At 39.8% G+C, this 103,051-nt stretch overlaps 3 protein-coding genes across 10 annotated transcripts; 1 reads left to right on the forward strand and 2 right to left on the reverse strand.

Moving 5' to 3' along the window:
* The first annotated feature begins 6,361 nt into the window (after positions 1 to 6,361).
* LOC100647159 (neo-calmodulin) lies at positions 6,362 to 92,270 on the forward strand. Of its 7 annotated transcripts, none has more exons than XM_048411425.1 (9): positions 6,362 to 7,036; positions 30,718 to 30,744; positions 59,633 to 59,674; positions 74,273 to 74,518; positions 79,520 to 79,553; positions 82,348 to 82,449; positions 83,871 to 84,006; positions 84,085 to 84,233; positions 84,525 to 92,270. In XM_048411425.1, exons 1-9 carry the CDS (start codon positions 6,998 to 7,000, stop codon positions 84,554 to 84,556), a joined length of 807 nt encoding a protein of 268 aa, XP_048267382.1. In that variant the 5' UTR covers positions 6,362 to 6,997; the 3' UTR covers positions 84,557 to 92,270. The 7 variants fall into 7 exon arrangements, with proteins under 7 accessions (XP_048267382.1, XP_048267384.1, XP_048267383.1 ...); XM_003400163.4 differs by lacking the exons at positions 6,362 to 7,036; positions 30,718 to 30,744 and adding exons at positions 38,282 to 38,402; positions 53,569 to 54,587; XM_048411427.1 differs by lacking the exon at positions 59,633 to 59,674 and having other exon boundaries at positions 6,363 to 7,036.
* Positions 65,337 to 71,094, reverse strand: LOC105666404 (troponin C). Its single transcript, XM_012315567.3, has 5 exons — positions 70,960 to 71,094; positions 70,611 to 70,629; positions 69,443 to 69,586; positions 66,735 to 66,983; positions 65,337 to 65,634 (listed from the first exon to the last, which is right to left on the reverse strand). The coding sequence occupies exons 1-5, from the start codon at positions 70,960 to 70,962 to the stop codon at positions 65,606 to 65,608; spliced, it is 444 nt and encodes a 147-aa protein (XP_012170957.1). The 5' UTR covers positions 70,963 to 71,094; the 3' UTR covers positions 65,337 to 65,605.
* A 96-nt stretch (positions 92,271 to 92,366) lies between the features above and the next one.
* Positions 92,367 to 96,186, reverse strand: LOC100646961 (endoplasmic reticulum resident protein 44). 2 transcript variants are annotated; one of them, XM_003400162.4, is made up of 7 exons: positions 95,960 to 96,186; positions 95,343 to 95,424; positions 95,098 to 95,253; positions 94,696 to 94,996; positions 94,523 to 94,570; positions 93,967 to 94,262; positions 92,367 to 93,892 (listed from the first exon to the last, which is right to left on the reverse strand). In XM_003400162.4, exons 1-7 carry the CDS (start codon positions 96,014 to 96,016, stop codon positions 93,546 to 93,548), a joined length of 1,287 nt encoding a protein of 428 aa, XP_003400210.1. In that variant the 5' UTR covers positions 96,017 to 96,186; the 3' UTR covers positions 92,367 to 93,545. The 2 variants fall into 2 exon arrangements, with proteins under 2 accessions (XP_003400210.1, XP_003400209.1); XM_003400161.4 differs by lacking the exon at positions 94,523 to 94,570 and having other exon boundaries at positions 95,960 to 96,179.
* Positions 96,187 to 103,051: the final 6,865 nt, after the last annotated feature.

Consider the following 103,051-nt stretch of genomic DNA (forward strand, 5'->3'; position numbering starts at 1 on the left):
AAATCCTCAACGGTGACGAAGGCGTCGCCTTTGTGGATATCAGAAATGCAAAACGATATGCGGTGAGACATAGAATTTTTTTGAAAGAAAATACCATCTGCGTTGGTAACTGGGAAAGTCGAAGGAGCTGAGCGTTTTCTTCATCGTTGACGATTCTCCTTCTGTTCGTTCCTTCAATGGCGCATACTTTTGCAACTCGGTCTGCACCACGCAACACGGAAACGGCATCGAATATCATCGATTCATTTGATTCTACATATCGTCTCTGTGAGTGTATTCTCATATAGATGCAGATCCTCGTGTCATTTCGATATCATCGGAACCCACATTTTACCTTCTATTCCGTTTACTATCACAGAAATTTTGTCTATCGTGTCTTTTTGCCTGTTCAACGTTATCAGTGATGTTTATTATCGGTATGACTACTACGAACATTAAAAAATCAATCGATTACCAGGGATAGTTCAATCATTAGTTAGCTCGCGAAGAGAAGAAGAAGAAAAAAAAAACGTAAGAACGATGTACGATATATTTGACGAGGAGTCGATGGCACGTTATGTTAACTTTTTATGTACATAAATATATATATGCAGATATGTACGTATACATACATAACACGCATAAAATATTATATAGGCCTATTTTGTAAGGTTTCTCCTTGGTTTTATTTTTATGTTAATCTTTTTTCCGATTTGTTACAGCGATTTTTTTCGAGAGTGATTGTTTCAACGCGTTAAGGAGAACTTACTGGATACTTATTATTATTATTATTATTATTAATTATTAATTATTATTATCATTATCACAATTATTGCTATTATTATTATTATATTACTCATTGATTATTGCTATTATTATTATTATTACTCTTGCAATTATTGTAATAATAATTCTTAGCACTAGACTTATTATTTTTATTATTGATTCTGTCGCGGTTACGATCGTTCAGATTTTGTTTCTTTCCTTTTTTTGTTTTTTTTAAATGTCGATCGATCGCGATGTGTGCGCTCACCGTGTTGCGTAAGAAGCAATCTCTGCGTCGCGTTAAACTTTCAGACCTGTTGCGAATCGCCCACACATCGTGAACGCACGTTATCGTTTTCTCGCGCTTTTTCAGTTTCTTTATTGTTTTCATTAGCACTTTCTTTTTTTTTTTTTTTACTTCTTCCTTGTCACGAATCACGAAGCGTCGATGGTTTCCATCCGTTTATAAGGTTAATTTTAGTCCCGTAATTTACAAATACGAAGCATAAATTATTAAGAGATAGACCGGGTCGTCGAGCGCAAAAGGATCCACGTGTTGCGAGCATCTATATAGAGAAAGTGATACTTTATACTATTTTCCTCGGTTCGAATCTTCTTTTCGTTTTCCGGAACGAATCACGTGTTCGGCACACTGTGTGTCGCCAAAAGCGAATTTTCGACTCACCGTTCACGATTGTTCATAGTTATTGTGCACTCTCATCGAGATGTATGCCATATTATTCGTCTTATGCTCGATTTTCAATCTGTCATTTCAACTTCCGTCGTCTTTCACTCGGAGCATGACCTAGAGAAAAAGAAAAACGAACAAAAAACAGAAAAAAAGAAAAAAATAATAGGAGAGAGAAAAACAGTAACGCAGAAAGAAATCTTTATGGAAGGCAAAGTAAAATGAAAGAAAGAAAAAAAAAATGATTCGCGACGTTGTGGAATCTTTCGTGGACAATCACGGCCCGACTATAATCGTAATTGTAAACAAAGTGCAACACGCTGCCTTGCTGAACAGTACAAGTACAAAACGAATACAAATACATAAAACATGTCTTCGATTTAATGGATGGAAATGATTCCGGTAGTTAAGATATCAAAAGTACGAGAGAGAAAAAAAAAGAGAAAAAAAATGATTTAAAAAAAAAAAAAAGATGAAGAGGAAGAACAAAGCGTTTTAATCGTAGGGAATGGAAGAGAAAACGAGCCTCCGTTGTAAGCAACGCCGCTGTTCGTCGAGCGTGTAGGAAGAGAGAAATGCGACACGGCGTGCGTTCGTTCAGAAATACCTCAGTTGCCGTGGCCTCAGACATACAAACGCGCATACGCTCGTTTTAACACGCGTCTTACCTTATTATCCGTCGTTATATCAGTCGCTGAGAGGCTTTCTTGTACATTTTTTACTATTTCCAACATGAACGATACAATCGAAAGCTCAAAGCAGCAGCCCTACAGAAAATTCACTGTAACCCAGCCGAGTGTGTCTTTCCTTTTGTTTCTCGTTTCGTTTCCGACGAGGAAGATGAATGAAAATCAAAGTAGAAAGGAAAGACATCGTTCGTAAAGATATTCGATCGGGCGTCGAACTGTGAGACGCGTAAAAATCGCTAATGGTACGTTAGTTCAAAGCAAGACACGTCACTGCCAAACAAACAAAAAAAAAAAAAAAAAAAAAAAAATAAAGAAGAAAGAAAGAAACAGTTTAGGCGAGGAGAGCCTCCGTTGAATAGTCGAGACACGAGAGTCACGGAAATGGAAACGTTCCGAGTCTGAGGCCCGGCAATAACAGATTCTCATCTAAGCTACAATAGTTGTTGTACTTACTTGTCTTCTATTTTGTCACTACATTGTCTGGGTATTAATGCGAGCAGGGTGACGCGCGTCGTTCCTCGTTCGATCAGGTCGCTGGTCGATTCACAGATAGAACACGAAGAAACGAAAACTGTCAACGTAACCGTGAAAGAACAACGCGAATATTCACGATCGAAAATCGCGGGAAATTCATCGAGAAACAATGAAGAAAAGTCGTAGGTGTATGGGAACGTCGCGCGTATACCGCGAGCGCGCAACAGTCGCCGTATTATTATATTTTACAGAATGCAAAGTATAGATATATAAATAAATGAATGAATAAATGAAATATATATATTGTTCCGTTATCGCCGTTATACCATCCGTGTAACATAACATTGCGAATAAATTTGCAGTTTATTAATCGATGAAAAAAAAAAAATAATAAAAAATAATACAATTCTTCAGTGTGCTCCGTAAACGATTAACGAGCTTCTTTTTCCACATATTAATGATATCATAATATATCGCGTAATGCATAAATCTATATATATATATATAAATGAATAGATATATTATATATATATATAAACGTATTCGATTGAATTCTCCGCCCGGTTGTTTCGCCGTCTGTGGATGCAAACCCCGGGAAACCTTCGTTTCCTGATTATCATTATAACAAATGTACCTCTTGTCTTTCTTGCGTAGAAAAAGAAAAGAATGATAATGACGAAGGAAGAGAAGGAAGAACGCGACGGGAACGGAAAGGGAAGATGGGGAAAAAAATAGGGAAGAAAATGAAGAAGAGCGAAGACGATGAAGAAACCGATCGATCGGTGATCAATGTGTATTTATCGTACGTAGTATAGTATATATGAAATTTCGGCGGAGGGACGCTTCGCTCGTAAACTGCGCTCCTGTGAATTTTTTCGCTGTAAAACGGGATTATTAACTAGGGGATATTATTTCGAACGCGAGACCGGTTCAACGAACTTGCCGCAATCGAGCATTCCACGTGTGTTGACGACGGACAAGAAACGGAGGATAAACTGAGGCGTTCTAGCTAAAAAACAAAAGAGAAAAAAAAAAAAAGAAGAAGAATGAATGCAATTATCGATCGGGGGACTAGGCGAAGCCGCGTCTGATCGATCGTGACTCAAATCGAAAAGAAGCGGTGAACGGAAAACAGAGAAAAAGAAATGATATATATAGTTCAATATATACATATATATACAAGAAATTATATATATATATATGGCGGATAATGTCGAAATATTTTCTAATGCGCGTCGCGTCTTTAGGCTATTATTACATTAATTGTAAGACATTGCAATTAATTAATGTATGTATGTAAGCGTTCATTCGTATTTTTCGATGCAGTAAACAAAAAAATGGAATTATTATTGTCTTTATTATCATTGATTGATTAATTGATTATTGATTATTATTGATTATTATTATTATCTATTAATTATTATTGATTATTATTATTATCTATTAATTATTATTATTATTATTATTATTAATTATTATTATTATATAAAAATTCAATAATAGTTGTTGGTGTAATATTATGAAATAAATCTTTAACGATAGCAAAAGAGAACCTTAATCACGCTCTAATCTAATTTTTCAGTCATTTCACTCTCCTCACCTTCGTTCCACCTGTTACCGCCTGCGAGTTTCGCAAGTACGCAAGTTTGCGTTTTCCTGTCTGCGTAATTTCTTTATTAACGAGTTCCGTGAAATATGGGACTCGTAAGAGAAAGAATAACATTTCTGATAGATGATGTTACACTGCCGGTTCCCGATCGGAGCGTAGAAATAGAAAAGCCCACCTCGATAAATCACCGATCAATAAAATTGCACACGATGAGCCGCGCAACCAGTGACGCACATGAGGGGTGCAGCGCGCAGCAGATGCAATTTATCTCCGAGTCCCATAGTGAAATACGTAAAGAACAACGCGCGCTTGGCAATTCTGAAATAGCATTACGTTACGTATCCAGCTCGCGAAAGAACGGAACGGTGATCGAATATAGTCGGAAAGGTAATTAAATATTGTCGAAAAGGGATTAATCTACGAAACAGAGGAAACAATGGAGACCGAATGACGAAATCTAATAGGAAAAATCGATTTCTCCCGATGGCGCATTCCGTACGTGGCGATAAAATATGGAGAAAGAAAAGGACACCGTTCTGCGTGGGAGAAGCGGGATACAGGAAAATGAATATTTCATATATACAGGCAGGCAACTGCATCATTGGTTTTCTCTACCTTGAGGGTAGTTTCATAATTTTCACCATACGTCATGTCATGAATACTAACATATACTGGTGACTGATTAAGTGCAGCTTGTTAATTAAGGGGTACAACGCGATCCCCGGCGGCTCATTTATGGGTTACGCACGCGTGATTTTCCTCTTTTACACGCTGAGTTTTGTTAATTAAGAAAAGAATTCCTCATTATATCGCCCAGTTAACGTTCTTATTATCTTGAAAGACGAGGAGGCTTCGAATTAAGAAAAAAAAAGGGAGAACGAAGAATACGACGACGTGATGACACAAAACTGTTATTTTCCTATGCAAAGGGATAGTTTCGATTATCTATAGTATTAGGAAATACCTCAATATATCATTATATTAAGGTATTACATAATAACGTATATATTCTTATATTGGAAATTAGAAAATGATTCGATTGGTATATAAAGAAACGTGTAATTAAATTCAAGAAAGATGATCGTGAAACTTTTTAAACATGCTCATTATTTATAAATCGTTCGTTCTGAATTATTCGACATTTTATTACATTTTCAAAGGATCAATAGTAAAAATGAAGAATTCGACAATAGTAAAATAAATGACTACCAAATACATAAAACGAATACGATCATAAATAGTGATAGATGTCATAGTAGAGACGAACTACGTAATAGAAACTTCGGTTAAATCAAAACAAAGAACAAAAACGAAAAAAACTTTCCAATCAATATAATAGAAGGCTCGGTCGCTCGTCGATCGTCGAACGTAAAACAACGTACGATCGTAAACAAGAAACGAGTTCCTCGCAAGTCGTAACGAGAATCTAATACGAATAAATCCAAATTGTGCCGTATTCTTTCGTATTCCATTCTGTATCGCGATCGTTCTCTTGCCGAATACTTGCACGATTATTTCCGCAAGCTGTTCGTTATCTCTCAAATATAAATACATATAAAGAGAAGGAACAAAAGAAATCGAAGGACTGGCCGTTTAAAGCAGTGTCGATAAAGCTTGGTCGTAAAGTTAGCAAGACGGTAAAAATGCTTGATAAATATTTAAAGAAGCGGTTGAGTATTAGCCGACCATGGACTCATCCTCTTAACCGTTTGCGCGCAATTGAAGCGAAAGAATAATTCCAAGGCTGCTCTTAAAGCATCGAACACGGACTTTCCCAAGGAAACGTGGCTTGTATCCTTCAAGAAAAATCTCGCACCATTAAGAAGTGAGCAAAGGGCAAGATATGAACTGTGCGAACAGTTATGACACTCTTAGCAACGAGTATCCACATTAGAGAATATAAAACGGAGCACACGCGAGAAACCATGGAAAATCCTTGACAAGTCGGGAAAACAATCGAGGTAACAGGAAGGCGTAGTACATGGTCGGTCGTGGCGGCCTTGGAATTGCGACCTTGGCACTTCTCTGGTCTAGGCGTTCGTAAAGTAGGCGCGGCCCTGGAGTTCGCCGCTATGGCGTCGCGACGAGCGTGCGCGAGAAAGCGTCGAGGTGGTTTCCTCGCTCCACCACAGCTGCTCGGAGACCAGCTAGACGGGACAGCCGGTCAGACGCTACTCAGGCCAGAGCCGCGTCAACGTCCTTCCGTGTACATCCTTCGACGTCCATCCGACGTCCTCTTGTCATCGCGTTTCTTCTCTATACACGTTTCTCTTTTACTTCGCCGTACGCATCGAAGAATCTCTGGAACGTTCCTCGACCAGAATAGATCTTCGTCAGAGTATCTCGCGGGCTGTACACGTAACTTTACCTAGACTAGCGACGAAAGATCAAGACCATCGGTTCGCGGAGAAGAATCGTTCCAGCTGTTCTCAGCTTTCCTGCGTCTCTCGAGGCAGGTCAGGTAGTTTCGTGCGCCCGCGCCTCCTCATTTATGCACGAGCGTGCGTAACGGTATACCAAGTAACGAAACATCGGCGGGAAGGTCCAGCAACAACGCGCGACCACCTGTAGTTGTGGCCTCGAGCCACCCCTGACGGCTCTTCGGACGAGCCTCCTCCGTGTCTCCCCCACTCTACAACGGAACTCTCTCTGCGTCCTTGGTGCCCTGCGTAACTCGGCGGCAGGACTCATACCTGGATCTCACGTCGCCGAGGAAACCGACGACGAGCATCGCCATAGCTAACGCCAGCGTTCACACGTATCCCGCACACGCCTGCCAGGATTACCACCAAGATGAAGACGTCATCGTTCTCTCTGCGTGTCATGCGACGGGTAAGTGAATGTTACGCTTTCATTCATCTTTTCTATGTTTATCGTTCGAGACGGAAACGATCGTGATCGCGAATTCACAGTTGATATCCTGTCAGTTGTTCCGAGGTGTTCTCGAAGGTTCGAATGTTTCGTCACTTTGTCTAGGATTTCGCTAAATTTTCTTTCCGAGTTGGATACGTAAAGGGTAGATAAATAAGTCTAAATAACGTTTCTCTGCCGTGATACACAACAGGGTTGGAATATAAGGGCGGAGTGCACAGAATACAAAGCGGAAGTTTTGGTTGCCGGTTCTCGACAGATTCCCATTTTTCGTATCTCTCAACGCGTATAACGTAGTATTATGAGAAATAAAACGTTCACTTTCGCTGTACCTGCTTTCAATCGCGAAATGGTTCGCTGAATCTTCCTAGAGTTTCGTTCGAGTGGGAGTGTGGCAGGATAGGTTTTATTCCGTTGGTTTTATTTTCGAAAATACGAAGAGTGTCACGTTGATGAAATAGAGTCGCAGTTACCCGCGTGGATATCCTACCACCATATCGTAAATAATGTACTTGGCAAAAATTCGTGCCAGCATTGTACGCGTGAATTCGGTCGCGCGCAAATCCATCCGAGCTAACTGATTTATACGCTCGTAGCGACGTTCCCGTTGCATATTCCATCCGGATGCATATTCAACCGTGATTCGCATTACCGATGCATCGTATAGTTCGACACGAAACTCGGCACAACAGAATCCCGAAGAATCATCCTCCGAGTTTGTCCTGCAAGCGGATTGAACGCGACACGAACGGAATTCCAAGATAGGAAATTACTTGTAGCATCTACGCCGTGTCTTACGTAATGTTACTTGGCAATCAATTATCCTTGAAACGTCTGATATTACGAGGAATATTATTTCGAAATAGAAGCGCTCAGCATCGATACTGTGCGTGTTAATTGATGCAGCGAACGCCGTGAAATTGAATTGGTTTTACGTGAAACGCATGTCATAGACTTTATAAAGTCACAGAGTATTATAGAGAAAGGAGAGATGGTTGCAGTGATCCACGAAAGTATTTGAATATTCACGATAGAAAACTTTTATGTATATGCTGTATATGTTTTTGCATAATACGTTTTGAAATTTCATTAACAGTATAACGAAACACGATGTTGTGATTATGTCGGTTCTAAAATGTATAGAAGCTAGAAAATGTATAGTAGCTACATCGTACAGCAGCTACAGCTAAGCTAGACTAAGCTCTTGTAACCTGTACATACGTCTTTAGATTGATTTCAAACTTTATAATAGAATCGCGATAGTCGACTCTATTATAGTTGCAGCGTTGATGAAATTCCAAAATGTTTTATACGACACATATAATATGTTCATAAAATGTTTTTGCAAGCGCCGGAATACTTTCGTTTGCCGTACGTTTTATTGTCGTAAATCGTAAATTCAACCTGTAGAATCCTGCTTTGTTTCGATGTTGAAAGGAAATCTCATAGACATATGGTAGAACCTCATTTATCTGAACAAAATTTTAGTCAATATCCGATTAACTTTTGCTCGTTCGATTCATTTATCAGAGCCTGGTTAACAAAACATTGCAGGTAGTTGGAATAATTACTGAGCTCCAATTATACAAATTGTTTGTCCCCTAACAAGTTTAGATAAATGGTGCTCTACTGTATCGTGTATCATCAGATGTAGCAGTCATTCGGTACAGTTTGTATCACTGTTGTTACAAACGACGAATATTTTATTTTATAGGAAGTAATCCATTATGGTTCAATGTTGCATTAACGCGATGTTCCATTTGTAGTTTTATTCAACCCATCGCAATTAATTACCAACTCCCGTTTTTTAACATCGTGACTGTGAAAGATATTTGAAAGATTCGCTTAATATTTTTTTCTTTGCCGTTTCGTGACGCAGATTTCATAATCTTTTAATCAAAGGAATTTAAAGAAATTTAAATATTTATAACATTATGACGAACCATTGTTTAGTTCTTAATGGATTAACAAAGAACCGACTGAGAAGTTATCTATGCGACAATTAAATTAACACTAGTACTAATAAATCTTTTTTTAAAAGAAATACTGGCAACCTACAAATATTATTGGTATTATTAATGTTTATTTTTATTGAGGCAGAATCATGATTACATAAAAATAAGTCATTTATCCTTTTATCATATCGATTCAATCTTAATTAACTGTGTAGGATATATTTAGGTATAAGTTGAAGGTAGATAATCGTTATGTGAAAAAATAAGATCACCCATATAACCGAACAGAATGATTACACGTAAATGTGACCTAGAAAGTAATACAGATAAAATATCTGCATAATTAACCTAGCTGAAAGTTAATTCGCGATTCAATTATTTTCCGAGCAATACGTAAAATAAAATAGAACATCTTGGTGAGATTTCTCGGCGGAATTGCACTTGGCAATCCTGTCCCTAAAAGAAGGAATCTTCGCCTCATTGGATTTAGATCTTTTTCTGAGAAATCCTGTCTCCACGATAGACAATTAAATTGGAAAACGCAGTAACGTAATACGACGGGAGTAAATTCGACGTGACGGCTCGAAATTCGACTTGTAATAACTTTCTACTGTTGTAATCTTGCCCCCTTTAATAACCACGATCTCGCATCTAGATCCTCAAATCGAGATTGAGATTAAAACGTGATCTCCGTTCAAATGGAAGGTCGTTCGTTGCAACGTCTCTTAATTAATAATTTTTCCTCTACAGCACGATAAATCGGAATACTTTTGGCAAATTAGCATTCTTTTGGGTCAAGTCGAAAAAAAAGAAGAAGTAGAAGAGGAAAACTCGTTTTGCCGATCCCTTTGTCCGCAGGAACGAACGATCGATAACAGAAAGAGGAAGGACGTGTTAAACGTTTCTTTCGTCTTCGATTACACGAGTTGCGTTTCGTTTGCTTTCCAAAAACCGAATCCTCGAGCGCCGGTATTATCCAGATATTTTCTACAGAGGACCGTTTTTCCCACCTGACGCATGTAAAATACAAAGAGAGTTCATGAACATCCGTAAAACTTCGTTTCATTTCATCCCGGCCCCTTTGAGTCGTGGCAGAATACAAAGAGGTATTTTCCAGGCATAGTACAAACAATCCAAAATTCAGCGGAACTTCTTCCCCACGAGCCTTTTTCCGCCTGGCTTTTTATAGAAATGCTTAGGAGGCCATATAGCTCGCCGAGCAGTTTCAGTCCATTTGGAAAAATGTCGTCTACGTGAATCGAATCTCAGGGACAATCATGAAATTACTGGCAGAAGTAGATACATTAACGGTCGAAAGTATGTCACGAGCAAATTACGGATTCATTTGCATATATTAGAAAAAGGTGCAAAAATGCATAGAAAGCGTATATAGCGTGCAAAAATATGGGGAATATCCATTGTCTGATATAAAAATATTTGAGTAAGTCACTGTATATCTGTTGATTTCGTAAGAGAATAATAAATGATGCGTTCGATCCACTGGTGTGCTAATTGGATTATGATGTGATTTAATTACGTAATTTACTTACATTGTGCTTCAATTATATAGTAAATCGATTACGTTGTAATTGATGTAGAGTAAACGTAAGTTACGTTGTAAGTTCAATTGCAATTACGAGTCGTCTTGCAATTTAATTGAATGGCGAAGCTGAAATACGAGTTGCAATATAATTGAATACGATGTAACTGAATTACTTTGTAATTATAATTCATCGAATAGTCCAATTGTAATTCTGTACGACTTTGCTTCGATCATTAGCTTCTCAGAAATTCATACATCTTAGCGATGTTCGCGTATTGTTGATAAATCAAGCAAAGTATTCATATAATCATGAACAGTAGTATACGCGATTCCATTCCGATATTTTTATTTTTCCATTCCACTTATAACTTATTCCACGAATGCACGTTTACGTTTCCTATGGAAATCGTAGAAAACTGGCATCTCCGAGGAAACGACTATCGCGAAGATTCGATAAAATTCGTTTGCCATCTTTCGTGGTCTTCTGTCTCTAGCGAGAAGACAACAAGAAACTCGTCTTAGAAGTTTTCTCATCTCCTCGTGAAAACAGTATACTCGTCCTTGGTGAGATCTAGCGTTTCTCGTGATCCTTGCTTGTCCCGGTTATGACAGTTCTTCTGCATGCGATCGCCCTGGTACGACTTTCCAATCGTCGATTCACTGCGCTACGAAATCTGCTGTTCGTTAGTCTGACCAGAACAAGCTAGTTCCACTGTTCCTCGTACGCTTTGGCAAACGTGTGCGCGCAAGTGCACCGTGTACACGGTTAAATTAGTTTCAAGAGCGCGGAGTTGAACATCGATGGTCACGAGTATCGGGTTCTCTGAATATATTGCGACTTTATTCCGCAAAAGGCCAGACACCTTGAAAACGCTCGTTTAATCGCGCGTAGAGTGGAAAATTGAGACTAATTTTCAACGTCGCCAGCAACGGGTAGTTTTTAAACGGCTACGAGTAATTTCATTTCCTCTTTGGCGACGTGGCTACGACAAGGTTGACACAGCCGTGTTTGTTTCTCCTGTCAACCGCTTCGCCACTGTTCACGGATAATGTTATATTGACCTTCTATAGCCGTGCAACATCATGCAATTAAAGAGGAAATTAATTGACCTCGGTATGCATCTGTGGAAAGTGCTTATTGCAGAAATAATATGAAAATGTATCGTCAATTAGTTTCCCATTGATTAATCGTGAAGGAACTTATATACACAGCCGTTAATTGGTATTAAAACACTTTAATCGATTTATAGTAATTGTATTTGAATTTCATCGAAGTGTACTAATTAATGATGAATTCATAATTCACTGAATCAACAGGCTATACATTCACATTACCTATTTAACGCTAGAACTGTACAAAGTAGATGAAACGACTAGGTTCTAATCTTCCATAGAACTTTTACAAATTTACAACAGCTCAGTTTCAGAGACTCGAATGATTCTTTGTAAACGTTTTATCACGCAGAATCGTCGTTTTCCTTAATGTTCATCCAACTTCAAGGCAACCTATATAATTGATAGTATCTTTATTATTAAACTATATCGAACATACAATTTCCTACCAATCTTCCATACTTTGAAACAAGATGTCATTAAAAATTTTAATAATTAACAAACAATTCGAAACAACTTTGTCCCTTCTCGAATTAAAAGCGAAAAATATTCAAGAGTGAAACGTGACCATCGTACGGATGTCATACTCGCGCTAGAACTCGCGCAGAACGCTAACGCACGTATATCAAACTGCGATAGTCAAACCGTGAATTCGCGTTCTGTCACGCAGCTGCGTAATCGGATTGTCCAGGCTGTCGATCTTCGTTGCGGATTACTCTGTGCGATCGCCTGAATATAACCATTTACTAGCTATGGAAATGGGAACGTGACAGTACGGAAAGCCGGTACACTGGAAAAATTTTCCAAAGCTTTCCCCGACCTCCATTCCTTCTGTTTAACCGCTATTCACACGGCGCAGTGTTCGTGACTTGAATAACCACGACGAAACCGCTGAATTCACCCTAGGCTTGGTTTTCAGCAAAAACATCGGCCATTTCTAAACGCACGCGGTAAAATTGGAAAGGCGGATAGCGAATAAATACGAAGGGACTGAAGAGCCAGTAAATCTAGACTCGAAATCACCTTCTTTATCCCAGCGTGTTCGTATCGTCGGAATATTTTCTTCGTTTTTGGGAAAAAGCCCCCCTCCCATAGCTCTCTGAGAATTCCCAGGAGCTTAACACGCCTTTCAGAGTCGTCCTTGCGATCAGTTTCCGCTCCAATCACGTTGCACACGTATCGAAAAAGAGGTATTACTATGTTCTATTTGACCAAACGATTTCGCGATACTAAACGCATGCGTATCAGCCAAGGGTATAGCAAAAGACTACCGTAAGCTTCTTCATGCGACAGTGGTTTTTATAGGAAGAATATTTTACTTTGAGGTATTTGGAGAAATCGAAGATTTCCCATCTTATCTTGGCAAAGGTGACAGGAATCACTCTACATGTATATGAAATTCTTTTCACGATCGTTCGATCCACGCCATCGTTCCTCGCATTTTCCGCTATCGGCCGAGGCGATGAAAGTCGTGATCCTCGATGAAAAAGAGAACCAAAAATACGACTCGCGAGATATACCATAGGCTTTCATAAAGTTTCATGGAACGAGGGATCGTCTATATAAAAGGAGTTTCTAATATTTGCCAAGCGGCTCTCTAGGGGTTTCGATTTGATCGACGACCGTCTACTTTTACTCGACACGGAGAAACGTAGTCATCGTTTTTATCTATAACCTCCTATTTCCTGAATGGTCGAAACGTTATTGCGTTTCGGAGAAACAATTTTGCCGGACGAGATTTTACGAGAAAATTACCAGAAGCCATGTTTTGTTTTCGTGAAAGAATTCGTTATGACAAACGAGAGGAAAAGAGAGGATGTGAATGCTGTGTGGAAGCTCGAGCCACGTCGGTCCCCATTAAAACCGAAAACGTCGGTATTAAGAAATATTGCCTGTGCATCGTTAGGCTGCCACGACGCCCTTAAAACGTCACGTCGTCGTTGCTCGGGAAATCCTCCAGGATCGAAAGGTCAAAGGGCAGTATAATTGGGCCTCCGAAAAGCAAAGAACGATTGAACGCGCGTATGCCGTTTCCTGTACGCCGCATAATTACCAATCGTCAATAGTCTGTTACATTAATAAGCCTCAATATTCAATGAGACCATTTTCATCATTTATCGTATGTTCGAGATGAATCGTGCAGTATATTATTCTTTTATTGAATATATATCTGTAAGTTGCAGATACATTTTTAAATTAGTTTTCTAAACCTTACCAGCACAATCGTGACATTACAATGCTAATGAAATTTTAAAATATGTTGTACAACCTACATAATAAATATATACATGAAAGTCTTCGATGTTAAGCGTATAATAGCTTTAATAAGCCGTTGTACGCGTCAAGGATCAGACAAGAATCATCAACATCGAATATCTGGAAAAAGACACCCCGTTGACAATTTATCTTTTCGCGTGGACGCACCCGCAAATTGAATGGAAACGCTGTGTTTCGCGCCAAATAAAATTTGCTATTTTTCGTCATATTAATTGAGCGAGATGGAATTACAGTGACAGGGCAATAGCTGCATTTCATAGGTTCAAAATAAATTCATAAAAAACCGACGCTGTTGAATCTCGACCAGAAACGCGCGGTCCGTACAAATATCATTTTGGTTTTCCCCTCGTATGAAAAATTCCCGCGATAGAACGTGTTCACGAGTCTAGAAATTGTTAATGATCTCATTTACTGTCTCTCACTCCTGTGACCCTTTTTGTTACGTATCGTGCTCGGATATATGGAATAAATTCAATTAAATTTGACTAAATATTGCACGACTTCGATCGTCTTGTTTTACATTCAATTTATCCACCAATCTGTATGTATATATCTACGTAAAACTCCTTTTAAATCCAACATCCATCTTGTCGTAATTCACCTCTTCTCGGTAATAGGATTTCCTCGTTAAAGTAAACGTTCTAGTAGCTCGTTCAAACTATTGCTTCCTTTGTACGCGGAATCAGAACCACGCGTTTTCCTCTCGATTATAGGGTCCAGACAGCTTTATTCATCCATTTTGAAATAATATCAACACGGTAATATTAGCAGGATCGTATTATTCCTCGTTGATCACGGCCCTGATCCAAATGTTGCTTTGAAATAGTCGCGGATATGTGCGCGGGGATTAAAACGTTGTCGAATCTGTTGTACTCGCGAGCGCGATTGCAGCAATAAATTGACGATAACGCGAATACTGGGTTAAATACGAGGGATCCAATAAACGTGGTCGTTGGAAACGACATCTAATTTTCGAACATCAAACGATAGAATGATTTCCAATGTTGGACACGCTGTCTCTAGCAAAACTATAAATCGACACTTTATTCTTTTGGCTCAAGGATTATCACATCAACAGATCGTAAATCTTTGTGCGTAGCTCTTTAAATATTTGCATTTGGTAAACTGTTGTCATTATTATTATTTATTAAACTTTATCCCCAACTTGTAAGTTGTGTGATGCCATATATAAAATATATCCTTAAAAAATCGTGACAGTACAATTGGTATTCCGCGTGCGAAGGATTAACAGCATCCGCCGGGAATTCTCCTCAGAGCGTGCAATTCGTTTCGCGTATTCTTTACCCTGAAGAACAAAATCCAATTCTTGGTAATACAGTGTAGTGACTCTTTCATCCGAGACTCAATCAGCCCTGGATAGTTCGCACCAATTCATATATTTCTTTTTCCTTTTCTTTCTATTTGAAACTAGGAAGTCTAGATTCTAGCCATTTTCTTCTTCTTTCCCGATCGATGCTGATGGGATAACAGAAATTATCGTTGGGTGGCCTTTATCGAAGTGAAATTGAAGAGAAAGAAAGGTAATCGTTGCGCAGAGCTAAAAGCATCCTTGTATCGCCCGAAATGTATTCCATTATTCGAAGAACACTCAATCGCTGAGCGAATTCTGCGCGCAATGTAAAGAAAAATTGTGCAAAGAGACCCAAGATAATTCCCGCTTATACCGTTAAAATTTAAATGTTGTACGTAATACGTATTTGCATAAATAAATAAACAAATAATTTAATTGTGCGTAACATTGATCGCGCGTATTGCTTGCTTAACTTTATCGATGTTTTAATACGTTGATATTCAGTACGTAGGAAATTATTGTTTCGAGCTGGCTTCTCGTCTCTCAGATCTTCGATGAAACGATCTTGTCTTATTACGTACGCTATTTTTACTTATTTGAATATTTCCTTATGAAGATTTATTAATTACTTAGACCTGGAAATTTACGAATCAGATAATTGGTCGGTACCGAATAATAACTTTTCGTTCGTTTTAATTCATCGAGTCGAGCTTTGATATTCTGAAAGCGCTGCTTTAATTAGCCACTATACTAAATTTGCCTGGACGAGCGTTTGGCCTTTGCAATCTCCATTTTCCGCGCTAACGATTTACAGAAAATGGCTAAAGCAACGCAATTCACGCGTGGACCGTTCGTTAAGCTTTGCAAATTTAGTAATACATATGAATTATAAAGTTTCTCAAAAAATATGTATTCGTTGTATATTTTGTTCAGTGATAGACAAAAGAATGGAGTGGAAGATTTAAGCACTGCGGTTTGTGAACGTGTATCGGGCATACACATCGCGACATGAAAAACATCTTGTCGCGCCAAGTCCATCTGCATTAGCGTAATTAGAGTAACAAATCTCGGAGACAAACTGAGTTACGTGTTTCTTTTGGGATTTATCGACTGGAGCAGAAAAACATCGCTTTCACATAGTTTTAGATAGATTTCACTGAAATATGTTTACAAAGAATATTTTATTTTATTTCATAATTATATTTTATTATATTTAAAATAATATTATATTTTCACTATTACTGTAAAAAAACTTGGAGTAGTTTGAGTATAGCACATAAGCTTTATACTTTCGTACAAAAATGTTGGAAGAATATTTTCTTTATTTCTATACAAAACTTGAATTAGTTCGCCCATAAAAACTTTTATGCCGTTTCATTTTTCTTCCGAATAAAAATAGGTAAGAGAAAGAGTAAAAACAGATGGGAAAAGAAGGAATATTACTCGTCGTTGCGTCTGATGATTCCATTATTTTTACACAGCAAAACTATACAGAATTGTACACATAAGGTGGTCCATAATCTTCTACAATTTTGCATCAAATTTCCTTACTATATTTTCCTGCCCGACTGCCATCGATTAGTGTAGGGTGGATTCACCCGGCTACAAGATTCATAGATCAATTCCTGCGAAGATCCTTTGGGGAGTAGCGTGTTCACTCTCCCAATTCGCTAGCTAACCAGAGCCGAGAATTTTAGGGCTCCCAAATTGATAGTAGCAGTTAGTTACTAAATATGTGCCCCTAATTAATCGATGTGTACCGTGAGGCTAGGGTGTTCATTAAATATGAGCATTTGTTGTCTTGACCTGTTCATGGGTAGAAACATCACAATAGCAGGTTTGTAGTCGTATACTAGCCAGGAGCCCTTGATATATGGTATGTTAATGGTTGTATGGGATCGATATCGCTGGACGCATACGGCGTGTCTCCAGGGGATACCAGAGGCGAATAGATAACTCGGAGGACCAGCGAAAGAAAAAGTCAAAGGAGGAACTTGGCCTACGGCTATCACTCTTTCACGTTCTAAAGAGCCGTGTTCATCCTGTATCTTGTGAATACTTTAAAGTCGACTTTTTATTGACACATTGGCTGTTTGTTATATATCTTCGGACAAAATACAATTCTAATTATGATACATCATTTTCTTAAACTTTTGGGCGCAATTCTGCTCGTCATTATTCTCTATTATGGATAAAATTTTGTTTCTGAAAACTGTTTAATAAATTTGACCAACTATCGGATTATTAATTCCATATTCTCTTATCACGTTAACAAATAATTTTTACCATCTTTACGGCGTGTTCTGAATTGTTGTATTATACGAACACATATTTCTGTTTCTTGAAAATCAATAATTTGATTCCGAAATCCTGAAGCATTCCTCGATGAAACTTTTGAAACTTACGAGATTCGTGGCTACCCGATCAACACTGAAAGGGTGTGCAGAGCGCGGAAGTGGTAATACAGGCGCAATCGTCTTTTGAAATTGCTCTCGCTTCATTCGATATCCTGACCGGATATCAATTTTTCCAACGATCGAGTTTAATTTCCGCCTTTCTATTCACTGGATTTATACGAACTTGGAGGTGACCAGAAGCTGCATCACAACAGCCTCCGTCATTTCGCATTTAAATTACCGTGTGTTTTAATACCAGTCGTCTCTGTTGTACGCGTTTCGAAGCGTATTTGCATGCAACGTCGATATACACAAACGAAAGGTGCAGTGTTATCGCGGCACGTGTGGCTTCGACCGGCAAAGGTTCCAGATTAATATTCATTGGACGGTTTATTAAGAAAGAAATTGCTCTCCCGCACGGCTATACGTAAATTCAAAAATTATTCATACGATACTCGCGCTACGTTTTTCGTTCGTTTGAAGAAGCGAGATTCACGAGGCGGGTCAATGTTTCACAACTATAGGCGCGAGGAGCAATTAAGCTTGTTACGTTCTCGCGTGGATACTAACCGTTTACCATTGTCAAGGTGTCAAGGTTTTCCTCCACTCATTTTTGAAACACTTCTCGCTTCTTTCTGAGGAAACCTTTATCTGTCTTTTAATTATGTACGCGCGCAAAGGAACGACCTGTTCCTCGAGGATTTGCGGCGTTTACTGCAAGTTGCACACAGACTTACGGAAATGTGTCAAGAAGATTTTATAGTAAACGTAGGACGTGTCTCTTACAAGATGATGGGTACATGTGGGCTGAAATTGAAGCGAGGCTAGAGAGATTTTATAGTTCAAAGTAAGTCGAATATCAGGAATAACGCAATTCCATTGAGAGCTTCGTAAAAAGATTGCACGATCAGCCTAACCTACATAAACACTTTACTTAACACAGTGATACAACAATGAAGTAAATAAAAACGTTATGCAACTGGGGATCGAGAGAATTAAACAGAATTTCATCGCTGTTACAATTCTACTGCAATAATCAACAGCCGAGGCGGTTCGCTGCGGTCAGGAACAAGGTGAAACAGGTCATCTCTTAATTAATCTCGTAATTAACCTTCGTTGATGACATGGATATATTTGCGTGTCTACAAAAATGGGTGGAACTTTAGCACTCGTGTATGAGTGCGTTGTACGTGAGAGAAAGATGAAGTTACCGCATGGAGCAAGCTTATGGGCTGCTAGTCTGGATATCTCAACGGAGAGAGCTTCGCGTGACTGCAGCGTTGGGCGAAAGATATTTCGAATAAGGAATAAAAAGATAACGAATAAAAAGATATGTGTTATACGTTAATAACTCGTGAATAATTCGTCGTTGACGTTGTACGGACGTGTTATTCTGTGCTCCTACATTCTGTACTCCTTTATTGCACTGGATTGTTGGTGTCGCTTTGTTGGCTTCCCACGTTGCGTTTGGAGGCACCTGTGCACTAGTGACAGTTCTTGTCCAATTGCCCGACATGGTCACGAGCTATTAAATATTTTATTCGCCGTTCTATTTCGTTTAAATTTTCTCTCTAGAAGCTCGCTTGTGTACGCTCGATTCTGTTGCCATCGTGACTCTTGTCTGTCGGTGTATAATTACATCGTACGTTTGAGTGTATTTTCAAGTTTCCGCCAGTGGCTATCATTTCCTTACCGTATTCTTTCTTCCATTATGGCACCTCCCCAAAAGTTGTTATGCAAATGCTACGTGACTTCTATCGTAAATTCGGTTACACGCTCTTCCTGTGGAATTTCATCGCATTCGGGTTCAATATTCCTGGTCCGTTGTTCTCACCCACGGCAAACGGACACGCTCCTCGATTACAGAGAATCGGCAACCACTGCCTCCTTGTCGTCGCCTTCGCCTAACATTAACAAGGATCTGCTGGATAAAATCAACGATATCGTCAATTCAAAATTGAAAATAATCGGAGATGATTTCATGATTATTCCGTCAAACATCGAGGCCCTAAACAACACTCTGCAGAATATTAACGCTAAGGTGAAAAAGCTCGAGTCGAATACGAAGAACCTGGAAGAAAGTATCATGGATGAAATCGTGCAGAGGATTTGAAGATCGCACAACCTGATCTTCTTCGATTTAGAAGAAAACACCTCGAAGTCGGACATATCCCTTGTTAGAAATATTTTGGACACCATTTTGCGCGGTTCCTACGATCCTGACGTTACCGTCAAACGTTTTGGCAGAAGTTACTTCGATGCCAAAACCAGACCAGCTTGCGCTACGTTCAAATCGCCCGATGTACCGCTCTCGATCCCGAAGAACAAAAATAAATGTCAGAGTCTCGCAAGATCAAACGGTTAAACAACGTGCCTTGCTCAACAATCTAAGATCTGTGTCACATAGTATGAACGATAATTCAAAGACGAGTACGTATATTCGTACTGTACGTAGTATTGATTACGCATAATTAAAAAATTGCGGCTACTCCTCGTTAGCGTATTACCAGAACGTTGAGAGATCCTCGCGCTAATTGTAATTCTCGCGTCGTCCGATTGCTCGTTCTCGCCAATCATGCGACGTTATTGTTCTTGTTGAGACATAGCCGCAAGCTGGTATTTCATATGCGGAACCTGGTCTGATCGGATTCAGCGTTTACCGTCGCCATAGATTCATGCTTTCAAGTAGTTCTTCGAGAGGCGGTAGTTCTAAGTGGCGTGTTATTGAGGTTGTTAACCTATATCCCGGTGACCATGAGTTTATACTGGGTGACTTCAACCTACCCAGTGTTAAGTGGGTTGTAGTCAGATTCCACTTTTGAAACTTGATTGCAATCAGAGAAGAATGTAGCATCATCGTTGGAATATTTGGTTGACAACCTGAGCCTCTGCGGCTTAATCCAGATAGACCACGTATTCAACTTTCTTGGTTCTTGCAATGTCAAACATTGTATATATACATAAAACTTGTTTTATTCATTATTTTTTTGTCTGTATAAAATTATTATTTATTATTGCTTAGACCGTGCCTTTCGGCTTTGGACGAACTTTCGGTTTTACATCTCTTATACCTATTTCCCTTAATTATTCTATCTCTAAAAACTAAAAACTAATGACTAAAAACTATTGCAACTTTGGGCTTTTGCCTCCTTGCTGTGCTTCCTTCCTGTCGTTCCTCCCCGTCTTGTATTGCCCTTCTCTTTTCTATTATTGCTTTTAGTTCTGTTAGACCTTCTTCAGTCTCATTTAGTGTTTTTTCTACGTCCTTTGGTCCTTCCGTTATTTCACATTCTTCTATCACATGTCTCAGGTCTTCTTCTTTCCTCTTACATAGTCTGCATCTTTTTTCTCCCTCTCCTTTCCAGTATTCCCTTGCTTTGGTCTCGTTTCCACATCAAGATTCTTGCTAATATTCTTCTGTCCTTCCTGTATAAAATTATTCGTGAATAACGATTAAACTCCAGCAGTGTCTATTTCACACATGAATGCGAATGTCTGCGTCGCACTGATAGATGTATCGATGCGTGTAATCCTGAGTTTGGCAATATCGGCAACATCAATTACATCAAAGGCGAGCTGAACATGCTTGGGAAACAGTTCCTTTCGAACTTTAGCACTTCCTTCCTGTTAGCGTTCCTTTCGAACAGTCTGATTTCCATCGTGTCGCTAATCGGCACATTACACTTACTACAGTACAACGAATGAACGAGTAACAAATAAAGGACTAAGAAATTGCAAGCGAATAATGAATGAACGAATAACGAATGAAACGTGATCGCTTATACGTTATTCGTATAAATAACTTGACTAATGTCCAATTCTGTATGACTATATGTTCCTCGTGTATGCGGCCTAAAGTGCATCCCACCTGTTGCTAGGCCTATATCGCGCGATCTCTCACATTTTCAGCGTCCTACTCGAATCTTTGGCATTCCGCTGCTAACTGGCGCCGTGCTTTATTTCCGCCCACAGGGGATCGAATTATCCAGGTAAATGACCGTCCTTTTCCTCTGAATTCGCCGGTCAGGATCCCGTTTTATCGATGGGATGCTCGCGACACGAGGAAAAATTAATTTCGCGCAACGACACCTACTCCTACGGAACCACCGTGATTAATGACACCACCTGTCCCGTTGGCTGTCTCCGCTAAAAAATGAAGCCAACCAGTGAATTTTTTCCCTATTCATTCTACCACTGCTTCAAATAGCGGGGGATTCGAAACGAGAAATTCTTCAATGATATTTTATCTTTCATTGATGCGACAAGTAGTGGCATGCCTGCTGATCTTCGATCAAACGATAATCGAGCATAAGTTATTTGAAACGTGATTGATCGATCAGAAATCAGCGAAAGATACGAACAGACTGCGAACTAATGAAAACTCAGGGAAACCTGGATACGAATGAAAAAGCATAATCCAAGCAAAGATTCGTTTTAACGATTCTACTTTGGATATTTTACACACTTTTGTATAGGACTGTAATCAGGTATATCAGGTCTGTAAGTATGAAACCGGAATTTGCCTATAGATGGCCCTGGCTGATAATGTAGTTATCACTAAACTGCGTCATTGATGCCAAAAGTCTTTATTGACATCTCACAAACATTTTCGACTCAGAACGATACAAGTTTCATACAACAGCACAGTTTGTAATAGCGTTGAACATGTCGAATTTTGTGCCTGGGAACTACGATTTGCGGACAGTATTGATTTTCTGTTACCATTTGAAGAAAACTGCCGCAGAATCGCATCGAATGCTTGTCGAAGCTTACAGTGAGCATGCTCTTGGTAAATCACAATGCTTTGAGTGGTTTAAAAAATTCAGAAGTGGCAATTTTGACGCGAGGAACGAAGAACGTGGAAGACCACCGAAAAAGTTTCAAGACAGCGAATTGCAAGCATTGTTGGATGAGGATGACGCCCAAACGCAACAACAACTGGCTGATCAATTAAACGTGACACGAGAAGCCGTATTATTCCACGATTGTTTGGATTCCTGTAATTGTCTGCCACTTATGAATAAAAATATACGTGGTAGAATTGAGACAATAATAGGAACAACAGGTACAAGTAGAATCGTACAGTTGCGGTCAGACGAAGCAAGAGCATTAACCAAATCTTTGGACACAAACTTCTTTAACAGACAGCTTGTTCCAACAGATATGAACGATAAAAATGAAACACGAAATAATATTTTATGGACTGTACCAATGGATTTGTGGATTTTTACGCAAAATAATATGATCGTGCTGCGAGTATTATTGATATTTTACTGCGAGTGTTACTCCGGTTATCGCTCGCTACCAGATTTTCAAGAAAACTAAAGCTGAACGTTTATGTTGTCAAAGCTTGTGCCAGTTTTACCGCTGAAGTGGTTATAAATTGATAGACTTAGAATTGTCCCGCTTCTTTAAATACACACGGAAGCCCTTTGGCGAAGTTAAACGTAATATTTGCTCTCTGCTTTACTTTCCGCGAGCAACCAGCAGGATCCTGCAGTTTGCCAACGCGACACCGCGACGTACTATTCTCGAAAAGAAAAATAAAAGTGGAACGGAAATTACGTTCGTACGAAACATTGCAAATTCCTCGGTAAATCTTGAAAAAGTTCCTATCTAGCGGCGATAATGAACGTCAACCGATGGATTCGAAAGCTTTAAACGATGTTGCGAGCCAGTCGTGCATCACTTCGTCGCGTATTTTTCAAACGAAAATTCACTGCTCGGGTGTTTAAGAAACGGCGCGAAACGAACAGCGTAATTGCTGGAAATTACGTTGGAACACTCGGAAGTTCACTCGCCGTGCAAGCACTCGAAAGAGCCGCGAGGATTGGAAAAGATCATTAAGCGCATTAATTGCGCGGTCATTAGTCAAACGACGATGCTTCAATAGCGACTACGAATCGCGAAATGAAGGCAATTTCTCTGGAACAGCATACTTGGACAGTTTTATGTCGGCCGAAATGTTCCGGGGTGCAAATTGCCGAATTTTAGTGAAGTTTATACGTGACGTAGTACTCGTAAAAAATATTTCACACGTATTTTTTCCCACCTACCGACGTTTATATTGAAACGACGCCCACGGGAGGGTTGGAAACATGTTTCACGGAATATTTCGCAAACCATTAGGTCAGGCAAAATACTTCAAATATAAAAATAGCTTGCTTTCAAACAATTCCGTGAACATTCACAGTTCAGTGTGATAACGATAAACGGCACAATTCGATAGCCAACAATTTCATCTAAAAGTAACCTGACACATACCGTTTCTCGGAATTTCTTGACGTTCATTTTTTATCTAACTTTGTTCCCCTATTTTCATAAGAAATTTCATCAAAACCAATGAGCGATCTTGTATTCCCGGCCCCTTTATCCCAAGTTTGAAAGTCTCGAAGCAAAGGCTACGTAGCTCAATCTCATTTGCCGTCGTATTTGTAATGAAGTTTCAGCGAGTTATCAAGCTACCATAGCAAGAAACCCAGGGCATCGAGCGGTTGCTAGGGGAACCAGTCACACGTGTCGGCGACTGACGGAAGCTGAGTAACTTGACACGCGTACAGACATTTGTTTCCTTTCCCTTGAAAAGTTTTCCACGGTGAAAGTCATCAAGGAGATTATTAACTTTTGTTCGTTCCTTTAATAAACCCTTGAAACTCTCGAAGAAGTTTTAACGAATCGCAAACTCGACCTGGCAGGGAAAAAAGGACGTAATTAGTGCATTTTTATCTAACACGAAAGATATTCTACGAAAGTTTCATTAGAAAGTACCAACGATTGACGATCAGCGCTCGAACAGTCTATCTTCCTTGGTGTTTTCATACGGAAATCTCTAAATTCATGCACGATACAACGAACCCGTTAATAACGCGAAGCGTACGAAACTTCGATGAGAACATCCCCTAAACGCTGAATCGCTGAATTAAACACAGGTTTCATCGATCTAGACATTCGTCGCTTCTATTTTGAACGCAATTCCCATCGGTTTTAAACAACTTCCGTTTAAACGTAATACAGAATGTTTCGTAACAATCGAAATACATATACATACTTCGATGCTTAAAGCTACAACTCGGATGGATTCGGGGATTAAAGTGAATGAGACAATTTGTGGCAAACGGTAATGGTTGAGCGGTGAATACATATTTCAAGGTGACGTGGATTAGCATCTTATTTGAAAAGGGAAGATGATATCTTCTCTACAGTTATAGGAGAATTATATGAAGGTTTCTCGAATCTCAATTTTCATTGTTGATCTTCTGGTGATCGAATCTTTCTAACTGGTGCGAAAAATTACTTTTCTCTTAGTGATTAGCATTTTCGTAGCAAGTTTTACAAAGACCTTGTAAAGAATCGTGTCTTGAATATTATGTTTAAATAATGCCAGAGTCTGCGAAATAACAGGGGCCGCTGCTGTGAGAAACAGCGTAACGATAGAACAAGTAGAAGGACAGCGACGATATTAACGACGGACTTCTCTGGCCGTTTATCGAGTAGAGGCTAGATAAATATCTAACCGCACAACGTTATGTGCGGCCGGTGACACTGACAAAGTGGCTGTTCCACTTTTCAGTGGACTAAGGGCGTAGTTGCAAGTACAGAGAGACGCCATCGCGACAAGACAGAGAACCGAACGGAAGGACGACACAAAGACTTGGAAATTATTACACGATATCACGATTACGAGATTCGTTGGGTCGCGCTGTGTTCGAAAACGTGTGTACAATTAGCAAGAAACATAATATTTCATCATTTTGTATTCCTTAGTTTTTGTTTTTTTAAGCTTACGAGAGATTCTTAATTATTGGGTTGACAACTAAGTGATTGCGGATTTTGTCATTAGGTGGCATTGACACTTAGTTGCCAACCCAATAGAACCTTATCTGGAACTCTATCTTCTTGGAAACGAAATTTACAGGAGAAAATAATAGAAACAATTCTTATGTGTGCATGACGTATATGAAATAAATTTCCAAAATCAGTTTTATCGGAAACGGAGCGCCGTATGAAAAAATTCCATTCTATATCTTCGATTTCTCCATTGACGTACACGATCGCTTCCTTTTGCGATCAGGCAACCATTTAAAAACACCAGCATGCGTGGGTCGCACCGATAAGAAGTTACACAATCCCGTTTTATAAGACCTACGCAACATCCTATCGAACGAGGTGTCGGAGAATAGTGGATAAATAATTGCGGTCACGTGAGTCGATGAAAGTTGCCGGGATTTTGATGTACGAGCTCTCGCGGCCTGGTCACGGAAAGCAATCTAGCCGGAATAAGCTTTCTCTCACCGCTTTGGAGAAACAGAACGGAACACTCGAGGAAATATCAATCGCGTTGCCGACAGAAAGGGTCGAGCTTCTCACCACTTACGTGGATCTACTCCAGACCGAGAGTTCGCAGAGGTCGGACGAAGCTTTTTCCAAGCAAAATAGGCAAGCGGGCGTTTAAAAGAAATTTCCTGGTATTTTCATGTTCCGACGATTCAGAATGCAGGCAAATTATGTCGAATTCCCACGAAATTCTCGTCCCATGGCGATGACAATTAAGAAGTACGGGCGTTGGAGAATATACCGGACAAATGATGTTGTATTATACCTTGTATCGATCCTTGACAGGAAATTGAAACTTTGCCGGATAAGTTACCGCCTCGCCGAGGTACAGGAGACTCTGCAATTCTGTATCGGTCGTCGAGCACTTTGTAATAGACAGCAGCTTTATGGTTGACTTTACCACTTGCCAGGCGTAATTGCTAATCGCTCGGTCCATTCACATTTTAAAACAGTAGACTATAAATATTCTTTTTGTTCTACGATTATTATTCACAGTTTCGTACGCAAGGTCGTGTATCAATTATCGAATATTGTTCCTGAACACGAGGAATTCTATTTGAAATATTACTTGGCCCTCTGGAGACGTCGTATTTCTTCGCTCGATAGGATAGAATTCCTTTTCGTATGCATCTAGGTAAACGTAGAAGGATCTTTATGGTGAATGCATACGGCGAAGTAGAAGTACACTCTGATTCAAAAATCTTAGAAAATCTTTTATCTTCGATCTTTTGATAGCGGTCAAGCGAAGAAGAATTCAGAACGAACAATTTGGAGAGTAATCATTGTTTTCTAATATTTGTGTAGTGCGATATAAAATGCACGTTCTTAACGTTGTGCAGGAAATAAGTATTAATAATTATGTTACGTATGACGACCTTTAAGATGTGAAATTTATAACGCTATATTTACATGTTTTATTTATACCGTGAAAAAGGTTAATAAAACTCCAGCATTTGATGTAGATAATGAAACGTCAATGGATTAGCGCCTACTTCTTTTACTGCATAAAATATCAAGTTAAATGATATTTTGATCGATTTGATAAATTGAAAATTACGGGAAAGTGTTAACGCTAGAAACATTATCCATTCTAACTTATCTTTTTACTACTATTTCTAGTATTAAAATTTACTACTATCGTTTCTATCTTTTTGTAGCAAACGAATTCGTAGAAGTACATCGCTGGTCAAAGTTATTAGGATAGCTGATATTCAGGACAAATTAAATATTTTTCATTATCAAACGTTAGTCGCGAAATTTCCAAACAATTGAATTACTCGATCGGTTACGTCTGTAAGAGACTCGTTATTAAACCTGTCGTGAAAGTTCTGCGCGAGAATGTACATATCTAGCGATGCGTGGAGTAGAGTGTCGAAATTCTTTGAAGATTCTCGGGGAAAAAGAGGAACGAGGGAACGTGAAAGCGGAAAAACGCGAAGACACGGGCATGGGAAATTTTGTCTGAGAAGGTTCCAAAGCCTGGAGAGAGCTGGAACTCGCACGCGACCCTTGACATTACCTGCCCTACATAAATGACCCAGATCCCCATGACTCCGTTCTTGCAATTTCTACTGGACAATAGTGTGATCCAATAACGGCCATAGAACGCCATAGTCGATGATGATTGCTTGATTCGCGCCAGCTACTAACGATCTGATGCTAATAATTCCATGAGAAGGAATCCCAAAGTCGAGAGAAACTCTCTACGGTCTCCCTTAACGCAATTTATTTGGGAGAATTTCTCGGAAGAATTTCGTTTGCGCGAACAAGGGAGCCGGTTGATGGTGAGAATTTACTTCTTGATCGAGCCACTTGCTTGTAATTCTCTTTCGTCGATCGAAACGTCGAATACAAAGGGAATACGTGAAATTGCGAGTCTTCCTTTAAATCTCGCTAGAAAGTCTCGTTCGAATTACGTCAAGTAACCTGAAGCTGCTTTGTTTGTTTCGACTATTAATATATTTATAATTGAAATATTTTTACAAGTTTCTACCCTTGTTCTCGTTAGTCTAGTTGTTTATCGTCGAGTCTCTTGGATTCGAGAAACTCGACTAATTCGAACGAAGCTTAACTGCTTTAATTCGAAAGCAACTTGAAGTTAAGAAACTCGAGTTCACGTAATGGAAACATATACTGAAGCAAACTATCTTGTAACTTTTATATACTATTTCAAATTAGTTTCATGCTTTATGTATAATTGTGTCTCATTACAACGCTGCTTCAAAGTGTTTTGTATCACCCATACGATATACATATACGTAAAAAGTGCTGGAACACTACTTTGCTGAAACAATGTAACTCGACTAATCCGAACGAGGCTTAAGGTAGGATTTACCAGGGAGGAAATGTCGAAAGCTCGATAAACAAAAACAAGCTCGTGGCTGGGATTCATTTTCATTCTCCCGCGATCGCGTTCTCTTCCCGCAATCTCCCCATCTCCCTGGAGTAAACTAGCACACCAGGAAGCTCGCCGGAAGGTAATAACGCGGAACTCGTTTCGCAATAAATTCACCGCCGATTCGAAACACGTGTCCTGTGCACGACAAGTCCGGCAAACTAAGACATTTCGTGTTTTCCACCTTCGATGGTCGCCGATGGATTCCTTTTGATATCCGAAGTCTTTTATTTCACACTTCGTTCTTAGACAAAGGGGGTTCGGGTTTCTTTCGTTGTTCCGTTTTCACGGGTACAACGTTGATGTGTGAAAATTCAATTTTTCCTTGACAAGAGGGCAAAGCGTGGTAGAAACGCGAAAGGAGCGCGTTAAGGGTCACTTTTCTTCACTCGTCTCGCGAAATTTTCTCGTCCTATTGCCCCGTTGAACGAGATTTCGCGCTCTGCCGACTGGCGTCACACGGAAATTTCATGGTCGTACGGGTTTCGTGTATCTTGCCTCGGTTTTCCATTGAAACGACATCAGCCGGTTTCCATGGTGATTCCCGGATATGAAGCGGCTCGTAAAATCAATGGAACGAAGTCAAGCGACCGGTAGTCGGCTGGAAGTAATTACGGTATCAGGAACAACGAAATCAGTTGATTTGCACGGACTAAACTTTTTTCTAGGCCGGTCTCGATGACAGCCTCCTTTACGCGGATATTTATCGAGTATGTCCCGCTCGATGTGTTTCAAAAAGTTGTTTCGTTAGCGGGGAAATAGGGTCGCTTTTTGAACCAACTTCATTTTTTTTTTTTTTGTTTTTCACCTCTTTTTTTTATACCCCTTATTGTATAGTTATTGGACCAGTCGATTCGTTCACGAGCTCTGAGGCAAATAAAAGCGCGATTTTACATTTTAATCTCGACGACCGCCAGAGGGTTGGGGCTAATACGTCCGCTTTGAAAGTAAATTGGCTTTCCTGTTGATCGCTGGATTCATTGGTAATCGCGCGCAAACCTGAATAATGATGGGTCGAAGGGAAAATTCAAGTGAAGTTAATCAAGATACCGGAAAAATTTCTCTTTTCAGCGAGACGAGACGAGACGAGACGAGTAGCAGTGAAATATGAACACTTTTATCAGCGCCTCTTTTCGCTCCATGTTTCGCTTATTTTCCACGCCTCTCCGCTTCCAAAGATTTATTTTTTTTCATTAGCAGGACTACCAGATAAATGCGTATTCGAGCGATTTGAACGCAGCAAAGAACTAGACGACTCTGTCAACCACGCCGGCCACGCTCTTGAAAATCCTATCGGGATTAAGCAGCGACCATATTTTCCCTTGTATTTATGGTGATTCACGCGACCCCGTCAGCTGGCTGCATTTGTGTGCATGCAGTCTCATATAATAGACAATGCAGCATCACATGTACGAGCCAATCTCGAATGGAACACGCGTGCGCACAATGGTTGCTACTACTAGTTCGACATACCAACACTAACTACGCGGGCCAAGGCTCGCGGTTTATCCAATTACCGCGAATCCAGGCAAAATGTGGAGTAGTGGAAAGTTCGGAAGACCGCGTCGCGTTTCCTTCGCGTTACTTTGCGAGCTTATCAGCCAAATTTTGCAAGATAGACAGAATCTTAAGGACGCCACGCAATTTTCCAAACAGAGACCGGTGTCTCGACGAATTTACATGACTCACGAAAGTATGTCGACACTTTTACGAATACATAGTTAGAGCTAAGAATCATAAATCACATGTAAATTGGTCTTTCGAGAACTCGAACTTAATTATGCTCTTTGTTACGATTATGCGTTTCAACTTCTAAAAACATTATCCTCCACTCAATTTCGTAGTTATCCGAGTCATAACTTTTCCGTCTGCCGAGATATGTTTTCATAATGTGAAAAAAATATATTGGATTTTCCAGTTCGTATTTATTTCCAACTGTTGCCAATATGCCAATTATCAATTATAATCGTGAAATAATCGTGAGATTTCGAAACGTTTCGTACGATATACATATATTGACAAAAGATTTTTACAAGAATTGGAATATTCTCGTGAGCCAGCGTATGTAAATTTGTTCGAGAAACGGCGACGTTCAGAATTTCTTAGAGATTTTACACATACAAACTGAAAACTGGAAAAGAATAGAAGCTGGGTCATTCTGCATGCGCCGCGCGCAGACGATCGACATCCTTCCACTTGTTTGTCTTTTCTCACGGTCTTTTCCTGTTTCTAACACGCATTCATACATACCATTCTCTTTTATGATTCTATCTCTACCTGTCTGTATAATATTCTTTCTTGTGTTTCTATTGCACAGGCGCATCGCGGGCCGGCTGTCGTGCAGGTACAAATTTCCACGCAAAAGTTCCAAATTCTCTGCACAAAGACACCTTAGGCGTCTATAGTTTATCTTATTGTTAGTCTCTTTCAGCTAGAATGCGTCCCTTCGGGGGATCAGTAGCACTTACTTAGTTACGTAGACGTGGCAAGACGTTCATCCCTGTCTCGCTGTTAGTAGAGAGCGAAACAAAGCTTCTTAGCATTATCAATTATCTATTTATCAACTAAACATTATCGAGATATCCTATTAGCAAGACTGTTTACAGATAGATCGCTTTCATTCGACACCTATTGCGATAGCTGAAACACTGAATGCGTAGTGTTTTTGCGTTACGTTTTATTCGGATATTTTCCAATTATATTCAAATTTAACACGCGAAAGAAGAGTAAAAAAGAAAAAAAAATCGGTAGGGTGACTCGAGATTTTGTTCATTGCAAATCGGCAATTTCGTATCGACGAGTTACTCCGACTCGCCGATGTGTCTCTCGAATTAGAAAGATTACGTTTCGTTGATTCCGCGTACAGCATGAAAAATTCGACGATGCATGAACATTTTTCACCTAGTCCGCATGTCTCGTTTGTGTTCGATGCGTTTTACTATCGTTAGTACCACGAAACGCCACTTTAGTGCGATGCAAGAACAAGTTCGAGAAAGCTCGAGCAGAATTTTTTTAACCCTAAACCATTCTCTTTTGTAGGTAAGTGAACCGCTCGCTCGATGAAGCAGTAATCCGATCGGTAAGTCAGCTTTTCTTGGAAACTTTACGAGTTCACGCGAAAGCTCGATGCGCTTGTAGTCGGTACAACAGAGCTGTCGGAAAGCTCCGTCCAATGGTATACCGACAGCGTCGGTACTTTGCTCGATCTATACTACTTGCGTCGTATTTATCGTCCGAATTCCTTGCTAGTTTCCTGCCATGATCGTTGACGATATGTTTAGTAATTTCATGCGACTCCAAGAACGCTGTTCCCATGCACCGATGCTTAATAATCGCTAATAATAGCAAGAAGATTTAATCAACATATACGATCTTATCTATAGAAAACAAATACCGACCATTCAGAGGGTTTAATTAGACAATTTAAACACGCTTTATTTATTTAAACAAAACCAGTTAGTGCTCGATTAAATAATCTTCTGTCGACTGAATTCATTCGTCTGAACTACAATTATATAAACGAAAAATCGTGAATAATAAGGGGAATCAGTATGATTTTATTATATGAAATATTTGTCCCGCGATAGGTCCACGATGTTCAGTAGATGGCAAGACCATTTTTATCCTTTTCGACGATTGAATTAGGTATATCCCCTACGCTACTTAGTAGCAAATCGCAGAGGGCGTAAGAAACACTCTGATTTTTTTCGAGCTCGATATTGCAGAACGTAAGACACGAGATTCTACGACAGGTTTATTCTGTATTTAGTTAACGAGCTCAAGTATATAGAATTGAACACATATAGATTGAAACGAAATGTATGCAAATTTCACAAAATGAAAGAGAGATCAATTTCCGCTCGATACATAGAGAACGTAAATGATCGTATTTCTCTGTACTTGCTTCGTGTTCGCTCACGTTCCCGGAAAATCACCATGGATAATTTAGCGATTTCAACGAACTTGACTATCGACAGGCATGTTATACAAATAACTGTTGTCGACACGAGTCACAGATATTTTATTACATATCGATTTGAAAAAGTCGATACAAGTCAGCTCTGTTTAACCTGTATTCCTTTTACCTAACATTAATGCGTCGATGCGACAGTCGATGGGATTCGAGAAAACGTAAATAATACGATTAATGTTATATTCTCAAAAGAATGCGATCAAATAGAGTCGTGGATCAAAATACATGGACAGGTAGTAGAAATAGATATCGATAAAGTTCTGTCAAGTAACTGCTTCCATACATAAAACTAAATATCAATTCCAATTATTTATTAAATAATCTATGCGCTATAAGGATATGTAATATTTAGAATCTAAGCATATATATGAAAGTATAGTACTACTAGTTCGATTAAATTTCATTGATACCTACTTCCAGTATCTGCCCATTTGTTTTTGTCCCAAGTGTATATAGTTGTCCCAAAAGTTTCTTTCGCTTTATAAGGAAATAATAGATGCACAACATTTTCTCTTTTATATTATTTTATTGAATTATGTATGATCCGTTTTGTCCGATCCAATAAAACGTTCATTGATAGAACATTACGATATGACCCATTTTGTTCTATCGAATTGGACAAAATGGATCATACGAATATACCAAGCCAAGTAGTAACCACGCGGTCGTCTGACCATCGCGGGCTAATACTACTGTCACCATGTCGCTCGACATAAAATATTCATTTCTGCGTAGAGGAAAAAGCGTTTCCGTGCCAAGGTCGCGTGCCAGGTCAGTTCAACGATAGTCTCGCGCTTCTCCATGTGATTCAACAGATATACACGCGCGCGATCGTTGCGATTCGCAGGATCGAGCGGGCAGACGCAAGAAAAAGTGGGCAACCCCTCGAGCCGAATTGCGTTAGGTCGTTGAGCCAGACGATCGTCTTTTTGCGGGGCTAAAAAAATTGTCTGACAAACGCCACGAAGACTCGCGTGCCTTCTTAGATAAAGTCACGCCGCATAAATCAGCGGGGCCGGTGATCTTTCTCCTGGTTTCTTATCGCGGCTTCACATCCGAGCGGCTAGTGGAGCGCACCCGGCGCAGCAGAAAGAACATTCCGAGGAACACACCGAGCTATTATTCCAAGCGCAGCTGGCACCGGTATTATTGGAAAGCTGCGCGTCCAACATGCATAGAATTTCCAGAGGTGTCGTTCGAACGGTCAATTAGAATTCGCGAGGAATCTCTACCGTTTACTCCGCGTTAGAATCGCGATCGAATTGTCGAATTCCCAAAGCGCGAAAGTATTTGAACAGTCGTATAGAAACCTTTCGCGAGTGTATTGTGCGTGTTGCGCGGAACATTTCGATATTTCCTTAACGTTATAACGTGACCAGACTATTGTCATTGTATTGGTGAAGCCTGAATCGAAACGAGTTTCACTGAAATTACATAAATACATATTTGAACGGCCAATTATTTATTATATTAACAAGTCTGTCTGTTGAACGCTTATTATATATTTAAGATGTGTAAATATATGTTTGCAATAAATGTGGCTTTTATATATATTTTTAGATTCGTTTCGAATTCAACCAATACAGGCATCACAGACTGTTAATAAAATATCAAAATGTTTTACAATCGTGCACACAATATATGCGCAAAAGTTATTCATACACATGTTTAAATATTTTAACGAATCACCGTATTTGTCTGTCTCTGCGATTTTATGCCTGGGATATAATTTGTATATCAATCATGAATTGTATTTTAAACTTCGCTATTTGCTTTCAATATTTTAATTGGCTGTTGAGAAGAAGAGAGATTATTTTAGAAAAGGGGAATTGTATCGTATTTCTATAATTTTACTCCGAGCGAGAATTACTTGCGGTTTTGACGTCAGATAATTGACAGACCGTTTACCTTTGATTCCATTCACTTGTAATCGTTTTGTATTGCACATTGTTACGTGTATAAGCTAAGGGAATATCAATGTATCAATTGCGAGTATAAAAATTGTACGTTCTGTTGCATTCTTCTTATCCGAGGATTAGATAAACGAAATTTTTTTTCCGAAAGACACAGCTGCATCCGGTTTAACCATACTCTTATTGAATTTATGATAAAGTTGTACGGTTGTTCTACCGCGTACCATATGAGTACGTAGCCGAGAATTTTATTTTCCTCGATAACGAGGTAGTTTAAAGCGGTCACTTTTCAATTCGTGAAAGAGTTTATGATCCACTGGTATCCCCAATTTTAATATTTTTCGCTTTCTACTGTAATCTCTTGGGAACCGTAAAAGTATCCCTAGCCATTGTTTCTACGTAAACGACTCGTGAATGGAATAGGAAAATTAATAGTTAATTTCACCGCTCCTTTGAAATTTATTCTCGTAGCTAAACAGGCGTTTTAATTCCAACGTGATTCTCGGATTAGATTCATGAGAGAAGTTGTCAGCGGAAGTTAACCTGCTGGAATAGCGCCTACGCGTTGTGAAAATATAATGAGCGTATCATCGATGGGTTAATTCGTAAACGACGCTTTAATTACAAACCTCGTTTAGAATAGAACCTTACAAACCTCGAATAGAATCACTCGTCTTCGAGAAGACAAAGGATAGATAATTCGATTGTACGAATTACGCTGGTTTGATCTTTGATCGGATTTGATTTGTCTCTCTAACTATTACTATCAACATCGCAATATTCCCGTCAAGGGAATATTCGTATTACTCGAGGCAGATTTCGGCGCGGGTCTTTAGTCGTTTTAATGTTTGATGCTGAGAGGCGAAGAGGTATTTATTTCGCTGTTGCCTTCTCCGGTGTTTCCCGCCGCGCTGATGATAAAAGCATGCAAATTCGCTCGGATTCACGAAGCACGAGCAAGCGCTTTGGTCAGATTATCCCGGAGAACGTGATGCTCTCTGAGCTATCTGCTTTACTTTCCTTTAATCAAGGTCAGGAGATGAGCAGGTCGAAGGAAAATGAAGAAACTTCCCTCACCTCTTTATCCCACCCTCTCCATTGAATTTCGCAAACACGTGGAAAATGACACCTTACAACGTCCCTTTTCACAAGGATTAAACGACTTCTATTGATGTCAGCAACGCAACCTCGTTGCGAATGGATTCCAAACTCGAATACAAATTCGCCAGTGTTGCTGGTGAAGTTCCCCGAGTTGCGATAGCTCGCTACATCGTCGAGAAACGTCGACATTATTCGACGATATAGCGAGCTAACGACATTTACCAATATTTTCTACCATGGGGAAAAATGATACGAACTAAGAGTTATATTCGGATGAGACTTTTCGTTCTAGAGCGTTGTCATTTTTTTTTTTGCAAAGTCTCTGTTGATACGTGGGAAATATCGTACACCATCGCTCATAAGTATCCGGACACTTTGATCGATTTGTAATCAAAATATGCAAAGTTGATCAAAGTATACGATTCATGAAGAAATATTTCTTTTTTATGGTATCACCAGATTATAAATCAAAATTATCTATTAAAAATCCTAACGATATTATACGATATTTTACCGTTTACTATACACAACGTTCATCGGTAAGCTTCCCACAAAAATATCTCGAAAACAATTCCTTTTCGGAAAAGATACTAAATACCACTATGATCGGTGTTCGAATGGTGAGCCATTGTAGTTACATGTACGAACAATGAAGCGTCTGAAAGCTCCCACGAGGCAAAGATGATTAAAATCGTGCACGCTAAACAACATGCGAAAGGAACGCGTCAGAAATTCCGATACATCGACTGACGTTTAACTGAATTCTACTTGTTTCGCCATAGTATTGTGGAGAAAGGGAAATCGAGAGATATTTCATTCGACGTCGGGGAATAATGGCATTGGAGAGGTTCGTGGCTCTTCGAGACCGTTTGTGTAACGTACGTCAGGCAAACGCGCCGGTGGCACCTGTCAATAGTTTCCAAAGGAAGTTTTACAAAAGTTTCAGCAGCACGAAAGGACAGTCCGTAGCCGCTAACACGCCAGTCCTTTGACAGCCGATACTCTTCCGTATATTTTTTTTTTCTTCTCGATAGAGACTTTATCCTTTAAACGAAAATCTCGCAATCACGAGGGAAAACGTGTTTACCATTGAACTCGTTTTAACTTCGCGACAATCCCAATTAGTTGCACGATCTAACGTCGACGAATTGGTCGATGGAAAAACTTACCAGGCGAAAAAGAGTGGTTTAAATGGAACAAACGTTTCGTAACGTGGCGAGCCGTCGTTAAGCACGCAGCCAGCCTCCCTTCTCAGATTCTCCAGAATTTTAAGATGCCGTAATTCTTGGAACGTCGGATCTTTAGTCATACACAATCCCTCGCTTACGTGGAAGATTTAGCCCCGAGGTCTTGTTGGTTTGTAACAGTAATTAAAGTTGGCAAGGGCTCGAGGAGAAATTATAAAGCTACAAAGATCACGAGCCGCGTTGCTTTTACGAATTCTTACCTTGCGGCGTAAAATTTTACCGATCGCCCTCTTCCCACCTGACTTTCAACCTTTTAATCGCTTTCAATAGATCAATACAGGGTGTCTCTGAATTCGCAATATATGCGAAATTTTTCGGCGTTACACCTCCTTGCTAGTCGTGTTCTCCTAATGTAAAATCTCAATTTCGGTCAAAAACCTGCGTCGGTCCTCGAGAAATTCGCTGTTCAAAATTTCTCGAAAGTATGTCGCATTCAGATATTCGTAGAAGTATTTTTTGGAGAACCTTCGCGTGCCATCTTCTTATCTGTCATATTCTCATTTAAAATCACAGCAAGATTGAAATATGTATATAAATTGGAGATTACGACAGGGTTTGATCTGCCATAAACGCATACATAAATGTGATTTAGTTTCACATAAAAGCACTGTCTAATAATTTCTGGTTTAGCATCGTGTATTACGCATTTCGTGTTTATTATCTGGCTTTCATCGTTGCGAAACAGAATTTGTTCATCAATAAACGATGTAACGACCATCAATCGATATTACAGAATCACGAAATGGGACATAAGCTAAAGATACTTACGAAACAGTTTGTGTAATAGTTGCATGCAACTGTTTCATGACTCACGTGTTCGTCGAAGACGGACGTCACTCGCAGCCGCTGTCAGCGCCATATTTTTCGAAAATGAGAATTTCCAAGCGGAAACTATTCGACTAGAGAGAGAGCACAGTGAAGTACATGGCTCTCTGATCGCATGAAGCAAAATCACCGAGCAAAATTACAACGGTAGACTACACCGCTTTGATCGATCGATCGATCGAACTCTAGCTGTGCAATAAAGACAAACCGCTGCGTATTTTTACGTTCGATAGATCTCCGAGGATTGGCTCGTAAGAAATCCAACGTGGCGAGCCCTGGAATTGAATGGGATCTCGTGGAATTTCGAACGTTCCGCTACAACGCAACGTGACAACGTTTTCTCCAACGTCGTGCACGTTTTTCTATTAAATTTGTCACCGATAATTTTCCTCTCAGCGTGTCGTTCGAAGCTATTTCAGGAAGAAATACAAGTGCTTCGTCAATGGATCCCAGCATTGGTTCAATGAAACGCTATACGAGACAGGATTCGATAACCTAGATTACAAGGACGATGTTTAGTCAGAGAATCTTCGCTTCGCACGATGACTGTCTCTTCCGTGGACAGGCTAACTGCCCTTCAAACCATACGAAGATAAATCTTGACAGAGATAACGATTATGTACCTTGACACGAGATAACGTGTAGTTTGGACACGAGTTGAAAACACGGGGATAAGTGGGAATCTAAGGGAGAGACATTCACCCTGAGGATGGCGTAGGTAAACGTGGAAGATACACGTTAGAGCACATTGGTCGTTGGTTCCGTAGACCAACACGGATGATGCTCTCGGGGGTCGGGACAAGCTCCGGAGAAGCTCTGATCGTGGCGGTCGTGCGGGGCTTCGAGCTTGCGCACTGTCTTCGAAATCGCAGAGTCGGTGCGCGAGGGGCGCGTGGCGGCACCGGGGGTGTCAGTCACGGCCCATCTGCCTACCATCGAGCACGTAAGTCCGCAAGCGGTTACTTTTTTTCCCCCTCTGTCAAACTGTTTCCTTTATATCCCTTTTCTCAACCTATTTCTTGTTTACTTTATTTCCTTTCATCTTTCAGTCACCCCCTTTTCAACGACTCGATCTTTTCTCCATGGTCTTCTGTCATCTCGAACCCTGTTACGACGTCCGATTCACCAACTTTAAATTATCTCCTTCACGACCTTGAAGCTCGTTCAGTTAGCTTTTTCGAGGCAACGGCCAACGAACAGAAAGGCGAGAATCGAATTTCCCGGAAGTGTGTAAAAAAAGGATGTACTAGCCACGGCGGACGATCCATCCGCCGGCAGTTTCTCAGTGATTATGTCAAAAATGGCGGGTACCGTTGGCCGATTCCGTGACAATCACCAGCTTCTGAAAGTCTCCAGGGAGGTAGACTCGGTCAACTCGGGAACAAGTGCTCGCGGTTTCTTTTGTGCAGTTTAAGTGGCCGCCTTAAGCGCGGACCGTTTTTTTGTCGGAACGAATCGACGTCCCGTCGAGCGAGTGAGACGGCTTTCGGAAGTAAGGTGCCCTCTCTCTTCTCGTTCCGCAGGAAATGGATTTCCTCCATCGAATGTCTTTTTCTTCGCTAAAATCCCCGATAAAAAGGTTGTTTCAATCGTTTATTGGAAACATTTTTCCACGCACCGTGTGGTTCTTTTCGTAGCGTGATTCCCCACTCGTATGAATCGTTGACTCATACTACTTGCTCCTCCGACCTGTCATTTTTCTCGGCCCTTTTCAACAAATTTTTGGTGAAATTTTAGAAACGTACTTTTCGTCGAAGTTCCATTGAGCAGTTTCCGATGATCGTTGACGATCGTTTAGTTGACTGAATATTGAATCTTTTATCGCGTTACTCCTAAATGGTTTCCTAAATTCTTTCGTAACGTTCCTGAGTGAATTGTTCTTCCAAGAGGTGGAATCGCGTGAATCTTTGAAAAGGAAGGTGGCTTAAAAGTTTCACGCTCGTCGACGATTTCCCTTGTGTCAGCGTAACACGTGATATACGCGTGACACGTTCAATTTTCCGCAGCGTATTCTCATAAAAAATTAGCTCTTCCGCCGGCAACCATCCTGCAAATAACTACACCTTATTCATAGAGCTACTAATAATTCGAGTAATAACGAAAACGCTCTTTTAAGGGTGCGCGATGTTTCATTAGACGATTGTTTTCGCTTTCGTGTCGTATACGCGTTCGATTAACTTTTCAAAGTGAAACGCGATGACAAACGCTTTTCTCGCAGCTGTCCGTTGGCCAATTGAATTAGACGTATGCATGATGTCTCACGCAAGGTCAACCTGTTTCTTTCACGAGATTAAATAACACGATTAAATATGACCACGTGCATTGCAATCAGAGACAAAGACGAGCTTCCTATACGCCTTCCAATACGTAGATTGTCAATGGAAGAAAGGCTTAACCTGTTAACCGGCTCGTTCCTTAACCAAAAACGTTTGTAATATTAAATCGAAACGTATTAATTTCGGTTAAATTGATTTTAATTCCCGCACATGGAAATATAATATGACTTATCTTTAGCAAATATTAGATTGGCAAATAAAGAGATTAAGAGATTCCTAATAAAAAGAAGCCTTGTCAATTGTTTGTAATTTTTAGGTAATAACGCATTCCAATAGTGAAAACCTAAAACTCGCTAGGCGTAGTCTTGTTACGGGCGCTTCGATCATTGTGTCTGAGAAACCGGCAATCTGAATAACGAGTTTGCCCGGTTAACAGGTAAAATTCTTTTACAGCAAACTTCGCTTTGTTGCCGGGATTTGCATTTCATTGGCTTCCTAAAATAAATGAAAAGCACGAAACGAAGCAGTCCTTGCTACTTTCCTTTAATGTAGAAACTTCCACATCCACATTTCATCCACATGATAAAAAAAATATCGGAATTGGACGGTAGAAACAGCTGTTAGTACTTTTATTATAGTTTCCGCTTAACGTAGAAACGATTTTAACCACTGCGGAAAAGATCAGAGTTGGTCAGATTCGCTTGTATCCTACTCCCGAAATCCACGTTTCCTACGTTTCTTTACGATCGAACCTAACCGGTACTTTATATAAATCGATACGATCGATCGTCGAGGTTAACGTTGCCGTAAAGTCCAGTCCAATGACTGGACCATTTCTGTACCGGTGTTTCCGATCGAAAGGTACATTTCGAAAGCGTGAGAAACGTAATACCTAGCAGGATCGCTCGATAACGAGGGATCTCGTGCTGCCTGTCTCGTTTCGCGGAATAATAGTGGCCGACTATTATTCAGTCGTCTGACCTGGGCGCTTAAACATTCCGCACGTTCACCATTTTACGTTGCACAGGCGATCGACTCGACGCGTTCAATCACAGTAGTGGATTCGAACGAGCGCCAGAGCTCGCTCTTTGTTAATGCTGATTTGTTGCCAGTGCTGTATCAAAGCGTTTCGAAGATCGGCTCTTGAAAAAGCTGAATGAAAAACACGCTCGCGTCCATTTAACGCGCAACGTTATGGATCCGGACGCGCGACAGGTGTAATCAGAGGGATACAGGCATCCCTGCGTTCGAACGATAAAACCACGTCCGCGCAAGATTGATAGTATTCCGATTGAAATTTTCGCCTTGGTATTCGCGACACTCGTTCACAAATGAGCGACGGAAGTATGCATTTGCAGAATTTAATTCTGAAACCTTTTGACTGTTCTATCGCATAATATTCTGTCATTTACGGGCAGCTCGTGGCCGTAGGATTTAGTGACCACTAAAGACAGTTTATATAACTGCAGATTTTTCAGCGATAGTTTTTAATAATATTATTCTTGTATTATACACAGTTGTAACAGTACGTAGATTTCGTCAAAGTGTGACAAATTAATAATTCACAGTAAAGGTTGAATCTGGAATGTGGCATGTCATGATTAAATACTCTATAATCCGGATAACTGTTCATATTTCATAAAATATTACTAATTTACGGATAAATCGAATTGATATGATTTCATTGCTCGTGATCATCGTAATTACCTATAATAGGATATTACGGCGTGATTAAATCGTGTTGGTCCCTATCTCTAGATTTCTTAATTTCTGAATTAGAAATGCAATTAGAATTATGATCAGATCAATGTACTTCAGATCAGATAAAATATTTTTCGAAAGTTTTCCTAAATATAGAAAAATGTCAATACAATTAATAACAAATTAAATGGTAGGTTTACGAAATGATACATATAATAAGCGGCAAAATTGATTATTCTTAGATTTCTAAATCGTTAATTTATAATAGCTATGAAAAATATGACTTTCTACTTGTTCGAATGTTTTCGTGAGCTACTTTCGATAACATGTAATATCGACGAATTACAATCACGTAACAAGGTTATGTTAAAACGTGCACGCCGAATAGAACAGTGCAGAGCGAAGAAATATTACATTGTCATTTCGCTCGGCGAATCGATAACCAGGTTATGGAAGCCCGTAAACCTATAAAATGACTTTGGGTGTTAGCTTATCTTATCGCGTTCCTTCCTTCATTTTCTTCAAATTTCCACGCACAGAAAAAGATACCAATCGTCTGACGCATTTTCCATTTCGAGGAACCACACGACGAAAGTGAACCAGCCACTGATCAAACCTGTTGCCCATTCGCTCAAATTACTCCAATTAATATCCGTATTGCGTGTCGAACGTTGTTAAAGCTCGCGCGCCTCCAATAATTTTCCTCAATTTACCAATTATGCCTGTTTCTAAATTGACGCCCTCGAACAGAATACGTTTCTGTAAATAGCAACTACCAGTAGCAACGAAATCGCGAGAGTAACTCCTCGTGTCACGCGTGAAAGATCAACTTTCTAAACGATCACGTCTATTAACTTTGTCACGACGAAAGAGAAACGCGTAGTACCTTCGGAATGGTCGCAAAAAAATTGCGGTTGCAGGACTCTAATTATTTGGTGGTATAATCGAGCAGATAGATAAGCATCTAAAGAGTAACGTGTCGACGCGAGAAACGTATACGATGGTCATTGATCGCGTTTTGAGGTAATCGACCTTAACGTAAAACATACGAAATACAGACTGACGTATGAACAAATTCTATCCTCTATATTATCAACTTATTTTTTCACGTAAAAGCACCCCTCTGTCGATTATATAGTTATCGAGATACTTTATATATCGATTTAGTCGAACTGTAATAGTCGCGTGAGTGGCAATGGTTGATCTTCTTTTGCCAACGGTTATCATTTTCGAAGGTCTAAGTGATTCACGATAGCGAATTATTTTTAGAAACTTCTGACAGGCAGGCTACGTAGTATTATTTCTTGTCAACGTTCACAGGGTTGGTATAGATCGGCCACAGGGAGAAGAGATTTCGGGGCTTATTGTTCGCGAAGTCGTTGCACCCTCGATAACATTCCTCCATTTTCAACGACGATGTTGGTCGAAGGGAATTATTGACGAGGAGAGAAACGACGAGAAAGTTTTTAACGTTTAAATCCGTGCAGCCTGTTGGTGTATTTCTAAGAAAAACGTTTGGTTTCTAGGTATTTAAGCCACGAAACGAGCCTAATAAGATCGCAAGGACTTAAGCGACTCATGCTTCGTTCAATTACACGCGAGCGTTGTTCACGCGAGACTATGAAACATAGTCGTGAAACGAAACTCTGACAAATGATATTTGCGTAAAGCTGTTACGCCGACGGCTCGCAAATTCTCGCAGAAATATTCCGCTCGCTTGACAAATGTCGTTGATATTTCAGTCAACTGTCTGAAAGACGGTCTCACGCGACATCAAGCCATATAACTTGAAAATCTGAAGAACTCTTGCTCTCGAAGAAGGAACTTATAGCTCGATATAGTGGCTACGATGAACGGAAGAAGAATTTTCACATTTTCTCACGATTACATTAAAGATAAAGTAATATCGTTTGCATGATACACGAGATTGATTGCTCTATGCAAGGTGCACGATTAGATTAATTCAAACAACCCGATCTTATCCTAAGTTATAGTATCTTGATGATTTTCGTATTAATCATAACGTTCTGAAATTAAAGTAATCTCGTTTAATATATGGGAAAGCAGGGAGCTAATAATATCCTTGCTCAGATTTGAAACGCTATATTTCCTTTGATATGGCATCCTTCTAAGATTTCACGGCGTCTTGATAAACGAACGAACGAAACGCGATGTTCTTTATAAGAGGTTTTCGAGATCACGTTCGGAGAAAATAGAAGTGGCGCGAATGGCGAATACGTCGATATTCCCGAGAGCTTGGCATGCGATTTGAAAAGATTTTTTTCGCTATTCCCGGAGGAGAGCGCGAAGGTTGGCAGGTGGCGATAAACGAGCTACCTCGTCGCATCGGTGAAATTCCAAGCGATCTTGTTTTTGGGCGCACATCGCACATCGCAGAGACCGACTCGCTTGAAATAGGCTCGATTTATTCAGATAATCAACGACAATCGTGCTTCCTCGCGATGTATCTCCTTGTCGTTTACCCCTTCGTTTCCTGCCCGGTTTTCCGTTCGTTGTCTGCACCGTCTTCGCCGGCCGGACCCCTGACCGTTTGTCCCGCGTTTCTTCCGTATTTCGTGGCGCACGGAAACTCTCTCGACCATTCAGTCACGCGACCAACAACTCGGATTTTTCATCTAATCCAAACCCATACGATCGCTACGATTGCGCCGAGGACAATTCGAAAAGCTAGGGTCGTTTTCACGCAAAATATAACATTAGTCAAGTTATATCGACGTAAAAACTAAACTAATATTATTCGTTTCTACTATTTTCTAAAGACACGAAGTTTCGAATCTATCGGGTTATTCCATTCGTCGATCGTTTCACGTTAAAATATTTCTGTTCAACTTCCGAAAGACACGAAGATCCGAAAATTAACGCATTCTGCCAGGATGTTTCCGAATGATTAGACTGTCTCGTCAAGCTTTCCAGTTCTTTACTTAGTAAATGGGTGAACGCTTTTGCAGAGCTGCTGTTTCCGTGTTGCGACCCTTTCCATTACGTTCCAGTCGATTACAGAGTCTCTTTCCGTAACAGAGATGGCCATACAGTTGCACTTGGCCATCGTTCAACTGCCTCTTCTCTTCGACGAGCAATTTCTCCGAGAAGCATTACGCCGTCGCTCTGCTAGAGATGCGCCTATCGTTAATTGGCGCAATTATTTCGATTATTTTCTCAACGAGCAAACCCTCCAGCCTACCATTCGTACTTTTCGTCATTAGCTTCCACCGCGACAGACATTGCAAAATTACTTGGCCGACAATCCCAGCCTTACCTGCAGGCTGACGATCGAACGGATCCCTTCTCATTATCGTGATTACTCTCGAATGCCCATTCAATTCGTAATCTGTTGCTCGCTGGCACTTAAACCGTCGAACGATTTTCCCGAGGAATTTCCCTCGCGGACCAAGGCTTTGACGAACGAAAGCAGAACGAAGGCAGAACGAAGGCGGAACAAAGGCGTGCGAAAACACGCGTTCGTTCGAGCGTACACAGATAAATAGTGAATGACAGAAACGTTTTGCGGGGTGCCCTGCCCTTCCGCAGTTCGATATCGTAAGTAGGACGTGAACCTGGATGGTAGCGTGCGCACGCGTACGCACGTGCACGATTTCGGCACGTAAACCCGGCTGGGTAAATATTCCGGAGCGGGCGACCGTTCGCGAGATTCCTCCTGGCCGACACCGGCCTGACACGTCGAAGACGTTGGCCCAAATTCGAGCCGTCACTCTTTCGTCCTGGATATGCCAACCTTCCAAGAGAGGAACCTTGCCCTGATCTACGCGAAAGTCTAGAAGTATTTAGTCATCAGAGATCTCTTACGCAACTGATTTTTTGCTGAAGTTTTACAAGATACGCGTGAATAATTATTAGCACTATCAATGGATTGTTATGTGGAATTAGTAGAAGGTTGATAATAATCAAAGAAATGAAATTTTAAAAGTCAATTTTACAAATTATCTATTATTCGATTATCCTAGTTGGCGTAGAATCGTAATGGAAGAGAATTGTATAATTATTATATCAATAAATAATTACATTTTGTAACTTATTAGTTCATTAATAATTTATTTGTGAATTTTCAAGTTACACACAATACTATTAAATTAACAAATTACGAGTTGTACATTATAGAATTATCTTTTATAATTTTACAGATGGAATTTATCAAATGCTACGAATTTGTAAAATTTATGTATATAATTACATTTAAATCATTACTGGATTTGGTACGTAGTAGAAAAGAGTTTATTAGCAGTGATAATTTCATCGATAATTTTAGTAAAATCGTAGAAATATATGCGTGCTTCTTTGAACTATATTTTATATATTCCCAATAATTTGGAAGTGTCGAAATACTCGTAGACGATAGCGTAGCTGAATTAAAAATCGAGAGGCTGTCAGGCTCCATAAGGCGCCTGAAAGAGGGCAAACAATCGAGGTCCACGCTCTGTTTAAATATCACCGAATACTCAAATCGTGCTACTATAGGAGAACCTGTACCTCTTTGTATCTAAATTTTCGGCTATGTTAGCGCTTTTGTTCTTAGGTTATTTGATTAAAATTTCAAAGGATCATCAAGTACCACTTTGCAATTCAGCTGGTTAATTGCCTCCTCCGCAAAACGCAGGACTACGTGCAGGCGTTCGAAGCTAGTTAAACGTAACTTTGATAGTTGAACGTGGCTTTTGATAGCTTAGCAATCTCCTATACATCGCGAAATGTGTCATTCTTCCATTGCACGAGAAGATACAAATAGCAAGAAATTTGATCTCAGCAAGCTTATACGTGGCAACAGGTATGCACTGTCTTCGAGCGTGTTACTTTTAATACACTCGCGAGCAAATTGTTTCTTCATGTTCGATCGCAATCTTCGAGACATATAGAATTTTCCTTGACGTGACGTCAAGGGTTCTGGCTCCGGTGTTTTTTCCTCGTGGAACAAGCGCTGTTCATCCCCTTCAAGGTGAACGAGAATTTCATTTACATCGTACATTGATACGTAGAAATTCTGCGTCTGTGGACTGGCGTCTAGTCTGGCGACGATCCAGTGTCGTAAGCATCGTTACGTTTCTTCAGTCTGTTCCACGCTGACGATTCCCATAAATCAACTGTCTCGTACCACAAATATATATATTATACACAAGCCTTGAACAACGATGAAACAACAATTGGAACTCTGGTTGAATCTTGGCCGAAATAACGGAGCGTCACACAACTTCGGAAGTAACGTTTAAAAGATACAACGAGTGATGTTTTTCGCGTTCATCCCGATGGGAAATAATCGGGGTATCGTAAATCACGGCGGTCGAGCTATGGAAATGCAAAACGATATCGCGCAGTGGTGTATCGATTACGCAACGGAAAGCAGTCTTTGCCGCTTCGGAGCCGTTAATCCTCCATCCTCGGCGTAATATTCGCAGCGATTCGAAACGGCTGCTATTTTCACAGTCACGGCAGCCTGTGTGAAAAGTTCTGCCCGGAAAAAGGGATTTAGCGTGCGCGCACCACGCTGTTGGTTGCGAAGTGCCGGGGGCGGCTTACAAAAAATGCGAGCCCAGACGCGAAAAAGCAGCGAAATTCTTGCCTCCTTCATTCAGACCGGGATTACCAGATTTTTTTTTTTTTTTATTAGAAGGACGATCCCTTTTATGGGTAGCCGGTTGGTACAGCTTTTACCGGATGTTCCCTTGTCGGATCTGGTCTAGTGAAAAACATGACGTCAAATGAGAATCCGACGTGTTAATTCCGCTTGATTTTGGTTTAACACCCGCATAATTGAGACGTTAATCGAACCAGAAAATAGGCTGATGCTTATATAGGGTGTTTTAAAAATTTGGGATCGAGCCTCAGGAAGATATACCTAGTATCGATCGAAATAAATAAAAACGTTTCAATAAACGTTCAAGTATGATTAGCTTCGGAATTGCGAAACGTTTTCATCGATACGGTATTAACTAACTCCATTTACAGTATTTTATATTCATTTCAACATACGTTCCGCCGCGTTTCCTCGCAGAGCCATTATTTGAATAATGTAAAAGTTGCACATAACTGGTGAATAACTCGATACATGCACACGAACGCTACAACCCCAAAGTGATAAGCTATATATTGTTCTATCGTTGTTATTAAGCGACATCAGAGTACGATTATATAATTAATTATTACATAATTAATCTAATAACGGAAAGTTATAATATGTCGTTGCAAGTTGAAAACTTCTAGCAACTTTAAAACTCGTTAACATTCGTACCCGTGTTAATTAAGATCCTTTTGCTTGTTTCGATGTGTGCTGCATGTTCTTCTCGAGGTTTCACCCCAACTTTCTGAAACATCCCGTAGATATTCTCGTAAGACGTTATTTCGTGGAAGATACGATGGATCAAGCAGTAACGATTGAACAAAGGAACGAAGAGCGTGAAGACGAAACGTAGAAGGTGGCAGATTGAAGAGGGTGCAGGATAAAGGACGGAGGATGCAGAACGGAGGATGGAAAACAGAGGTCGGAGGACGTAGAGGGTGGAGGTGGGCGCAGCATGGGAGTGATCAATACTACCTCCACACCAACTTCCCACGGGAGTAACAAAGATGGACCGGGACGCACGAAAGATAGGATTTCGGGAAAGGATTCTCTCCAGTGACCGTTTTCCGCGTAAGTCGATTCCGAACTGCGAAAGCTTAATGAAAGCGCTACAGATTGATAATTCGAGCAATGTTAATGGAAGTTTCGCCATCCTTGGCTTCCGATAACCAACCCTGCGTTTAGACGCTCTAACGAACTCCAACTACGTGACCCCATCGATGCCCCGAAGCTCTGACAGATAATCTTCACTATGCACGTTATGAAACGCTGAGCGCACCGCAACTTTGTCTATACGATTTATACTGTTTCGTATTTATTAAGATAGCCAATGTTCTTGATCGTGTTTGGCCAATATCAATCCTTTGCATTCGGAATTTTAGCTGCACAGACAGGATTTTTCCAACGTTATAAATGGCAATGTTATAAACGTACATTACAAAATTACTAACCACGAAATCTGTATTCAAAGATATTTTCATTTTCTAAAGAATATTTCCCCATGATTATTTTATTCTATGATTATGATTATAGTAAGAGAACAAACATCAAATTATATATAAAGCAATCCACTCGGTACCTCGATTTCCTCGATAAGAAATTCATGGGACGATTTCTCCTAGGAAATAATTAATCAATTTTGAATGTGCCCACGGATGAATTTTTCCCGGATATTAGAAAAATTCTCCCTTGTAAATCCTGCTTTTAATTAGAAAGTTAATTGGAAGGGATTCTACAACGTTTCTCGTTCCCGGTAAAGAATTAATATCGGTTTATAGTACTGGAAACTCGTACGTGGATGCTTAAGCGAAAGACAGCTGCGCACAGAATACCGAGAATACGGCCTACATCCGCAATTTCTAGGAAGATGGATTGGATGAAACGTTAAGCCATCTCGTACGGATGCAGCTCGTCTGCAGCGAAAAATCTATTGCAACGACGAGTCCCGGCGGGAGACAAAGCCAAGGATCGCAGTAACGAGGAATTTTAATCACCGGTACATCACAGCAGAAGGTGAAGACCCGTGTCCTGCAATTTGATTCGCTGGTGGCGTCAGGTCTGGCGGATCGAAGCCAGGGAAACGGCGTGGCCATTGGGCTACGCAGAGATCTAGAATGATAAAGCGAGTTAAAAAGGAAGGACAGAGTGGACGTGTATCCAGAACGATGTAGCCGCGATCCGTTCGGTCGTGCGTGACTAGGGGCTGTTAACCTAAACAACGGGCCACGCCACCGATAGCCTAGTGACTCCATTTCTCTGCATACCAGCAACATGCATACACACTTGCTGTTTCATCGCCAGACATACGGACGCCTGAAAAACAAACTGAAACACCCATCGAACATCGGGTTCGATTCTATTTTTACAACGATAGGTTTATAACTGCGGGTGCAGGTTAATGGACACGACAATTTTCGATGTAAACGCCACGTAGAAAGGATGGTAACGTCCGCTACCGTTTATCCGATGTCACGCCCTTCCGATCTCGGTCACCATTCACGTTACTCGCAGGATAAACTATCACGCTCTCCTATTTTATAGATGATCCTCTTACTGGTTAATTTAAAAGCGTTGCAATAGGATGATATCGCGAGAGTCAAAGTACAGTATATTAGAAATTAGAACAAGCATCGTGCTGTGTGCACGTTTCCTGTACTTTCATAAATTTCGTATGTGCAACCTCCGTAGTACTAAGTTTTGGATAAAAATTAGCAGGAACTCTTTGGAAGAGCTGTTGAAAATTAATTAATTAATTAATTAATACTAGTATAGAGATCGTTATAATTTCCTGATGGAATTATCAGCATTGTCTTTGACTTAATTGAAAGAATCATTGTCTGTACTTCCCTTTCGATTTCTTCCCGAGTTGTCAGTCTTATTTAACACGACGCTCGGTCTCGAATGCACGCGAACAACGCGACACTGACAGACGTTAATCCAGTTTCCGTGGCTTCTCGTCCGATTGACATTGCATCAGTAGTCGTTTAATCGAGTTTTAAGCTTCCGCCGGAGGCGAGGCCGGAACGTCAGCCACGACACACAAGTCTGAAACGAGCGGCTCGTGACAGGAGTAGCAACTAATTGTAAATTCAGTCTGTATCGTTCGAACGAGATAACGCGGCAATACGTTCTCATTAGAAGCACATTGAGGTATCGCGAAACACGTTGATGTCTCTCTGTGTTCGTTTTTACCCCTCAGGACATACTATCGAAACTTTTCGAATGATAAATCAAAAGCCTCGCGATAGGAGAAGCGGGGACGTCGATCACGTTTATCGGCGTTCACGTAAACAGCATTGAATCGTCTTCTTTTTCAAAGAAATATATCGTTGTTTTATTTTCCGTGAAGTAGGCCAGACTGTTGGATTAATCTTTCCCCGTAAACGTGTCGTTCGTTTAAAACCGACATAATTTTTCGTTCGTTGAAAACGGGACTTCTATTCGAGATGCGCATAATCTTCGGAATTGCTGGAAGATCCCTGTGCATCGAGAGTTCGTTATCGACGATTCGATTTCGCGGCTGGTCGCTCGCATTTATCGTATCGGTTGCCTCATTTTGGCTGTCGAATTTTTCGTGCACGTCATCGGACGGAATGACCCGGATACGATCTAGTTAGGAGGGGAACAAAAATCGGCAATGGTTCGGAAGGAATTGTTGGCGAGATACGTCCGATACGTAAAAGGATGAAATCCGTTGTTTTGATTTCGAGAGGAAAATGACTCTCGTCCAGGTCGATACACGCATCCGATTAAAATCGTTCGCTTGCCCGAGAACCTGTTAGTCCTGGACAAGCAGAAATTGCAATTTTTCACTGAAACTGATCCTCGAGAAATCTCATTGGAGTTTCAATGGGCTGCTCTTATCGACGTTATTACTCTGTCGTTCGAACTATCGTTACCATCTACCGTTTCATCGGGGGGAATCGAATCTCTTTCTTCTCCGCGATAAACTTGGTCGAAACTAAAAAAGAAAAACGAGAAAACTTACTGCAAAAAATAACGCGGAAGAAAATGATGGGAATATTTCTGAATGTTCTCTTTTTTCAAATCACTGGAAGAACGATTCGTCTGTTTGAAATACAGCCGAAATTTTCTTTTTATAAAAGGTGGAAGCATATTTTTTTGTGGAACATGTCGTACACGTTGTCGATATTGATGTGTCATACAGGACAGAAATCGGATCAGATACGATTCGCGGAAACACGTTCGCGCGTGTCTGATTTTAGATTACAATGGCCCAATCGATAAAGGATATAATTTATTTAACCGTTACACGTGCACCGAGTAACCGTGACTACGAATTAAACGAACATTGTATACGCGATCTCGACAAAATTCGTTGCAGTTATTTCGCTCGGAATATTCTATAGAAAATTCGATAGGTTCTGTGCAGCTGGGTTTGCACGCGGAATCGATTAAGTAGATTCAGACGTACGTTGCACGGCCACACCTCGAAAGGTAATCTGTAACAGCACACCGTTGGATAGCACTTTTTAACGAGACATTTTACGTTATTCCTTAGGTACTATACCATCTCGTTATAATATTAAGAGGTCGTACTTTCAGCTTTCCGCTTTCTTATCTTAACGCCATTCAATTCTATCTTTCTATTTTAAAACGTTTGTCACTTCGCGCCAATATCGCATCTCGTTATTTAACGTAACACGAAACGTGGTTCGAGAAATCTTCTGCAATAAGAGATCATCAAGGAATACGTATATATAATAGATCGCGAAAGTACTTGAACGTTTATAAGAACGCTTTTACGGATACATGAAATTTCATCGAAATTAATTCCAAGTGGAGAGGTATCAAGCGCCGAATTTTCAAGGTAAAATGATTTACCATCGGTGGGCCCTGCTTTAGGCACGAATAACGCGACCCGTTGCATCGATTTAAACTTGCTCCATTTTCGTGGCATGTTTTGCTCGAGATGTGAATTTATCGTGGAATTTTCATCTCGTTAGAGCAAAACGCAAATTACGCGAACGGGACGATTTAAAAGCGATGCCTCGGAATCGTGGAACAGGAGTCATGTATCACTCGTAGAATCCCGGAGACGAAGAAATATTCGCTGTCCATCAGGGAACGGTCGGAAGACACGCGTCACGAGAAGAAATACGAGAGCAATTTTTGGTCTTATCCTGTCGTCGACGAATTTAGGCAAACCTATAATTAAAATACCGTGTTTCGTACCTTTAGATCCTTGGGACTTATTGAGAGAATTTCTAAATTTCTTAATCAGTATCCTCTGTGCTTAAATTTCTTCTCGTCTATATCCACTATGTTATGTTTCTCTTACTTTAACTATTTAGATATTTCTAGCAATCGTGTTATTTTAATTTTTCCACTGCAGTTGTTCTTATTAATACCAAACTTCGAGCCAGATCTTAAGAAAACTTCTCCAGGTTGTGCATTTAATTTGTATGAAAAAATTTCAATAGGAGTTGGGTTAGAAAATTACGAAAGTTCGAGGAATAATTATAAAAGTGTGATTTTTAATTCATCGTGTGCCTCTCGTTAGCCTTACAAATGAATTTCATAAATTTGTACGTTGTACGCAATTTACACGAAACCACTAACTATTCTAATACTTAGGAGCAGGAGTGTACGGATTTTTCTAACGAGTTTTCCTCTGTAAATAACTAAATAAATTATACGCAGTGTAATGCCCCGCCATTATCATGCAAAGGAAAATATTTTATACTCTTACGACGAGTGGGATTCTGGTATGAGCCGAATTTTTTTATGGAAAAAGGGTTGAAAGCGCGCGCAAGATTTACGCAAGTGGCTGACGCTACGTTTTTCCACGGAATCTTTATGCTCGTGTAAAACGCGGAAGCATACGGTGTGAAAAGGTTTCGTTCGAGCTTTCCTCGATTTCCTTTTTTTGCCTTTCACGTTCCTCTGCGAAATCTATCGAGGCGTTAGGCGAGCGAATTTAATTAGAAAAGTTTCGCGGTTCAGGGCAGACGCAAACACGGCCCATTCTACTTTCGTTTCTCGTCATCTCCAATAGGGCTTGTCGACGCCTCTTCAAAAACTCGCCTTGCCGAAGAGTTGTGCCGTTCTTTTTCGTTATATGATGGTTCGAGCGTTTTGCCTGCAAAAACGAACGACCGTGCACGTGAAGAGATCATCGTTTGTACGTGGTCTGATCAAAAACTTTCCGAGCTTTGTGTATGAATCGTTTATCGCGAATGTTAGCCACAATTACACTGGGCCATTCTCAATGAAACAACTAGCTGTAATTATTTCGATATTTTATAATCATTTGTTGATTGTATTTAGTCCTTGAGCCATATCGAGGCTAAAGTCCACTGGCAACAAATCAGAGAGAAAGTTAACTTCTTTTTTAAGACATAATTTCCGGTTATTTTAGACGGGCGAAAATAGCCCGACGAAATGACCGACAAGATGATGGCGGTTGTTTAATTATTCAAACGGGCAGGCTGTACACCTCGTTACTTGGGTTTGAAAACATCGTTCGAGGATCGATCGAGACACGTAGGCGAGTCGTCCGCAACGGACCTGTTTCTTTTCAGATCCATGGCCATAATTATAGCAACTAATGACAGATCGATCGAGCCATGAGGACGCATCAGTTGCGGCTCGTGTCGCCTGGTATGTAGTCGTTTAGAGGAGAATAATACGGGCAAGAAGAAAAGGAAACAGAAGAAGAAAGAAGTGGAAGATAGAGATAGCGTAACGTTGCGTATATTTATCGAAGAAACGTCGCGTATATTTATCGAAGAAACGTCGTGTACGAAGAATCCACCGGAAATAACGGTGACATCGCGACAGGCAAATGTCCTCGTCGAGCTTCCGCGAGAGCCCGTCGACGAGCTACTCACGAGAAGCGACAGGAAACAGAGACACCGACGACGACGCCAGACGTCGCTCCACCGCACGGTCAATTTCACGATAAAACTTCAAAGACGAGGAAGCTGAATCTAGTCAATCCGCGATAACCCCTGGCTGTGTTTATCCTCAAAATCGTAAACGATAGTGTTCAGCGATCTTTTCGCCTTCTCGAGACCGGTCGCGTGTGAAGCGAATCGAAGAAAAATCAAAACCGGGCAACAAGCGAGTACAGTAAGCAAAGGGAAGAATCAACAACAAGGACGCCCGGCCCGAGAAGACGACGTCAATATTAGTTATAGTCTAGTGATATATACGAGAAGAAAAAGGAAGGAGAGGCATGTAGATATCGCGTAGTACAAACGTAGCGAATTTCAATTCACGTATACATATTCATACGTACGTCGTGTCGATTAAATCGTAGTGGTAAATTCTCGTTAATTCAACGATAATCCGTGTGATCAAATAAAGCAATAAAAATAAAAAGGAAATTTAATTCGTAAGTACGCGGACTGGTGTTCGGCTGTGCATTATCGCGTGTGATCGATCGTTGAGCACGAGTTTCGTGTTCCTTATTCGAAATTGCTAAAGGGACGGAAGAAAGTGCATCGGCAGAATGGCGTTCGCTGCGGCGAGAATGATCCTGAAAGACAAGCGGCGGAAGGCCAGCAAGGAAGACTTCGCGCCAAGAAATAGGAGCAAGGTAATATCGACGTGATCTTATCGTTGCAGTTTATCCTTAATTACGTAATTAAAGTACATCTGATCAGAGATAAACGTGTGTTCAGGAACTTTGGACGGTAGTATACATATGTACGTAACAAGCTGATGGCACAAGATCGAATCAAATAATCAAGACCTTTTTGTCCAAAGAATCACAATTGAATCTTTTGCAGTTTGGAAGAGAATAGTCAGCGAAACGTAAAGCTTGTCGTATTTCGTATCGTCCGCATGAATCTCGTCATTGCGTGTTACCTGAATACAATTGACGATAGAAAGTAGCGAGAAAGTAAAGCAAACATTGGAAACACAGAGAAAAGGTAGCGAATAGTGCGAAAGGATTGCGAGTATAGGGTGCATACCAACGAAGTCGACCGTGTATAAAATTCGCGCCGTTTAGTTGAAATGTTTCTCATTTGTCCGAGCTTTTTGTGCCATTCCTGGTGAAACGATACGCGGTTAGAACAGCAAAGAGAAAGTTTAGACGAATGAGATAAAAAAGTAGGCCTCGCGTCGGAGAAAAAATTACAGACGAATTTAAAAAACAAATCTTATCGAACGTTATCGTCTTTGGCACGTAGATGCGGCCAAATGGCGGTCTCCGTCTAACCGTTCAAAGTTCAGCCGCAACCAATGGGTACTGGGTAGAGTCAGAGCCAACCAGGAGAACGATAAGAAAGTTCATTACGAGGTTGTGTCCTATCGAGGACCGGAAATTAAATCCGCCCTTTGCCGGACGACGAACTTTTCCTAAACCCGTTGTTCAAGTGCTCTTCCCTTCGAATATACTCGGCCTTTTTCCGCTTCCTGCTGTCGCCGCTAATTAAGTGCCTACCGACGTCTGACAGCGTTATGCCAATCATTTGCAAGTTTGTCGAGAAATCGGCAGTCGACGCGAAACAGAAAACACGATTTCTTCACTGTCAGATCTACAGACAGCTGTGGCTCTTAGTATTCTTAACCCTTGACCGATATCGTTGCAGTAAAGTACTTACTTTTCAAGTGTTTCATTTTCTCGAACTATATCTAAAATGATATATGTTTTGATATTAAATAATGTAAATCGTAATTATTTATATGAGCCAAGGATAACAGTTAAGGGTTGAACTTGACGCAGACGAGTGAATTTTCCGTGTTTTCACAGTCCATTGCAATTATATTGTGCGCTGGTGACGAAGTACGTTTGTCTATAAAAACCATACAGGAAAGACACGTCGCTAATTTCTTAATTCTCAATTTGTACATAACTCGGAAGAGTTTAGATCAAAATGCTACTAATACGTATGTAGTACGCTGTACGTACACGACTGTCACGCATCTAATAACGACGTCGTTTTGTCACTGCTTATCTTCCAATAACCGTGCGTGCTCGCACAAGAGGAAACCCGCTCGTCTGCATCAGGCCTTATCGGAGTTTCTCCGCATGACTTTTTGGTGGATTAGCCAGCGTATCCTCTTGAAAACGCTAAGCCCTAAAGCCTTCAACAACGTGTAAACCAGGCTGGCATATCTCGACGGGGTGGCGTCTTCCATTTTATCTCGTTTATGTCTCGTTTACGTTACTAGGTCGTTTTGCTCGCCGTAACTTACTGTCGTTCGTGTTATCGGCTTGTAGAAACTCTATATGCGCGCTATACATACGTATTTTCCCACTGTCGGGATCCCACGCTTCTATTTTCAAAGAAGCAACGCGAACAAATTATCGAGCGGCTCGCATAGAAGCGAACGTAAAATGAGACGTCGTTAATAATTCAATTATTTAACAACGTTGCCGGCGATACATTTATTCGCAGCAGCTCGTGTCGGACACGGCACGTAGCACGCGCCACAAATTATTCCCTAGTTGCGTAATTGTTTTGCAAATTTTCGCTCGGCTCATCCATGAAAATATTCAGCGTGTCCATCGCTGAACTCCCACGGCGAATATCCAATTATCGAACATTTACGGCTGACTGGAATTCTAATGATCTATGGACTTCGGTGGGCTATGATTGTTGAACAACTCCGAGCTGCCTCCAAGTTAAACGAGTTCCTCGTGTGAGCTTCTCGTGAATAATTAAGAATAATTAACACTTTCACGTCCGGTTGCACCAACGTGTTATCAAATGCAGACCGAATGGTAATGTCCGATGACACTACGTTGATATCACGCGCAAGCCGATCGTTACGTAAAGTTTACTTGAAATTTTTTACCAAGCAAACATCGGTTACTGATCGAAGTTATTAGTAGATTTACGCGAAAAGCGGAGTGTTAAGAAATCTTTGCAAAGGATACATTGAAAATATTGTTTACGAGAATAACGAATATAGCGTGCATCACAGTAACAAAGTAGCCCAAGACATTTCGTTCCAGCACCAAATGAATATTATTAGAAATCGATAGTATCGCGGGTTGGTTTTTTCGCGTTTGCTCACTTTTTAATAAAACTTCAAACGGCACGTGTATATAAAGTTATTCTTTTATTTATTTATTTTCTTAATTAAAATATATCGACGAAGTTTAATAAAAGACTAATAAAACTCGGCACATGTCAAAATGCTTCTCGACCGTACGATTCGACATGACGTTATTAATCAGCGCATTTCAATTTTCCGATAATTAAGCGAATATTAATTACGTGATGTTCGTAAGATCTAGTCAGGTTGAATCTTAAAGCATTCGATGTCAATCGTCTCTTTTTATCGGACGAATGGCCATCACGCACGACTCTTTCTATCAGAACTTTAATTGGAACAACTTTAAAAAAGATTTGAGTAATTGCTCTTTGATCGATCACACTCGTCGAATCTAACTGGTGCTCGAGAACGAGTTCGACTTTGTGCTTTTGAAACTGGCTACGTAACCCGAAATCATTAAAAATTAATCTTGTACAGACCACTCTGATAATTTTGTAGATAAATGTGAAATCCTTTTATGAATATTTTAATCGCTACACAATGAATACTGGCACAATTTTTTCGTGTAGCTATTTTCGTGTAGACACGTTTATTACTTTTTAAATTACATTTGTTATTATTCTATGAAACTATATGTACGATTTCATTGTTTTACGAAACTTAGTTATTACATAGAAGTAAGAAATCTTTTCAATCTACCCTTCGTCTTATCACAGTGAAATAAAATATTCGACGTTCGTGACGATAATGATCGAACCTTTATCGCGAGATAAAAATTAAAATAAACGAATGGCGATGTTTGCAAAACGAGGAAACGAAGAGCGAGAAAGAAGGAAAAATGGAACTACGATTTTCACAGGGTTAATAAGCGTGTAAAGATACGAACGTTAAAATCTCATTCGTCGTTTCGTTACTAGGACAGATCGAGCAGATTAATTGCGTTTCGACGATCCAATTAATTCATTTGACAGGACACTATTTTAAAAAGGTATTCTGAAGGTTTCATATCGAGCAGAAATGCAATCGAGAGCTCTGTAAAACCAGCAAATTAAGTCTTTCACCAGTCGCGCGTACCGCCTCGTTACCTTTGACGAACGAAACCGCTGTCCAATTAAAACGACAATGCCAACTCTCGAGCAACCGAGTAAGTCGCGGCAACGAAACGTTGCCTTTCTTCTTATTCCGCTTTTCCTTCTCCGAGACGAGAGAAACTATTGCTCATAACTGATGGCGAAAAATACGTGCATACTATCTGCGATTTATATCCGCAGCGTAAGTTGCCACGAAGCAAGTACAGACAAATTCGTAGAAAATTTAATTCTCTACTGTTCTTTTTTATCCGCCGTATTCTTTGATTCGATATTAATTAAAATTCTTTTAGGCGCCCCTTTTGGAATATAAAGCGAAAGATCCGTCTGATCGAAAACATTTGCACGCCACTACAGCGATATGATATACATATCGTAACGTTTTACGTCGTAAAAGTTATTTGAAGTTAAATTAATACTGTTGAGTTTGGTCGAAAACTTATTATCAAGGACGGTATAATTATCAGAATTGGGATCGGTCGCAAGGCACGTATTAAGCTAATTGGCCCGTAAACATCGAGGAAACTGGCAGGAAGAAACGCGTGCGACAGTTTTCACAAGTTTGAGATTCATGCGGAGAACGCGGCAGTGGTGAAAACGCTGCAAGTACGCGGGAAGTTTAATCTGCACACGTTTCACCAAACGATCGACACGAACCACTTACTTTCTATTTTTTCACGAGATACTATCTTTTTCGCTTCTCCTAAACGCTTTGATTGTACAGAAAAACGACCTACATATGACTGTGAAAAACACGAAAACTGGCCTCGTAATTGTTCGACACTGAGTACCCACGCTATGCTGTCGTATATGTTCAGTGTGCACTGCTGTTAATACGCTGTACTACCATGATACCGTGTTTACGAATTTGACAAATATCCACGAGCTCAGTTCACGTAATTGCACCAGCAGGGAAGATTCGATTTCGAGAAATAACTTTATACCTTTTATATGGAATCTCTTATTTCAATTTATAGTTACAAATTACTCCTAAATTATTTGATGTATGGAAAAACGATCGAATGCTTTCGAGGAGACACAATCTGGTGCAATTAGCTTTAATTTTAGTTATATGACTATTACATGACTTCTACGTGATCATTTACAAAAATAACACCAGATCGTGTCTTCTTCGAAACCATTTAATTTTTCTCGGGATCATTCTTTGGACGCAACCAGCAATTCACCAGTAATTTGTAATTACAGATTATTCAGTATATTACATGAGACATCCTGAAAAGTTTAGGTCTGTCACAAAGACATCTTCCCTGCTTGCACGTCGGACCAAAGATTTTTATCGTAACAACGTTCTTTCCCCTGTCTAAGTGTAACGCAACAAACTGACCTAAAAGTATACGCGCGTACCCCTAACTCTGCAAATTGTCACAGTCATACTCTTATTCTTCTACTCTCTATACCATTCCGTGTTATATGTAACCACCTTACTATTCTATGTATCTATATTCTATAGCATATCTCTATTTGTACTTTTCCAACTGCAGTGTGTGGTGATTGGTGACCTGTACTGTACTTGTGTTTACAGGCCCGCAGCGCCAGTACAAGTAGCTTTAGAAGCCTGAGCCAGGTACATACCAAAATGACATAATCCACATATAGCTGAGAAATTAGTTAATTACTAGCTATTACTTTTAGCTGGAAATAGCTAGACACTTAGAATCTAGACACAACATGCTCGTGCGTAGATGCGTAGAATGCGCGCGATCCTCGTGTTCCAATTTCGTGGAACACGACGATTAAACCGTCCAGTTTACATTCTATTACTACGATCATGATCATCGTCGGACCGATTAACGTTTAGAGCGAGACGAACAAACGCGTGGTCGACCCTAGTTGCGCGATTAATCGACTATAAACGAACGCTTTACTACGGGACAGTGTAAACATTAGGCTGGACTATGACACGGTTTAAAGACCCTTCTAATCACATTTTCCAGATAAATATCCAACTTTAGTACACGGTCATGTATGGTACATGCATGTTGATGGTTTGTTTTGTCCTCCTACACACAGAGACGCAGGAATGGTGAATGAAGCTTGCCGCCCACACGCACACCCTTTCTATACTTATTACGTATATGTATATATATGATACTTCTCACCGAACACCACTCAGTAGATCATGCATGTCTAACTCGCCTGCCTTAGCGTAGGTCACTGATCTAATCGTGCATCCCCTCTCTTTCTTAATCTCTCTTTCTCTTTCACTTTCTCATTCTTTCCCTTCTTCTTCTTCTTCTTCTTCTTGACACAATTCGCCGGGAGATCTTTATAAATGGAGTTAACGTAAGTACATAGAGGAGAAAAATGAGGAATAATCCGATCGGTATTGCGACATGACTGAGCAAAGGCGCTCGATTTGCAAGTAGAATTGGATGTTTCTCGACGAACACGAGTTTCAACTTCTCAGACTCTGCGTCGCCTTGCTCGATACGGACGACTCGAATCGACGACGCGGAGTGTGTTAGGCCGTGAACATACGGCAAGCAGTGAACGGCGAAATTGGCATTTGGAACATCGGCATTAGCTGTGCCATTATTTGTTCCGTTGCTCCGTATGTTCGCGACCTTATTCGCGACGCACCGTGATTTAGACGCCGCGTTAATCCCGTAATATGCGCTCGCTACTTCCCCGAGAGCGAACTTTAAAACAATTGTTCTGATGGCGGAGCAATTACATAATTTTTCTCGAAAGACTCTTTCGATGTTCTCGAGTAAATTGAGAGCTCGGAGAACAAAGAAACCGGGGACGTAAGTCTTTGACTAACGCCTTTTACTCTCATTCCCAGTCGCTCTTTTGGCTCGTAATTTATTCTTGCCTCGACTTTCAGTCATGAGTCGGTCCGCCTGTAGCGTTTCTTTTCGACTTTGCATATTAATCACGCGAACCGCGCCTCTTCGAGCTATTTAAACGGGAATCGTTTTATCTCGGAAATACTGGACTGCAATGCGAGCGACGGGGCGTGGTGCCACGGCTGCGCTTTTCGACGCGAATCGAATCTTCGCGAGATACCTGGTCTCTCTATTTCGAATGGGAAACGACTCCTCGCAATTTGGAATCTGAAACTCCTGCTGCTGAAACTGAGAGAAGAATATCGACAAACCGCTTAAAGCGGAAGAAGAGTATACCGTCGATGGTGTCATCGATATTTGTCGGTGCATTTCATGGCTCATCCACGGCTGGGCCGATCTATCGTTTCCGTGAAGCCTGAAACCGGCAGGGCAACGAATTCCTTTCGACCGATAAAATATACGGGTGCCGGTGTCGTTCGAACAAACCCATTTTCACGAGAGAGCGGGAAGAGATCTCTTTTGGAAACAAATGGCCCGAAAAAGCCCCGGCATCGTAGATTAAGAGAAGAAAATCGGGTGAATGGCATCTTAGGTCCCTCGTTCGGAGCACCCTTCTCGACAAGTAGTCGTCTCGGATATAAAAGCAATAAGAATTGGCGGCAAGAGTCTTTGAACGTAGCCGGGAAGGCAGTAGGTTTGGGTTGAGGATGGTTCGGGTTGAGAAGGACGATCGATAGCTTGCCTGCACCCTCGTCATCGGTGTTGTCGTGGCCATTCCTTAATTATTAATTGCATTCACCTACTTCTAGTTGCTGTATCGTAAGTGCAGTGACACGTTCCAAGGTCACGAATCCCCATGTTTATTCACTCGATTCCCCTCCTCTCTTCGTCTGCTCGTACAAGCCTTTACACTTACCTCCGACGTTGTCGCGCGGTATTTGCGCGCTTCTTGTCAATGCTCATCGCTTCAACCTCATTGAACATTCTAACGACAGATATATACATACACAATCATTTAGCGTTATATAAGGTGTTTCAAAATTTGATTGAACCAGTTATGAGACACGAGTCGTGATTATTATAGTGTTCACTTATATGAATGAAGCAACGAACAGAGTTCAAGCAGTACTCTTGTAACTTCAACAATATGTACATTTTCAGACTGCCTTCAAACTTAATTAGTATAACCGTGATAGTCGAATCTCGTTATAGCGCTAATGAAATATCAAACTGTTTCGTATAACACGCATAATACGTACATTCATAAAAGATTGCTAGAACTGTTAGAATAATTTCACGAGTCACTGTAAATCTGACATACTCGACGATTACGCTAAGTGTTCCAAAATATTGAAACGCGTTTCTGGAAACGCACTCTACGTTGCTCCAACGTTGCTTTCCTCTGTAATTTTGATAAACCAAACGTACAGCCGTGAGTTGGCACCTGCTGTACACCGAGGCTGTTCCCTCGGGAATATGTCGAATGCCCATCACTCTCGATGACACGCGTCAATCTATCGATACGATTTAATCGACTGCTACTCTTCACGCCTCGATGACTGCTCACCCGTGAACGGTGGCTACAAAAATGTTCTTTCACGTTGGAATAGTACATGTCGTTCGGCGAGCAGCGACGTGGAAAAGTCGCATAAAACACTGAAAATAGAAACGTAACGACGTTCGAGGTATACGAACACAATGTAGGTCGCACTTATTGTAATTGCTCTTCAGGGTTACATTATATTTTTCCTTTTGTTGCCCTGTGTAACGAGACTCGGCGCTTTTTCGCAACAAAACGCGCTGCAAACGATTTTCACGTGAACTTTAAACGTTCGCAAGCGCATTCAACGACCGCCTTTAACTTTTGTTAAACTCGAAAAAATGCACGCAAACGTAGTACAGTCGACTTGGCCAAAATTTCACTCTAGAAGAACTGATTTAGGAGAATACCCATTAAAGAAACGATCAATTAACTAGAAACCAAAAGAAATTGTAATATCTTTGTTGAAACATTTTTATTCCTGTTTGATATCAACCCTATGTGCACAAACTGAATTGTTTATGTCCACGTTTAAGCTTTTACCGTTATAGGGTTTGAAAAAATCAGAGAAAATGGGTGTACACTAATTCAAGATTTTACTGAATCGTGCAAGCAATTCTCAGTGAAATATTAAAAAGGTTTCTCAGACAGAGCCAAAGATTTGGGAATGAAATTTCTGTGGGTTGTCTATACGGAGGGTTAATATTCATAATAAAAATAGAAATAAATTATCCTCGTACGAAAATAAAATTATTCGGCTTCCCAAAGGGTTCGATTATCGCGTGTCACGATTAATCCGGATAACCAAACTTCCACTGTAGCTCCACCTTATTTGACTCGGTTTTGAACCACTTTCGATGCCCGTCGATACATCTGCATCGCTCCTTTGAATCTTCGATATATTTTTACGCGACCTACCAATCCTCCGGATCATCTACTAGCTAGGTTATAGCTTTTCAAGGACGGTTGCAGTCGGCCCCAATTATTGATCCTTTGAAAGCGGCTTCCGGGTCTCGCTCGCAAACACTCGGACAAAACTTGAGTGGGTGAAACAGCCGGGGCCGGACCTGGAGCCGTGGTGGAGTCCTGTGTGGAGAGAGGAACGAGAGAGCCGACTAAAATGGAAGGAAGGAAGTCGAAGGGGCAAAAGCTGAAAGCGGAGCATGAGTGACGGGTGGCAATGGGTGTTTCTGAACGTTTTCACCGGATCCTCGACTCCTCGCTCTCACGCTTTTCCCAATCTTTTGGAGACAATTCTGACTTCCAGATCTCGAGATCGATCGTTCAGAATTGCTCTGTCAAGAAACCAGATGATCTTCGCTGTTCTGACGTCTGTAACCTCAGTTTCCATTGGTTTGTCTTGATGTCTATTACATTGGCTTTTTTAATGAGAAACTATCAAGGATTATGATAATACTGTGGTTCGTAATAAAAACGATCCTCGTCAATTACGTAACGCTTTCCAGTTGTCAGAAATAGGACACGATACATACGGTGAAACCTATCTATATCCTGACTTATTGTCGAATGAAAATTAACTGGTTTTATAAAAACAACCTTCAAAGTTGTTTCCTATCGCAATAGCTTTTGTCAAATGAACAGAGTTATTCCTGCTGGTAAGATAGTTATTTTAAAGTATACGGGATCGATGTTTTCTTAAGCGTTCACACGTATCGACGTAATTTACTCTGATAACAGCACTTGAAGGAAACGTAGTTGAAATGACGGTAGGTTGTTGACTTTGCAAAGTTCATAACTTCATGATTTATGAATCGATTTAATGGAAAACTGAAATTGTTGGATATTTTAATTTCAGATGACATGCACAGCCGAAGAAAAGATCAAAGGATCGAGGCTTGTTTTTGACAATGAACTCTTCAATTTCTCTCACTGCAAATGTCATCTTTCATATATCATTCATTTGGAATAGCCCGTAAAGGTCAGTCTACCATCACCAATTTCCAAGCTGGAAAAACCAAAGGTTCGAACTGCTAGATAATCATAAACACCGGTGAAATCGTATCCATTGCCTATACTGTATAACCTCGATAGTCCGGCTGATATATGCAGAACGCGAAGCTATAAAGTATAGAGACCTCGACCTTGCCGCGAGTCGACGCCCGAGTTGATCGAATAAGTGGCCTTCACGGAATTCGAACACGATCCTCCTGCACGCTCAGCGATTTGCTCGCCGGAGATCCTTGATGAATATCCCATACAAGTCTGCCGCTTTTAAGGAGACAGGAAATTATTAGGCGCGTCGAGCTACGAGTGTCTAACGGGTGTTGGTTAAAATTTGGAAATACGGCCTGTTCGTGCCATGACACGTTATGACACGCGAATTATGCTTCGAAAAGGCGCTGTCATTTCAGTGGACGTGCTTTCAAGCGCATTATTAAGCTTCAGCAGGGCCTCTGTCAGATCGTTTAAGTTAAGTGACTCGGGTTCTCTCGCACAATAATCTATCAGTTAATAACGTTAGCGAATCGACAAGCCACAGGTTAGAGGTTTCTTTCTTTATAATTTTACAAATTTATATTTCGCGTGGAATAATAGGATAATTTGTCACTCGTGAAACCTGGTTGTAAAATTTCATACGATTTATTATAAAACTTATTGTTATTATATTAAAAGATCTATCGATACTAGTGATTTATGAGTTGTAAAATCCCGCTAATAATATTAGTTCAAGTGTGCAAGAGAGCCCTGAACCTTAAAAAGAATCGGTTTCGCGGTTTCGCAGATGTCCATTCATCATACGAACTGAAGAATAATGGCCGTTCACCGATTCTTGTGTGCTGCTATAACTTACGTCGATCATTTGACGTTGAGTATCAAACAAACTCGAATAGCGTTTCGCCGTTTTCGATTGGAGCGGAATAAAAATGGTCTTCTCGTGCGGTCGGTAAAGGCAACGTTTAATCGGATACTTAATGATTTCGGTACACTGTGAGCGAACAAACGCGCAGGAAAAAAATGATGTTCGATGAAGTCTCGTTGATCCCTTGCTCGTTTTTGACCGAAATGAATAATGTGTACCCGACTTTCTCCCGTGGAATTTCAATTTCAAGAGAGAGAGAGCTCCTCGTCCACGATTAATGAGAGTATCGTAGGAAGAAAATGCAGGCGTTCCTTTCACGCGAGATGGCGAATTTTCTGGTGCAGCTTAATCGCCGGTCATCATCTCCATGAATTCTGCAACACAGAAATTAACAAGATTAGCTTTCACGCTACGATGTAGTCGAACGATGCTACGTGTGTGGTCATTAAAAAATTCCATTTTAATCCATTTGCCATTAAAATTTGTTTTCCTTCGCTGTAGAGATTGACGATGATATATACCTCGGTCATAAATATTTCCATGCGATTCTACTCTTCATATTTTATGCTATGAGGCCACTGGAAGTAACTAAAAAATAAAAAATACTAACTGCGTTCAATTTGAATTGAACGTCGACAGAATTACTTTACGGTAACATTAAAAACATCGAAAATTAAAGAATGTTCTTTTTCTTTTAAAATTGACGGATGCCTTTCCATTACGCATTTCTTTCGGTATAATCGAAGAAATTAATTACGCAGCAGGGATGATCAAGAACGTTGGTTCGATGAAAGGGAGAGAAATCATGTTCAGCTGATACCTCTTTACAAATCTTATTTCCGGTAAAGGTTCGTATCGTCGACTGACGCGGGATAAGCCGAAATATTATTGCGAGGTAGTCCTTTTCATTTCGTCACAGCGCCAAGAAAATGCTTCTCCTGGAAAGCAAGTAGGTCGTATCCTTGATCCTTTATACGGCCTCCTTGGAGTTTTTTGAAAGAAGCTTTGGAACGTTGGTATTAAGACGTTCAAGGTTTAATCAAGCCCTCGTGCAAGCCTTCGTAACGAGCTCCATAGATAGGAGAAGCTAGTCGAAAAGTTCATGTTGCCAATATCGTAACCATTTTTCGTATCACACTGGCAGATTCTTTTCGTAAAAAGAAGTATCATGTGTAATTAAAACATTCTATGGTTAACAATTTTACAAATTTGGTAATCACTTCTCCGTATTAAATCTCCTAATGGTGCTATTATTTGGAAATCGTTGCTGCGATAGTAATTCCCTTAACTTCGATAGAATTTTGATAGAAAAATTGCCTAAGCCAACAGGATAGTTCTTATCTAACTTTTTCAAGTTGTTCGATTGCATGAAACAAGTAGCGGTTGCAGTGTTTTGTCTCGCGATGTAACATTTCTTGTATCAAGGGGCACGCGAACGACAGAATAGGATAATTTGAGGAAACGTGATACTCACCATCAAAGTCAACTGTGCCAGAGCCGTCGGTATCTATTTCAGCGATCATGCCGTCCATTTGATCAGGTGTTATCTGATCATCCAGAGCTGCGAGGATCTCCCTGAGAGAGCTCGTTGGAATGTAACCGTTACCCTCCTTGTCGTAAAGCCTGAAAGCCTCTTTTAACTCCTTCTGCAGGGCCTCGTCGTCCTCCTCTTGGAAGTGGCAAGCCACCCGATAGAAGGAGTCGAAATCTAATTTTCCGCTGCCTGAAAGCCCAACCCAGGCCACGATTAAAAAAAAAATCCATCTCCAGATACTGTTCTCTCCTTCGAGGCGATTCATCGACGGTGTAAACAAGCTTCTCTCGGCCTCCTTTCCGATTCCGTTTCGCGGTCGCTTTTTCATCGATGGAAAAATATCCGAGACGATATACTTGGTAGCCTTCCAAACGCTTGCCGGGAATAAATTTCAAATTTATATCGGTCATCGAAATATAATTCTCATCGATCGACTAAGTTCGTGGGAGTGGATTTAGAGAAAAGGGAGCGGCGGTCTCTTTTGTTATGGGGGTTAACGGGAGTTCGAGCAACTTTCATTTCATAGAACTTTCATGGAACCTTCCGCAGCGTTCGAGCTGCATGTGGCGATCGTTGGTTGCCTTCGTCCGAGTTTTATGACGAACTACTAGCTATTGAAAAAATACGTAGAAACACTGGAATGAAAGTTGAAATTCGATGAATCACTGCCAACAGAGGATATCGTTTAATTATGACACGCTGATTCTGATCAAATTTCGCAAATTCATACTACGGATAAGAATATTCACCGCCTTTTAACTTTCATCTACGAGAACTGGCTATGGGAAAGTAGCTGTCGAGGCTCGAGGTTGTAAACAAATCTTTTGGAATATCTGAAAACCTACCACGAATAAAAAGTCACAACTCTCAATGCATAAAACGAATCTCTAAGTTTAATTCCCTTTGTCGATTCGACACTAAAATTTGTATAATTCCCAGTTTAATTATAAATAGCATCTGACATTCGAAATCACTAAATTTCTATCTCTTAAGAACAATAATTATTCCACGTGTACCATAAATCATTCGGTCGAAGCCCCTAACATCTAGCATAAACAGAGTATTTGGAGTCGACATCGACGTACAATCGTACAGAGCGAACGATATCTGCATAATAATGCGTGCTGATAAAGCTAGGATAAAGGATGCGATGTCAGCCACGAGCATTGTCTCTATTTCCGAGGCAATTCGACGAGCTTAAAGTAATTCCTTTCGGGCGACTTGGTGTCACAGATCGACGTTACGGTTAAGTATACTTCGCCCGAACGTTGTAGAGGCAAACACGGTGGCTGGAATAGTTCGATCGCGGCTTTCTTCGGCAACTTTTGCTTGTATCGTGGTGGCAACCGGGAGGGAACTGGCCAAGTTCTATTTGCACGAGATGCAATTAACGTAAGTCCTCGTGCAACGATTCAATTTGCGAATACTTCTTTTTTAATTGCTTGTTTGCAAGAGTTTGCTCGTTGGCAATTGAGACTACTGATAGGCTTTTAATCAGCATATCGTGATTTCGAATAAAAACTTACATCTGTTGATGACACGATCGGTTGATAAAAGACGTGCAACTTTGTTCATTACAATCATTGAGCAACGCCTTGGACACTTTGCCACGTTCGAAACATACTCATCGTGCCAATAATCGTATCACTCGGAGGTTAATTTTTATAGATACAACAAAATGAACGAGTTTTTAAATAGTTTACTCTTCTTGCAAGCCAACGGTATAGATTCTTTACGATCTGAAGTTCCCACCAAGATAATAATTCGTAGAGCTTTTAACAATTTCCTAACAACTTCTCAGCTCTACTTTGTTGTTCTATAAGCGTCTTACTACTTCCCAGCGAGGGTGTAATCCGTTTCCAAATGCCAGACCAAAAGGCTGGCCACTACTTTTAAGTTAGTCGGCTCTTTGAATCTTCTCTCGGATATGCACGCGTGGATAAGAATTCTTTGAGGGACGCACTGTCTGATGTGTTCCGGCGGTGACTCGATATATACGCGAATAGCGAAATACGAAAAAGTAGGCTGAAGGAGGAAGCTCCGCCTCGACCCAATTCTTTTTTGCTGTAAAAAGGAGCCTACGACGAGACTTGGCGGAAGATATCTCCGTAGAAATCCTGAAAGGGACCATTCTTCCTTTTGAAAAACTAGTCAAAAGAAATCTTAACGTAGATATCAACGTATGATATCCGCCGTTTGAATAAGCCTGCTGATAAAAGAGGAAATTATCGCCAGGTAGTCTCTTTCGATTATTTCGCTCTTGTACGAGTCCATAACGTCAAGCAATCATCTAGAAACGACGACACAGAAATAGGGGCTAGGGTATAGGCAGTGCCATTAAAATGGATTAGCAAAACTTAAACGCTGCGTGAAACAAATAACGAAACTGGCGAGCCCTGGGAAAAGTTTCCACGCGTTCGCGTCACTTAGCTTTCGTTACCTACACACGTGTTTCCCCGTTTTCTCAGCCATTATATCATGAATTATTTGGCCCCGTTCGGTCGAACGAAGGCATCGATCCGCGGAGTACCAATGTCGTTCCAAAAATTGCTATGAAACTCGCGAAAAATGCAATAGAATCGGAACTTCTGCTGCGTCCCAAATGCCCGTTACGTAAAAATTCGTAAAATCGCGATATATATAAGTACCTTCTTCGTCTTCTTGTTTGAGTAGCACCTCGAGCTCGTGATCATCGAAAGTGTGCCCTAGGGTGTTGAGGATTGTTCTTACTTTTTCTTTCTCGATCCGACCAGACTTCGTTGAATCGAACATGGAGAAGGCTCTCCTGAGCACTGTAAAATATAACGAATCACTGCTTCTGTATCGCTTATCGTTTATTTCGCTGTTATCTTGTTAGCGTACAGTAGCTGAAAGTATTCATACGATTATCGTAGGAAATTAAGTGTACAAATTAATTTCGTTGAATATTTTCCCTTATTGATATAATGGTAATTTATCGTTTATATACTTTTGTAATTTGAAATATATATATATATATATATATTTGTAGCAAATATCTTCTAGCTTTTAAACTCTGTTTGATCTGTAATTTCAATGTATTTCGTATAACACGCGTAATGTAATTCATCAGAGGTTTCTACGAATGTTCGTATTATACGAATGTTATATCCGTAAGCAACTATATGTTGAATGCAGGAGTGGAGAACAAAATTTCAGGCATCTTTCATATCTCCTGAAAGATTCTGGACGCGTAATCGAAAGGCATCGGTGCCTCTATTGACTTAGCTGTATTTATTTACACGGTATGCCAACGGCGTATATTAAAATAACGAGGCCAAGTAAATCAGCGGTTTATTTCGCGATACAGAGTTGGATTGCGCAATCAGAGCGCCACGTAGTACCGTGACGCGTTCCGAAACTCTGTGGATAGAACGAGGGAAAAAGCGTGGGCGGAAACGAGAAGACAGGAGGTGTAACATTTTTAAGAAATTCTCGCGTATGGACTACGGTGTTGTTCGGTCGTCGCCGCGATAAATCGATTCGATTTGGCAGAGGTTCGTAATCCGGTCTGGCCACGTTGAAGCGACAAATCTTAATGAACAACCGTACACTGGAAGGGGAAATGGTCCTTTGAAGTCCCGATGCCTCGCCAATGTAAAATACAGACCAGCTGCGACCTAAATCTTAAACATTCTCGACCTTCTTTCGTCGAATAAACCATACTTGTTGACGCGTCTGGGATTTAACGAAATGCCGGCGCTGTATGCGCAGTGTCTATTTGTGCGAGCGGAATTCCGTTCCACTTCATTTTCGCCAGTTATGGCCGAGAAGGTTCGCCTGCTTGGTTTTACTTACTTTTCAGCTGTTCGTCATCCTGAAACAAAGAAGAAATAACGTTTCGATACAATTTCACTGTTGATGATACACGAGAGAAGCACTTTTCGTTAACTGGATCCTATTCACTTCAGAAACGGCAGGCCGATCGAACGAATTTTGATAGAGTTTCTCGTTGCAAATTTAATTCTCTGTCTGTCAATTACTTCCGATATGGAAAATCGATCATAGAATCGCTGGCGTTGCGCCAAACTGCTCGATTTTCTGCCGTTTCGATACAGAATCCTTCGATCAATGCGTGCCAATGCAACAAACGTCACTAAGTTCCGCGATTTCGTTTCTCCTCCACTTAATTAACAAATTGACTAACCATCTTCGACGGTTTCAAGCAAACTGAACACGATGCGTGTGTCCCTTCGTTCTTCCACACTAATGGTTTATCCGCACTGGATATCTTTTATAAGCTCAGCTAGAACGCATGGTAGGGGAGGTGAAGAATTTCTCTCATCCCTTCCTGCGAACTATCGAAATTCACAGCTTCTCACAGCGCAGACAGACGACGCCAATTCTCACTGCTATAATGCTACCTACGATTCACCGTGTAAACGGTTAAGTAACATGATTGAAATCACCGCTAATTTCAAGGCCATCTATCATTCACCCTAAAGCGTTCGATCGTATGTCCATCATCTGCACGTTCTTGTACGTGAAAATTACTACGCGCGTCTATGAGGAAAAATATTTCATTCGTTCTGATCAAATGGAACTACTCGAGACAGCCTGAGATCAAAAACATGGTTATCGGTGTTATTTGCGTTAAAGCGTTTCCGCTAAAAAATTTATTACGTGCGATAGAATGTAGGATACGCGATCTATAACGCAAGAAATATTATTTAAATCACAGTTATACGATTGTTTTCTATATGGTTGGTGAAGGCCTGCCAAAAAGTTTGAGGGAAAAAGCAATAAAATTTTCGTAGACCGCAAACGTGTTGCGAGGAGGCGGCCGAGAACACAGCGGCAGCCAGTGCAAAGAAGTGGGGGTGCTGCTATTTCAAAACATTCCAGACTATGATACTACTGCTTTCCATTCAACCACCACATCGTCCAACGCAATATATCGCCGATTCTTTTTACTGGTTACTAAGAAATTTAATATCCTCGAGACCTCGTGAATTCATGGAATTATTCCTCGAAAGAATTATCCGATACTGGCGCCTTATGCGATCGAACGAAATTGGCCAGTAAACGAAATTGTATCCGACCTACGTTGAGCTATCGACCGGAAGATGATTAAAATTCCTCTCGTTAAAATTCATGGTACAATTCATTCAGCAGCCAATGATATTTATTATCGTTCTTCGTCGACGTATAGCAGCATGTAGTAAAGATTGCGTAACAGTGTAACCTGACGCATCGTAACGTAGAGAAGAACTTTATTATTTCACGTCGAGTATGGTAAACGGTAGCAAAGTGCAGTTCTTACTGCGTTTTTTCGGTCTGCCCTCGCCAGTGATATAGTGCTTTTCGTAAGAACGCGGTAGACGGCAAACGCTATAATTATCTTGTCAGTCCCACCCACGCAGGGCATGCCATCTCTCCACTGAATTATTATTTGAATAAACTGGCGATATTTTTAGAATGTCCAATACCAATTGAGAGTCGCTCTATATTTATACCTGAGCCTACCTTGCCGAGTAATTGGGCGAACGGTCGACGAACTTGCGTTAAGCCTTTCATTTCGTTAAGTGGTCCCTATGGATCGTTCACATTCTTCGATCTATTAAAAAATATCTGAATTCTTCGGCGAATCTTCTACATTTATTTTTATTTCAGCTTTGGTTTTTCAACCTTCCATTCTGAATGATCGTGTAGCCCAGATTTTTTTCGCCTTCCTTTTAACGTGACCAAGGTTCTTCCTCTTGGCCTCGATGGGGCATTACGTGTAGCTCGATCGGCAGTTTGTATCAACTAACTCGATTTATTTTCTCCCGGCGGACATCCGCGCCATCGGAATCCGACTTGGTTCCAGAGATTCGAATCTGCTCGATTGTTCGTCACAGGAACGAAGGGGCAGTTTGCAGGCTTCTGTTATCCGTTTATTCCGCGATAACGACGATATTCGATTTACAGATTCGCTCCGTTTTCGATCTGTCGCTCTTGCAATGTCTCCCCGAAGGTTTTTCAAACGAGATTGTACCATCGGCGATCGTTTCTGTCTGTGTACGTGTTTATCAATCGTTGCTGGCTCGATTGTTACGCCGGCAATCTTTATTCGACGGCGTAAAACAGGAACAAAAGGAATGGATTCCTATTGAGATGTTGCGATCAAACGGATAAACGAATTCAGGTAATTAATTCCCAGTGGAAAAGCGGGCAAGAAACTAAAGGCGGGACTGGTTGGCGCCGATGATCGAAATCTCGGAAAGTACCATGGATCGTTCTATTGCGTGTCATTAGCAGAGATCCGAGAACAATGGCATGGGATGTACCTCGACCCCGAAACGTTGACTCGACGCTTAGTCGAATTCTTTGCCGGTAATTAAGGATATTGTTCATCCTGAGACTTTAGATTTTTATCTCGCCGGGAAAAAACGAATTTTTATTCGGATCAGAGAGAATTGCAGACTCCTCGATTATTCCAGAGCTGGTTTCTCGTTAGCCGTCGCCCGTATTTTCCACCTCTGTGCCACAACTATCTCTGTCCGAACGTATCGGAAAACCTTTTTTCGATTAAATCATTTCACCGAAAGACAGAGAGACAGATTTGTTCCCAGATTAAACGACTAATTGTAAAATGTGGACAAAAGGTTGCGATAATTACGAATCACGGTTTGCTCGATCTGTGATACGAAAGACGTTCTATATACTTCGACTTTGATATATATGCAAGTTGCATCGATTGCATCTCGCGAGAAGTTTCGTCTCGAAAAGAGATTTTTCAGTAAACGCATAAAAATTCAGGCTGATCGAGCAGTCTGCATATTTTTGTATAGACAGATCGGAAAGGTAGATAGAGAGGTGAAGGGCATCAGAGATAAGTTTGTGAACGGGACAAAAGAGATTCGTGAACAGCGATGGCCCAGTTTCGCTTTTGGCTATAACAGCGAACTGTGTGCTCGATAAACAACCGTTATTTTGCAATTCCTAATGTTCATTTTGCCTGCGTCCTGGCGGAGCTCGTAAATTCACCAAGTGTTTCCCCGCGAGTAAACGCAATTGCCAACGACCGTCTTCGAGACTGTCCCTCGAGCCGATGCTCTACAGAATTTTGATCCTTCTAATTATATCGCCTGTTTCAGCAAGAGAATATTCACCACAGAATATTCTCGCGATTGCTCTCGTTGCAGTCCAGTTGAAGGTCGATGCGGGAGTTGTTCACACGTCCGAGTAATTAAACCCGGAGGAGGAATTATATAAGCACGTAATAACATTCGTTTAAAAGTCGCGGAGCAAAGCGAGAAAAAAAGAAGATGAATTTCAGCGTGACCTCGCTTCCCGATAATTTAATTCCCGTTCGGTACGTCCGAGCAGAACAATTCGAACGATGCTGCGCTTTGATTATCCTCGAAATTCCATCGATACGTTTAAGTGGGAAGAAAAGCGCGGCACACGTCCAATAGAAGTATCTTTGTTATCGATAGTCAAGAGATCTAACAGTGGTGTTTTATTTCCGATAATAGGCTCGCAACAAACCAGCAGATGGAGTAGGCCATGTGAATCAAAAGGGCTCGACAGGTCAGAAAGCGCCATTGACAGCCGGGCAGAAGGTGGCGCCTGGTGCGAAAGTTGCAGCGAAACCAGCTCAGAAACCCTCTGCTCAAAAGGGACAGGTTAAGGTTACGCCGAAAGCAGCTTCCGTGAAGACCGGCAAGAATAAAAAGAAGGGCCAGAGGCAGCAGTACGACCTTATCGTCACCATAAATCTGGTGAGTAAGAATAATTTCTCTCCGGAGCGTTTAGTTGCAAGCGTCAGCTGCGGTAGAAACGGGCAGTCGTAGCCAGACACGCCTCTATTTTACTCTAATACCGACTAGACAGCGCGCAGTAGAAACAGACTGTTGTCTACTAGACGCGTCTGATCTAGACAGACCTTCCTCCTCCATTAGATGGTAGCACGGGTCGTAGAAGAAAAACGCGTGGAAAAAGCTGTATTTCTATCACGCTATCGTATCTTGGATGTGGATCTTCATTTATTTATAAGCAGATAGAATTGAGAAATAGGTGGTCATTTAACATCCGCGCGTGTCGCAAGCAAAGGTTAATTCATTGACGCAAGAGATACGATCGAATAGAACGCGGAACGAGTTTTCCATTATCTAAATTGCCTTCGTGTATCGTTATTTTCAAACGCGGGGCGCCAGTGTTTGTATCAATACGGAACGTCCGTAAAAATAACCGTGCATTTTAAGAGATTCACACGTGCGACAAAGCGGGTCAGGGTGTCCGTGATTTTTCGTCGCGACAATCCAGGAATAGTATCAGACACTTTCACCTTCTCCCTCGAGAAACTATACTTTCCTTGAGAAAGACATATACCATATTAACGAAATATCGATTACGTTTGTGTATAATAGGTAGGCATTATTTTGAGTTCAAGAAACTTGATTCTCATTGGCAAACGAAACGCTGTAACAGTCCGATTATGCAAGACCAACATCGTCCAAAGTTAGATCCTGCAAAATATTTGCCGCCATCTCCGTAATTGCAGTCGATGTCCGTTTAAATCATTGTTGATTCAGTAGACTAGGCGTGCCTTACTATTGGCAACCGGCGTTACTAGAGAGTCCTTTTAGTCGAGCAATCGTGAACAGGTGTAAAGCGAGTGGCGCGTAAAGGTACTCGCCTTCGCGACGACGAACGAGCATACATCCTTCCCCATTTTCGACAATCGTGTTTTCGGGAACGCGCGTCGTTTGCCAGACTGTGCCACCAACGCGAGCAACTTGCCATTAACGACGAAACAGGACGAAGGAGAAAAAAGGATGGAGTGCGAAGTAAACAAGGAAAGAACTGCCAACCAATGGTCGGAGTCCACTGACAAGTTAAAAACAGCCGAAGGTTGTCGAAAAGCTCGCACTCTGCCCTAACTCGAATAATGCGACAATAGATAGTTACGAGTATCAGTTTTGTGGTTCGTTCGAGCTGACACGAATGGTCAGCTTGAGGTCTTTGACTCTGCTCCACTCGTTTGCGATTCGGAATATGATTTATCACGGACGCGTATTGAAAAATTGACCGCGGTGTGAATTAAGTTCGCGTAGGACTGCACGTGACATGGCGTTCGGGAGGGGAGAATCAGAATGAATTCGAGACGAGACGAAGGATCCGGCGGCACCAACAAGCGGTGACGTTACCGCTCGCTAGTCCATAAATATTATTTGTGTTCGGTCCTGTAGTCGCGCTAGTTCGATTGACGCGTGGCAGCCTCTTCGCAACGAGAGACGGAAATTTATTCGTGCGACGAGAAAAAGCTTGGGCGAGGCTTTGTTTCCGCGCTCCTTATTTTAAAAGGCTCCAGTGAAATTAAACAGTTTCTTTAGAGAATCTGAAAAAACGAAACATCGTTCACAGAACACCTCCACTGTCGGGGACAAATGTAAATTTAAGAGAGTGCCTTGTACAGAGCCAGTTGCAATCGTGTTAATCGGTGAAATTAGTGCACGTGATAGTCCTCGATATGGCAGACGCGGAGGAAAAGTACACGACAGCTTATGGAAAACTGCGAAGATTGACGAGTACTATAGATGGTCAGATTCGACAAATAAGCGTGAGTAACGATTGCATTCGAACTACGCTTTCGACCCTGCGATTTATTATGCTTCGATCTTGCTTTCATTTTAACGAAAGGAAAGAACTATTAATATTCTAAGAAAATCTTTAACACGGAATTGGAACGGGTAGTAATACATATTAATAACGAAGCTCTCAGAAATCAAAGATTCGCTCCACTTCTTGCAAATTTCTCAACTTCATCGCTCAAGCACGCAATTAATGTTCAGTTTTCAGGAAAGGAATAACTTATTATCACATTTAATAATATCACATTTTGTTCGAGCTTTTTTGTTCGACATTGAAAATGATGAAAATAATGCAACAAGGTTAAAAAATTATTCTGATCGATCGTATACTTGAATTTGCTTTTGATACGTTCAATGTACTTTTGATACGTCGCAACTATAGCATTCGGCACGCATTATCTTTGTCGGTATTAAATCGCATCTGTCGAACTGTTATCTATTAGCCGCGTGTTTGAGTCGGCGGCACAGAATTCAAAGGAGTCGGGTAAATATATAAATGCAGGCACGTTCACTCGTAAAATCCAGCTGACTTTTCGCGAGTTTATGCGAACCGCTCTCGGAACTGTTGAAAAAGGACGTGACCCAGTTGAATTCCGACTCTATTTGCTTCGAAAGAGCTTCGAAGCATCGAAGCAAGAGCTTTCGGCTAAGACGGGTCCATTCGACAGATTCTCCTGTCCCACAGTGCTTACGATTACCGAGGGTATCCAGGGACGTAATCCGTGAAAGTCATTTCGAAGTGACATCGCTGAACGTTTCCAGAATACCGAATAGACAACCTGTTCGTTCTGGAATTCTCAATTAATGCGAAACCATATGTCGCGCAACAGAACGAGCAGCTGATCTTACTTTGTCTGGCAAAACTGTATGGGATATTTCGAATATAACCGTTTATTTCGGTGAAAATTGCAACATCGTCGATTCGACTGTAGCTATAGATCACTCGGTAGCTAACTTACAACCGAGCTTAACTGACCCATACTGCTTATAGCGTGCTTCATTAGCGTTCGGTTCGTGGAAACCATTTCTAAGACGACCGTAGCAACCGCAAGCGTCGGGGGATTTCTGCTTCGAGCGCATCGTAAAGCGATTATATTCAGCACGTAGCAATCGCGTCGAACATTTTCATCTGCTTAAGTACTCGCGTTATTTCTCAAATGAGACTGCGGTCGATCTTTCTTGTCGAGATACACAGTCCAAATGCAATCCCTTAGGGACGGGATTAAGGAGAGACAAACGAAGCATGCACAGATTCGAGAAACTGTTATAAAAGTCAAAGTGACACGGAAGACTATCATCTAATTGTTTTCAGCAATGTATACTCGTTTTACATTTTTTTTTTTTTTGCAATTGCTCTCTTTTTAATTTTTAATCGTTTTTAATCGTAAATGTAAATCAATAGAATAATTCATTTTTATACGTTTAATATATTTTGATAAATGTAATTCTAATTGTAAGTCGTTTAGATTCGAATAAAGTACGATGCGAAGGAAAACGATTGAAAGAATATACGCAAGCAAAGAAATATTTCTCTCGACTATTCTGTTCAGCGAGCCCGTTAGTCTCTGTCAAGATGTATTTGGGGCATAAACGGCCTTACGTTGGCAAAGTCACTTACACCAGAATGAACGCGCGGATGCTGATAGCGGTTCGCAGAATTGCTGCTAAGTCAATGTCCCTCTAATCGTGTTAACGGCATATGTTCCTTAATCTGCTGTCTATTAATGCTGATTTAACAATGTCGGAGCACAGTTGTCTGTAGAAGGCGGATAAGCCAGCAGCATGGTATTACTGCAGATCAAGCCGTTAGTTAGGACAGGATTGTTAATTGTGCGAATTATACCTACCCCTATCAATGTTTACTTGATCGAACATTCGCTTAAAAGCAACGTAACCACTTGAACTATAGTCGCTGTATAAGAACCGAAAATTGTTGGCTGGCTTTATAGCTATGAGATACTTTCATTAGAGGAAAATGACTAAATGTGGGGTAGTTTTTCTAATATGGAATAGTGCACTTAACATGGAATGGGGCTATCTTTTTAAATCTGACAGATGAATATCTTTCAAGCGGCTATAAGCGGCTATGTCACTCATTCGTTTTAGTACGGCACACGTTGTGTTTCATAAGTCGATCGTACGTTGATGTGGCAGCATCGTTTTACTTTGTTCCTGTGCGAAATCTTTCAACGGTATATTCTTTGTGTTTTTTCGTATTTGTTACTATTTTATCACACTTATTTGTGTATTTTCTTGTTGCTGATATATTTACTTGCGCGTGATAATTGACGAGTGAAATATTTATTCCAAATATATCGTAGATACCCAGTAGTAATCTAATTATGGAATATTTCATATTTAGATCACTTCTTTCTTATAGGTTATTTTATTTATAAGATACCAGGGCATATAAGATATCCCTTCTAGCATAAGGAGAAGTCATCAAGAAAGGAGACTATGGACGAAAAAAATAGCCATGAAAGTGGTTTGAGACGAGAAAAACAGCAGACCACTTTCAAGTCACGAGAACCACCTTATTCCGACTTTGTGAGAGAAGACAGCCATTTTTTAACGTAATTCTTTCAAAATGTGATTTTATCACAAAAAAGAAAACAAGATAAGAAGGATAGAACTACTTTTTGATGACATTTGAAATATGAAATTTCTAATATTATATTTGACACAGCCTATTGATAATTGCCTTACGTACGATGATACTTAGAATGTGAAATTTCCTGTATTCCATTCGACGGTTCTCGATTGATACTTTTAAACAGTTAATTGTCATTTTGACGAATCAAATGGTATTCTATAATCCGATCTCGTTACGCACTGCGATTCGAGAAAAAATTAATAAGCCAATACGGCAATTACCGCCGAGGAAGCTATCCCACCGTTAATTTGATTAAATTAATGATACTTCGACTGGAATTGGCATCATTCTGCAAACAGAAGTACAACATGCGATCGCGGCAGCCACCGGTACATATTAAGTTTTGATGGGACATTACGCTGAAGTTTAAACCGTGTTAATCATTCAATTACCATCAAACGTAAACGCCAGCGGATCGTAAACTACTTTGACGACCCTCTAATTTAACTTACCCTGTGTGTTTTTTTCCTTTTCAGTCTGAATATGGACTCACGGAGGATCAAGTGGCCGGTAAGTGGATCTTCGGTATCAACTTTACCATTCACGCTTTCCTTATCGCGTAGTAAAATGATTTTAACGCTTCGTACCTCTGAATACCAAAAGTGAACGCGAGAGATATTCTCGTTCGTTTAATATCGTGCTTCGAAAACTTTCCAACTGAGAATTCAAGTGTCTGTGAACGACTAGAGCGGAGTTTTTCACACGCATAATGCGTTTCCCTGGCACTCGACGTTTCACAAATTAGAGAAGCTGTTGATGATTTCCGTTCCAGGGAACGTCAAAAATTACTTGCTTGTATACAAAAGCGTGGTTTAACTTGCCTCGGAGCGACGCGGCTATTAAATTAATCTGTGCTGAAGTATTTTACGTCTATGCTGTCGTTCGTGATTCTCGAAAATGCCCACATTTTCGTCATTTTCGCAAATTAATAACTAGAAGCACTGCTACCTTCTTGTAGAATCAGAATGTAGTTTAGTTCATTTGTATATAGTAAAAGTCAGTATATTCGCGAGTCACGACTGAATTAAATCTGCTCTTGTTCGTTTTGTATGTTCAGATTACCATTGACAATATGTTTCCGCGCCTCCAATATCTCAACGGGTCCAAATTCCGTCCCCGGACCTAATTTAGTCCTTCGATCGATCTTATTTCTTACTATTATTTGTATTAGCTTTTATAAAACAATTATTACAGATCCTCGTTATTAAGTGTTCAACGTAATTATACAAATTCTGTCGGATTAAGAAATTGACTCGCTTTTGGATAAATGTCAAGAAAGGTTTTAGCGGAACGAAATTTCTATCCCATCCTAGTGTCACATGCACGCGTACAGAGTGTTTTTAAGCAATTTTGAAATCGCGTTAAACGAAGACGCTGTAGCAATTTTTTGATCGCGTATTCACAGTAATTCGAAAGTGTTCAAACAGTTATGAGCGGTCGACTGTATAAAGCCACGGGAAGAGGTCGTCTAATTTGTGAAAGTAGCCTTACGTAAGTACATATCCTGTCACTCGAGCTGGTACGTGTTGCATAAAAGATCGTATTTTGGTCTCACGTGACTGCGATCATTGGCCTTGTGGTTGATTCCTCGGCGACGAGGAGCTTTTAGAATTTTTTGCCATGGCACGCGAGCGAGATATCGTTGATTGCGGCGCCTGGGAAACGACTGAAAGAGAAATTGCCCACTCGTTTATGCACATTAATGTATCGTCTGGTGTTTACGTGGTGATAAACGCAAGGTGAATGCAGACCGATCTATGCGGCAAACGATAAGATCAAACGGCGACGTCTAGAAACTCTTATTTGCCGGCTGCATACACGTTCTCGCCTACTTCAGCCATAATCTCCCGGACTTTTATGAATCGTGATACGTATTTGTTTCCTCGCGTGATTTATCGTGCAGCCAACGGAGCAATTGCTCGCTCTATAATTAAACGGCGAACCCGACGTTTACCAACTCCATTTTCCCAAACTGGATTCCATCGGTATATCAGACGACGACCGTGGTCTTTCTCGTGGTCCATTTTTATATCGGGTGTCTCACTAGTCGCGATACAACCGGCAAGAAGATGATTTTACCCGAAGAGATAGATCGGAGACGTGGAATAAAATTAGTTCGTGGAAAACTTGGTTTTCGAAAAAATCTAATTAATTTCGACGCTATGAAATAAAAGGACACGAGCCAGAGAGAAGCACAGAGCTGTTTTTTGATCGGTGACGAGGATGTGCATTAACATCCACGAGATTCGAGGACACTCTTTTAAATCCGCTTGTTGTTTGACAAACATTCAGCGAAAAAAGAAAAAATAACACGAGAAACACGGTCGCTCGTGTTTAGCTTCGCGATACGCTTGCTTTCATTTCCACGTCCTTCGAGTTTCCTGATTTTCCGACTTCCGCTAGAAAAATGTGAAAGTTCGATATGCCGTTGTCATTTCCAGATAGAAAGGCTGTGTATCGAGCCAACGACAAACACTCTCTTGATGAATGAATGCGAGAAAGAAAAGGGACAGTAAATAGACGAAATGGGTCGGATAAAAGGTAAACGCGCAACAATGGCGATGGAAGCATTGTCTCGCGTAGATGCACTGATGAATCAAACAGGACTACTTTAACGAACGCATAGACTCGTAAACTATTCACGATCCTCTTGTCGCGCGTACATTTTTACCACACGATGCTCGGTCCGGACGTTGTGAAAATTTATAACATCTCCGACGAGTCCGTCGTGGCTGGCCACTTGCCCGAAGCTCGCGCGATCTCAGCTAGTTTTGCACGACTTGTAACGCGTGACCGAACATACACACGTACATACACATACAGACCGCTCTTGATTAATAGACATCTAAATCCACGATTTCTCAACAATACGACGACAGGGAAAAGCATTTGTTGTATATCGTTTTATTGCCAAATTTCCGCCAAAGTTTTTCGTCCGTCGTTATTTACGGCTCGGTTGGACGACCCCTGGAATTTCTACAGAAATCGTCGCATCGAAAACGCAGGAAAAGAGAGAGAAGCAGGGAGAGAGAAATTATTTTCGTGCTTGAAAACTGAATTCCAGATGCATTCCAATCTCGAAAGTGCCGTAGGAAAACGAGACTAAAAGCATGTATAACGTTCGATTCAATCAAACTGAATCTGTTCAAGAGAAATGCAACGCGTCGAACATGACACTTGATCTCTCGGTTGCGCTGACAGTTTTAATATTACGAAGGGAAAATGATCGAGATCAGATCGTTCGATAGATGATCGTCGATCAATTTTCATCAACGACGAATTAACGTGCGATTTATTACTTTAGAATTCAAGGAAGCGTTCATGCTCTTTGACAAGGACGAAGATGGCACTATCACTATGGCGGAACTTGGCGTGGTTATGCGATCTTTGGGACAGAGGCCGTCTGGTAAGTGAATCGTTACGTTATTTGAAGAATGGAAATATTCGGTACAATATCAAGCACGTGCCATCCACGTGTATCAAGGTAGACACGATCTGGCTAGAAGCCACGAGCTGACGAAAAGCTATCCACTTGCGGCCGAAATATATAACGGTAATCTAAACCGCCAACCCAACCGCTGTATTGTCTATTAGCTAGTAACGCAAAAAGATGGTTCGTGAAATTCTATACAGTCAATTCAATGACTGTTTTGTTTTGACATTATGAGCAGCGAAATACAAAGTGTGAGCAACATGTGTCACTTCATAGTTTCTTTCATTTGTATCGTTTCAAGTTTTCTATCGCAGTAGGGTACAGCACGTGTATTACAACCTTTAGTTTTATATAAAACATAACATAAAATATGGTATGGAATTTTCTAGTTAAAATATATCTTGTCAATAATAAAATATTTTTTCGTGATGGTGCATGTTTCGATGTATGCTAAAGAGAAGAAAATTCTAGGAACAATTAATTCTAATATATCCCGCTATCATCGCAATATATCATATAAAATAGTATTTAGCTCTTGATAAACGTTAAATATTAGGAATAGTAACGTGGTTTTTAAACGCTTCTCAATTGTACGACTGCGAAGCTGGCACGAAGAGTTTGAAGCGTAACGCAAACTTCTCGAAAGCGGTTCTTGCTAAATTAATATCCCGGGCGGCAGTTTGAAGGTTTTCTAAAGACGACGAGAGTTAAATGGTAGAATTCCTGAAAACTAGACTGTGACAAGAGCTTAGGGAAAATTACCTTTCGGCCGATCCTAAGTCAGAAACTGCGACGATTAGGCGCACGTGCAGACGCGAGTAATTAACTACACGTCGAGTTCTTCTGTGTCTGCTCCTCGCCGGATCTACAAGGGAAATTAAACGTCTTCCACGAGACGACGATGAATGCATTACACGCAGGAATTAGAAAGAGGACATGGAGAAAATCGCATGTCGCGTTTAAGCGACGATTAAAGAGCTTAAAACACGAATGATCTATGTCTATGTTTGTCTCTTTTTAAGAAAACAAAAGGTTACTCTTCGATTGTTTAACTTTTCCAACAAACAGTTCGTCATATTGCGTAACTGCTATAAATTATAATTATATTACAGAAGAATTGTGTCTAAATCGTGAAGTCCTGAAACCATAATAAAACTTGTTCTCGTAGAATCGCTTAATTTTTATTCGATGATAAGCTTAGGCATAGATTATTTTTCATAATATGCTGATTCCATCGTGCTGCGAATATCTCGCAAAGAGAATATATCTTCTGAACAGTAGTCGTTTCTGTCGTGAACAGAATTCAATTATTTTATATTTTTCAACAAGATAACTTCTTATTACCAGAAGAATGTTCATGAAACTTAATATCTGGCTGATTTCTGATTTTATAGAAACAGAATTACGAGATATGGTGAACGAAGTGGATCAAGATGGCAATGGTACCATCGAGTTCAATGAGTTCCTGCAGATGATGTCAAAAAAGATGAAGGGTGCCGATGGAGAAGACGAGTTGCGCGAGGCATTCAGGTATTTCAAAGTTCTAGAAGGTTGAAAATACTCTTGTAGGTGTATGTGAATGTTAACAGTGAAACTTGTGTGTCTCAGAGTGTTCGACAAAAACAATGACGGCCTGATCTCATCGAAGGAGTTGCGACACGTAATGACGAATCTTGGAGAAAAATTATCGGAGGAAGAAGTGGATGATATGATCAAGGAAGCGGATTTGGATGGCGACGGAATGGTGAACTATGAAGGTAATTTATTCTCCTTCAATATTAACAAACTATTCATACTCGTTTTATATTGAATCAAATTTTATATTAAATTATATCAAATGATATTTAATCAAAGACAGTCAGCCGTTTATCTAACGTAATACGTGTATGCATGTATAGCCTATCGTATTCAGAAAATATAATTCGATGGCCACAAACTATATCCGTAATATATCGCATGACTCATCATAAAATCATTAACTTTTAAAACGAATTCAATTTTATCGTCTACGAAATCGTCTCGCTCGCAAAGACACGATATGTTCACAGAATTTGTGACAATCCTGACGTCGAAGAATTAGTTCGATGGCCATGGATCGGACAAGAAGCTATCCAGCTGCCGGAAGTCTTCGTCGAAGAATAGAATCAAATCCCCGAAATCGTAACAAGATGGTCATCCTCTCGAACTCCGCCATTGGAGACATCGATGAAAAGTCGTGAAACTAACAATGTGGGAAAGTAGCTGAAAACTCTTCGAAGCTCATAAAATATAAAATACCGATGTATCTTTGATTCGACAAGGAAGACGAGAAAGCCCGGGTTCAATCAATTCACGTGGCTCGCAGCTCTTTTCCCGCATGAGGGTAAGTCATATCGGAAGACTGAAAACTGTGTCTCGAGCGATGGAGTAATGAGCGATGGTTGATGATGGTGGAAAGTTTGCAAGAAAGATGGAGAGAGTGTGAGTAAAGGAAACAGCAATGTGACTTCCGCAGTTGCACACGCATACACGCATACACACCTCGCTCCTTCGAATTAATTTTACAAGTATAAGTTAGCGAAATGACATTATACGTGAAAACGAGTGAGGTGCTCGCTCCCGAAACAATCAACTGAGCTTCGTTTAGCGTTTACCTACCTACTATCTATACTCTCTATTAATGCTATACAACGTCGTTATTGATATTGTTAGGAATCGATCGATCCTTCTCCATCCTTCGCCGATCTCATTTACACGATACTTCTGGCATGACGATCTCGTTCAAGAGCGAATCGCTATCGATGGCCTAAAAATTGTACCGTAGAATCGCACGCAATGTTGATGCGATACGTGGCATCGAAAAGTACAAACGGTATTAGACCGAAGTCGTGTTGTTCGTTACATCAAAAGAAGTTACGCTGTTGGGACGTATTTGCTACATGTTGCTAACTTGATATTTGAGGGATGCATCGGTCGAGACAATTTTAACGTAACGCATTCGATCGATATCGACGTGTGCCGGTATTGGAATGTAGCGAAATTTTTGAATACCGAAGATCCACAGTGAAACGATCGAGTAACTCGTCATTCCTCTTCACTTCTGTCGTTCGATCGGTATTGTTCCTCCAATTTTTGTAGATTCGCTTGTAAACGAGACGAATCCTCCCGGCTCGTTGTCGAGTCGGATTTTAAACATTAATTGTCATAAACATTCTGGCCGCGGGACTCGACGCGAGATAGCTCTATAACGATCTGTCTTCAAATTTAGATGAGTGTCGTTGGCAAGTAGATTAGTTTTAACGATGATATACTCTCGATGGCAGAATTTTTAGACGCATGTTATGGCGACCTGCCAACACAGTCGCTGGAAAGCAAGAATCAAAGCAACAGTAGCGGATTTTCCTTAAATGTAAAACACCGATCGTAGGGATTTCTCGATCCTTGATTTTGTCGAAGAAACTTTTGTACCAAATCTTTCTCATTTTCTTTTTCTCTCGTTTCTTCTTTCTGTTTCCCTTTTATTTTTTTCCCCCTTTTTTTTAAGCTCGAACAAAGAGCTGAGAATCTCGTGAGTGTACCGCTCTTGTTGTTAGTCCCGAATTCTAGATTTTCACCCATGTCGGCTCTCCTATACCAAACACCGTCCACCTGAAACCTCGACATTCTCACCCACCCACAGGCCAACTGTACTACGTCGTGCACCTTTAGATCCTTAAGATAGGAAAGCCACAGCCGTAGATCGCGATAGAGGATAGTTAATTAGCGCATAGAGGAAGTACACCTAATAAATGATGCATTATACACATACCTATTATATATACCTATACATGGTGTTACTACCGGAAATACTTGAAGTAACGTTATTATGGATATTCATATATATATATTTAGTATATACTTATACATACATACGTACGTACATATATTATATATACATATACACGTTAGCGACGTACGTCGGTGGTATACTGGCATTGATATTTTTATGGTTTTAAAAAAAATACAACAACAAGAACAAATATTAGTGTCAGAAAGAACGACAGAACGAAAGAGAGCGAAAATGTGAGCGTGAGTGAGCGAGAAATAGGAGTGAAAGAGAGCGAGAGAAAGAAATATCGGTTGGTCGGTCGAAGCGCGGAAAAATGAAGCGCGTGTACATAAACGAAACATTGAAACGGAAGATACGGATAAACGGGATAAAATAAATAAGGGGAGCTCTTCTAAGCGTGTTATTACAGAAGGTGATTCGTTTTATCCTTAATGCGTGTCGAAGGATGGTATGCGAATATTACTATTGTTATCGTTGGTAATCGTTGGTCACACGAAGCGGTGATTTCACAAACGTACACACAACATACACATAGAGATAGACAATAAATTCTGTTCTTTAGTTAAGTAACACGCATATAGTTACATTGCGTTGTTCGGCTCGACCGCTGGGTAGGTAAGTTACAGATGTACGAACACGATATAACGCGATTAGAATTTGGGAAAGGTGTTTTTCAGAGAAATCGATGGGCTTACCTAATTATGCGATCGTCCTTTTTGGTTGCCTCATGCCGTTGCCTTACGGTGAAAAGATCAATACTTGCCATAAAAAAGGAAAATTTTCATAAAACGTTGCAGCTTTTTAACATTTTGATCGCTTCGATTTTGAGTTTCATCATTTTGCCTAATATTTTTCCCCTTTTCGGCTCTTTGATCTTTCCTTATTACCGATGAAAGTTAAGCTCTGGGTTGAATACGTTCGATCTACGTTTTCAACCGTCTGACATTGGCGTGATGCAAAGCTACGCACAACGTAATTGAAAAAGCCGCGGACTATGCAAACTGCAAAAAGGAGGATATAAGGAAACCATAACATGCAAACATAAAACAAGACGCTTCGACAGTTAAAACATAAAAAGAGCTCTATAAGTCAACAAAAAATAGTAATGTATAACGTCCCGAAGACAATATCTTTAACGATTTTATTAAAGGAAGCTATTCGAGATTTACCTCGAGAGAAGGCCTACGTTTTGCCACGTGTGTCCGTGACGATAGATTGTAGAAAGATTGTCAAAGAAAAAAGGAGAGAGCGAGAGAGAGAGAGAGAGAGAGAAAGGGTGAGAGCGAGGATGAAATGACAGAGAAATGAGAAGTTTTATGATGCAGGAGTTACGAGAAAGGTGCTGTTTAGTTTAATCATTGTCGATCTTTATCCTTTACAGTCATTATGCTTTTATCTTACTTGAATCAGTGCACTTTTTGTTACATCTATTTTGCAAACACTCAAATCCTTTCCCTTTTAACTTCTCTACATACTTCGTTCGTTATACACTTATTTCACGGACTATATGATATTTTTCTTGAAAGATTGCGACGAATGGATCGGTTCATTTGGATTTATGAGATGCACGAAATTTCACTGCACCCCATGAGTTATTATTTCGACTTTCCGTCTTAGAGGAAAATTATCTATAAGAATATCAACAAATGCTGAACACAAGTACAAGAAATCGTCAATATCTGTATATATCATTCCCAAAAATCGTAGCCGAATCAGAGACCTTGAGATCGCTGGGTCGGGCATGGAATAAAAGAGAAACTTGCAATTCTCCATTGGGAGTATTTTCAGTTTGCAAGGCGACACTAAACGCACACTTGTCACGCGCGTCGTAATAGGTACCTCTTTCATTAATACAGATCACTCACGATCTCACTAGGTCTCTGATTGCCTGCACGGTTCTTTTACTTGCGAACTTATCTCGCCATAAATCTCTGTGTCGATAAATATCCTACTTTCCCCCTCCCGGAAGATGCATTAACTCCGCTTTGCAAATCGCACTATGCAAGAAATCCTTTTGATCAAACCTCCGAGTGCAGAGCTGTTTCTGATATGCCTTTAACCCTTAAAAGCTGTTATTATTAAAGAAAAATTTCACCCTGGTAGATCTTTTTTATTTTAATAATTAATAAATTCAACGATACAAATTAGTAAATCGATAATTTTGTATTACTCGATGTTAGACGAAAAAGGGAGAAGAAGATTATTGTTCATAACGATTATAAATAACATTGCGATGGTATTATAACGAGATACAGAAACCAGCATGGTCGTTAAATCTGATCAATGATAGCTTTTAAGCGTTAAAATATTTGTTTCACGCGGGAGTGGCGACAAGTATTATAACGACAGACAGCCCAACCCTATCATGATTACCGAAAAGTATTTTTATAGAATACTCTTCGAGCCAGATATTTACATCGCGTTATATTCTATTCTATATATTATATTACATTAACATCAATGTATACGTGCGTGTACAAATTGTATATCATATTATATCATCCTACTCTGCTGGCAGATTTCATTGTAGTTATTATGCGTCCGAATGACGAGCCGACAACGTTTGTATTCGTCGCGAGACGGCAATTATGCGTTAAATTGATTATATATAAATCGTCCTTAAGGGGAATATGCAAGTCTTCCTTCATTTTAATCTGCACTATTCGAAGTTGGAGGATGTTCGTAGGATTTAGTTGTACGGCGTACCTGCTGATTGCGTTGTGTCCTCTGAGGGTGTGTGTTACTTCTACCCGAAATTATTTCCGGATAAAATCGCTCAACGACGACATTCTGCGTGTTTTTGAACACCCGATAAGTCGAAACATTGATTCGCCTAATCGTGGCCGTGTAAATCTGTAGATCAGAGCCGCGACGCGTTAGAGAAATACTCGAAGACTAATCTAACTGAATAAGCCGTGTTTTGTTTTACGATAAACGTTTCGAAAATTCTAAGAATAATTGTAAAAGTTCCACTTCATTTTATACTTGACAAATTTTTTTAGGAAATTATAAAAAATTTATCTTTGCTTGTTTTATTCGTATCGATCCTATGGTACTAATAGAACTTGAGAATGGCGTGGCAACGCGAGATAGATACGCTTGTGTGTTATAATTTATATTGTGAACATGTGTCTATACTTTAAATGAGTAGTTACGTTTACGTCGGAAGTAGACTGTGAGCGAACCGTAACATTTTCATATAGGTTTGATACACCGATGATCTAGCCGAAGTTAAAATTGTTATAGTCGAGAGTTGCATAGGATCCCTTTGTTTCAGAAAGATTAAGAGAATCTCAAAGATCGAGATTCTATGGATTAATTTCATCTGTCCTCTTCCTAAAATCCTATGCATTTCTTCGAGTCCTTCGCTTTGGTTGATTCCAGTTGTTCTAAAGTTTGCTAAAGTTTCTCAAAAAGTTTGTTCAATATTCGCAGTACATTATAAACAATGTCCGTAATCGAACTTAAGGAACGCGTGCTTGTGGCTTTTTACGAACAATGTGAAACCGGAGCCACACCAAGAATGATCAAGGACCGCGTAAAAGAACAGGGGAAACGAAAACTAGTTGATATCAAACGAGTTGAATGATGCAAAGGTAATCAAATAAATATATGTACATTGCTAGATACGAAAAAAGAAACCTCATTAACTTAGGTGTATAATAATTGTAACTGTTAAATAAGTGTAACTATGTTGTACTAGTCATGAGACCGTCTCGTATCCTGATAAGCAACAGTAATTCATTGTACTCGAGGGATTCGGATTGTTGTTACGACGAGACGGTTTCTCGGATCGGTTGTTTGTTAGTGTAATTAAATATATATATTTTTCATCCATTGGCTGACGTAAAAGTACCCGCGCTTCGCAATGAGATCGAGAAAGATTATGAAGAATGATTTAAAAAGAAAAAAAAAAGGACAAGTGAACCGATTGCGTGCATTACTCGCAAAAAAATTATAAAAATCGAAGCGTTTAGATACCGATTGCATCGTTGAAGCCCGGAAGATTCACGATTCGTTGATTAGAGAATTTCTTGATCGAGAAGACTTGGAATTGCATGATCGTGCAACGCTTTTCCTAGGTTCGGAGTTCGTTACGTGCCATCGTTTAAAGGGTACATAAAAAACGGTCAGGAGCAAATGACATTAATCAAAGTGTCAGAGATAGGTGTCAGAGACTTCCAAATGATACTCAATCATCGCATCGCGAATCCTTTGATTTGCTAACATTATGTTTGCATACGAAATAGGCGCAATGCCTTACCATCTATACGCGTTAATTCCGAGGCATCTAAGGAATTTTTTACAGCAGCAAAAGAGATGGATTTTTACATCTATTTTATTCGATCTTCAGTTTAAGAACCGTATCAATGAAAATTGAACTTTCTGAAAAGAAGAATCAAATTTAAAAACAATTTCCTTAGGTGTTCAGGTACTACACGCATTGTAATTCTTCCCTCGTACACTCGCTACTGCTATCGTATGTATTCTTCAGTTCGCCTAATATAAAGCGAGCTAACATAGTAGCATTGCAGCTAGGCAGTACAATATATCGTTGGAACTCCGACCCAAACACAATGACGGTCAAGAATAATTATTGTAATAAGAAAATGTCTTTCATTACTTTATTGAACGATCACGAGTACAAGTCGTGTTAGTTAAACGAATATACGTGTGTATATCCAATATAGAAGGAAGTTAAAGGGAGAGCCATTCGATAGGTCTTTGGTTCTTCGTGGGGTGCAAATAACTTTAGAGGATAGAGGATACGGCGTGGAAATGCGTTAAGATGTAATAAGAATGAAAATTATCTTTGAGATGTATCAAAAAAGAAAAAAAAAAATAGCGTAAAAACTAAGTCAAGCGAGGTTACACCGGAGATATCGCACTGTGAATGAGAATATTTATATTTTTACTTAGAAAAATGTTATAATAACGTTTGTAATGTCTAATTCCCATCCAGTAAGGAATGTTTATAACGTTATTTTTCTAGAGTAAATATCTAAATGCTTATTATTATGTTATGACGAAACGTGCTCTCAAGCGAGTATTATTATGATACAATGTATTATTTGTTCATTGTAAATATTGCGTTTGCTTCGATTACTTTATTATCTTTACGATTTCTCTATAAGCAACAGCAGCAGCATATATACATATATATATATATCAATATTACACTTATAAGAATTACTATTGTTCTTTAAATCTCGTCGCGAGTGCTCACAAGGATTGTGCACGTACAATACAACTAATGTATTTCTCGTGGTGTTCATTACAATTCTACTGCTGTAAATATTATTTACGTTTAAGTTGAAGGAATGAGTGAGTACCTCTATACGACTAATAGATAGGTGGCTATTATTTATCGCTAAAGTTACGAGAACATTATATTTCCTTGATCCTTTTAAAGTGTCATTGTCAGTGATTAATTTCGATCTCATATTAAAAAAGTTCTACTATGAAGATTCTTTGATTAAAACATTCAGAGGATGGTAAAATTGGCCATCGCAGAATAGAAAGAAAAGAACATTGTAATATGAAACAATCTCTTTCCTTTCGCTTTATATCTTCTTACCTTCGCTTGAAAGCGATTGGAACAGGAAAGACGAGAACGTTCTCAGTTAGTTATTATAAAACGTTATTATACGTCTTTTAACTTTACTGTCAATCTACTACGACCATTTATTCGAATATTCCTTTATATCTTCATAGAAGGTATTTTGTTCTCTACCTGCGGTACCTGCGATTGATGGTTCTTAATCAGATTTGCTCCACTCACGTTTCGTCGTAAAGTGGGAAAAAATGGAAGCGCTGGAAATTGTGGCGAGAGTGCAGTATGTATGGTGTTAGCTGTATGAAATCATGTTACGTGTAATGTTATGTACTGTAAGATTAGAATACATCATAAAATGGTGATGGCGTGTACTGCTGGAATGTAATACATGTATCGAGTTACCCCTAAATACAGCCATTTTATAATGGATGTTTATCTGAGATTCACTCCCTTCACTATTTTTACATAGAATACGTTAAAAATATATGAAAAGAAGATGCACAACACGGGATATTTAAACACAAGTTTTAGATGTCTGACTTAGAAATTGTTTATTAACAAAAAAGTTAATACCATCATCCATACAAATTAGCTTCTTAAGAATATCTTAGTACTATATCGTATGAAATATTATTATTTTTATTCATATCCAAGTACTTCAAATGTTGAAAGTCGTCGATGTGTCGATTCTAAAATACTTTACGCAAAAAGCGACTCTTTCTTCTAAATGAAACGATGGGTTTCAAATTTGCACTCACTCACGCTCTATATCGAAATCGCGGCATTATACGATCGAATGTTCTCGTGCGTTTCACTCGGCGTTTGCGACATACACGCGACTATCTTATTGCGATTTTACGTTGTGCTAGAAAATACTTCGTGATAAGTGATGAAAACGTATCAAAAGATAATCGCGTTTTAAGTGTAATGATCCATTACTTTCGTACCGTTTATTGAAAATTAATCTGGAGATCGATCTTGTGACTGAAAAGTATGAAATGATACGGAATAAAGACTGTTATAGCAGCCACGGTGTCAACAACACTTTCAATAATGCAGAAACATAATAAGTTTGATTATAACAAAAGCTACATTAATCGTAATCAGATGATTCTTTTTTGCTTCTTAACGATATTCTATAAATCGCGTTGCAAGTTGAAATATAACATCTATTACACGAATATTGACACTGGGAGATACTTAGATCTTTGGCGTTGATTTGTAGTTCGATTAAGTATTATTACCGTTTTTTTTTTTTATATTTAATAATAAAAGAATCATGATACAAAAAGCACATGTTTTGTAAAAATAGAATAAAATCTACTATATATATTTCCTGCAATGAAACCCGTACAAAGGTTCCAATTATATATATCGTAGATAATTTTTTTACAGTTTAGGGTTTTAATGTATTGTATGTAACATTTGGTAGAATTATATCCTTTTCTTGAAATTCTTAATATGATGTTGACCGCGAAAATTCGTTCCCCCATTTAAAATAGAACAAATAAGCATCTAATTTTATAACAATACTGTGTAAATAATTCAAAAAAGATATTATCACTACTATAACATTGATTAAGTTTTCAATTTAATAATACATCAAATTTGGATTCCATTACTGTAAATAACTGTGAATAACTAACAAATTGGGCAACCGAAATTATACAAATCTCAATATCCTGAATGACATTAAACCTATCATTACAATTCATCCTTGAGTAATGTGTACCTGTTTTTACTAGGTGCTAGTTTCTTAAATGTAGATTCTGGTGGGGTTGTAGGCACCTTAATTTGTCCAACAATTTGTGGTACTTCATTACTACTAGGATCTGGCCCATAATGAAACTCTCTGTGTAACTTTCCTGAATATAAATCTCGTAGAAAACCTTTTAATTTTCCTTCTATATGAATATCATGAAAGTTTGGAAACAGGTACATATGCCTAAAACTATCTATGGCAATTAGAGGCAAATCTGCTGGAGTCTTTCCTAGATGATGGAGAGGATGAGCAAATTTCACCCCATTCGCAGTTAAGAAATTTACATTTTCTGAAATAAGATAAAATATTTGCTTATCGTTTGGGCATTACCTTTTTAAATATCAATACTAGTACTTTACTTACGCTTTTCGTCAATTAATGTCCTCATTACTACATCTTTATACATTTTAACACTCTCGACGTCGTCAGGAGCATGAAACAATATGAGGAAAGGTAAAGCTTCCTCTGTTAATTCCTCAGCATTTTCAAATGTGATTTCCCTCACCAAGGGAACACACTTTTCTTGTGCCCAAACATTTAATTCATCAAAGTTACTCAAACTTCCATGGTATGTTTCATCTTCATCATTAGAAAGTGCCTTATCAGATCGGAAGACTATTATGGGTTCTCCTGGGGGGTGCATAGCTTTGCTTGCATTCCTAGTTATATTCCCAACATTTAAAAATTGTTTAGAATTTTAATTTGTATACACTTATCAAATAAGATTATACAGTAAAATATTTGGAGGATAGGTTACTAAACATTCACGTTTGTATATGTATATATTATGCAGGATTTAACATAAAGAAATAGGACAGGTCTTTAAAACATAAAAGAAGAAAAAAGGGGAAAAAGAGGAAAATGCTGAAAGAATACAATTCTGTGAAGTCATCTAGATCATGCTCAATATTTTACTTACAAAAAGTGAAAATGTTGCCCAATTTCACACTTCTGAGCTGAGCATATGCTTGTTAGAGGAAAGAATAGAATAATTACATACATGTTATAGAAGCATTAAAAAAGATTTCCTTGGAGAACATGAGTCAACATATGCAAATCACTTATATATATATATAGCATTAGAATTCTTACCCAAACCCAACATGAAATTGGCAATCATCCTTTAGATTAGTGGCAACCCTTCTAAACATCCTATATTCAGGAACATCCTTTGTATCAAAATATCCAATGATCATTCTCTTTTTATCATCTAAGTTGGTTAATTCCTTTAAATCGTAAAATTCCTCTATAGGATCCTCTAATTGTTTCCTTATAAATTCTTCGAAAGCTTCTACTGATCGTTGACCTCTGTATTCTCGTTTGGTTGGCTGACCATTCCTTATTACTTTTAAAGTTGGGTATTTAGTAATGTGAAATCTTGATGCAATACCAGCTAGAAAATAGTTTTTTTAATTTTGTAATAAATTCTATACACACAAAGTTATTTTAATTTCTTATATATATTATTTTTTTTTTTCAACTCTATTTACTCACATTCTCTTTCACAATCTACTTTTGCCATTACAACTCTTCCTGGTTCAGGAAATGCATTTCTTATTTTATTTGCAGCTTCCTCAAAAATAGGGGCTAACGAATTACTAAAACGGCACCATTGTGCATAAAAATTTATTAATACCAATTCATTTGTTGCTGAAACACACAATATAAAATCATAATATTTTCACCGCTGTAAGAAATTATAAAAAATTTGTATTTAGATCTTTATCGAAACAACTTACCAAGCGTCATATCGATATTTTGTTGAGTGAGAGATAACGCGCCTTCGTTTGCATTATTTGCTAAATTGTTTGGCAAAAACGTCTAAAAGATACAACACTCTATAATTATACACACTATCACTTTATATAATAATCTTAAGATACATCGAAACATATTTACAACGCTCGTAATATATCACATGATATATATAGGGTAGTTCAAATTGGAAAAGATTTATTAAAATAACAGGAGCGCATTAAAAATTATATTATTTTCTAATATAATCCCTTAGGTTTTGATTTTCGTATATTGTATCTTGTATTTTTTAAATTTGAATCACTAACAAGAAATATGTACAATTATTATACTTGTATATAGCTTCAGTAAGTTTGTTTAATAAATTTTTGAGGTTATTTTATGCGTATGTGTACAGGTTATATCACTTTATAAACAATGAAATTAGGTTCGATGACATTAAAATAATACCAAATATAATGGGTTATGATAACGGGAAATGGACTTTCTAAAATCCTTAGGTTCTTAAATACGTGTCACACTACTTATTGCTAGCGGTATTCAAAAAATTTGTACCACTTCCTTTAAGATAGTACGATATATTATTTTGATTAATACTCACCGTTAAACAAGCAAATATAAGTACTTTAAAATCCAAAATATCACAGAAGACCAACATGATATGATCTTATAATATAAATTTGATCAAGCAACACCTATTTGAATAACCATCAGTAAGCAGCTGTCTATGCATCAAATGCCACGAATTTGCGGTACATCGATGCCTAGTAAAATATTCTCGAGGCATCGATTCAACAGGGATGGCACAGGTATCGCATAAATTCTCTATGTCAAGGTTATGGCTGTTTCGTTTCTTTGTTTAATGTGCTATCTGCTATCATTGTGTCCCATTCCAATACTAATCTCTTATTTCATTATCTTCACTTTCTCTGGTTAGTATCCTAGTATTTATGCGTCTAGGAACTTTTCATACTGTTGGAAGCATTGTGATATTTTCCTATAAAGTGACCAATCGTATTCTACTACGTTCGTACACATTACATTAAAAGTTTCTAGATCATTTGAATTTACGGCGATATGTTATATCTTATGCTCGCTACAATCTTGAATTAAAAAATATAGAAAAATGCATTTAATTTCCTTTACGTATGTTATTCTTCTTTCACACAAAAGTATTGTATGACTTATATTTTTCAGGAAATACGAAAAGTATTTCTAACTGTATGATGCATATTATTCTAAAGTTACTGGTTTATAATCTGTGTAAAATTTCAATTAATTATTTATACAAAATCTAATCGGATGGTTAATTTACAAAAATCAATTGAAAGTTAAAAACATTTTATACTTTAAAACAAAAGATAGATTCAGTAGATTATGGAAAATCTTGAAAGCATCTTTTATGTAAAACCGTTAGGATCTTCCCCTTTTGCAAACTTTAACTGTTTAAACATACGTAAGAGGATTCGTTGCGGAAGTGGATTAAAATAATCGTATATTCCTAATCTCCGTATAAAAATAAATTATTGGACACGCAGAAAGCGACAATAACGCTCGCCGAGTATTTTACTTTGTTGTATGACAATGACTTCACAGATTTTATTATTTCCCGACAAAATTTCAACTACAACTGGTTGAGTTTTCGGTCCTCGACTAAATTTCCATTGAACGAATACGAAGACTGTCTAGGCACTTGCTTGAACAATAATTTACGACTACACAAGATCGTAGCAAAATTGGTTATACTGTCGTGTAAACCATGGATTAACCATAATTTGCAACAAATTCCAACTTTCCTAATTTTTCGTTTATTTCATAGTTGTACTGGCTATTACTGTATTCCTCCTTCGCAACACAGATTGCACCGATGTGATGAAATCTTGTCGACATATCTGACTTAGTTTAACGCAGTTAAATCAGGTATAGTTAGACGCAGTCGCTTGACATAAGTTTCCGTCAATAGCTTTGTTAGAATGGTAGTCGGAATGACTTTGAATTCGTAGGAACCTTTGCGTTGTCGGCATTTTTAGTCCTCTCTGCAGGATGTATTTCGAATGTACCGATGTCAATCTTGTACCTGAATAGACCAGCCGCACGTCCATAACAGCTTGTCAAACAGTTGCTCGTGAATTTTCTTTCGCGATAAGTAAAAAAATTTCAACTCTACATTTTTATGTATATAAGCATGAGTGTTTGTACAAATTGACTTAATGTAGATCATGATTAACTTTAACGCGTAACGGCGACACTTATTTGCCGGCATTCTTTGACACTGGATCTGCTGCACCGCTGGATACTAGTTGAACAAACGAGTCTGTTGAAAGATAAAACCACACAATGCGTCAAGGGACTCTGCATCCGACGAATATTTCTTTTCTGAGAAAAACTGACACGACCAGGACCGAATTAATGTTTTTAAAATCGGGACTATTGATGCAGCCGCGGTGGCCCCCTTCATAGAAAAACGGGGTAGAAGGGAGGATATTGAAGTGAAATAAATTTATGTAAATATAAAATAAAATTTATTTTAATATACAGTTTCAAAATACAATTGCTTATTTTAATTTTTTTTATTTTTGCAAATGTTTTCCTAACCATATATAATATAAATGTACCGCGCATAGAATCCAGCTGAATAACACGTAGAAAAGGACATGAGGCGATCGTTTAAAAAATTAATTTTCTAAGCATTTTCAACCTTTTGCTCGTACTCAGCCCAAACAGGTAAACGACGTAACCCCGGTGGGCAGCACTGACTTTTGCTGGGACAAAATGTCCTAAATTTTCCCTAAATAGAGCAATATTCGTTTAGACACACATTGTTCTTTTAACTAGGAAACTTCATTGACTGTAGTTTTCGTTCGCGACTGATATAAATTCATGCGATGAATTCGTAGTTAATTAATATTTGTAGCCGAATTAAGTATTAATTACTAAACCATTAAATCATTCCATTTCGTTGCCATGAGTACAAGTAGATGGAGTTCTACTGTAACACTGTTAATTGTAAGAACCTTTTTTTCGGTAAGCCGTTCATAAAATTGGAAGGAAAGAAAGATCTACAAGAAGCCGGGGCATATTCGCGAGGTCGTTAATTTTATATCAAATCTCTTTTACGATCCTACCTGGAACAACGTGGGTCTACTCTGGAAAGAAGCAATTATCCATTTTAATTCCTCGTTGACTTGACATGGGGTGTACACGGATGTGTTAGACTGTTTGATCAGTCCGGCCATCCGAAGTCGTTTGGGTTTCTCCTGATTCGTTCCCGGAGGTTGGCACACAAATCATATTCAGTCAGTCGTAGTCCAGAATTTTGGCGTTTTTTTTTTTAACTTTCGTCGATCCTCGCCTATCGTCCTCTGACCTGCATCCTTGCAACAAAAGCGGTCGGTCGGCACGATTGAGACAATAGAGAAACCAGGACTTGTGGCCTACTAATTAAAATCTATCGGTGAAAGATGGGCCGACGAAGGATGGACGCCGACTCATTTTTTTCTCCAACTATCGTCGCTTTCCTCCAAGGTGTCTCTTTTGAAGTTTACGCTGGCCACTTTGACTGCAGCGCAAATGCTTCTAAGACCAGCTACTTTTTTGGCTTCTAACTGGACTAATACTCCATCTTCTACTGTTGCTAAATGTACGCTTGAATCCTTCGTTCCTATCATATTTCAATTATTTTCTCGAAAAATTACCCCTTTTTAATTGCATAGCCTCATAATATTTCACCCACCCCCTGTCGTTTCCACCATAATTTTCGTCTCTCTACTATCCTTTATAGGTCGGAAACTTTTTGTTAGTTGTTTGCAACTTTCCCAACTCTGACCTGTGCACTGACACAACTGCTCTTTTGGTACGGCGCGATCATAAATGCCGAGTGTTGCGTAATGAATCCGCGTATAATGTGACGGCTCCCTTTGAACGGTAGATATTCTCACGGGTCCCATGGTACCCCGAAGTTGCTCCCTGATTCTAGTTTTTATTCTGCCGTTTCTTTCCTTTTTCCTTCTTTCTTCGTCTCAAACGCAACAGGTCGTATTATGACGAGGGTGTTATTCCCTTCGAACGGGAGTACCATGAGTGACCCCTACAGCTCGATTCTTCCGTCTCTAGAGCGAAGCACAAATTTATGGACTTGGGATCGTCGTTTTGAGACAGGTACATGCTTTCCTCTTGTTCTCGCACCTTGCACGTCGTTAATTCGTCCCCACGAAAATACGTTTTCGGCATCTTTGATCATTTGGATACAAGTATGAGGTGGACTGGGGTTGGAAACAACAACGCGCGAAACAAATAAATTAAATATTTTAAGAAGTAAATTTACCTACATTTCTTTCTTTATGAATATAATTGTTTCATTTATCGCATATAATTCGGTTGTATACATATTTTGATTTTTTACCTTGATCGACAATCTTGGCATTACCTATTCCAATGTTGAATCGTTATGATTTCTAGAATATCAGAAAAATATGTGAGTTTGAGAGAATAATGCTCTTGTAACTCTAGTTGTTATTTTCGATTTCAGCCTATTTTATCTATATCAATATTGATAATCTACCGGCTTCCATCTGCAAACGATCTGTAATAAATGATTATCGTAACGCGACCAGAAGAACCTGCTTGTAAGCTACTAAAACCGTTCTCTCCTCGTCAAGTGATTAATGACGAAGCACTGTTTGGTATCCATTTGTCTGAGCCTGAGCAAACCAGAACAACGAACTCGTACGCTAATCGGATTGTAAGACCTTATTAGAATCCGTCCAATCTTTCAAGAATAGATTACTTAATAATAATATTCAAATGAAAAATATGTAAATAAATCATAAATAAACAAATATCTTACTTACTAAATACTTTTCCAAATATTTAATGGTAGCTAGGTAATAAGTAATACGAAAATATTGTCTGTTGTTAGAATTAGCCTGTTTACGTATAAGATTGTCACAGATGTTTGGTAAAGTCTAGACTTTTGTTTAGGACCTTGTAATCCTAACCCGATTATCAGCTATATGTCAGATTGCGAGATAGATCCGACTAATCTTGTTCTGCAGCAAGCTACATGATCCGGTCAGTTTCAAATGGGCTTTCTTCTCTTACAGAGAAGTCGTGAGCGACCAGGTTACGCCGATCATCGTGTGAAAACTGCAAAGTCTCGCTCCATTAGCTGCGAAGACTAGTTCCATTGTCGGGTCTATTGTCGGGGAACGTGGCCCGTCTCTTTCTTTCTCTTTCTCGTTTTTCCTTCGCCGTCGTCTATTTCGTTTTTTTCTCCTTCTCCTTTCTCCTATACCGTCTCTTCTATGTTTTCTTCCAGATCCGAGCATAAGTTAGAAACCCGTCAAGACTAGTGACCTGCTGATCCCGATGATGCCTCCTTCGGTCAGGTAAATCGCGTATAAAATTGGCCCGTAGTCAAGAAAGAAAAGGTTCGATCCCTAATGACGTCTCCACGAACAAACCATTATCAGGAAAATGCCTTCCACTCATCATTCAGCGTGTAGGTGCCATTCGGAATTGTATGGGATTGAGAAAAAAGGTATTTTTGGTAGAAATAAACATTAATTCTTGTATATGGTATACGGTTATTTGGCTTATGAATTGTAATAAAATGTAAAAAGCCTTCCCTTTTCGATAATATTAAATTTCGTAAAAACGTAGCCCGCGATAGCTTACCTCGAGCCTTTAATCTTTTACAAAAGAGCGTCGAAGACTATTATCGCCGAAAAAGAAATATATTGAGATTTATCTCGAGGTCTTTGTACAAAATAACGGTACCGTTATTTTCTTAAACTCGCGCGAGTATTTCGATTCTTCGTGAGATCGATAAGTCGAGGATATCGAGAAAAAAAAGTGGAAGCTGTTGTTTCACGTACGAGCATAAATCTCGGTAGAGAATATAAGAAATCGGCGACAAGCGAGTTCTTATTGCGGACAAGCGAAATCTGACCTGCGTCGTCCTTCCGATTTGCATCGGTCCATCGCTTCTGAATGTCTCTTAAAAATGCGCGGCTTTCGCAGAAACATCGAACGTTCCAACGAATGCACAAAGCGTACTTTACACCCCCGCAGTTCCCTCCGTTTACCGATTGGATACACACTACTGTGTCCACATTGCATTTTCGATCATCGCTCCTTTGATCGCTAGTTTAAGAACCGAATTTTAAAGAAAGTCAACTAAATGTCCGACTTTCTTTGGGGATTGATAGTAAAAATATCGAATATTGTATTAGGTTCATGAATATGAAAGATCGTTTGAATTTGATAGGCCAGCAGTGTTCATTAAATTTTGTGTGAAACATGGATTTCAGAAAGAATGGGCTTACAGAAGATTAAAGACAATCTACTTGGACATTTTTCTAATGCGTGAATTATCTAAAAAAGAATTGCAGTAGTTTTATCTTAAGAATTTTTCAATTATACTACTCGCTAATAAATATTTTCAAGAAACTACGTGAAGCTAAAATTTTATTTGAAGGAACATTTCGTATACGTCGACCTACCATTGAGAAAATATTTCAATTGAAAAAAGGAGACGATCGAATAGCAAATCTTTGCGAACGATAAAGTACAAAAAATAGTTAAGAATGAAACATTTCTTTCGAACCTCGTCGTTTCGTTTTGTAAATGTTGTTTGGAAATGTACACAGGAAAAAATTGATTATTTTGTATGAATACAGAATAATTACATAGCAACAGAGAGAGAGAGAGAGAGAGAGAGAGAGTGTGTGTGTGTGTGTGTTTTTAGAAAAATTCTCGTCCTCAGGGGATGATCGGTCACGTGGGAGTACTGTTTACTGGTAGAACAATTTATTTCTAGCTACGATGCTAAGCGGCTTATTAGGGTACAATGGCGAGCCCGTGCAGAGGAAGGTAAAGGGTTGTTCGGGGTGTTCCCGTCCTCTCTTTCATTCTTTCACTGCGACATCACCACAAGATTTACGATGATATTGCAGTTGCAGCTTCACCAGCATTCGGCTGGACACATGTCAGACAATACTGTTCAATTTCCATGCTTTTTGCCAATACGCTGTTTTCTATGAACATGACAAACAATGACAAGTCCCCAGAGAATCTGTTTGTGGTCACTGGAAAATATTTTAGAAGATCGATGGTCTGGCATCTCTCTGTACACGTGACATCAGATAACGTTTCCTCGACGCCGGAAATTAATAATCTCTTTCCGGTATGCGTTTGACGCATCGCTCGTGCATTTAATATCATTGTAACTTGCCGTTGCGGAGACTTCATCAAAGTTGGACGAATGTCGTATAAAAATAGCGAAGGACCTATGGACTCGCGATAAAGCTTTAATATATTCAGTATTTGGTTTAAATTTATGTTGCTTTGGAGAGACGCGTTACTCTCGTAGATAACAACGTCCTTCGTCAACTGACAAAAGCATCGATACCATCGAGACAAGTTGTTCCTTTGAAGCTGAATAAACAAGATTCTAAGGAAGTCAAGGAAAGATTATTCGATAAAAATTCACCGTATCTATGTTTAAAACGATTGAATAGGACGTTGACAGAAGACAGCGGGTCGGTCGTCAGATCTAGAAAATATCTTTCTTTGCGAGAGTTATCTTTTACGCGCCGAGTGCAACGTTTTGTCCTCATTCTTGCGCCAGCAGATTTGTCACAGTACCTGCAAAAGGCTCCTGTAGGCATTGTATATTCGGAAAAGAGCAATA

This window comes from Bombus terrestris, chromosome 13 (assembly GCF_910591885.1).
Source record: "Bombus terrestris chromosome 13, iyBomTerr1.2, whole genome shotgun sequence".
Lineage (NCBI taxonomy): Eukaryota > Metazoa > Arthropoda > Insecta > Hymenoptera > Apidae > Bombus > Bombus terrestris.

What these genes read in the sequence shown, in the direction of transcription:
- LOC100646961 (XM_003400162.4), bottom strand. Translation starts at nt 96,016, where the DNA reads ATGTTGGTCTTCTGTGATATTTTGGATTTTAAAGTACTTATATTTGCT. An exon ending in AGTAGATTGTGAAAGAGAAT is followed by an intron (nt 94,997 to 95,097) that starts GTGAGTAAATAG and finishes ACTATTTTCTAG; the next exon opens with CTGGTATTGCATCAAGATTT. An exon ending in GACATTAATTGACGAAAAGC is followed by an intron (nt 93,893 to 93,966) that starts GTAAGTAAAGTA and finishes ATCTTATTTCAG; the next exon opens with AAAATGTAAATTTCTTAACT.
- LOC105666404 (XM_012315567.3), bottom strand. An exon ending in CAAACAAGAAGACGAAGAAG is followed by an intron (nt 66,984 to 69,442) that starts GTACTTATATAT and finishes TTGGGCTTTCAG; the next exon opens with GCAGCGGAAAATTAGATTTC. An exon ending in TGGCACAGTTGACTTTGATG is followed by an intron (nt 65,635 to 66,734) that starts GTGAGTATCACG and finishes TCTGTGTTGCAG; the next exon opens with AATTCATGGAGATGATGACC.
- LOC100647159 (XM_003400163.4), top strand. Translation starts at nt 54,501, where the DNA reads ATGGCGTTCGCTGCGGCGAGAATGATCCTGAAAGACAAGCGGCGGAAG. An exon ending in CACGGAGGATCAAGTGGCCG is followed by an intron (nt 79,554 to 82,347) that starts GTAAGTGGATCT and finishes TTATTACTTTAG; the next exon opens with AATTCAAGGAAGCGTTCATG. An exon ending in CGGAATGGTGAACTATGAAG is followed by an intron (nt 84,234 to 84,524) that starts GTAATTTATTCT and finishes ATATGTTCACAG; the next exon opens with AATTTGTGACAATCCTGACG.